Source organism: Leptodactylus fuscus, chromosome 1 (assembly GCF_031893055.1).
Source record: "Leptodactylus fuscus isolate aLepFus1 chromosome 1, aLepFus1.hap2, whole genome shotgun sequence".
Taxonomy (NCBI): domain Eukaryota; kingdom Metazoa; phylum Chordata; class Amphibia; order Anura; family Leptodactylidae; genus Leptodactylus; species Leptodactylus fuscus.
In genome coordinates, this window is record NC_134265.1 from 183496480 (window position 1) to 183640658 (window position 144179).

At 44.2% G+C, this 144179-nt stretch overlaps 1 protein-coding gene across 1 annotated transcript; it reads left to right on the top strand.

Moving 5' to 3' along the window:
- Positions 1 to 12109: 12109 nt before the first annotated feature.
- On the top strand, positions 12110 to 38473 carry GNG10 (G protein subunit gamma 10). Its single transcript, XM_075263956.1, has 3 exons — positions 12110 to 12280; positions 37494 to 37646; positions 38059 to 38473. The coding sequence occupies exons 1-2, from the start codon at positions 12200 to 12202 to the stop codon at positions 37617 to 37619; spliced, it is 207 nt and encodes a 68-aa protein (XP_075120057.1). The 5' UTR covers positions 12110 to 12199; the 3' UTR covers positions 37620 to 37646; positions 38059 to 38473.
- Positions 38474 to 144179: the final 105706 nt, after the last annotated feature.

Here is a 144179-nt window from a genome sequence, read left to right on the forward strand (position 1 = left end):
CAGTGTAACGGGAGTAGCTGAGGGATCGCTGTCTTAACCACTTTTTGGCACAAAATTAACTTCCAAAGCCAAATATGGTGCAAGTATATGATGCAAGGACACCTACACACCTATCTCTGACACATTGGGGAGTTCACCCTCATGCGCCCTTTTGGCCTGCACCATCATGCGCCTCTTCCCAGCCACTCCACATTTCCCAAGCTTTTCATTGCAGGCAGAAGTACAATACAACCCACCCCCATGCCCAAGCCTGTAACAGCCTCATCGATAAACTGCTGGCCCTGGAGATGTTGGTGTTTGTTTATGCTACTGGAGACCCAGGCCTTCCGTCAGCAGATGGCAGCTGGGGCACCTCCCTATGCTGGGCCTAGCCGTTACTACTTCTCTTGGTGTGCTGTCTCTGCCTTGCGCCTGCATGTGTCCCATAACATCAGTCGGGCCCAGAGCTCTGCGCTTTGCTGCAAGGTCCACTTGACCACCGACACATGGACAAGCGCCTGTGGTCAGGGATGCTGCAGTGCTTATCTTTAATGACAGGCAGGGTGAATGTGGTGGAGTCTGTTCCCCGGGTGCAAACTGGGGTGGCCTATCTCCTCTCCCAGGCCAAAATTCATGGCAGGAGTAGACTGAAACCCTACGAAGCTGCAACCTCCACCCCAGCTACTAGCGGAAAACACTGTAACACTGGCATGGGGAGATGTCAGCAGGCCGTGCTGAAACTGATCAGCTTGGGGGACAGACAGCACAGTGCCTCCGAGGTCAGGGATGCCATCCTGGCTGAGATGGCATTTTTTTTTCCCTGCTACACCTGGGGCCTGGCATTTTTGCGCCTGTGATAATGGCTGGAACCTGGTAGCAGATCTGGAGCTTGCCAGACTCAAACACGGTCCACGCATGGCCCACGTTTTCCAACTTGTTGGTGCCATGTTTCTTTGAAACCTACACCATTGTGCCTGATATACAGGTCAAAGTGGGGCCATTTTCGTAAGTGAGAACTAGCCTCTGCTAGGCAGAAAACATTCAGAGCACACTCCTCTCATCTTCGCACCGTTGGCTGGCGGAGGAAGACGAGGGGGTTGGAGTGGCATCTGATGTCCCTATCCCACACGAGGCTAGAGGGTGCACTTCAGTGCATCCCATTGCTTCACCACAAATGGTGTGAAGGGGAGTGGAAAATGGAGGAAATGGAGAGTGACCCTTACAGTTGGGGCCAGCAAAGGCATGCCAAGTAACACACTGGCACACATGGCTGACTTCATCTTGGGTTGCTTTTCAACACATATTTCACATCATGAAGAACAAATAATACTGGATTTTTTCAAGCCTCGAACCCCGGTCTAGGTCTAATGTCTGTTCCTTTCTTATATTAGGGGAGAGGGAAAAAAAATTACTTCAGTGATACGTTTAGCGTACATAGACTGACTATTAATGTGTATCCCACTTAGTGTTGTTAGGGTTACACACCGTCACAACCTGGCTAAAGCTTCTATAGCTGTTAATAAAGTCAACATAACTTTACGGTATCCAAAAAGACAGCTGGTACCGACAGAGAGCAAGACAAATGTCACCCAAAGCTGTGAGCTCTGAACACCCACAGTGACTTTGGCGTCATCATCATTATAAGGGAGCGGGTGGTAATAAATAACTTGGCAGTGCCTAAAACCCAAAAAGCTTATACAACTATATTTACATTAAGATACACAAATGAAACTTTTCAGTAGCATGTCATGAGACAAGCTGATAAGCTCTTCCTTTGTGCAGTGCTATTTGAAAGTTAAACGCTGCCTTTATTTTAATTCTGGAGAAGGTGCAGACATTAGATTTAGAACATGTTGTCTTCATTGTCCAAATCCTCTATATAGGTAACGTGTTTTTCGGGCCGAGCTGTCTGGGAACGAGCTGGTGCAGCACTGACAACCTGGGTGAATATGGCAAGAGCCTGAGATGTAGGGTGAATGAATCCCCAAATTATTTGTGGAATTCCCAGTGAGACAATGGCACTGTATACCAGTAGCAAAAATTGTGGGTGCACGTAACCCCCATATATTCTTTGAATTCCCAGTCAGACAATGGCACTGTATACCAGTATTAAAAATTGTGGGTGCACATAACCCCCATATATTCTTTGAATTCCCAGTCAGACAATGGCACTATATACCAGTATTAAAAATTGTGGGTGCACATAACCCCCATATATTCTTTGAATTCCCAGTCAGACAATGGCACTGTATACCAGTATTAAAAATTGTGGGTGCACATAACCCCCATATATTCTTTGAATTCCCAGTCAGACAATGGCACTATATACCAGTAGTAAAAATTGTGGGTGCACATAACCCCCATATATTCTTTGAATTCCCAGTCAGACAATGGCACTGTATACCAGTATTAAAAATTGTGGGTGCACATAACCCCCATATATTCTTTGAATTCCCAGTCAGACAATGGCACTATATACCAGTATTAAAAATTGTGGGTGCACGTAACCCCAATATATTCTTTGAATTCCCAGTCAGACACTGGCACTATATGGCAGTAGCAAGAAATGAGGGTATTTGTATTCCCAATATATTCTTTGAATTCCCAGTCAGACAATGGCACTGTATACCAGTATTAAAAATTGTGGGTGCACATAACCCCCATATATTCTTTGAATTCCCAGTCAGACAATGGAACTGTATAGCAGTAGCAAAAATTGTGGGTGCACGTAACCCCCATATATTCTTTGAATTCCCAGTCAGACAATGGCACTGTATACCAGTAGTAAAAATTGTGGGTGCACATAACCCCCATATATTCTTTGAATTCCCAGTCAGACAATGGCACTGTATACCAGTATTAAAAATTGTGGGTGCACATAACCCCCATATATTCTTTGAATTCCCAGTCAGACAATGGCACTATATACCAGTATTAAAAATTGTGGGTGCACATAACCCCCATATATTCTTTGAATTCCCAGTCAGACAATGGCACTATATACCAGTATTAAAAATTGTGGGTGCACGTAACCCCAATATATTCTTTGAATTCCCAGTCAGACACTGGCACTATATGGCAGTAGCAAGAAATGAGGGTATTTGTATTCCCAATATATTCTTTGAATTCCCAGTCAGACAATGGCACTGTATACCAGTATTAAAAATTGTGGGTGCACATAACCCCCATATATTCTTTGAATTCCCAGTCAGACAATGGAACTGTATAGCAGTAGCAAAAATTGTGGGTGCACGTAACCCCCATATATTCTTTGAATTCCCAGTCAGACAATGGCACTGTATACCAGTAGTAAAAATTGTGGGTGCACATAACCCCCATATATTCTTTGAATTCCCAGTCAGACAATGGCACTATATACCAGTATTAAAAATTGTGGGTGCACATAACCCCCATATATTCTTTGAATTCCCAGTCAGACAATGGCACTGTATACCAGTAGTAAAAATTGTGGGTGCACATAACCCCCATATATTCTTTGAATTCCCAGTCAGACAATGGCACTATATACCAGTAGTAAAAATTGTGGGTGCACATAACCCCCATATATTCTTTGAATTCCCAGTCAGACAATGGCACTATATACCAGTAGTAAAAATTGTGGGTGCACATAACCCCCATATATTCTTTGAATTCCCAGTCAGACAATGGCACTGTATACCAGTATTAAAAATTGTGGGTGCACATAACCCCCATATATTCTTTGAATTCCCAGTGAGACAATGGAACTGTATAGCAGTAGCAAAAATTGTGGGTGCACGTAACCCCCATATATTCTTTGAATTCCCAGTCAGACAATGGCACTGTATACCAGTAGTAAAAATTGTGGGTGCACATAACCCCCATATATTCTTTGAATTCCCAGTCAGACAATGGCACTGTATACCAGTAGTAAAAATTGTGGGTGCACATAACCCCCATATATTCTTTGAATTCCCAGTCAGACAATGGCACTATATACCAGTAGTAAAAATTGTGGGTGCACGTAACCCCCATATATTCTTTGAATTCCCAGTCAGACAATGGCACTGTATACCAGTAGTAAAAATTGTGGGTGCACATAACCCCAATATATTCTTTGAATTCCCAGTCAGACAATGGCACTGTATACCAGTATTAAAAATTGTGGGTGCACATAACCCCCATATATTCTTTGAATTCCCAGTCAGACAATGGCACTATATACCAGTATTAAAAATTGTGGGTGCACATAACCCCCATATATTCTTTGAATTCCCAGTCAGACAATGGCACTGTATACCAGTAGTAAAAATTGTGGGTGCACATAACCCCCATATATTCTTTGAATTCCCAGTCAGACAATGGCACTATATACCAGTAGTAAAAATTGTGGGTGCACATAACCCCCATATATTCTTTGAATTCCCAGTCAGACAATGGCACTATATACCAGTAGTAAAAATTGTGGGTGCACATAACCCCCATATATTCTTTGAATTCCCAGTCAGACAATGGCACTGTATACCAGTATTAAAAATTGTGGGTGCACATAACCCCCATATATTCTTTGAATTCCCAGTGAGACAATGGAACTGTATAGCAGTAGCAAAAATTGTGGGTGCACGTAACCCCCATATATTCTTTGAATTCCCAGTCAGACAATGGCACTGTATACCAGTAGTAAAAATTGTGGGTGCACATAACCCCCATATATTCTTTGAATTCCCAGTCAGACAATGGCACTGTATACCAGTAGTAAAAATTGTGGGTGCACATAACCCCCATATATTCTTTGAATTCCCAGTCAGACAATGGCACTATATACCAGTAGTAAAAATTGTGGGTGCACATAACCCCCATATATTCTTTGAATTCCCAGTCAGACAATGGCACTATATACCAGTATTAAAAATTGTGGGTGCACATAACCCCAATATATTCTTTGAATTCCCAGTCAGACACTGGCACTATATGGCAGTAGCAAGAAATGAGGGTATTTGTATTCCCAATATATTCTTTGAATTCCCAGTCAGACAATGGCACTGTATACCAGTATTAAAAATTGTGGGTGCACATAACCCCCATATATTCTTTGACTTCCCAGTCAGACAATGGAACTGTATAGCAGTAGCAAAAATTGTGGGTGCACGTAACCCCCATATATTCTTTGAATTCCCAGTCAGACAATGGCACTGTATACCAGTAGTAAAAATTGTGGGTGCACATAACCCCCATATATTCTTTGAATTCCCAGTCAGACAATGGCACTGTATACCAGTATTAAAAATTGTGGGTGCACATAACCCCCATATATTCTTTGAATTCCCAGTCAGACAATGGCACTATATACCAGTATTAAAAATTGTGGGTGCACATAACCCCCATATATTCTTTGAATTCCCAGTCAGACAATGGCACTGTATACCAGTAGTAAAAATTGTGGGTGCACATAACCCCCATATATTCTTTGAATTCCCAGTCAGACAATGGCACTATATACCAGTAGTAAAAATTGTGGGTGCACATAACCCCCATATATTCTTTGAATTCCCAGTCAGACAATGGCACTGTATACCAGTATTAAAAATTGTGGGTGCACATAACCCCCATATATTCTTTGAATTCCCAGTCAGACAATGGAACTGTATAGCAGTAGCAAAAATTGTGGGTGCACGTAACCCCCATATATTCTTTGAATTCCCAGTCAGACAATGGCACTGTATACCAGTAGTAAAAATTGTGGGTGCACATAACCCCAATATATTCTTTGAATTCCCAGTCAGACAATGGCACTGTATACCAGTATTAAAAATTGTGGGTGCACATAACCCCCATATATTCTTTGAATTCCCAGTCAGACAATGGCACTATATACCAGTATTAAAAATTGTGGGTGCACATAACCCCCATATATTCTTTGAATTCCCAGTCAGACAATGGCACTGTATACCAGTAGTAAAAATTGTGGGTGCACATAACCCCCATATATTCTTTGAATTCCCAGTCAGACAATGGCACTATATACCAGTAGTAAAAATTGTGGGTGCACATAACCCCCATATATTCTTTGAATTCCCAGTCAGACAATGGCACTGTATACCAGTATTAAAAATTGTGGGTGCACATAACCCCCATATATTCTTTGAATTCCCAGTCAGACAATGGAACTGTATAGCAGTAGCAAAAATTGTGGGTGCACGTAACCCCCATATATTCTTTGAATTCCCAGTCAGACAATGGCACTGTATACCAGTATTAAAAATTGTGGGTGCACATAACCCCCATATATTCTTTGAATTCCCAGTCAGACAATGGCACTGTATACCAGTATTAAAAATTGTGGGTGCACATAACCCCCATATATTCTTTGAATTCCCAGTCAGACAATGGCACTGTATACCAGTATTAAAAATTGTGGGTGCACATAACCCCCATATATTCTTTGAATTCCCAGTCAGACAATGGCACTGTATACCAGTATTAAAAATTGTGGGTGCACATAACCCCCATATATTCTTTGAATTCCCAGTCAGACAATGGCACTGTATACCAGTATTAAAAATTGTGGGTGCACATAACCCCCATATATTCTTTGAATTCCCAGTCAGACAATGGCACTATATACCAGTATTAAAAATTGTGGGTGCACATAACCCCCATATATTCTTTGAATTCCCAGTCAGACAATGGCACTGTATACCAGTAGTAAAAATTGTGGGTGCACATAACCCCCATATATTCTTTGAATTCCCAGTCAGACAATGGCACTATATACCAGTAGTAAAAATTGTGGGTGCACATAACCCCCATATATTCTTTGAATTCCCAGTCAGACAATGGCACTGTATACCAGTAGTAAAAATTGTGGGTGCACATAACCCCCATATATTCTTTGAATTCCCAGTCAGACAATGGAACTGTATAGCAGTAGCAAAAATTGTGGGTGCACGTAACCCCCATATATTCTTTGAATTCCCAGTCAGACAATGGCACTGTATACCAGTAGTAAAAATTGTGGGTGCACATAACCCCAATATATTCTTTGAATTCCCAGTCAGACAATGGCACTGTATACCAGTATTAAAAATTGTGGGTGCACATAACCCCCATATATTCTTTGAATTCCCAGTCAGACAATGGCACTATATACCAGTATTAAAAATTGTGGGTGCACATAACCCCCATATATTCTTTGAATTCCCAGTCAGACAATGGCACTGTATACCAGTAGTAAAAATTGTGGGTGCACATAACCCCCATATATTCTTTGAATTCCCAGTCAGACAATGGCACTATATACCAGTAGTAAAAATTGTGGGTGCACATAACCCCCATATATTCTTTGAATTCCCAGTCAGACAATGGCACTGTATACCAGTATTAAAAATTGTGGGTGCACATAACCCCCATATATTCTTTGAATTCCCAGTCAGACAATGGAACTGTATAGCAGTAGCAAAAATTGTGGGTGCACGTAACCCCCATATATTCTTTGAATTCCCAGTCAGACAATGGCACTGTATACCAGTATTAAAAATTGTGGGTGCACATAACCCCCATATATTCTTTGAATTCCCAGTCAGACAATGGCACTATATACCAGTAGCAAAAATTGTGGGTGTATATAGCCCCAATTCTATTGCTAGGGGACTTGCAGGGTATTTCTGAGGTGAAGGTGGGGGGGCACACCGTTGGAACGGGGATTTGGGGTGTATATATGGGGTATACGGGAATACACTGTCAGTGTGTTCCATTCAGGATCCTGGGAAAGCTGGGTTGCGGCGATTGAGCCCGTCAGTGCCACGTTACACTGACAAGCTTCTCCCTGGAATTGAAGTTATATGTAAGCCCAATATATTCTTTGAATTCCCAGTGAGACAATGGCACTATATGGCAGTAGCAAAAATAGTGGGTGTATATAGCCCCAATCCTATTGCTAGGGGACTTGCAGGGTATTTCTGGGGTGAAGGTGGGGGGGCACACCGTTGGAACGGGTATCGGGGGTATATATCGGGTATACGGGAATACACTGACAGTGTATTCCATTCAGGATCCTGGGAAAGCTGGGTTGCGGCGATTGAGCCCGTCAGTGCCACGTTACACTGACAAGCTTCTCCCTGGAATTTAGCTCTTATAAGAGCTGTTGGTTGTCTTCTCCTTCCTATCTAGCCTGTCCCTGCCTACCCAGAATCTAACCCCTAGCTAACTGGACGGAAACCTCCGTCCCCGGTGAATTGCAAGCTCAGAATGACGCGAAGCTGGGCGGCGCTGTTCTTTTAAATTAGAGGTCACATGTTTTCGGCAGCCAATGGGTTTTGCCTACTTTTTTCAACGTCACCGGTGTCGTAGTTCCTGTCCCACCTACCCTGCGCTGTTATTGGAGCAAAAAAGGCGCCAGGGAAGGTGGGAGGGGAATCGAGTAATGGCGCACTTTACCACGCGGTGTTCGATTCGATTCGAACATGCCGAACAGCCTAATATCCGATCGAACATGAGTTCGATAGAACACTGTTCGCTCATCTCTATTACTTACCTCTCCAAGCAGGCTTCGGCCTAGTTGTCTGACGTCCCATGACACCAGCCTGCTTCCCGGGTCATGTGACGTCCGACGTCATTGAAGAAGGACGACGGCGGAGGTTGACAGTGTAGGAGCTGGGGGACAGGTAAATAGTAGTTTTTATTCCCCCTGGTCTCCGAGTATAATAATTGTTTGAGTGTCCACAGTGGAGCATAATACTGAGTGCAGGGGCCACTAAGGGACATAATACTGTATGCAGGGGCCACTATGGGGGATAATACTGTGTGCAGTGGCCACGAAGGGACATAATACTGTGTGAAGGGGCCACTAAGGGACATAATACTGTGTGCAGGGGCCACTATGGGGGATAATACTGTGTGCAGGGCTTACTAAGGGACATAATACTGTATGCAGGGGCCACTATGGGGGATAATACTGTGTGCAGGGTCCACTAAGGGACATAATACTGTGTGCAGGGGCCACTAAGGGACATAATACTGTGTGCAGGGGCCACTATGGGGCATAATAGGGAAATTAATTTACTGAAGGTGACACTTGGACTTTATTAAGACTAAGGCCTCACATAGTGAGCTGTAACGAAATAGTGCTGCAGGAAAAACCGTGGCAGTAATGCATTGTGTTTTTTTCCCCACAGCGCTTTTCACTTTCTGCTTCCATTATATCTATAGGGAAACCACTTCTATAGGTATAGGGAAACCCCGACTGTTTTGGAAATTGCAGCGTGTCCACTGCACATATTTTTCCACAATGTGTGGATGGGATTTGCTAGATTCCCATTCACTTTGCAGAAACTGTAAAATGTTGGGTTTTCCCGTGGTGTTTTCGCCACGTGAGGCCTCATCCCCACTTTGCGGTAAAATAAGATACACGCTGTAATTTCCGAAGCAGTCTCGGTTTCAGAAATGGCAGCATACCTACAGAAATGCCGGCAGTTTAGGTATAATTGAAATAGAAAGCACACAGAGGAACCCTCTACAAACTTTCTGTGCAAATAGCTGCAGAAAGAAGCACTGTGCATCATGGCCATGTTTTTTACCGTAGCACTTTTTTGCTGTAGGACGCCACATGGGGCCTTAGGCTTAAGGAGTTTTCCAGCTCATTTTTATTGATGATCTATCCTCAGAATAGATAATCAATAAGAGATAAGTGACCCACTGATCAGCTGTATGAAGGGGATACGGTGACTGTTTATATCGACTGTGTGATATAATTCCAGTCTTGTCAGATAGACATGTATAGGACCAGGCTGTAGTTGCATTACATGGCTGCTATGAGATGTATGACACTATGTAAACAGAGAAGGGGTCACGGCGTTTACACAGGTACCATGATTCACTCAAAAAGCTGACTCTTCCCTCATTCTGACTTACATTGAAAACAATTAATGCAGGACACTGAAAAAAAGTGCCCTGCTGGATTGTGGTGCGGATTGTACAGCTGATTCGGAGGCTGTGGCTTGAGACTCCCCACTGGTTAGAGCAGGGGTAGGGAACCTTTGGCTCTCCAGCTGCTGTGAAACTACAACTCCCAGCATGTTCCATTCACTTCCATGGGAGTTCCCAGAACAGCAGAGTCAGTATGCATGCTGGGAGTTGTAGTTTTGCAACAGCTGGAGAGCCGTATGTTCCCTACCCCTGGGTTAGACCTATTTATTTGGACCTAATCAGCGGTGGAAGCCACAAGTGCCTGCTGTTGCTCCACATCCACCACCGTGAGCCAAAGAGGGGCAGAAAATAAAGAGGAATCCAGGGCAGATGACACTTTAAAATTCCTCTTTACTTTCTGATGTTTGAACAGGTTGTATCTACTTTAATGGAATAGACTGTATTACACTCCACTCAAGTAGGTCTGCCTCAGCAAAAAAAAAAAAAAAACACCCAGTTTTGGTTGTTTTATTTGCTGCAGTGCGCATGGGTTGCTTTAAAAATCGTCCACTGAGGCTCTGTTGCCCAAAGGCCCATACACACCTGGAGCCGGCCCTGTCTGTAACCCTTATGTGAAGTACACAGGGGTTAATGTGAGGGACATAGTGGGGTTAAATGCTATTAATATGAGGCACATGGAGTTAAAAAACTGTAAAGTACATGAACAGACTTTTTATCCACAACTGTGAATTAAAGTATGGACTATTACATTTCAATGGTCCCATATACATAGACGTCGTTTTGACCATGTGCCAAATTGAAGAGCTGCAAATTATGGAGCAGGTCCTGTAACTGTCTGCATTTGTAGCCATGTCAATTCATTTTTAATGTATAGGTAATTGAAAACCACATCTGTGTCATTCGTGTGCACACAGAGTTTACGCTCGCTCATTCTGCACGTAAAACTTGTTCAAAGTGAGCGGCGTAAAAAACAGATCCCATTGACTTGAATGGGTGCCGGTATATGCGCGCTCCCCATTGAAATCAATGGGAGGGTTTTTTTTATCTATTGCTTTCAATTTGATATGAGCGTAAGCTGGCACCCATAGAAATCAATGGATCTGATTTAACGCCGCTCACTCTGAACGAGTTTTACGGCATAAACTCCGTGTGAAGGCTCCCTAAGGCTGAAGCAATAGCACGCTCCCATAGAAAGGAATGGAAGCATGCTATTCGAAACAGCTGTTTCAAATAGTGTTCGCTCATCTCTAGTTACTACCTTTAGCTGCCCTGTCTTGGTATGCTGGTCTGCAGGGGTCCTGATGGTGGCTCCCTAGAAATAATTCCACTGGTGGGCCCTAGACATCCCAGTCCGACACTGTCTATGATTATTTATTTTAAATTAGATTTTTATTGAGGAAAGGGAAATTTTCAATATATAAAACAGTAACAAACAAAAGAAAAATCTGCAAAGTTCCGAACATTAAAGTATTGCATACAAGGTCAATACAACAAAACGCAAACTGGGTGTGAAGACACCACACAAATAATCAAATAAAGTAAAACCAGAAAATAGGTGATACACACGAAGCTTAGATAACAGGAACCGAGGTAAAACATAGATAACAAAGGAAGACAGAAGCTCGGGAAAGGGAAGAAGAGGGAAACACCAAAGGGGAGGGAGATGGGAGAAAAGGAAAATAAAACAGGACAACAACAAAAAGAAACAAGAAAACCAAACATATTCAAGAACAGTATACCTGGGTACAATACCAAAAATATATGGATAACAGCAAATATAGAAAACAAAGCAACACTGTCTATGATTATGGTATACTTGTATTTATCATTCCTGTACATCCCTGTGTGTAGTATCTATGATTATGGTATACATGTATTTATCATCCCTGTACTGTGTAAGTTACTGGTAGGTTGGGAGATACCTGCTAGTACCTGCCTTTATATGGCTCTCCTATATTTTTTGGTAGATCACTTTATTTATTATGCTTGTGTTTTGACATCATTCTGTGCTATGACATCACTATATTTAGTATCCTTGTACTGTGAAATCTGTACTTTTTTTTAATCCCTGATCTGTGACATCATTGTATGGTGTATGGTACTAGCTTGACGTGTTGTTCTGTTTGTGCCACTAGGTGGAGCCCTAATCAATCTCTCTTCCCATCCCTGGCTTGGAAGCGGCTGTTGTGCACTGGATGGGTAGTAGGAGGGCTGCTAGTCACTGTTAGTTTAGCAGCCTGTGAGATCATTTCCTGCCCTGGGATCAGAGAAGTATCTGAGAAGTAGCAGATAGAAGTCTTCTCTATACTGGGCAGGCATGTCTTCTAACTCCAGCCTGAGCACTATGCAGAGACTGGTGGAGCAGCTGAAGCTGGAGGCTAGTGTGGAGAGGATCAAGGTAAGTTCTGCTACTTGTTGGATCTTTTCTGTCACTATCTTGTTGTGATCTGGTATCTGTACAGCTGCCAGCCCCACACTCCTCCACCAGGGTAATGCAGTGCCATGATGATTCCTCTGCCTTCTACAGTGCCAGGACTGTCTTAAGCTGACCCTCCCCCATTGTATGATGTTTAGGAGAAGATCATCAAACCCCTATGAAACAAGCAGCCTGGTCTGAAGGTGGATGATCAGCTTTTGCTTGACTGTTGTTAACCTGTAGAGTCTGGTTCAGTCACCTGGCTTACTCCGATAATAGGGAATTGTATTGCGAGCAGTTTTCCATGTACTTCTAGTGTGTTAGGAATAGTCTCAGCATAAGGCAGAGCATCAATCACTGACTATACAGTATCTTATGTCACCGCTTGTGTGTGTTATAGGAAAATAAGTAACTTTGTATCTATTATTTACTCATTGTTTATCAGAGTCTCTCCATTATGTCGGTAAGTTTCTTCTTCATTATTTACTAATAGCCCACAGATCCACTTCCCTGTTAGTGATTCTGACATTTTTAATGGGTTTTATGATTTCACTCATTTTCTATCCAACCGTGTACAATTTAATAGACTGTGTTAAATGACTCTTAATGGGCGGCTGACTTGGAACAAGACCGCAAATACAGCATAATGGACTTTTTGGGACTCTAGAAAGATTATTTAGAGGGGACGAATGACCATTTTATGAAAAGCAGGATTTTCGGATCCAACATAAATAGATTGTTTGCCGTGTGTGTGTGTTTTTTTTTTTTTTTTTGTAGAAACATGACAGAGCCAATATACTGGCAGTAAAGCTGCTGTCCTCTCTTCGATATCCTTAATAAGTGTGTAAGCATATTTCTTATACTATGTATCAGTCTGGATACTATATCCAGTATCAAAACTAATTTATGAAAAGTGTTGCCATTTTTATTTAGTTTTTGTGTAGCGAAGGTAGAGTTGTGGAGTAGGTGAGTTAGTGACTGTCGTGCAGCTTCTTATCTACAAGGTTGCAGTCACATTAGCGTAGTGTGAACGTTCAGTGACTCCATCTTCCATTCCGCTTTAAATATGCAGAGAGAAAAGTCCTGCAAACATTTGACTTTGGGCGGAAACCGAGCAGACCCAATTATAGTCTAAGCGGTCCGCGAGTTTCCTTGAGTAACTGCTTTTTAAGCGGATATGGTTTCCATTTTATTTGGAAAAAAGCAGACCCAAAGAACTGAAACTCGAAAGCTAATGTAAACCTAGCATCAGATGTTTTATGGGAAGCTGTAAAACATTGGTATGTTTTTGACATATGAGAGGAAAATGGAGTACTGGGAGAAAATCCATGGAAACACAGGGAAAACATAAAAAAACTCCTTGCAGATGTTGTCCTTGGTCAGATTGGAATCCAGGACCCCAGTGCTGCAAGGCTGCAGTATTAACCACTGAGCCACTGTGTTGCCTGTTTGTGCAAAAGTTTTTTTGAAAACACAGCATATATGGCTCGGGCACATTTTCTCATTAATTTTTCCAATATATTTCTGTATAGGGAAAAATTAAAAATCCCAGAAAAAATGCCTGAAAAACTCCATGGAGATTTATGAAGACTGGTGTTTTTCACTGTGTCAGTGGAGGAGGTAACTAATTTATGCCTCTTCTTAAATTGGGCGCATCCTCTAGATGTCCATGTGCGTAGTCTGTAATCTATGCCAAATCATCGCCTGCATAGATTTCTGTCATTTGTTAAGCCAGCAAACTGGGTGAATGTTGATAAATCTGCTGGGTCTGTGAACCATCCTTCATTACGCTGGAGAGGGCGACATAAAACATCAGTTGAGGCAGTTTGTGTGTTGGAAGTTTAATGTGGGTTTGAGACATTAATATCAGATTAATGGGGGTTCGACACCAGAAACCCACTAAACTGGTGTTCTTAGTATCTAATACACATAGAATAATTTAAGTGAATGGGAGCTGATCTGCAGTAACCTGCACAGAAAAATAGACTGTCTGCTCCATTCTCTGTGTATTAGTGGTTGACAATAGAGATGATTGATGATCTTTCCTGCACCTCACCAGCTAGTGAGGCCTACCTCACAGTTTGAGGAGCCCTGCTATTGTGGGGTAATTCTGTTTACTGCATACTGTTACGCCATTCAAGTAAATGGGAATTGAGTTGTAGTACTTGGACATCACCTCTACACAGTGGGCAGAGCCATCTATTTCCAGCTCCATCCAGCTCATTGGTAGGGGTGTGAGATGTCAGAACCCACTGATCAGAAATTGAATGCCTATTTTGAAGGCAATCAGTTTTAATAATCTAATGTGTCTGTGATGACAGAAGCTATGTAGCTTTGTGTATGTATTTATTATTGCACATGGGTTAAGCCTGGTTCACATCTGCGTTTACTGTTCTGTTCGGGGAGTCCGCTTGGGGACCCCCCGAACGGAATACTGAACGTATTAAAAAGTGGTGAGCAATGAAAGCACACGGACCCCATAGATTATAATGGGGTCCGTGTGTTTTCCGTGCGGTGTCTGCAAGAATCGTGTGGAGAGGAAAGTAGTTCTTGAAGTACTTTTCTCTCCATGTGACTCATGCGGACACCGCACGGAAAACACACGGACCCCATCATAGTCTATGATGGCCATGTGCTTTCATTGCTCACCACTTTTTAATGCGTTCGGTATTCTGTTTGGGGGGTCCCTAAACAGACCTCCCAAACAGAATACCGAAGCAGATGTGAATCAGGCCTCATTCTGTATGTATTATTACTAGAGATGAGAGAGTAGTATTCGATTAAATACCTCCCGATGTGAGTATTCGATGCGTTTAACCCCTTGGTATTCGGCCACTTACACGCATACCTATGGCGGGGAGGTATTCGATCGAATACTACTCGCTCATCTCTAATTATTACTTAATCCTTGAGAGACGTGCCCCTGCGCTGACCTCCAGAGCCAGCAGAAACACACAGCTATACAAGGTAAAGAAAGAAATTCCTTCTTTCCAGAAAAAAATTAGTTGTCATCCCCCACCTCGGAGAGTAAGGTGTGGGGGGCGCACCCTGGAAGGGAGGTGTACCTAAACACAAGCGAGACTATGATACCTTATAATGTCCCATCTGTGGAGTCAGCTAAAAGAGCTGGTTGTGTCCATCTCTAGCTGAAGATTCCCTAGGACATAGGCTTCTAAGTGTTATTCTGTTTTTATCCCATTTCTTTTAAGACTGTTTGCAATGTTGAGTTATTTTATCATATTTTCTTGTGTACATATATAGCACTGAATCATTTGGGTATTAAATTGTTAAATTTAACGTTACTTTGTGTTGCTCTATGAACCCATTATCTTTATCAGGTTTGTTTGTGTCTGACTGTTGGAGAGACGCCTGTGTGCACTATCTGATCAAAAGTATCCAGACACCCCCAAAAACATACGTTTTTCATATTAGGGGCATTGTGCAGCCACCTACTACCAGGTACTCCATATCAGCGACTTCAGTAGACATCGTGAGAGAGCAGAATGGGGTGTTCCGCGGAACTCATGGACTTCGAACGTGGTCAGGTGATTGGGTGCCACACATCGCGCAGGTCAATGCCAAATGACGCCTCGCTTGGTGTAAGGAGCGTAAACATTGGACGATTGAAAAGTGGAAAAACGTTGTGTGGAGTGATGAATCAAGGTACACAATGTGGCGATCCGATGGCAGGGTGTGGGTATGGCGAATGCCCAGTGAACGTCATCTTGCCAGCGTGTGTAGTGCCAACAGGAAAATTCGGAGGCGGTGGTGTTATGCTGTGGTCGTGTTTTTCATGGAGGGGGCTTGCACCCCTTGTTTTTTTGTGTGGCACTATCACAGTACAGGCCTACATTGATGTTTTAAACACCTTCTTGCTTCCCACTGTTGAAGAGCAATTCGGGGATGGCGATTGCATCTTTCAACACGATCAAGCACCTGTTCATACTGCACGGCCTGTGGCGGAGTGGTTACACGACAATAACATCTCTGTAATGGACTGGCCTGCACAGAGTCCTGACTTGGATCCTATAGAACACCTTTGGGATGTTTTGGAACGCCAACTTCGTGCCAGGCCTCACCGATCTACATTGGTACCTCTCCTCAGTGCAGCACTCCGTGAAGAATGGGCTTCCATTCCCCAAGAAGCCTTCCAGCACCTGATTGAACGTATGTCTGCGAGAGTGGAAGCTGTCATCAAGGCTAAGGGTAGGCCAACACTATATTGAATTCCAGCATTACCGATGGAGGGTGCCACGAATTTGTAAGTCATCTTCAGCCAGTGTCCAGATACTTTTGATCACATAGTGTATGTGAGCGAGGTTTCCACTGAGCCAAATCGGTGGTGGTCACGACTGCGTATAACTGGGGTGTGTAGATTGTTTTGGGGTGTGATTTATGCTCAATTTGCAGCCAAGATTGAGTGAGTGGAATGAGGTGACCCCTGACACCTGCGTTATGTGCTAGGATTGCCCATACTTGACAGTGTCCTTATAGCTGTGTAGTTGGTGTAATTTTAACTACAGAATAAAGGGGAGTCCAGTAAAAACATTTATTTTACTTTACTTAAAGGGATTCTATCACCAGAAACCCACGTATCAACCCAACAGATAAATAGGCTAGGATCACCTGAATCTAACGCCTATCCTAGGACTAGGTAGTGTATACCTTTTCTTGCCTGGCCCTGACTCCTTTTGCAATCGCTGCTGCTCATACTCTCAGCACATGCACAATACATGTGTCTTGGGCTAGTCAAGTATCAACGCAGTATTGTGCCTACAGTATGAACAGTGGCAAATGTGGCAGAACTCAAGGCCAGACAATTTTAAGTATACACTACCCGGCCCTGTCAATCTGAGGGTGGGAAAGAGAGGAGGGAAGCTTGCCTCTTTGTGGCAACTGCAACACCACCTTTTTTACCATATTGATTCGAAAGCAAAAAAAAAAAGCAGTTTGATTCAGGTGACCCTAATGTATCTTTATGCATGGCTGGGTTAATATGCTGGATTTTGGTGACAACAACCTGGGTTCAGGCTTTTGTTTAGTGACAGAAACTGCAAGGAGTGGGTGACAGAGCCAGATCTCCATTAAAGGCCTGCTACATATCCCACACAACTAGTAAAGAGTTGGTTATATATACCAGTTTTGGACACAAAAACAAGAATGTCCTATATTCTGCGATAGGGATTTAAAGGTGAGTATCTGAGGTTTTTTTTTCTTTGTGCTTTGGAACAATGGCTGGGAGTGAAGGGAGTAACTGCATGAACATAGCACATGTCTCTCTGCTGGATTATTTGTGAATTTTGTATTATGTGTTCTTCTTATTGCCTCTATATCACCATATATCTGCTGCATACTGACAAAAGTCAGCAGAAAAGTAAGCGGTGTAATTGACCCTCTGATACTCTGTCTGGAGCATCCTTGGTGTTCTCTCCCTGGCGGTGACACAATTCTGTAATTGTGTGCTGTGTCCAGCCTGCAGGCTGTGGGGGTGCTGAATAATACATGCTTCTATTTGCTAAATGTCTCTCCAGTATTTTCCAGCTATTGATTCTGCATGCATTGCACGCGAAGCAGTCTGTTAGCTGGAGGGGCTACTAACCCAGATAATGAAATAACTGGTAACGATAACGTGAGATCATGCTGCCAGTAAGATAATATCTGCACACTGGATATTCTGCAGAAGTTTTACTGGCTAGAAACGAAACATAAGTGAGATACATAATGGTTCTCTGTGGCCTTGATTCAATGCTATCTTATACAGGGCAAGTAAAAGTAGCATAGGCTGGAAATGGAGCTGTCACAATGTAGCCCTACAATAAATGTTATTAATACTTCCAATATTCTGGCATACACTAGTGGTCACTAGAGATGAGCGAACAGTGTTCTATGGAACTCATGTTCGATCGGATATTAGGCTGTTCGGCATGTTCGAATCAAATCGAACACCGCGTGGTAAAGTGCGCCATTACTCGATTCCCCTCCCACCTTCCCTGGCGCCTTTTTTGCTCCAATAACAGCGCAGGGTAGGTGGGACAGGAACTACGACACCGGTGACGTTGAAAAAAGTAGGCAAAACCCATTGGCTGCCGAAAACATGTGACCTCTAATTTAAAAGAACAGCGACGCCCAGCTTCGCGTCATTCTGAGCTTGCAATTCACCGGGGACGGAGGTTTCCGTCCAGTTAGCTAGGGCTTAGATTCTGGGTAGGCAGGGACAGGCTAGGATAGGAAGGAGAAAACAACCAACAGCTCTTATAAGAGCTAAATTCCAGGGAGAAGCTTGTCAGTGTAACGTGGCACTGACGGGCTCAATCGCCGCAACCCAGCTTTCCCAGGATCCTGAATGGAATACACTGACAGTGTATTCCCGTATACCCCATATATACACCCCAAATCCCCGTTCCAACGGTGTGCCCCCCCACCTTCACCTCAGAAATACCCTGCAAGTCCCCTAGCAATAGAATTGGGGCTATATACACCCACAATTTTTGCTACTGGTATATAGTGCCATTGTCTGACTGGGAATTCAAAGAATATATTGGGGTTACGTGCACCCACAATTTTTGCTACTGGTATATAGTGCCATTGTCTCACTGGGAATTCAAAGAATATATGGGGGTTACGTGCACCCACAATTTTTGCTACTGCTATACAGTGCCATTGTCTCACTGGGAATTCAAAGAATATATTGGGGTTACGTGCACCCACAATTTTTGCTACTGGTATATAGTGCCATTGTCTCACTGGGAATTCAAAGAATATATGGGGGTTATGTGCACCCACAATTTTTGCTACTGGTATATAGTGCCATTGTCTGACTGGGAATTCAAAGAATATATTGGGGTTACGTGCACCCACAATTTTTGCTACTGCTATACAGTGCCATTGTCTCACTGGGAATTCAAAGAATATATTGGGGTTACGTGCACCCACAATTTTTGCTACTGGTAGATAGTGCCATTGTCTCACTGGGAATTCAAAGAATATATGGGGGTTATGTGCACCCACAATTTTTGCTACTGGTATATAGTGCCATTGTCTGACTGGGAATTCAAAGAATATATTGGGGTTACGTGCACCCACAATTTTTGCTACTGGTATATAGTGCCATTGTCTCACTGGGAATTCAAAGAATATATGGGGTTACGTGCACCCACAATTTTTGCTACTGCTATACAGTGCCATTGTCTCACTGGGAATTCAAAGAATATATTGGGGTTATGTGCACCCACAATTTTTGCTACTGCTATATAGTGCCAGTTTCTGACTGGTAATTCAAAGAATATATTAGGGTTACGTGCACCCACAATTTTTGTTACTGGTATATAGTGCCAGTTTCTGACTGGGAATTCAAAGAATATATGGGGGTTACGTGCACCCACAATTTTTGCTACTGCCATATAGTGCCATTGTCTCACTGGGAATTCAAAGAATATATGGGGGTTACATATAACTTCAATTCCAGGGAGAAGCTTGTCAGTGTAACGTGGCACTGACGGGCTCAATCGCCGCAACCCAGCTTTCCCAGGATCCTGAATGGAACACACTGACAGTGTATTCCCGTATACCCCATATATACACCCCAAATCCCCGTTCCAACGGTGTGCCCCCCCACCTTCACCTCAGAAATACCCTGCAAGTCCCCTAGCAATAGAATTGGGGCTATATACACCCACAATTTTTGCTACTGGTATATAGTGCCATTGTCTGACTGGGAATTCAAAGAATATATTGGGGTTACGTGCACCCACAATTTTTGCTACTGGTATATAGTGCCATTGTCTGACTGGGAATTCAAAGAATATATGGGGTTACGTGCACCCACAATTTTTGCTACTGCTATACAGTGCCATTGTCTCACTGGGAATTCAAAGAATATATTGGGGTTACGTGCACCCACAATTTTTGCTACTGGTAGATAGTGCCATTGTCTCACTGGGAATTCAAAGAATATATTGGGGTTATGTGCACCCACAATTTTTGCTACTGCTATATAGTGCCAGTTTCTGACTGGTAATTCAAAGAATATATTGGGGTTACGTGCACCCACAATTTTTGTTACTGGTATATAGTGCCAGTTTCTGACTGGGAATTCAAAGAATATATGGGGGTTACGTGCACCCACAATTTTTGCTACTGCCATATAGTGCCATTGTCTCACTGGGAATTCAAAGAATATATGGGGGTTACATATAACTTCAATTCCAGGGAGAAGCTTGTCAGTGTAACGTGGCACTGACGGGCTCAATCGCCGCAACCCAGCTTTCCCAGGATCCTGAATGGAACACACTGACAGTGTATTCCCGTATACCCCATATATACACCCCAAATCCCCGTTCCAACGGTGTGCCCCCCCACCTTCACCTCAGAAATACCCTGCAAGTCCCCTAGCAATAGAATTGGGGCTATATACACCCACAATTTTTGCTACTGGTATATAGTGCCATTGTCTCACTGGGAATTCAAAGAATATATTGGGGTTATGTGCACCCACAATTTTTGCTACTGGTAGATAGTGCCATTGTCTCACTGGGAATTCAAAGAATATATGGGGGTTATGTGCACCCACAATTTTTGCTACTGGTATATAGTGCCATTGTCTGACTGGGAATTCAAAGAATATATTGGGGTTACGTGCACCCACAATTTTTGCTACTGGTAGATAGTGCCATTGTCTCACTGGGAATTCCACAAATAATTTGGGGATTCATTCACCCTACATCTCAGGCTCTTGCCATATTCACCCAGGTTGTCAGTGCTGCACCAGCTCGTTCCCAGACAGCTCGGCCCGAAAAACACGTTACCTATATAGAGGATTTGGACAATGAAGACAACATGTTCTAAATCTAATGTCTGCACCTTCTCCAGAATTAAAATAAAGGCAGCGTTTAACTTTCAAATAGCACTGCACAAAGGAAGAGCTTATCAGCTTGTCTCATGACATGCTACTGAAAAGTGTCATTTGTGTATCTTAATGTAAATATAGTTGTATAAGCTTTTTGGGTTTTAGGCACTGCCAAGTTATTTATTACCACCCGCTCCCTTATAATGATGATGACGCCAAAGTCACTGTGGGTGTTCAGAGCTCACAGCTTTGGTTGACATTTGTCTTGCTCTTTGTCGGTACCAGCTGTCTTTTTGGATACCGTAAAGTTATGTTGACTTTATTAACAGCTATAGAAGCTTTAGCCAGGTTGTGACGGTGTGTAACCCTAACAACACTAAGTGGGATACACATTAATAGTCAGTCTATGTACGCTAAACGTATCACTGAAGTAATTTTTTTTCCCTCTCCCCTAATATAAGAAAGGAACAGACATTAGACCTAGACCGGGGTTTGAGGCTTGTAAAAATCCAGTATTATTTTGTTCTTCATGATGTGAAATATGTGTTGAAAAGCAACCCAAGATGAAGTCAGCCATGTGTGCCAGTGTGTTACTTGGCATGCCTTTGCTGGCCCCAACTGTAAGGGTCACTCTCCATTTCCTCCATTTTCCACTCCCCTTCACACCATTTGTGGTGAAGCAATGGGATGCACTGAAGTGCACCCTCTAGCCTCGTGTGGGACAGGGACATCAGATGCCACTCCAACCCCCTCGTCTTCCTCCGCCAGCCAACGGTGCGAAGATGAGAGGAGTGTGCTCTGAATGTTTTCTGCCTAGCAGAGGCTAGTTCTCACTTACGAAAATGGCCCCACTTTGACCTGTATATCAGGCACAATGGTGTAGGTTTCAAAGAAACATGGCACCAACAAGTTGGAGAATGTGGGCCATGCGTGGACCGTGTTTGAGTCTGGCAAGCTCCAGATCTGCTACCAGGTTCCAGCCATTATCACAGGCGCAAAAATGCCAGGCCCCAGGTGTAGCAGGGAAAAAAAAATGCCATCTCAGCCAGGATGGCATCCCTGACCTCGGAGGCACTGTGCTGTCTGTCCCCCAAGCTGATCAGTTTCAGCACGGCCTGCTGACATCTCCCCATGCCAGTGTTACAGTGTTTTCAGCTAGTAGCTGGGGTGGGGGTTGCAGCATCGTAGGGTTTCAGTCTACTCCTGCCATGAATTTTGGCCTGGGAGAGGAGATAGGCCACCCCAGTTTGCACCCGGGGAACAGACTCCACCACATTCACCCTGCCTGTCATTAAAGATAAGCACTGCAGCATCCCTGACCACAGGCGCTTGTCCATGTGTCGGTGGTCAAGTGGACCTTGCAGCAAAGCGCAGAGCTCTGGGCCCGACTGATGTTATGGGACACATGCAGGCGCAAGGCAGGGACAGCACACCAAGAGAAGTAGTAACGGCTAGGCCCAGCATAGGGAGGTGCCCCAGCTGCCATCTGCTGACGGAAGGCCTGGGTCTCCAGAAGCATAAACAAACACCAACATCTCCAGGGCCAGCAGTTTATCGATGAGGCTGTTAAAGGCTTGGGCATGGGGGTGGGTTGTGTTGTACTTCTGCCTGCAATGAAAAGCTTGGGAAATGTGGAGTGGCTGGGAAGAGGCGCATGATGGTGCAGGCCAAAAGGGCGCATGAGGGTGAACTCCCCAATGTGTCAGAGATAGGTGTGTAGGTGTCCTTGCATCATATACTTGCACCATATTTGGCTTTGGAAGTAAATTTTGTGCCAAAAAGTGGTTAAGACAGCGATCCCTCAGCTACTCCCGTTACACTGTCTAGTGAAATTACCATCTTTGGAAGTGGACCACCACTTGTAAGATCCCAAAGGAAGCAGGCAAGAGATGTGCAGTGCAGAAAAAAAGATGAGAAAATAAGTGTAGGCTGTAGAGCACAGAGGGATCGGAGAGGACAGAGCTGGTGTCGGCCAGGTATTCCCACAACATGCGCCTATACTTGTCCCTCCTGGTGACACTAGGCCCCTGAGTGGCAGTAATTTGTCCAGGGGGGCCATTAACGTGTTCCAGACCTAGGAATAAGTCTTCCAACAGGGTAGAGTTTTGCATGCCTTTGCTTCTACCCACTGTTTTTGCTGCTTAGCTTCCCTCCACATCTACACTGCTTTCACCCCTAAACATCACCCCAGTTTATGCCTTTGCTTCTACCCAGGTTTTTTGTTGATTTAGCTTCCCTCTACATCTACACTGCTTTAGCCCCTAGACATCACCCCTGTCCATGTGGGGTCGGTGGCCTCGTCATCCACCAACTCCTCTTCCAATTGCGCACTGGCCCCTTACTGCAAACCGCACATGACCACAGCTTGCCCTGATGGCAACTGTGTCTCATCATCCCCACTTAGGTCCAGACAAGTCGGTGGCGGGTCCAAAACCCCAAAATTGGAAGGAAATGGCGGATGCTGCAGTATTTCTAACACCTGTTCCTGGTGCTCGGGCCTGGTCTGTGTTGTACCCTGCACCCTGCTTAACGCAGCTGCCATATCCGAAGTTGTGCTGAGCGCATGCTAATGTTTCGTGTCCAGTGCAATGGATGGGATGGGATTTCACATAAGTCTGCCACCCATGGCCACTCATGGTTGAGCAACTGAGGGAGTTGACTTTGACGAACCCGAGGGTTTTGGAGTTGGAACTACATCAAAGGTCTGTGCTGCTCACACACTCTGCTCAACACATGATATGTTTAGTGCCAGCAGTGTGGAGACGTCGCACAACAGCCGTTGTTCCAGCAGGTACAGGCGTTGTAGGAGTGCATAGAGGCTAGCAGCGGCAACTATAGACTTTAAAAACTATCCGCACAAGCGCCACACTTTCACCAGTAGCTCAGGAACATTGGGGTACCTTTTTCAAAAGATTAGCAGCAATGAGTTAAAAACGTGGCCCAGGCATGGAATATGTTGTAGGCTGCCAAGCTACAGAGCCAATCCCAGGTTACGGCCATTATCACACATGACAACATGCCTGGGCCCAGGTGCAGTGGCAAAAACCACATTGCCGTCTCATCGAGGATGGCATGACTCACTTTGTAGGCAGTGTGCTGTCTGGCCCCCAAGCTGATGAGCTTCAGCACGGCCCGCTGACGTCTCCCCACACCAGTGTTGCAGCGTTTCCAGCTCGTAGCTGGGGTCAATTTAACAGCGGAGGAGGGTGGTGTTTCAGCCCTCCTCCCAGGAATGTTGTGTGGGGAGACAAGTCAGGCCACCACATTTTGCGACCCGGTCCACGCCTCAACTACATTCAACCACTGTGCCCAAATCGAAAGGTAGCGTCCCTGTCCGCATGCACTTGTCCATTCGTAACTGGTCACATGGAACTTTAGGGCTAAGCGCTGAATTTAGGGACCGCCTCATGTTTGGGGGAAAGTGCTGGTGTGGACGGCACAGTGCGGTGGCGCAGTAGACACTCTGCCCAAAAAGGGCAGAGTGTCCCCCAGCCGGGATTCCAACATCTCCTGGGCCAGATTTCTTGAGATGAGGCCGTTGAAGCCTTGGGCATGTGGGTGGGTTGCGCTGTACTTTAGCATGAAATGAAAGGCTTGGGAGATGGGGAGTTGCTGGGAAGAGGCGCATGATGGCGCGGGCAAAAGGAGAAATGGCAGGAAAAGGTGAGAATAAGGGTGAACTCCCCAAAGTGTCAGAGGCAGATGTGGAGGTGTCCTGGCTGCTGGTCTGGACTGCAGCGCCAGCCCTGTCAACAGTGGGAGAGGCAGTGGCCGCCAGGCCAAACGACGATTATCCTGCGCTTGCTCTCACCCACTGAGCCTAGGGCTTGCCTTCCAAATGATGGCACCCGCAAGAGGTGGTGAGATTCCTCTCCGCAGATCTCCAAACCATCTTGGACTTGCAAATTGCACTAAATTTGTCATGTAACTGACATGTATATGATGAGTCTATCCATTGTCTGTTCATTTTGGTGAAAGTCAGCCTGTCAGCTGACAGACAGCTGTGCTTGTCAGTGATGATGCCACCGGCTGCTTGTACCCCCAGTTTTTGCTGCTTAGCTTGCCTCCACATCCACACTGCTTTTGCCCCTACACATCACCCCTATCCATGCCTGTGCCTCTAGCCATAAGTCTGCCACCCATGGAAACTCATGGTGCAGAAAGTGAGGGAGCTGACTCTGAGGAACCCTTGGGTTTTGTAGCTGGTACTCCATCAAAGGTCTCTGCTGCTCACACACCCTGCTGAACATACTGTATCTAGGGTTAGAGCGTGTGGTGACCTCGCACAACAGTAGGTGCTTCAGGCAGATGTAGGCCTTGCTGGAGTGTATTGCGGCTAGCTCCAGGTACTGTAGACTTGGGAAAGTGGGTGTCCAAGTGCCGCACTTTCACCCTTAGCTCAGCTAATTTGGGGTATGTTTTTAAAAATCATTGCACCACTACATTGAACACGTGGGCCAGGCATGGAACGTGTTGGAGGCTGGCAAGCTCCAGAGCCCTCCAACAAGACAAAAAAGCCTGGCCCCAGGGGCAGCGGGGATAAACAAATTGCCATCTCATCCAGGATGGCATCCCTGACCTCAGAGGCAGTGTGCTGTCCGTCTCCCAAGCTGATGAGCTTCAGCCCAGCCTGCTGACGTCTCCCCACACCAGTGTTGCAGCGTTTTCAGCTCGTAGCTGGGGTCAATATAACAGCGGAGGAGGAGGAGGGTGGTGTTTCAGCCCTCCTCCCAGGAATGTTTTGTGGGGAGACAAGTCAGGAAAATTCTTGAAACAGGGGAGAGTTTTGCATCTTTGCCCTTGCTGCCTATAGACATCCCTTTGCCTCTAGCCACCATTTTCCCTGCTTTGCTTGCCTCCACATCCACACTGCTTTTGCCCCTAGACATCATCCCTATCCATGCCTCTGCCCCTAGCCATAACTCTGCCACCCCTGGAAACTCATGGTGCAGAAACTTTGGGAGCTGACTTTGAGGAACCCTTGGGTTTTGTAGATGGAACTCCATCAAAGGTCTGTGCAGCTCACACACCCTGCTCAAGATATGGTATTGTAGGGTTTCAGCGTGTGTGAATGACGGACAACAGCCTGTGTTTGGACAGATGTAGGCCTTGCTAGAGTGTTTTTAGGCTAGCAGCGACTCCTGTGCACTTGCAAAAGTGGGCGCACAAGCGCCGCATTTTCAACAGTAGCTTCGGTACATTTGGGTATGTTTTAAAAAAAACTTTGCACCACTAGGTTAGACGTGGGCCAAACATGGAACGTGTTGGAGGCTGGCAAGCTCCAGAGCCGCTACCAGGTTCCAGCCATTATCACAGGCGTAAAAATGCCAGGCCCCAGGTGTAGCAGGGAAAAAAAAATGCCATCTCAGCCAGGATGGCATCCCTGACCTCGGAGGCACTGTGCTGTCTGTCCCCCAAGCTGATGAGCTTCAGCACCGCCTGCTGACATCTCCCCACACCAGTGTTTTAGCGTTTGCCGCTAGTAGCTGTGGTGGAGGTTGCAGCGTCGTAGGGTTTCAGTCTACTCCTGCCATGAATTTTGGCCTGGGAGAGGAGATAGGGTACCTCAGTTTGCACCCCGGGACCAGACTCCACCACATTCACCCTGCCTGTCCTTAAAGATAAGCAGCATCCCTGACCACAGGCGCTTGTCCAAGTGTCGGTGGTCAAGTGGACCTTGCAGCAAAGTGCGGAACTAAGGGCCCACCTGATGTTGAGTGACACGTGCTGGTGCAAGGCGGGGACGCCACACCGGGAGAAGTTGAGACGGCTAGGGACGGCATAGTGAGGTGCCACAGTTGCCATCAGGTCCGGGAAGGCGGGAGTTTCAACAAGCCGGAACGCCAACCTCTCCTGGGCCAGCAGTTTAGCGATGTTGGCGTTCTAGGCTTGCGTGGGTGGGTGGTTAGCGGTGTATTTCTGCCGGCGCTCCAATGTCTGAGAGATGGTGGGTTGTTGTAAAGAAGCGCCTGATGGTGCAGGAGAAGGAGATAAGACAGAAACAGGGGAGGATGAGGGAGAAGTCAACAAAGTGGCGGAGGCAGATGAAGTGATGTCCTGGCTCGTCCTCTGGAGTGCATCGCCAGCACTGTGAGCAGAGGCAGTGGCATGAACGGCGGGCGACGTTTGTCCTGCCGTTGCTGCCTGACACTGATTCCATTGCTTGGATTCCAAATGACGGTGCATTGAAGTGGTGGACAGGTTGCTCTTCTCAGGGCCCCTACTCGATTTTGAGAGGCAAATTGTGTAGACGACACTATATCTGTCCTCGGCGCATTCCTTGAAAAAACTCTACACCTTCAAGAAACGTGCCCTCGATGGGGGAGTTTTTCTGGGCTGGGTACAAAAGGGAACATCTTCGGACATTCCGGGTCTGGCCTGGCTTCGGCAAAGCAGCTGACCTCTGCCTCTGGACATGTCTCTGCCTCTAGCTACCCTTTTTGGTGCTGCACCTGCCTCAACATCCACACTACTTTCCCAGCTTGACATCCGCCTTGTCCAGGTGGGGTCGGTGTCCTCGTCGTCCACCACCTTCTCTTCCAACTCCTGTCTCGCCTCCTCCTCCTGCACAATGCGCATGTCAACTGGCTGCCCTGACAGCAACTGCGTCTCATCGTCGTCGATGAGGGTGGGTTGCTGGTCATCCGCCACCAAATCGACCGGAGATGGAATGGAGGAGACTCTAGTGTTTGAGCATCTGGACACAGATACTCGTCTGTTAGGTCCCTGGAATCGCGAAATGGAGGGCCAGGTTGCGGTACAGTCAAAGGAAGGGAGAACAGCTCTGGGGAGCAGGGACAGTTGGGGTTATTGTTCTGGGAAGATTGGGAATTTTGGGTGGAAGGAGGACAAGACTGTTGGGTAAGAGGAGGTAGAGGCTGACTGGCTGGTGGACAATGTGCTTTAAGCGTTATCCGACAGCCATTGCAAGACCTGTTCCTGGTTCTCGGGCCTACTAATCTTTGTACCATTCAGCCTAGTTAATGTGGAACTTTTGTGCAAAGCGCAGAACTTAGGGCCCGCCTGATGTTAAGGGACACACGCTGGTACAAGGCTCAATTCACCCTAAGTGCCAAAAACACTGCTGGTGCAAGGCTCTACTCATGCCAAGGGCCTCAATCTCTGCTGGTAGCTCAGCTTAAGGTCCTGTAACTTTGTTTGGAAGGGCTCATGTTAAGGGCTAGAAAAGTGAATTTTGGAAGGTCTTACCACATCTCTCTCACACACACACACACACACACACACACACACACACACACACTCAAAATGACAGTTAAGGGTGAGGGCTTTTGGAATTCCCATTGCCTATTCCATTTGTGGTTGTCATGGGGAACGTGATTTAAAGGGGTGGTTGTTACTGTTTGTTGAGCTTAAATTGGGGTTTGTGTCCATCCATTTGGGGAGTAAAGAACGTTTCCAGGTATTTTCCCACTTTGATAGAGGTTTTTTTGAATGTGTAAAGTGTGTAGTTGTTAGGCTGTGATGTTGGGGTAATAGAGGGTCTTTGGTGTGTTAGATGCCCCCAGACATGCTTCCCCTGCTGTCCCAGTGTCATTCCAGAGGTGTTGGCATCATTTCCTGGGGTGTCATAGTGGACTTGGTGACCCTCCAGACACGGATTTGGGTTTCCCCCTTAACGAGTATCTGTTCCCCATAGACTATAATGGGGTTCGAAACCCGTTCGAACACACGAACATTGAGCGGCTGTTCGAATCGAATTTCGAACCTCGAACATTTTAGTGTTCGCTTATCTCTACCCAGCATCTACTGCACCCAAAAACTCTGACCATTTTAATTTTTGAAATTTTCCAGCAGCTGCCGCATTTCCCCCCTAGGCTCAAGTCAATAAGTTTTCCTGTTTTTTGTGGTAAAATTAGGGGCCTCGGCTTATATTGGGGTCGGCTTATACTCGAGTATATACGGTACATCTGAGCTACAGTTTGTACATTAGGAAGTGATAGCTCTCACTACATGTATACAATCTGCCACTGTTTCTGAAGATTAGATCATTTCTGTGTAGTTTGATTCTGCTGTAATATTTCCTTCGCTCTGCTCACTCTTCTGTTATCTGTTGCTAGAAAAAGAGGGGTGCATGAGTGAGAGAGTAAGACATGAGTGCTGGAGGCAGGTACGTACATAGGTTGCTCCTATTGTTGCAATGAAACAACCAAAGGACACAGGTCTGTTCAAAAGCCGTATAGAGTTTTTTTCATCATAAAATACTTTATTTTTTTTAACAAGGGGTTTGTATAAGTATTTGTGTTAGTATTCTATTCTTCTGTTGTAAAACTCTCCATACCAATATGTTATAATATTCCGCTGTATGTGCAGTTTCCCTTATAAGATGTCTATCCATCTAATAATAATAATAATAAATTTTATTTATATAGCGCCAACATATTCCGCAGCGCTGTACAATTTGTAGGGTTCAGATACAGACAGATACAAAACAAAGAACGTCATTTCACACAATGGGACTGAGGGCCCTGCTCACAAGAGCTTACAATCTATGAGGTAGAGGGGGTGACACAAGAGGTAGGAGGGGCGGCATTGCTTATACAGTGTTCAGACAATTTTGTAATAGAGGTTGCAGCCATTACACAAACAAAGCTTTATGGGCCGTCACTAGTAGTGTCCTTTAACATGTGGATAGAGCATGGACAAATATGTTAGGCTGAAAAGGCATCAAGAAGGGTTTGCATTAGGAATTGTGATAGGCCTGTCTGAAAAGATGCGTCTTTAGTTTGCGTTTGAAACTGTAGAAATTGGGAGTTAATCTGATTGTCCGGGGTAAAGCATTCCAGAGAAGTGGTGCAACTCGGAAGAAGTCTTGTATACGAGCGTGGGAGGTTCTGGTAATAGAGGATGTAAGTGTTAGGTCATTGAGTGAGCGGAGAACACGGGTTGGGCGGTAGACAGAGATGAGGGAGGAAATGTAGGGAGGTGCAGCATTATGGAGAGGCTTGTGGAGGAGAGTGATAACTTTATATTTTATTCTATATTGAATGGGCAGCCAATGTAGCGACTGGCACAGACCGGAGGCATCGCTGTAGCGTCTAGCCTGGTAGATGAGCCTGGCCGCTGCATTCAGAATAGATTGTAGAGGGGAGAGTTTAGTGAGGGGAAGACCGATTAGTAAGGAGTTACAGTAGTCAAGGCGAGAATGAATCAGAGAGACATTAAGTGTCTTTAGTGTATCTCTGGTGAGGAAAGGACGTATTCTGGAGATATTTTTGAGGGGGAGGTGACATGAACGTGCGAGTGATTCAATATGAGGGGTAAAAGGAAAGGTCTGCGTCAAACATGACCCCGAGGCAGCGGGCATGCTGCCTAGGAGTTATAGTAAGGCCTGAGACTGCAATGGATATATCAGGGACAGATCTATTAGATGGTGGAAACCGTAGTAGTTCAGTCTTAGAGAGATTTAGTTTCAGATAGAGCGAGGACATGATATTAGAGACAGCAGAGAGACAGTCACTGGTGTTCTGTATGAGTGCAGGGGTGAAGTCACGGTAAGATGTGTATAATTGGGTGTCGTCAGCATAAAGATGGTACCTGAAGCCAGATCTGGCGATGGTTTGTCCAATGGGGGCTGTGTAGAGAGAAAAGAGCAGGGGGCCTAGGACCGAGCCCTGAGGAACCCCAACAGCAAGGTGAAGAGGGGAGGAAACAGAGCCTGCAAATGATACACTGAAAGTGCGGTCTGAGAGATAAGAGGAGAACCAGGAGAGCGCAGTGTCATTGAGGCCGACTGAGTATAGTGAGGAGAAGATTATGGTCAACATCTATATAAAGAATATGCAAAACTGTCTCCTGTGATGTTAATATAGGGAGACAGTGCCTCAGTCATGCAACCCACTAGGGGGAGCTCCCTTTAACATCATGTCCGAACTTCCCAGAGGCCTTTGCTGCAATGATGTTGGATATGGTGGTCTCTCCCTAAGGAGTGACAATATCCCCTTAACCTGGTCTAGAAGCCTCTCAGCTCTGCCAAGTCAGTCTTCTCTGGGCTGGGGGTGAAGAGATCGAAACAGCTGGCCTCTGCTGTGAGACTGACTTGGTAAAATCCCACATCATTGCAGCAAAGGCCTCTGGGAAAGTCGGGCATGATGTTAAAGGTAGCTCCCTCTAGTGGGCTGCATGACTGAGGCACTGTTTCCCCATATTAACATCATGGGAGACAGATTTGCATATTCTTCCCATGATCCCTCACAGTGGAGCGCATATGGTTTAGTAAGTCTCCACACACCTATATGGTGGTCTCTCCCTAAGGAGTGACAATATCCCCTTATCCATGTATATATTCATATATTACACTGTGCCCACACACCTCGCTGAGAAATATTTGGCTCAGGGCTTTTTAAAACCAATTAAATAGCATGGTAGCGAATACTATGATATTAATGATGTTATTACTGGGATGAAAAACAGTTGCCATTGGCTAAAATATTTCCCATGTGAGAATATAATGAGAAGTATATATTGGATGCACAGTATATAATAAGAAACGGAATTGTTGAGTCACAAGCAGGTAGCCACAAACAATTATTGTCACTGTTTCTGGACAGTATAAACACAGCTTTCCTCTCTGAGAAACTATAGGTTGTGAGAGAGCTTAGAGCTAGTGTTGGCAGCGTTCCATATACAGTATGATGGCTGTTTGGGCTTGCTTTCCCACTGAGTGGCACCGTGAGTTAAATTAAGCTTATAGGGGAAAATAGAAAGACCCAGTTGATAGTAAAGCTATATTGTTATATACAAAGAGCTGGGGAATATTGGATTTTGAGATAAATGAGAAGATACTATGACAATGTGAGGTCTGCAGTGTTGTGTCTTTAGACTGCTTGGTCTAAGATTACATTTACTAAACATTAGGATTAGTATTATCTGCCTTATATTAGTTCCTTTACTGTCAAGCTGTTTCTTACAGTTACAGTTTTGTATGGGCAAGCTGGATAACAAAACAATATGGTTGCCATTACAACTGCATTCACTAAATGGCAGATCTGTTTGTAGTAGTTACACTTAGATCTTTTCGAAAAGCTGTAGGAGCTTTGGAAAATTTTCTCACAACTTTTGCTGATACAAATATAACTAAAGCTTACACTGTGATGGGGCAAAGGCTGTACACATCCACAAGTGTCGCAAGCATGTTGCGTGATAGATTTGGAGCATCTAGCTAGAAGTTAGACAATTTTTTTAGCTGGCTTTCATTGACATACAGTAGACCATTACTTTGGAATAAATTTGTCCCCCCACTCATAAGCTAATATGCACCCAGTGTACGGAGCTGGAAGCAGCTCTAAATTATATCCTGTGTAGTTGCTTTGCTGTGCTTTTGCAGTTGTAAGGTGGTGAAACCAACCCTTGTGTCATGCCTAAAGGGGTTTCCGGGCAAAAAATATTATTTTAAAATGGTCTGTTAGTGCTACTAATGGGTTAATATGTGTACCCAAATACCTTTAGCAGTGTTTTGAGTGATTTCAGCTCCTGCAATGCTTGTATTTGTTTACATGGTGTAGCTTCCTGCTGCCTTAGCCTACAGTACAACTACCATGATGCATTGCTGTTCACTCAGATCCATCTCTCACTACATTCCCCCCCTCCCTCTCTCACAACCACTCCCTATTTCCATAGCTAGCCTGCGAACTACTAGCATCACCTAACTAACTCAGTCCAACCAGCCTACCCAACCCCGTCCCACCCCATCCCAACCCATCATACCTCATCATACTTACCTGTCTTCCTGTCCTGGAGATCACTTTCTTCTGTGCCGCCAGCTCCTTCTCTTGCATTCTGCCCATGCATACACAATAGGGCAGAACAGCTGGGGACTCTATTACCCATGCCGGTATTCAGGCTGTACTGCACATGCGTCGAAGAGTGATGGCGCTCCATGCCCAGAGGTTCCAGAAGGAAGCAAGTTAAGTTTGATGGGGAGAGATGTAGTGAGGGAATGGGTGGGGACGAGGTTAGTGTATATGACGTTATGTTTCAGGAAGCGACAAATGGAACTGTCATGTATGTTCCTTTAAGACTACTATGTCATCTTGTACAGTCCTATGAAAAAGTTTGGGCACCCTTATTAATCTTAATCATTTTTAGTTCTAAATATTTTGGTGTTTATAACAGCCATTTCAGTTTGATATATCTAATAACTGATGGACACAGTAATATTTCAGGATTGAAATGAGGTTTATTGTACTAACAGAAAATGTGCAATATGCATTAAACCAAAATTTGACCGGTGCAAAAGTATGGGCACCTCAACAGAAAAGTGACATTAATATTTAGTAGATCCTCCTTTTGCAAAGATAACAGCCTCCAGTCGCTTCCTGTAGCTTTTAATCAGTTCCTGGATCCTGGATAAAGGTATTTTGGACAAACAATTCAAGTTCAGTTAAGTTAGATGGTCGCCGAGCATGGACAGCCCGCTTCAAATCATCCCACAGATGTTCAATGATATTCAGGTCTGGGGACTGGGATGGCCATTCCAGAACATTGTCATTGTTCCTCTGCATGAATGCCTGAGGATTTGGAGCGGTGTTTTGGATCATTGTCTTGCTGAAATATCCATCCCCGGCGTAACTTCAACTTCGTCACTGATTCTTGAACATTATTCTCAAGAATCTGCTGATACTGAGTGGAATCCATGCGACCCTCAACTTTAACAAGATTCCCGATGCCGGCATTGGCCACACAGCCCCAAAGCATGATGGAACCTCCACCAAATTTTACAGTGGGTAGCATGTGTTTTTCTTGGAATGCTGTTTCTTTTTGGACACCATGCATAACGCCTTTTTTTTTATAACCAAACAACTCAATTTTTGTTTCCAAAATGAAGCTGCCTTGTCCAAATGTGCTTTTTCATACCTCAGGCAACTCTATTTGTGGTGTACGTGCAGAAACGGCTTCTTTCTCATCACTCTCCCATACAGCTTCTATTTGTGCAAAGTGCGCTGTATAGTTGACCGATGCATAGTGACACCATCTGCAGCAAGATGATGCTGCAGCTCTTTGGAGGTGGTCTGTGGATTGTCCTTGACTGTTCTCACCATTCTTCTTCTCTGCCTTTCTGATATTTTTCTTGGCCTGCCACTTCTGGGCTTAACAAGAACTGTCCCTGTGGTCTTCCATTTCCTTACTATGTTCCTCACAGTGGAAACTGACAGGTTAAATCTGAGTCAACTTTTTGTATCCTTCCCCTGAACAACTATGTTGAACAATCTTTGTTTTCAGATCATTTGAGAGTTGTTTTGAGTAGCCCATGATGCCACTCTTCAGAGGAGATTCAAATAGGAGATCAACTTGCAATTGGCCACCTTAAATACCTTTTCTTATGATTGGATACATCTGGCTATGAAGTTCAAAGCTCACTGAGGTTACAAAACCAATTTTGTGCTTCAGTAAGTCAGTAAAAAGTAGTTAGGGGAATTCAAATCAATAAAATGATAAGGGTGCCCATACTTTTGCACCGGTCAAATTTTGGTTTAATGCATATTGCACATTTTCTGTTAGTACAATAAACCTCATTTCAATCCTGAAATATTACTGTGTCCATCAGTTATTAGATATATCAAACTGAAATGGCTGTTGCAAACACCAAAATATTTAGAACAAAAAATGATTAAGATTAATAGGGGTGCCCAAACTTTTTCATAGGACTGTATATTTTGTTGCTGCTTCTCTAGGTATTTTAGAAAAACAGAACTTATGTGATGGCTGAGAGTTGTACCACAGGCATGGTTCATCAGAGGAATAGTCAAGCGGAACAGAAGGACAGGACCCACCTGATGATAGAGAGACTAAATAGCATATTGGGGGTAGAAACTGTTAGAAATGGTTGCTTGGGGCTAGAGAAAAAAAATACCAACTGTCCTGGAATCGGTGAGGTGGTACCATAAAAGAAGTAGACTTTCTTTCAAAAAGTGAAACAACCCCTTTAATGCATTTTTTGATAACTTGGAAATAAATTTAGCTTTTGGCATTACTTTAGCGGCAGAATAGTATTTGACTATAATGTAATCAGGGCCGGCGTCAGCGCACGGCATAGTCGGGCAAGTGCCGGGCCCACAGAGCCTCTGGGGGCCCCCCGGCACTTGCCTGTCACAATTTCAGCTCATCGGCGTCCGTCCGCCGATGAGCTGATTACATACGCGATGCAGGAGCTGTGAGATCAGCTCCTGCTTTAAAGCTCCGGCCCGGCTTGCGTGTGTAGGCGCGATGACGTCATCACATCACGCCTACACACGCAAGCCGGGCCGGAGCTAAACAGGAGCTGATCTCACAGCTCCTGCATCGCATATGTGACTGGAGTGAGAGAGAGGAGCGTCGGGGGAACGATGGAAGGTGAGTGATAGAAGGTGAGTGTAAGTGTTTGTTTTGTATTACATATTAAGGTGAAACATAATGAAGGGGGCCCATGAAACTGGGGGGCAAATGAAGGGGAGGGGGGAACTGCATGACACTGGGGAAGATGAAGGGGGTGGGGAGAGAACGGCATGAAACTGGGGACAAAGATGGAGGGGGCCCAATGAAACTGAAGGGGCAAATGAAGGGGAGGGGGGAACAGCATGACACTGGGGCAGAGACGGGGGACATTAAACTGTGGGCAGATGAAGGGGGAGAACGTGATGAAACTGGGGACAGAGATGGAGGGGGGACATGAAACTGGGGGCAGAGGAAGGGTGTATATGAAACTGGGGGAGAGATGGAGGGGGGGCATATAATTTACAGGTGACTGTAGGAGGATTATACTGTGTGGGAGCACATAATAAATGAATGAGAATGGGTGGAATCAACATAAAAGTGGGTGGAGCCAAATTTGCAGTGGCGCGCAGAGCACGCCGCACATTTTGCCCCTCTTTCTACTCTTTAAAAGATTGGGAGGTATGGCGTTGGTGACGCCACACTCCTGCATGACGTCACTCGCTTCATCTGCGACGCACAGTGTCTCGACTCCCCCACCTCCTTTACAAGGGGGCCCACTGAGGCTCTGTCGCCCAAGGGCCCATAAAAACCTGGAGCCGGCCCTGAATGTAATAGCTAGTTTTGGGATTGTGAAAGCTCAGCCGTTCACTGAGTGAATTTCCATAATCTATTTTAACCACATGAAAGCATTTATTCCTGGGCAGTATAATAGTAGCTTGTGGGAAACCTGCAGACTTTGGCTGAGGAAGTATAACTATCTCGATTACAAGAGTATAATACCTTAAAATAGAATCTGTGAAATATGGTAGCTAGATACCATGCCGTGAATACTATTTTCTGTTATTTTCTTGTTTGCATGGATCCTGTTGCCATTGTGTTTGAAGATATTATGGTTTACTATGATTTTTAATGTGTCTACAAAGTGTGGTACTTGGAAGACGTGACCAACTTCTCTTATGTGCTTGTTGATATTTCATATTTCCACCCATTTAAAGGGAATCTTTCAGGTGCTTTGTTTTTTTGTTTCTTTTGTTTGACCATAAACTGACCCTAACAGCATCTAGTAATGACTTTTACTGTGGTGCCTTGCAGTATGATTTCTGTTTCTGAAAAGTTTAGTTACAAGCTTTTTATTTACTTTAACTAGTCCTGGTGGTCAGGGAACAGCTTCTAGTCATACAGTTGTCGTGATGAATCATACTCTATGCAGCATGGCCTACATGTCCCTGTGGTTGCGGTCACACCTGCATTGGAGGATTCTGTCTCTCATTCCACTTGAAAAATGCGGAGAGAAAAAGTCCTGCAGGCCGGACTTTTTTTCTCCACATTTTTGGGTGGAAACCCACTAAACACCATTATAGTCTATGGGGTCAACAGGTAACTGCTTTTTTAAGCGGATTGGGTTTCTGTTTTTTGGGTCCCCAAGCAGATCTGAAGAATAGAGACACCACTGCTAGTGTGCACTTAGTGTCATTGTCAGATTTCTGCCTGTTATTCTAACTGTCAACCACATGGTGTCATTTAGTGCAATGACTATATAACAAGATAAAAAAAGCTCCCTTTATGCTAATTAGCCCCCTTGGAGCACCAGAAGTTCACTGAGCACTGTGTGCTGTGTGTAAACAGGGGGAGGTGAAAGCAGGGAGGCTGCTTATGAGGATGATGACTCATCAGCCTTCCCTGCTCTTACCTCCCCTGTTTACACACAGCGCTCAGTGAACTTCTGGTGCTCCAAGGGGGCTAATTAGCATATCAATAAAAGCGGGCAAATTCAAAAACCGGCTGGGAGGATTACTGAATAAAAGGTATGTCTGGAATAGCCTTTCTAAAGGATATGCAAATAGATGTTTAGTTAAAAATCACTAGAGCCAGTGATAGAATCCCTTTAATTTTTTTTTGCCTTTTCTTTTTGTGTTGTAGGTGTCTCAAGCAGCAGCAGAGCTTCAACAGTATTGTATTCAAAATGCCTGCAAAGATGCTCTCTTGGTTGGGATGCCTGCTGGGAGTAATCCATTCCGTGAGCCTAGGTCATGTTCCGTCCTTTGAGGCTGCTACATATGATTGCTGACCGATGTAAGTATGACTTAAAACTGCTAGGCAGTAAAGAGACCTAAGGAGTGTAGTAATGTTAGAGTAGAAGATGACCATGATCAAGGGTGTTGCTTATAGGGTATTAGAGGTAAGGGTCAGATCCAGGCCCTGGTTCATAAAGCAAGGATTTTCTTTCTTTTTTTTTTTTTTTTTTTGTACCCCTTTCCAGCCAAAGACCTTTTTCACCATTTTGTAGTACATATGTACATATCTGTACATATGCATGAGCATATATTTCCCTAACATATATATATATATATATATATATATATATATAAATGTCCACAGTGGTCTTGTGTAACTATAGAACCCCTTTCAGCTGTGGATGACAATGTAACTGTAGCAAACCTTTGCATTTCCCTTTTTTCATTTTTCCCATTGTTTTTATTTCTAGGTATGTATCACTTGAAGCTTGAAGATCAGGAGTATATACAGCCTGTCTTTCCCGTGCCATTCCAAATGCGGCCAAATCCTTCACTTCTCAAATATTTATTAGTCCCTTTCCACAGTTTTCCTTTCAGTTCTTCTCTATAATTTTCTTTATAAACAACAGCATAAAAATGTTGCTATGTAAATGTACTAGTGTAGCAGTGTCACAGATAAGTCAGATCTTATGACACCTCTACCTGTTTCATCTGAAAGTTCACCCACAGGGATTTATTGCGAACTTTTTCTATTTAAAGTATGAGTATTTTTCCGGCCAGGTAAAATTGTTTCACCTACATTAATACTGACTCACGAAACCTCACTTATACTCTGTCCTCTGAAATATACCTTTTTATAACTTTAAAATAAATACTGAACTTTTACTTGCACAACGTCATTTTCTCTAAATTGCGCGGTTTGTACATTGCAAACATTTTCCTCATTCTTTATTGTAATGGTATGTCCATTGTGGAATATCCACAGTAGTGAATTTGTCACAGATTTAGTCTATTCTATGTAATGGGTGAAATATATTGACAAGCTGCTGATTTAATAACCACATTGTAGATTTTCTTTCATCGCTTTAGAATGATATTAAATCTGATCTTCTTTGCTGCTACTGTATACATGGCAAATTTTTCATCTTCAGTTCTATGATGGGAAACCTTACAGTATATGCCTTCCATGTGGACATACCCTTAAAGGTCTGAAAATCTTTGATTGTGTAAAACCACATTTGGGGATATTTATAGAAAAGTTAAATTAATGAAATCTTACTGCCATTTGTACTCTCACTAACAACAAATTTGGGAAGAATATGTAAATCTTATGTAATTAGGATGCCAGTGTCTCAAGTATGCACACCAATAGAGGGCGCTCACTGAGAATGTGCAAGTCTATCTTCCATGATGTAATTAGGAAGACAGAGTCTCAGTCAAGCAATCCAATAGAGGGTGCTCCCTTTAACATCATCCCGACCTTCTCAGAGGCCCATTGGGCGGCGGGAGGGGGGGGGGTTCATGCCAACCCCTCTTATTAAGATCCCAAGAATTTTTGTAGAATAAGGCTAGGTTCACATCTGCGCCGGAGTCTGTTGGAGACTCTACCACAGAAATGGCCAAAAATCAGTGGAGAGAAAATTCCTCCATAGAGGACTTTCCTCTCTACCTTGTTCAGTATGAAAATGGCAGAAACCTGACGGACATCCGTTGAACCCCATTATAGTCTATGGGGTTCGTAATTAACCGCTGTTTTAGTGGTCTGGATCTCCATCGTTCGTCAACAGCAAGGATTGGTCTTGTTGGCTCTAACCATGATTCATCTTTCATTCGACAGTGAATAAATGAAATCAGAGGTGTTTGGAAATTACTTATCCATGTCTCTGAGGCAATGAGCATGCACAAAGCTTATCCATCCGACACCTATCTGAAACATATGGCCAGTGATTCCTGCAAACAGGAGTAATGTGGACTGAACTACTTATATAGGTTATGTGCAGTTTTTGCAACCCCATATTTGCCCTAAGGAGCGACTATGTTGTAAATTTTATGATGGTCAAAAGACAGGTTGCAAGTCTTTTTACTATAGCTAACAGTGGAAAATCCTTTGCATTTATACACCAATTTGCATTCAACATTAAAGAGGTTGTCCAGACTAAAATATAATTTTTTAATTAGGCCGGACAGGTGAAGAAAAAATACAATTTTAGCTGGACAACCCCTTTAATTCACTGTTCATCCTAGCCTCACTCTGCAGAGTTTATGGTCAATATTAACCCCTTAACGACCGGCCCATAGGGAATCTACGTCGGCACTTGCAGGTCCTTCCTGACTGCCCTATAGGAAAACTACGTCGGGCAGTCAGGGAAGGATTCCCTGTAAGTGCCGACATAATTGGATGGGATTTTAGCTGTATCTAACAGCTAAGACCCCATTCCATAACCCCCCATCGGAGGGGTCTCCGATCGGGGGGTTTTAACCCCTTCAGTTCCGTGATCAAACATGATCACGGAATTGAAGCGGTTCCGTGACGGTGCCGGCTGAATCGGCACCCCCCGCGGCGAGATCGGGGGGTGCCGATGTCTCTAACATGGAGCCTGGGGTCTGGCCAGTGACCCCAAGCTCCAAGAGACCCCCAATACCTGGTTGATCCTGCCCGGGGAAGAGGAAGTCAGACACAGGCAGCCCCTGCGTCTGACTTCCTCCAGACGCTGCAAGACACTGACAGCTGTGTCCTGCAGCGTCTAATAGAGAATTAGTGATGCTTTTATCAAAGCATCACTAATTCAAGTGTCCTAAAGGGACACATGAAAAAGTAAGAGAAAAAAGTGAAAAATAAATAAAGTGTCTGATAAAAATGAATAAACTTATAAAGCCCCAAAATTCCCTTTTTTCTATAGAAAATGAATTATATAAAAAAAAAACCTAAAAGTTAATAAAAACAATACATATTTGGTATTGTCGCGTCCGTAACAATCTGAACAATAAAACTGCAACAATATTTAATGTATACGGTGAACGTCGGAAAAAAACCCTGGAAAAAACCCGTCGGAAGTAGTGATTTTTTGCCATCTCACCTTACAAAATATACTATAAAAAGTGATCAAAAAGTCATAATCACTGCACAACAGTACCAATAAAAAGCGCACATTGTCCCGCAAAAAATAAGCCCTCAACCAACACTGTCAACCAAAAAATAAAAATGTTACGCCTCTCAGAAGATGGCGATACAAAAAACATTGATTTATGTCCCTAAATGTGTTTTTATTCTACAGAATTAGTATCGCATAAAAAATAACATAAATGAGGTATCGCCATAACCGTACCGACCCGCAGAATAAAGGTCACATGTTACTTATACTGTACGCTGCATGGCGAAAAATTTAAAAGGTAGAATGCAATGCCAGAATTGATTTTTCTTTAGAAAATCCAGCAAAAAAGAGTTAATAAAATGTATTCAATAAGTTGTAGGCACCCAAAAATGGTGTCATTACAAAATGCATCTCATCCCACAAACAACAAGCCCTTATATAGCCACGTCACCAGAAAAATAAAGAAAATATAGCATCTAGTAATGTGAAGACAAACAACCCCAAAATCGCCAAATTTTTAGAACACAACTGGCTGCGGCAGGAAGGGAATATATAAGCTGTGCGAGCGAATATCGGCGGACACCCCAGATTTAGAGCTTATGAGCTAAAAGACACCAGAAGTGACCCCCAGAGTGACTCCCCCAATCATAGGAGCTACTGGGACATAGTAGGGAATTTGGTGTTCCCAATGTCCTCCGCACAGCTTATATATTCCCTCTTCGCCATCCGCTGTGCAGTCACGTCCGGGGTACTAATACTCACTACACCCCCTGAGAAATTCTTTGAGGGGTGCAGTTTTCAAAATGGGGTCACTCCTTTGGGGAATCCAATTTTCTGGTACCTTTACAGGCTCTACAAACATGACATGGCGTCCAGATACCAAACATCTGAATCTGTACTCCAAAAGCCGCATCGCGCTCCTTCCCTTCTGCGCCCTGCTGTGTACCCCAACTGCAGATTATGCCCCATGTATGCCACATGTATGACACTGGTGTACCCAGGATAACGAACGTAATGTCATATGTGGGTATATACTGATATTAGGACACAGCCGGACACAGAAGGGAAGAAAGGTTATTGGGTTTTTGGAGCACAGACGGTTTGGTTTTTGGATGCCATGACACTTTTGCAGAGCTGAAACGCCAGTAAAGTGGAATCCCCTGATATGTGACCTTATTTTGGAAACTACACCCCTGAAGGATTTATCCAGGGGTACAGACAGCATTTTAACCCCCAAATGTTGCTATAACTTATTATCCATAAATGAATACGCAGATGATTGTGAAAGGTGAAAATGACCATTTTTCCAGGAATCCGTCATTTCAGTGCATAATATGTTGTGCCCATCTTGTATCAGAGATGAACGCTCTAAAAGCTGTTGTGCCCGGGATACCCGCTTACCAGTGTTTGGAGTATCTCTGCTGACATAAGTCGGGCACAACATATCAGATACTGAAATGGCGAATCTCTGGAAAACTTCATTTTTAACTTCTCATTATCAGCCGCAATTTCATTTCTGGAAACCAAATAAATGCAACACTCAAGGGTTAAAAATGCTCGCTACACCACTTGATAAATCCCATCTGTGGACTAGTGTCCAAAATGGGGTGACATGTCTGCGGATTCCACTTTATTGGCAATTCAGGGGCTTTGCAAAAGTGACGTCCAAAAACCAAACTGTGCTCCAAAAACCAAAATAGCGCTCCTTCCCTTCTGTGCCCGGCTGTACCCAAACAGCCGATTCTACCCACACATGGCATTAAGTCCGGTACACTAGTGTCATACATGTGGGCATACACCGCCATTTGGGTACACAGCAGGGCGCAGATGTGAAGGAGCGCTATGTGCTTTTGGAGTGCAGATTTAGATTGTTGGTGTTTGGACACCATGTCATATTTGCCGAGACCCTAAAATTTCCCCTACAAAATGGGGTCACTTCTTGGGGAATTCCAGTTTACTGGCACCTCCAGGGCTCTGCAAAAACAACATGGCGCCCCAAAAGTCCCTCTAACTCTGTACCCCAATAGCTAAAAAGCGCAGTGCTCCTTCCCTTCTGCGCCCTGCTGTGTGCCCAAGTAGCAGTTTACACCCACATATATAATTTTCTGCCCCTCGGGATGGCCCCTTAATAGTTTTAGGAGTGTAGGTCTCTGACAACACAAAGTGGGTGCAACGTATTGGGCACCGAAATGGCAGATTTCTTTAAAAATTTCAATTTTCATTCTGTACATTAATTTTTGGGAAGCATTTTTAGGCTCAAAATGATAATACCCCTTGATACATTCCTTGATGGGTGTAGTTTTTAAAATGGGGTCACATCTGAGGACTTTCCATTGTATTGGTACTTTAGGGGCTCTGCAGATACGACATGGCACCTGAAAACTATTCCAGCAACATCTGCCCTCCAAAAGCCAAATAGCGCTCTTCCCATTCTAAACCCCACCATGTACCCATACAGAAGATTATGGCCACATATGGGGTATTGCCATGTTCAGGAGAAATTGTGTAACAAACTGTGGGGGGCTTTTTCTCTTTTAACCCCTTGTGAAAATGAAAACTTTGGGGATAAAGGGACATTTTAGTAATTTTTAACCTACACATCCCAAGGTTAGTAAAATCTGTGAAACGGCTATAGGGTCAAAATGCTCACTATACCCCTCAATTAATACCTTAAGGGGTCTAGTTTATAAAATGGGGTCATTTATGGGGGTTTTCAATTGTTTTGGTAACTCAAATCTTGTTTGAATGTGCAATGGGCCTGAAATATCTGCAAGCAAAATTTGTGTCTTGAAATCCAGTTGGTGCTCCCTTCTTTTTGGGCCCTGCCGTGCATCCGTACATAGGATTAAGGCCACAAAGTGTACATTTTTGAACACGGGAGAAATGGGGCCATCTATTTTGGGGTGTTTTTCTTCATTTTCATGCCTTGTGTGCAAAAAAAACTGCCTTTAAAATGACTCTTTTGTGTAAAAAATATGAGAATTTTTTGTTTGACGCAAATTCTTTTAAAACCTATGGGGTCAAAATACTCACTATACCCCTCAATGAATACCTCAAGGGGTCTAGTTTATAAAATGGTGTCATTTATGGGGGTTTTCAATTATTTTGGTAACTCAAATCTTGTTTAAATGAGCAATGGGCCTGAAACATTTAGAAGCAAAAATTGTGTCTTGAAATCCAGTTGGTGCTCCCTTCTTTTTGGGCCCTACCGTGCGTCCGTACATAGGATTAAGGCCACAAAGTGTACATTTTTGAACACAGGAGAAATGGGGTCATCTATTTTGGGGTGTTTTTCTTCATTTTCATGTGTTATGTGCAAAAAAACTGCCTATAAAATGACACTTGTGTAAAAAAATATGATTTTTTTTTTTGTTTGACGCAAATGTTCTCAAAACTTATGGGGTCAAAGTACTCTCTATACCCCTCAATGAATACCTTAAGGGGTCTAGTTTATAAAATGGGGTCATTTATGGGGGGTTTTCAATTGCTTTGGTAACTCAAGTATTGTTTGAATGTGCAATGGGCCTAAAATATCTGCAAGCAAAATTTGTGTTTTGAATTCCAATTGGCCCTCCCTACCTCTTAGGCCCTACTATATGTGTGTACATAGGACTAAGGCCACAAAATGGACATATTTTAACACGGGAGAAGAGGGGTGATATATTTTGGGGTGTGTTTCTTCTTTTTGATGTGTTGTGTGCAAAAAAACTGGCTTTAAAATGACATATATTTGAAGAAAATGAAAATGTCATTTTTTTCATCATTTGTAATAATTCTTGCAAAACAATATTTATTTGATCAAAATACTCACTATACCCCTCAAAGAATACCTGAAGGGGTCTAGTTTTCCAAATTGGGTCATTTAATGGGAGGTTCTGTCATTATGCCACCTATTCTTGTCTGCAAACATCGCTTGGTACAGGAAAAAATGACAAACTCAAAATTTCCAAAATTTGCTTATAAACTTGATAAACTTGTAAATTGTCTAAGTTACTCAAATATGCTAAAATTATTTCAAATATGCTTGAAACACAAAAGGAACATTTGGAAATATATAACTACTAACTTTTTTGCCCTGTATTATTGTGTATATGTGAGATATCGCAGCTAAAAATGGAAAACATTGAAAAATTTTCAGCATTTGCCAGTTTTTAAATAAATTTACGCAAGTTATATCAGTCTAATTTTACCTTCTCAGTAAAGTACAACATGTCACGAAAAAACAATATCAGAATCGCTTGGATGCCTAATACTGTTACAGAATTATTCACTGATAAAGTCACACAGGGCAAATTTCCAAAATTTGGCTTGGTCATTAAGGTCCAAAATAGGCTGGTCACTAAGGGGTTAAAGGGGTTGGCCACTTTATAGCTAAAAGTGTGCAATGTGTAGCCCAAACATAAATAATAAATTTACTCATAGACATTCATGTTCATTTTTGCTTCTGTCCCTTTATTTTTAAAGCCACGCCCCCCAGTAACATGGCTCTGCCGGCTCCCTAACATGCCTCCCTTGACCACCATGCGCGTAACATGGAGGGACATGTGACATTGTCTGACCATGTCATGTGACTTTGTGCGCGCCTGCGCTGCTCTCCTGATTTGTGTTAACCCCTGAGATGCCAGCATCTCAGGGGTTAACACAAATCAGGAGAGCAGCGCAGGCGCGCACAAAGTAATTTTCTTATATTGTGGGCTCTGGATCGGCACCCCCCGTGACGGTTTCGGGGGGTGCCGGTATTCCTAATAGGCAGCCCGGGGTCTAATCACTGACCCTGGGTCTGCCCCATCTCTTCCCCTCCACTCACCCGGTTGATCCTGCCATCAATGGAGGCCGTCAGCCCGTGCACGGGCTGACAGCCTCCTATACACTTGCAGGTGTCAGCCGTATGATAGACTGACACGGCTGACACTGTGCTCAACACCCGCGGTCGGAACTGCGTCCGATCGTGGGTGTTAACCCCTGAGATGCCAATGGTCAAACATGACCGTGGCATCTCAGGAAGTTTCTGGGGTCCCGATCGGCACCCCCCGCGACGGTTTCGGGGGGTGCCAGTGTCTCTAATGGACAGCCTGGGGTCTGTGCAGTGACCCCGGGTCTGCCCTCCATGTGCTCCCTGCCAGGAATGGAGGCTGCCAGCCCATGTGTCTGCACGGGCTGACAGCCTCCTATACACTGCAATACATGTGTATTGCAGCGTATATGTATTGAAGCAGTGATCAGAAGATCACTGGTTCAATCCCCCATGGGGACAGAAAAAAAAAAAACTTGTTAAAAACATGTTAAAATAAATAAATAAATAAATAAATAAAGCTCCAAAAATCCAATTTTCCCATATGAAATGTTTTAATATGAAAAATAAAGAATTTTTTTTTTTAAAGGGATTCTACCACTAAACTAACATTTTTTCTAATTACCACGTCGGAATAGCATTAAGAAAGGCTATTCGTCTCTTACCTTTAGACGTGGTCTCCGCCGCGCCGTTCCTCAGAAATACTGGTTTTAACCGGTATGCAAATGAGTTCTCCGCAGCAATGAGGGCGGGCCCCAGCGCTCAAACGCCGATGAGCGCATCCCCATTGCTGCCCGAGAGCTCTTTCCAGTGCTGCCTCCATCTTCAGCAGCAACTCCGCCTCTTCTGTCTTCCGTCTCGGTCCAACTTCCGATGCCTGCGCAGTACGCTCCTGTATTGAACTACAAGAGCGGCCTCCCAAAAATGGCTGCCGGCCGATTCGATCGAATATCAGGCCGTTCGAGGTGTTCAATTGGAATCGAACACCACAAGGCAAACGCAGTAAAAATTTGTATCCCCTGGACAGGAACTACGACAACGGAGGCAGTTAAAAAAATTTAAAAAACCCATTGGCTGCCGAAATCAGGTGACCTCCAATTTAGACGAATGGTGGATTTACCATTCGCTTAATTTGGGACTGTGAACTATATGACTGTGAGACAGGGACAGATGTACAGGCAGAGTTCACTAGGGATTACCTTTATTTAGGGGGGAATGTCACTCACCCAGCTCTTTGGGGCTCTATCTTGCCGGGATCCCTGTCAGCTTGAAAGATGCGCAAGCTGACTTTTTCCCATAGAAATGCATTGACCAGCGTTGATTGGCCGAATGCCGTACAGTGGCCAATCAACGCTGGTCAATGCATTCCTATGGCGAGATATAGCAGAGCTTGCTGTGCGGTTATCTCGGCTACTCCTGAAAGAGCTCTGCTACACCCAACCATCCCTCCAGCTACTCCTCCTGTCACACACATCTCTGGTGTAACATAGCTCAGCATAGACTCAGCTCTGCTACATCTCTACACTCTGTTTTAGAGATGTAGTAGAGCTGAGTGTGTGCTGAGCTCTGCTACACATGAGATGTGTGTGACAGGAGGAATAGATGGAGGGATGGTTGGGAGTAGTGCAGAGTTGCTACACCAGAGATGTACAGAGCTGGCCGATGTTAGCAGTCCTGCTCTCCTACATCCGGAATAGTTGAGCTGAGTGTGCAGTTTGGACACTACTAAGTGGGCGATGCTGGGATTTTAAAGACGATCCTATTCACTACACAACATGTAGTCCAAAAATTGTTGGACCCTACGCTGTGTAGTGATTAACCCCTCCCCCCACCGGTGTCCGCTTACCTGCAGCTCCCTGTTCTTCTTTGGTCCAGTTCGGTCCTCTGTCCAGTCTTCAGAGTGCCCAGCCCCCTCTCCCCCGACTAGTATTATAGAGAAGGCGGGGCTTAGAAGAGTGTGGGCAGGTACTGGGCGGGGAGATGTCTCCCCGCCCAGTGCCCACCCACACTCTAAACCCCGTCTTCTCTATAATACTAGTCGGGGAGAGGGGCGGGGCTTAGGAGACCATAATGGAAACTGCTGTGGACCGATTTTAGACTCCGCCTCCTCAGGCAGAACCAGCGTTGATTGGCCAAATGCTGTACACTGGCCAATCGACGCTGGTCAATGCATTCCTATGGGAAAAGTCAGCTCCGGCATATCGCAAGCTGACAGGGGATCCCGATATAATAAAGGTACTTGATACCCCCAGACATGCTTCCCCTGCTGTCCCAGTTACTTTCCAGGGTGTTGGCATCATTTCCTGGGGTGTCATAGTGGACTTGGTGACTCTCCTGAGTCGTATGGTGGGATCCCCTGTAGCGAAGCATTTTCTCCCATAGACTATAATGGGGTTCGATATTCGTTTGAATAGTCGAATATTGAGCTGCTATTCGAAACGAATATTGAACATTTTACTGCATACCTCCCAACCGTCCCGATTTCCGCGGGACAGTCCCGATTTGGGTGACATGTCCCGCGGTCCCGGTTGGAGGGAGGTATGTCCCGATTTCAACTCAGATCTGCGTCCAGAGGACGCAGATCTGAGTTGAACACACATGCGGCTGAAGGAAGGAGCTGACACAGGTCAGCTCCTCGCTTCGCCGCTGCCCGCCCTGCTTCTAGCTGCGTCTCTCTCTCGCTGACACATGCGGCTGAAGCGAGGAGCTGACCTGTGTCAGCTCCTCGCTTCGCTGCTGCCGCCGGCTCCTGGCTTGTAGACGCGATGTACACGCCAGGAGCCAGCGGCAGCAGCGAAGCGAGGAGCTGACACAGGTCAGCTCCTCGCTTCAGCCGCATGTGTCAGCGAGAGAGAGAGACGCAGCGGCGAAGCGAGCACGCGAGCAGCTTCAGCCGCGTGTGTCAGGGAGAGAGGATAGGTACAATGTGAAAATTACATGGTTTGCTACAGCATGAAGCAAATCTATAGACAAGCTATTCCTCCTATTATTCCTAATCCAAAATTCGTCCTTTAGACAAATTTATGTCTTTTATGTCTTATTTTTAAGAACTAATAATTTTACTGCACACAGCCCCTTACCACTTCTCACCATGCTTCTATTTTGTCTGTGCTTGATCTCACCATTATCCTCCCCTATTTATTCTTATTTATTCTCCCTGACACACGCGGCTGAAGCTGCTCGCGTGCTCGCTTCGCCGCTGCGTCTCTCTCTCGCTGACACATGCGGCTGAAGCGAGGAGCTGACCTGTGTCAGCTCCTCGCTTCGCTGCTGCCGCCGGCTCCTGGCTTGTAGACGCGATGTACACGCCAGGAGCCAGCGGCAGCAGCGAAGCGAGGAGCTGACACAGGTCAGCTCCTCGCTTCAGCCGCATGTGTCAGCGAGAGAGAGAGACGCAGCGGCGAAGCGAGCACGCGAGCAGCTTCAGCCGCGTGTGTCAGGGAGAGAGGCGGCGAGGGAGCGGAGGAGAAGGTAAGTTTAATGTGGAGGTGGAACGTGAATCTGGGGGCAGATGAAGGAGAGGACGGCATGACATTGGGGCAGAGATGGGGGACATGAATTTGGGGGCAGAGATGGAGGGACATGAATCTGAGGGCAGAGATGGGGGACATGAATCTGGGGGCAGAGATGGAGAGGACATGAATCTGGGGCAGAGATGGAGGGACATGAATCTGGGGGCAGAGATGTGGGGACATGAATCTGGGGGCAGAGATGTGGGACATGAATCTGGGGGCAGAGATGGAGGGGGGACATGAATCTGGGGGCAGAGATGTGGGGACATGAGTCTGGGGGCAGAGATGGAGAGGACATGAATCTGGGGGCAGAGATGGAGAGGACATGAATCTGGGGGCAGAGATGGAGGGACATGAATCTGGGGGCAGAGATGTGGGACGAATCTGGGGGCAGAGATGTGGGGACATGAATCTGGGGGCAGAGATGGAGAGGACATGAATCTGGGGGAAGAGATGGAGGGACATGAATCTGGGGGCAGAGATGTGGGACATGAATCTGGGGGCAGAGATGGAGGGACATGAATCTGGGGGCAGAGATGGAGAGGACATGAATCTGGGGGCAGAGATGGAGGGACATGAATCTGGGGGCAGAGATGGAGAGGACATGAATCTGGGGGCAGAGATGGAGAGGACATGAATCTGGGGGCAGAGATGGAGGGACATGAATCTGGGGGCAGAGATGGAGGGACATGAATCTGGGGGCAGAGATGGAGGGACATGAATCTGGGGGCAGAGATGGAGGGGGCATGAATCTGGGGGCAGAGATGGAGGGACATGAATCTGGGGGCAGAGATGTGGGACATGAATCTGGGGGCAGAGATGGAGGGACATGAATCTGGGGGCAGAGATGGAGAGGACATGAATCTGGGGGCAGAGATGGAGGGACATGAATCTGGGGGCAGAGATGGAGAGGACATGAATCTGGGGGCAGAGATGGAGAGGACATGAATCTGGGGGCAGAGATGGAGGGACATGAATCTGGGGGCAGAGATGGAGGGACATGAATCTGGGGGCAGAGATGGAGGGACATGAATCTGGGGGCAGAGATGGAGGGGGCATGAATCTGGGGGCAGAGATGGAGGGACATGAATCTGGGGGCAGAGATGGAAGAGGGACATGAAACTGGGGGCAGATGAAGGGTGTATATGAAACTGGGGGAGAGATAGAGGGGGGACATATGATTTACGGGTGACTGTAGGAGGATTATACTGTGTGCGGGCACATGAAAAATTAATGAGTGGGCGGAGTCAACACAAAAGTGGGTGGGGCTAAATTTGCCGCGGCGTGCTACGCGCGCCGCACATTTTGTCCCTCTTTCGGTTCTTCAAAAGTTGGGAGGTATGTTACTGTTCGCTCATCTCTAGTAATAAACATTATCTAGTGTTTAGGTTGGGGGAATCTTACCATTTTCAGTGTTTCTGTCACTGTCTGTGGAGGAGCTGAAGTGAATAAAGCTATGTGATCACATCCTATGTGTGGAAAGATGCAGAGCTGTCATGTGACCTCAGCTCCACCAATGGAATGCAGGCAGGAGTTTTACTTTCAGTTTGTTAATTGTCCCGCCCACACAAGCTGGCTGCGCTTACACTGTAAAATCTCATTTTAATGAGGAACAGGTAAGATAAAAATCATTTTTATAGCACATTTGTCCTATAACCATCTTTCTGAGTTGTCTGGGGCACTTTGATTTTTTCAGCTTAAGGGTGGCCAACCCCTTTAAGGTTGTGACTAAGGCATGTACTGTCTGGATCTTGGATAGGTACAATGTGAAAATTACATGGTTTGCTACAGCATGAAGCAAATCTATAGACAAGCTATTCCTCCTATTATTCCTAATCCAAAATTCGTCCTTTAGACAAATTTATGTCTTTTATGTCTTATTTTTAAGAACTAATAATTTTACTGCACACAGCCCCTTACCACTTCTCACCATGCTTCTATTTTGTCTGTGCTTGATCTCACCATTATCCTCCCCTATTTATTCTTATCAGTTGTAATATTTTTGTTGAACATCATCAATAAAAATATTTGATAAAAATAGTAAGCACTGACAGTGGTGAACCATTATCCACTTATGATGAGTGATCACATTGCAAAAACTTATATAATATATAATAATACTTTCTATTCTCTCATATAGGGAGGGACAGGGACAACTGTTAATTGGGCAGGAAAAAGATATATATATATATATATATATATATATATACACTCACTGGCCACTTTATTAGGTACACCATGCTAGTAACGGGTTGGACCCCCTTTTGCCTTCAGAACTGCCTCAATTCTTCGTGGCATAGATTCAACAAGGTGCTGGAAGCATTCCTCAGAGATTTTGGTCCATATTGACATGATGGCATCACACAGTTGCCGCAGATTTGTCGGCTGCACATCCATGATGCGAATCTCCCGTTCCACCACATCCCAAAGATGCTCTATTGGATTGAGATCTGGTGACTGTGGAGGCCATTGGAGTACAGTGAACTCATTGTCATGTTCAAGAAACCAGTCTGAGATGATTCCAGCTTTATGACATGGCGCATTATCCTGCTGAAAGTAGCCATCAGATGTTGGGTACATTGTGGTCATAAAGGGATGGACATGGTCAGCAACAATACTCAGGTAGGCTTTGGCGTTGCAACGATGCTCAATTGGTACCAAGGGGCCCAAAGAGTGCCAAGAAAATATTCCCCACACCATGACACCACCACCACCAGCCTGAACCGTTGATACAAGGCAGGATGGATCCATGCTTTCATGTTGTTGACGCCAAATTCTGACCCTACCATCCGAATGTCGCAGCAGAAATCGAGACTCATCAGACCAGGCAACGTTTTTCCAATCTTCAATTGTCCAATTTCGATGAGCTTGTGCAAATTGTAGCCTCAGTTTCCTGTTCTTAGCTGAAAGGAGTGGCACCCGGTGTGGTCTTCTGCTGCTGTAGCCCATCTGCCTCAAAGTTCGACGTACTGTGCGTTCAGAGATGCTCTTCTGGCTACCTTGGTTGTAACGGGTGGCTATTTGAGTCACTGTTGCCTTTCTATCAGCTCGAACCAGTCTGGCCATTCTCCTCTGACCTCTGGCATCAACAACGCATTTCCGCCCACAGAACTGCCGCTCACTGGATGTTTTTTCTTTTTCGGACCATTCTCTGTAAACCCTAGAGATGGTTGTGCGTGAAAATCCCAGTAGATCAGCAGTTTCTGAAATACTCAGACCAGCCCTTCTGGCACCAACAACCATGCCACGTTCAAAGGCACTCAAATCACCTTTCTTCCCCATACTGATGCTCGGTTTGAACTGCAGGAGATTGTCTTGACCATGTCTACATGCCTAAATGCACTGAGTTGCCGCCATGTGATTGGCTGATTAGAAATTAAGTGTTAACGAGCAGTTGGACAGGTGTACCTAATAAAGTGGCCGGTGAGTGTATATATATATATATATATATATATATATATATATATATATGTTTAATGAAAGAAAAACCGACAATGGTCACAGAAATAATTTCAATCTGAAAAACTGGAATTTGACAAACTACATGTTGACAAGCCACAAAGCTTTTAGGAGAATGTCCTATGGACAGATGAGACAAAAATCAAACTTTTTGGCAAGGCACATTGGTTCTATATTCACAGATGGAAAAATGAAGCATATCTTGAAAAGAACACTGTGCCTACTGTGAAACATGTAGGAGGCTCTGTTATGTTCTGGGGCTGCCTTGCTGCATCTGGCACAGGGTGTCTTGAATCTGTGCAGGGTACAATGAAATCTTAAGGCTATCAAGGGATTCTAGAGACAAATATGCTGCCCAGTGTCAGAAAGCTTGGTCTCAGTCGCATTTCATGGGTCTTGCAACAGGATAATGACCCAAAACACACAGCTGAAAACCCTCAAGAATGGCTAAAAGGAAAACATTGGACTATCGTGAAGTTGCCTTCTATGAGCCCTGACCTAAATCTTATTAAGCATCTTCGGAAGGAACTGAAACATGCCATCTGGAAAAGGCATCTTTCAAACCGAAGACACCTGGAGCAGTTTGCTCATGAGGAGTTGGCCAAAATACCTATTGAGAGGTGCAGAAGTCTCATTGACAGTTACAGGAATCGTTTGATTGTAGTGATTGCCTCAAAAGGTCGTGCAACAAAATATTAAGTTAAGGGAACTGTCATTTCCGTCCAGGCCTGTTTCATGAGTTTTCTTTTTTTTAAAATTATGTTGAAGCATGGCTGAAAAGCAATGTCCGACTTTCATTTGTTCATTTTCATAGAATTTTTATTTATTACTTTTGTCAGATTCAAGTTATGTCTGTGACTATTGTGGGTTTTTCTTTCATTAAAGAGGACCTTTCATCAGATTGGGCACAGGCAGTTCTATATACTGCTGGAAAGCTGACAGTGAGCTGAATTCAGCGTACTGTCGGCTTTCCCGATCTGTGCCCTGGGTAAAGCGCTATCAGTCCCAATACTGTAGCGCTTTACAGTCAGAAGGGCATTTCTGACTGTTAGCCAGGGACGCCCTTCTGCCCAGCAGCGCCTATCGCGCTGTACTGTGGAGCGGGGAGGAACACCCCCTCCCTCTGCTCACACAGCTCGTCCATAGACGAGTATTATCAGGAGGGGAGGGGGCGTTCCTCCCCGCTCCACAGTACAGCACGATAGGCGCTGCTGGGCAGAAGGGCATCCCTGGCTAAGTGTCAGAAACGCCCTTCTGACTGTAAAGCGCTACGGTACCGGGACCGATAGCGCTTTACCCAGGGCACAGATCGGGAAAGCCAACAGTGCGCTGAATTCAGCGCACTGTCAGCTTTCCAGCAGTATATAGAACTGCCTGTGCCAATATGATGAAGGGTCCTCTTTAAACGATGGATACCAACAATTTTGTCCACGTGTGTGTGTGTGTGTGTGTGTATAAAACATCTAATGAAAACATACTGTATAATAGCAGTAGTCCTTAGGTGGGCGCACAGCTCTGACTGGTGGCAAGAACCCATGCAGGACCTTTCCAGAGGAACTAAAATACGTTTATTGCCAAAAAAAAACAAACGCACCAAAAAGGAGTTGCTGGAATGAAATGAAACTTTATATGTGTGAATATAATTATGATGTATGTATCACATCTAAAGAGGATTGCGGAAAGCTATACAATCGATTGAAGGCTCTAGTACACTGTTGGACCACTTCTGGCCTGGGTACAAGATGCAATACAGACTGGTATAGAGGCATACAGGTTCTGTTTGTATACTGTAGCACATTTGTCAACAGATTTTGCAGTTGGGCCTGTAGATTCGGCACAGTCAGTGGATGCTGGAGCTGGTGGCCAAATCGGTCTAATAAATGCTTGATTGGTGTTAAATCTGTTAATGAAAACACTGTGACACCAAATTTCCTGCTGCTATTTGTATGTAAATGATCCAGGTAGAGAATGAGGTATGTAATAAAGGTATCCCCTGTGTCTGGATAGTGGACAAGTAAACTGTGGGATCTATTTGCACTTGGTGGACCAAACTGTTTCCTCTACTGGTGGACTGTCAGGGCCTTCTGGTGCTTATTTGTCATGTGTGTTCTGTTACAAAACCATTGCTCCCAACACTTCCTAACAGCTAGGTCAGAACGACCTATACGGCAGACATTTAATTGAAAAGACCATCCTATTTCTCTCAGTCCAATTATATGCATGCTCCCAAAGTCGGTCAAATAGCCAAAATATCTGAGTGCATTCTAGAGCCATTTCTAGCAGTAAAAGATCTCTCACCAAGAGGTAACTGCCCAAAAATACCCTCTAAGAAGCTTTCCATAGGATAGTAGGGGAAGCACTTTATACCCTCTTGTGGCAAGACCATATGTTTAATTAGACCACACATAAGTTATTTATATGTCTGTGGATAGGCCATAAAAATATTAACACTGAACAACCCCTTTTATATGACCCACACAGTGTAATGTCCCCCTAACCGGATGTTCGCCCCCATTACTGCCCCCACACAATATAATGGCACCATCGCTGTTCCCCATACAGTATGAGTAACCAGTGAAGAGGCCACTGTATGGAGGGGACCAGTGAAGTGGCCATAAAAAAAAAGTTGGCAAGAAAAACTCTTTAAAGAGGTTGTCCATAGATTGTAGTGACCCCTGTGGCCGGCAAAGAGGTGTGAAAATTAAAAAAAAAAAAACGGGGCCACACGGTGGCTCAGTGGTTAGCACTGCAGCCTTGCAGCACTGGAGTCCTGGTGTTCAAATCCCGCCAAGGGCAAAAAACCATCTGCAAGGAGTTTGTAGGTTTCCCCGTTTTTGCATGGACTTCCATCCCATATTCCAAAGACATACTGATACGGAAAAATGTACATTGTGAGCTCTATGTAGGGCTCACAATCTACATTAAAAAAAACAAAAACCGTGTCTGGTTTCAGGGCAGTGCCTAATTTTTGAAAATCCTGTACCTAATTGGTCTTAGTGGTCACATGAGGTACAGGACTCCCAGCAAGAAAGTGCCGGCATGAGACTGAACGGACACTGGCGGCAGACAACTGAGCAACGAGGATGAGTGAGTATGCTTTTGTATATATGTTAAATATTATATATTTACAATATTCTCTAGCAGACATGGGGTTAACACTCTACTGACATCATAGTCTTATATTCTTGGAACATGGGTGCGGTTAGTGTACACTATTTTAGAAATCTCCTTACATAGCTACAAGATGGAAGGTAACACCCACTCTCATGAATATAAATGAGTAAGAAATACACATGTCTGGGTCTGTCTTTGGGAAGACCAGGGGAAGACCAGGAGGTCTGTCTTTGGGAACACCAGGGTGGGTGGTCCAGGCAGATGGACATCCATGGACGTCGTAACCAGCCCAAGTCCACCAACCAGATGACAAGCATGAACCAAGCTGTAACTACAAGATATCCAGATGATTTAACTTCTCTGAAGATGTAAGCTATTGACAATTGACTGATATTTGTGTGATTTGGACATTTTCCCTGTTCCTGTGTTTTCCTTCAAGATATTAATAAACCTCTACACTGATTTATAACAAGATGACTTCTTCCTATCGTGGACAAGGCCAGGTCCGGATATTTAACAGTGGACACAAGTCTCACCGGCAAATACAAGATATTTAATAGTGGCGAGCCAGCCTTCCTCCGTTAATTCATGGCTATTTAATAGTGGCGAGCCAGAACAGTGGCGAGCCAGCATGGTCGGTTTTTTTTTCCTGTTTTTCTCGTTCCGTTCACTTGCAATTAAGGGGGAAGAGAGGAGTATTTTGCAAGTTGTATGAATTGCAAGATTCAGGAAGACTTCGAAAAGAAACCTATATTGGTGAGATACAGATGACTGTTGTACACGTGTTATATGATACGGAAGCCTGTATGAGGAAAGCCTGTGAGGAAACACAGAAGGACCACAAGTGCCAGACGTACTGAGACGTTCTGATGACAGGGACCAGCTGTTCCAAGGACAAGCTAAAGGTGAAGCTTTCCACAGTGGTGAGTAAAGATTTTACTTTTAAAGTATGGAAAAATTAGAGTTATTGTCTAAAAAGTGTAACGTTGATTTTAAAATTGTGCCTAGTGACAGTATAGAGAGTATATGGCAAGATTTGTATACACAATGTGAGCAGGCAAATTCTAAGATTGAAAATAGAATTTGTTCTACAAAGGAGAAGCAGGTATTTAGGAATATAGCTTCTTTGGTAAAGATTTTTAATGACATGGTAACAGAAAAGAAATTAAGTAATAGTATGCATAAATCTGTTCAGACAGATGAGAAATCTCAACATGTTGATAAAGAGCACCACGTGGCAGTAATGGCCATAGATGGTGAAGAACAAATGATACAAGAAACTAAATTGAAATTAAAATCTCAGGAATTTTTGATCAATCTGAGTAAAGCCATTCCCACATATGATGTAAAGATCCATGTGTGTAGAAACTCAGAAATTTTTGAAAGCCATGCAGAGAAATTTGATCTATCTAATGAACAAAAAAACAAAATGTTTAAATTATGGCTTCCTATTGATTTTACAGAACGTTTATCTGCAAAAATGTCTTATGATAACGAGTCAAATGATTGGTTAAAAGACAGTGATGTGGAGAGATTAAAGAAACTAATCTGGTGCACTAGAGGTGACAGCATGCCAACATCTGACATACTGAATGAGATAAAGATTGGCAGAAAAGAATGTACATATGCATTCATGTCTAAATTTGAGAGGACATACAAAACTGTCATTCAAAAGGTGAACTCTTCATCTATGGTGAAAAGTTTTGTTAAAAAGTTCAAATTCTTGGATGCAGTCACCCTTGCCAGTGCCTCAGATAAGACGACTTTATTTGAAGCTGCTAGTTTATTGGACATGGCCAGAAGGCATCAGAAACATATGTCAAATGTAAACCGAGTATGTCCAAAGCAAAAAGCAAAGCCTATTAAGAGACATCTGTCAAATCCGGTTAAAGTGTCCCCTATTTATAGGAGGGAAAGTGACAAAATCTATGAGAAACGTAGGAAATTACATGTTGCATATAAACCATATGCCATGCAAGAAAATCCACAAATTGAAATTCCATTATTAACTGAAATTAAAGAATTGCAGCCAACCAAATCTATTGAGTATCTGCAAAAGAATGTATCTGGGAATGTACCAGTTGTTTCCAAAATGTCAGATCTTCCCAGTAACCAAGAGGAATTTGAGCTACCTAATATTTTTAGGAAAAGGGCAAGCTTGGCATTCTCTAATGACCTGGTGGAGTTATTGTGGGATGTGATTGACAGGAAGGTCAGGGGTCGAGTTTAAAAGTATCTCTGAAGGAATGACTGTCTACTGAGTTTTACTTACGTACTATTTGGCTATATAAGGAGAAATCCCATTTACATGAGGAGAAGTCCAATGATCAGGTATAATCCACATGATTATGTGTTGATGTTTATAAATAATCCTAATTATGCTATTGTGAATAATACTATGGATCATAATCATAATATATGTATACACACAGGAGGAGAGTCTCATGTGTGGTGACAGATTTTCGTCATAGTCCACTCTCTAGATGCAGAGAGAGGAGGAACATGTTATGTACAATATATGAATATATGGCATGTATATGAATATATGTACAATATATGAATATGATCAAATAGTATTAGGAATCCATAAAGTTATTAAACTTTCCATTGGTTAAAATCAATATTGAATTAATTTGGTTTTTGCTAAAGTTTATCTATTTTTCAGATCAGAAATGTCATATATGGAAAAATGGATCAGTTCAATCAGTGATGTCCATTCATTCATTCATTCTTTCCTTATAGTCAAAAGAATGCATGGAGTGTCTAACTATTAATGAGTAAACAAATTAACATGGTGTGACTAATAACAATGCATGATAAAGTGATAGAAGTTATAACTTACCTTAAGCATGTTTTTCAATAGTTTCATGTAAAGTCCATGTTTTTAGGATTTTCAAGTTATAATCCATTATGTATGAAGGCATGCAACTAGGCATGGAGCTCTTACTTACTGTGAGAATAAGTGTTCGTTCATGTGGTCAGTTGATTGACAGCAACACATTGTGACCTGTGACCCTGATGGGCTGGTCAGTATAAGTGTTATGTGTGTTATGTGTCCACTGGTGTATACAACAGATCTGTGACATCACAAATAGGCCTAAGAAAATCAGGATGCATCCAACAAGGAAAAAAGGAAAATATATCCAACAAAGAGACGTCTATTTTCTTTCTACTGTCTATTTTCTTTTTCTACTATTTTCTATTTCTTTCTATTTTTTATCTTATGTGATCCTCTATATTAAATTGGGAAATCAGCAAATATATTTGAAATCCATCAAAAGGAACCTCATATGTTTATACCTACAGGAAAACCGAGTGTTTAAGTCACATGAGCTGAGAGAAAAGGTGACAGCTGCACTACAAAGCAAGGTTATTTTAGGTGAACATTTTGTAGCAAAAGAAGAAGCTTTTGACTAAGATATAGATAGCTCTTCAATATATTTGTTCAAACCTGACAAATAAAGGTTTATTGGGGTAATTGGATCATGGGATAATAAATATATTAGGTATGGTGGAAGAATCTAGTTAGCTATAGCCAGTATTGTTTTATTATATTATTATTGATTATGTATTCTTACATGTACACACACACTTGCATACACTTACACACATCAACATCTACAAACATTGGGAAAACAAACATTGGGAAAACATAAGTGTCTTATATGCAAATGAGATAAGCTAATCATCTTCATGAAAGGAGAAGTATAATATCATCAAAGGATATGGGATATCAAGAGAGATAGTCTCTGGTTTATTCTTTACACTTCTGATTATAGGATGTGACATATTTTGAAAAGTTTATGTTTATATACTTATTTCATATATATGGTATTCACATACAGCCAGTACACAAGAATATATACAGTTAAGTTAAAGACAGTCAAGTATGTTAAGTCTTGTCTCTATTCTTGGTATTGGAGGTATCTGAAAGGTTAAAAAGGTCACAGGAGTCTGTGAAGAGACGAGGTGTTAAGAGGAAACTTTAGGCACATACGTTTTTATGAATAAAGGTTAATATTGTGTCTCAGATAAAGAACACAATGATATTTAATAAATGAATGTTTAAAATAAAATAATATCTTATTAAAAAGGAAATAAAGTGATTAAACTTTAGAAAATGTATGATTAAGTATAATATAACACATTCATATAGGAACATATGTTTAGTATAATTGGTGAAAAGTTCTAACTAAAGAATAAATATTGTGATTGTCTATAGAATGGTAATTAATAATCACATTATATTTCAGAGTTATGTTGCAATTTGTCATCACAAGTAAATTACACATATATATTCATACATATAGATATAAAGATATATATGTTGATATCCAGTATTCAGCAAAGAAGAAAGAAGATATAATCTAATTGTATGAATATTGTTGTATAGTATATCTTGAGAGTTCAAACAGATATTTCACTCTCAAAAGGGGGAAATGTTAAATATTATATATTTACAATATTCTCTAGCAGACATGGGGTTAACACTCTACTGACATCATAGTCTTATATTCTTGGAACATGGGTGCGGTTAGTGTACACTATTTTAGAAATCTCCTTACATAGCTACAAGATGGAAGGTAACACCCACTCTCATGAATATAAATGAGTAAGAAATACACATGTCTGGGTCTGTCTTTGGGAAGACCAGGGGAAGACCAGGAGGTCTGTCTTTGGGAACACCAGGGTGGGTGGTCCAGGCAGATGGACATCCATGGACGTCGTAACCAGCCCAAGTCCACCAACCAGATGACAAGCATGAACCAAGCTGTAACTACAAGATATCCAGATGATTTAACTTCTCTGAAGATGTAAGCTATTGACAATTGACTGATATTTGTGTGATTTGGACATTTTCCCTGTTCCTGTGTTTTCCTTCAAGATATTAATAAACCTCTACACTGATTTATAACAAGATGACTTCTTCCTATCGTGGACAAGGCCAGGTCCGGATATTTAACAGTGGACACAAGTCTCACCGGCAAATACAAGATATTTAACAATATATTTATCATTTTACACCTTCCACTTGCCACATGGGTTGCTCCAATTCCTCAAAACCTCTTTAAAGAATGTATCCATCTTTCTAATATTGATGACCTGTCCTTAGGATAGTCCATCAATATTACAACTGCGGGTGGTCTGTCAGCCAGGACCTCTGCAGATTTTTCAGGACAGTGCAGCTACAGGTAATTATAACAATTCTAGGAGCCACACTGCTCACTTGCCATACAGAATGTAGCAGTGGATTTAGGTAGTGCAGTGATGCACAGCATATGGTGGGCGAGCAGCCTGGCTCCCAACATGTTATTACCTTTTAGCCGTCCTGTCCCGGTACAGTTTTTTTTTTATAACTCAAATTTTTATTGAAAATTTTTTTAAACAATAAGAAAAGAAAAAACAATTACAAGTTACAAGGCGAACACCCGCCCTGCGAACAGAAAAAGCACACAGTGCAACACAAAATACAATCAGAAGAATAAAATAAAAAAAAAATAAATAAATAAAAAAAAAATAAAAAAAAAATTTAAGACAAAGAAAGCAACATAGAAAAAAAAGAAAAAGGAAAAAAGGGGGGGGGAGGGAGGGGTTAGTGGGACAGATGAGTGGGGGAGAGGACTAAATGTGGGGGGTGAAAGGGTAGGTAGGGGTGAGTGTGAGCAGTCAGGAAACCAGTGAGAGCGCTCGCCAGGTCATCCATACCACAGCCAGTTGGGAAGGGCTCGGGAGCAACCACTGGTCAAATACCTGAGACGAACAACAAGAGTATCAATCAGAGGAGAGGTCAGAGCCCAGGAGCGTCCGGTACTCTGCAGACTGTTGAAACCTGAACCAGTAGAACCAGGTTTTGATGTACGCCTCAGTCGTGCCATGCAGGAAAGACGTGAGATTTTCCATGCGCATTATCTTGTTGACCTTCGAAATCCAGAGGGAGAGAGGAGGAGGATCCACTCGTTTCCAAAAAAGGGGGATACAAGCCCGGGCAGCGAGGATCAGGAATCTAAGTAGGGAACGCTTAAAGACCTTTACAGAAGACTCACAATGATTAAGGAGGAACAGGGCAGGGCCCAAATGGTGAGAAGTTTCAGTAAGCTGGAGGGTTATCCGCTTGACCCCCTCCCAGAAGGACGAAAGGGCAGGACAGGACCAAAAAATGTGTAGCAGCGTGCCTTCCTCGTCGCCACAGCGCCAACATAATGGGGAGACCTGAGGAAACATAGCATGGAGTCTCGTAGGAACCCTATACCATCGGGACAAGATTTTGTAGCTGGCCTCCTGGTGGCGAGAGCTGATGGAAGCAGTATGAGAAAGGCGAAAAATGCGCCTACGCTGCTCCTGAGAGAGGGAAAGGGATAAGTCAGATTCCCATTTCAACAAGAACGGCGGAACAAAGTCCTCCGGAGGTTCAACCAGGATCCGGTAAGTGAGCGAGAGGGAGTGGCGAAGGGGGCCAGCACCAACAAAAATCTTCTCCAAGGGGGTAGGTTCGACGCGGAACTCTGCAGGAGCAGGGAGAGAATGTAAAAAGTGACGAAGTTGCATCCCCCGCCAAGCATCCAAAGGGGGCAGCTCAGGAGGGGCCTGGGAATTCAGAAGTGTAGTCCATCCCCCAGCGTCCTGGAAGTGACAGGCACGGAAAATCCCATGACGGCGCCAATTACGAAAAACTCGGTCAAACATTCCAGGTGGAAAGGCAGGATTGCCCAGCACTGGGAAAAGAGCGGAATCCTTAGGGAGGAGAGTGGAGCGAACAAGGCCCCTGGAGCAAATCCGAAGCGTGGGACCAAGGGTAGGGTGAGAAAAGAGAGATGACAATGAGGAGGAGTCCAACCATGGGGCAACCTGCAAAGGGATCGGAGAGAATGCCTGTTCGATGTAGACCCAAGGTTTAGAAACAGCATGCCTACACCAGTCCACGACACGAGTCAGGTGGGTAGCCAAGTAATAGGACTTCAGGTCCGGAAGCGATAAACCACCGCAACTCTTGGGACGAAAGAGAAAAGCCTTGCTCACTCGGGCGGGTCTGCCCGACCAGATGAACTTCAATTGGACGGAAGTGAGGGATCTAAGAAAAGACAGAGGGATGTGAATGGGAAGCGCCTGCATCAAGTAGAGAAGACGAGGGAGAATGTTCATTTTAAAAATCGCGCATCTCCCGAACCAAGTAAAGGCTCCAGTGGACCATCGAGTACAATCAGCCCTGATAGACGCCAGAAGTGGGGGGAAGTTGCAACGAAAGAGATCTTTCGGGTCCGGAGTAAGATAAACCCCCAAATATTTGAGAGAAGTGGGGGCCCAATGAAAAGAGAAAGATTGACTCAAGGAGGTGGCCGCCGAGGAGGAAAGGGTCACATTAAGGGCTTCCGACTTCGAAAAGTTGATTTTAAAATTCGAAAGGGTCGAGTAAACCTGAAAGGCAGACATCAGAGCTGGAAGAGAAACATGAGGGGAGGAGAGAAAAAATAGCAAGTCGTCTGCATAAGCCGCCACTTTGTATAAACAGGAAGAATGAGCAGCGCCTGAGATGTTCGGGTCGGCTCGAACCTGGCGGAGGAAGGGTTCAAGAGTCAGGACGAAAATGAGAGGCGAGAGGGGGCATCCTTGCCTAGTGCCATTTCGGATAGGGAAGGACTGGGACAATAAACCGTTCACCCTAACCATCGCTGTAGGGAGAGAGTATAGAGCCATGATCCAACTCATCATGCGATTTCCAAGACCAATATGTAACAGGGTCTCTTCCATGAACCGCCAGTTGACCCTGTCGAAGGCTTTCTCAGCGTCAGTTGAAAGAAGCATGAGAGGAGAGCCCGATTGTTTAGCCCCATACATGAGGTTGATAGCTTTGGTAGTATTATCTCGAGCCTCACGGCCGGGTAAAAATCCAGCTTGATCCGCGTGAACAATATTTCCTAACAAGGGCGATAAACGCGTCGCAAGGATCTTGGCTAAAATTTTTAGGTCAACATTGATTAGCGAAATGGGGCGGTAGTTAGAGCACAGAAGAGGGTCCTTTCCGGGTTTGGGGATAACCGCTATGTGAGCACACAGGGAGTCACGACAAAGGGCCGAGCCATCGGTGAGAGAATTGAAAACTTTCAACAGTCTGGGGCGGAGTTCAGGGCCAAGTTTCTTATAGTATACCAAGGTAAGGCCGTCTGGGCCTGGGGCCTTACCCGTTGCCATACTGGAGATAGCTAAAGAAATTTCCTCTTCAACAATAGGAGATTCCAAAGCCGTCAATTCCTCTAGAGACAACGACGGGAGACCAGAGGAGGAGAGATAAGAACGAATGCGATCTCGGAACTCCGCTTCAGGGAGAGGAGAAGGGCCAGAGTTTACAGAATACAAAGAGGCATAGTAGTCCCAAAAGGCAGCTGCAATATCAAGGGGCATGTGTAATCGAGTACCCTGGGCGGAATTGATGCATGGAACGTAGGTGGAGGACTGCTGAACCCGAAGGGCCCTAGCTAGTGAACGCCCGCTCTTATTTCCAAACTCATAAAAATGACGTCTGCATTTAGCTAGAGTACCCTTCACCCTATCAGTGACGAGCGTACGCAATTCCTCTCGGGCGCTGGCAAGCTGGGAATAAACATCAGGAGTGATTTGGCGTTTATGAAGAAGTTCCAATGAGCGGATCCGCTGCAGCAGAGATTCAATACAAGCCCGGCGTTCCTTGTTTAAGCGGGAACCATGTTGCAACAGGATACCCCGGATAAAACATTTGTGAGCCTCCCACACCATTGGAGGAGCAATCCCCGACAATTCCTCCCTCTCAAAGTATTCCCCCAAACGGGTCTTAATGTCATCCAGGATGGTTACGTCATCAAGAAGTGATGCGTTAAGTTTCCACTGACGCTGGAAGGGAATAGGAGAGGACAAGGAAACAGACAAAGTAACCAAAGCATGGTCGGAGAAAGTAATGTTATCGACTTCCGCAGCCAACAAAGAGTGGAGATGTTGGTGACGGATAAAGAGGTAGTCGATACGAGAGTATCGGTGATGGACCGGAGAGTAATAGGAGTAATCCCTATCCAATGGGTGGAGTAACCTCCAGGAGTCCACAAGCTGGTGGGAATGAAGGTCCCTCTTAATCCTCCTGATGAGCGAGTAAGGGTGAGAAGAGACGCCAGCAGAAGAGTCCAATGAAGGGTCTAGGACCAGATTAAGATCACCCCCCGCCACCAGGAAGCCCTCCACAAAGCCGTCCAACAGCCCTAAGTAAGAACTAAGGGCACGACCCTGTCCCGAGTTAGGCAAATACAAAGAGGCAAAAGTAAAAAGCTGAGAGGAGATACGACCCTTGACCATAACAAGTCTCCCCTCAGAATCAGTGCGAGTCTCCAAATGTTCCCAAGGCAGGGAGCGAGAAATCAAGATACTAGTCCCTCTGGATTTCGGGTCAGGAGAAGAGCTATGATATGCATGAGGAAACCAAGCATTAGTCAACGTGTATGGCTTGGTAGAGCAATGGTGAGTTTCCTGCAAAAACACAACATGAAGGCGCTTACCTTTGAGCAGATTGAAGAGTACGGAGCGCTTCTCTGGACTATGAAGGCCTCTCACATTGAGGGAGCCCACGGCGATGGAGGAAAGGCGATCAAGCGGAGGCATGGAGGGAGACGGGCTTTCCCAGCTCACACCCTAGGAGCAGAGAGAGAAAAAAAAAAAAAAAAAAAAAAGGGGGGGGGGGAGGAAGGGGAGAGGGCGAAGAATTGAAGAGGGTAAAGGGGAGGGAAAGAAAAAAAAAAAAAAAAAAGAGAGAAAAGTAACAGAGTAGAGGAAGGAGAGCAGTAAAGAATGAGGGGGGGGAGAAAGGAAAGGGAAAAAGAACCAAGAGTAGAACAAATCTAACTACCCCTAGACAAATGGGCCAGGGGCACAACAACAGACAGGAAGGAGTGAGGGAGTAAGAAAAGATGGGGGGAGAAGTGGGCCCGCAAGCACCACGAGTGTACCTGGTAAGGAAGACCCTATGCCCCCACCCCCAACAAAGTGTAAAGGGATAGGAAGCACAGGGCTACAAACTGACTCTAAGGTCCAAATAACAACATTGTATAAAAACACAGCAATACCAACAACAAGGGCCATCTATAAAGCCCAGCAGGAACAGGATCAAGAGGAACAGAGTAGTCACAAAACAAAATAAACATAGTGAAAATGTCCACCAACCGCGAAACAAGTCCAAGACCACTCAACATAAAAGGATATTAACACTGTCCTGTGGGCAGATCAAAGACCGGCGGCATGAGGGCTCATGCTTCAATGGGAAGCTGAGCTGAGAGATCTGGTTGGCGGAGCGGAGACCCAGGCGGATCCGGTATTGGAAGACGTCGTGGAGATGAGTTTCGCCGAGGTCTCTCTCTGGAAGCAGCCGAAGAAGAACGCCTGGAACCGCGGCCGCGCCTGGGTATAGTAGGGCGGGAGGAATCCAGAGCAAGCCAGTTCGGGACTGAGACAGGGCGCACATCCAGGGAGGCAAACAAATCAGGCAAGTCTGCCGGGGAACGGACAACAATCGAAGACGAGCCAACACGAACAATCAAATGGAAGGGATGACCCCACCTATAGGAACCTCCACAGTCCTTAATCAGAGTCAACACCGGCTGAAGGGCACGGCGCATAGCCAATGTGCGGGATGAGACGTCTGGGTAGAGCTTGACAGAGGCATTCTCAAAAGGCACCGATCCCATATCCCAGGCACACCTCAGGATGTGTTCCTTGTCCGTGAAGTAATGTAGTCTACACAGAACGTCTCTAGGATTAGCAGGGTCAAGCGGGCCAGAACGTTGGACTCTATGCACACGGTCCATCATGAAGGTAGCATCCAGCGGGCGTTGAGTCGCCATATTGAAAATGGTATTAATACGGCTGACCAGATCATCCTGAGGGCCTTTTTCTGGCACTCCTCGTAATCGAATATTATTTCTGCGACCCCGGTTCTCCTGGTCATCCAGGAGCAAGGCAATTTGTTGAAGGCGGGCCTCAGAGTGGGTTTGATTGCTCTCCACTGCAGACAGGCGTTGTTCCAAAGAGGACAGTGTTTGATCAGTAGCGTCAGCCCTAGTAGTAAGTTGAGACACATCAGACTGGATCGCACCGAGGGCCTGTGCCTGGGATTGTTCCATTCGGGAAACTACAGCATCCAGGTCCTGTTTAGTGGGCAGAGCTTGAATAAGGTCCCGAAGTAGCTGAAAGTCCGCAGAGGCAATATGGGCTGCCGAGCAGGGCAGGGAGGCCGAATCCATGGATTGCACGTCATGTCCAGGGAGGGTGGCAGACAGTGAAGGAGGTGGCTGCGATTGGCGAAGCGGAGGAGATGGAAGGGCCATGTCATCAGTGCCAGACCCAGTAGCCGAGGTTCCAGATCGGGACAGGAAGGTAGAGATTGACGGTGAGTGAGTAAGAGAGCGACTCGGCGTGCGGGAAGGAGCAGTAGAGGTGTTAGGACGTCTTCTGGACATATCACAATGAGAAGCGACCATAGAAGGTAAGGAAGGTACACTCGCAGTATCACCAGGCCTTACATGAGGCGGTCACACAGTTCCATAATCAAACCTGGTACCCATGAGGTGCAAAAGGAGCAATGGGAGAAGTGCTAGTTCCGTGGGGATATACTGCAGAACGTGGAACACACAGCAAGTGGAGGAAGGTGAGGAGCCCCCCTGATGGTGGAGTAGGGGCTCAGCACTCCCTTCACACCACTGCAGTGCACGACAACAAAAAAAAAAAAAAAAATTCCCTGCTAGAAAGGTCTCTGAAGAGGGTAAGAAAGTCCAAAAAACAGTAGGGAGTACTCACAGAGTTAGCAGAATGTCCCAGCAGAAAGTGTCAGGATGGGAGCCAAAACAGCAGGGGGGGGTGAGGTGTCTCCACTTCAGGCAATGCAGGGAGGCCAGGCAGCAGGTAGAGCAAGGGGTTCAGAGAGCACGTCCCGGTACAGTTGATCTGCAGTGGTCCTTGGCGGTGGGTCCCCAGAAACAATTTCACTGGTGGGTCGTAGACATCCAAGTCCGAGACTGCTCCCACTGTTCAGCTATTTATCCCTCATCTTATGAATAGAAGATAAATATTCTTAATGGTATAACCCCTTTAGCTATTTATTTGCTGTTTTGCAATGTTTTGTCCTATGGCATAAATGGAATAACTATCGTGGGTGCTGCTTCACACTCAAGAACATTTCAGATAAATTTCCCTCTTGTTATTGCACCTTTTATATCATAAATGTGTGATAATGAAGCTGGCAGTGCAAATGAAATATTTTACACTGTAATCATAATTCACCTAGATACATACATTACATTACATGTGCCCCAATTTCAATAGTACAGAAAACAGTAGGATATATTTTCTGAAGTATTTTTCTATAATTTGAAAGTTCGGAAACAATTAGAACTCAGTTAAGTACATTATAGTGTGTACATATATATATATATATATATATATATATATATATATATATATATATATATATAATCAATTGAAATAATAAAATACTTATTAAAAAAACTTAATACGTGTTTGACCATCACTTCTTCCTGGAACTTTCTCATAAGTCAGTTTCCTCCTCTTCTGCTGAGACAGCGGAATAATATTTGCTTCTGTATTGTTTTTTAACAAAAAAAAAAAAAAAAAAGAAAAAAAAAAAAAAAAAAAAAAGAATCAATTTAGTATTATAGCAGACATTGCTATATATAACATGTAGACATAACCTGAATGTATTTTAAAACAAAATTTGTTTGAAATGAGAAGAAAAGGATATTGTAATATATATAGAATTATTCTCAATACAAAATACTCAAACCTTAACACGCTTCAGATATATGGCCAGGGTAGCAAAGTGTTACATGCAGGTCATGCACGTGCTTTATGTCCTACAGCAGTTCAAAACTGGGGTATTTCTGCTCCTGTGCACAGGCAGGACAGATGGGATTTTTAATTGATTCATTTAAGATGTGCACTACCTAATCTATATAATAGGGAAGACTCCAATGTCCAACTTTGTTTATTTCTGTCCTGTGTGGACCTTGGAAAGAAATGAGAGGGCTAGGACTCATGTCAGCAACTGCAGATGTGTCATGTTTGTAGCCTCCAGAAGGAGGATCTCACAACCCCAGGGAGTTCACCAAGAAGTTTTCCCTGTCTCAGGAGGTTCATTCTCACAGGTGGTGGATCCATCTGAATGACTAAACGTTCACATTCCAAATTTAGTGGATCCTATTGACAACAGACACATCCCTCTGTGGTGCACAAGTAGACAAAGGCCTAGTCTAGGGGACTTGGAGTATGCAGCAGAGAAACATGCCCAATCTGAGAAAACTCAGCGGTTAGCCTGGTGCCTCTACAATTCTCAATTTATTTGAGAGAGAAAGCAATCAGAACCAGATTGGACAATATGTTGACTGTCTTTTACATCAACAAGCACTCAATCTCAACCCCTTCTCAGAAAAGTGGAAATGATCTTAGCTTGGGCAGAGAAGAATCTCTCACATCTCTTAACAATGCACATAGGGATCGCTATGTGATTGCAGGTCAACTGAGTGGAAGTCACTCCGTTCCTGCAAAGTGGTCTTTGAACTCAGAAATCTCTCATAAGATCACCATGAAATGGACCATTCAGAGGTAGATCTCATGGCAAAAAGATCTAATACCAAGATGGAGACATTCTGCTGGCTGTATCATGCAGATAGTCCACTGACGGGATTCCCATCCCATTGGGGTTCAGGTTGGCTTATATCTTCCCTCCAGTTGAGAGACCAATTGGAAACCCCGAGTCAGAACCTGATGTCTCTATCTCCAGGGGTGAACCATGGCTTTCTGCCGCCTGAGGCGGACGTCAGAAAGCCCCCCCCCCCGAGGAGGGGGCGGGCCAAGCGGAAGGGGGTGGGGGCCGAGCGGAGGGGGTGGGGCCGAGCGGAGCGAGCATCTTTACCAGGCAGAGAACAGGCAGGGAGAGGACCTGCTCTCTGCCTGAGTGTGATGGGCGGCCGCTGCTCCAGCGGCCTCCCCAATCCACCGCTCAGTGACGGTGACCCTAAGCCAGTCCAGGACAGCTTGTCCTGGACTGGCTTAGGTCAGCAAAAATGCCGCCCTCCCTGTGGCCCTGGCATAGTGCCACCTGAAGGTCGCTTCAGGTCGCCTCATGGGAGGTGTGGCGCTATCTCTCTGCTTTTCCCAGATCAAAAGAGTTTGAACCTGACAGCCTGACGGTTGACTGGTCTCTTTTGCAATCTAGAAGAGGAGGAATACCCTTCTACAATCCTATAGATCTCCCAATAAGATTCCGGTGGAAGTACTGTGCCATATTAAGGGGAAGAACTACAACACACCCAGCTCACAGAGTTCAGCTCAAGGGGTTGTTACATACATTTGGGAGTGTGGTCTTCCCCATTTTATAGGATAAGGGTGTGCATCTTAATTGAATTCTAACTCTCCTACCAATGCACAGGAACCAAAATACCCCATCTTTGTGCTGCTGTTAGGATTAAGTGAAAACTAGTTAACATTAGAAATGAATGCTTCTTTTGTGCTGCTTCTGATTCCTAGCCTGGAGGCAAACATGTGCGCAAGATACAATGAGATAGCATCAGATTCCAAGCAACATTCTAGAACTCTACACCTACATCTACCTTAATAGAAACAATAAATTATAAGTTGCATCCAGGGAGGTTGAAGAGGCACGAAGACAGCAGGGAGTCACACCAGAGCTCAGGAGTGGTCAGTGACATTTTTTTTTTTTTATGTTTAATCCCCTTTAATCCACATCACCTGGGTTTCTAATCACTATACTCTGGGGTATAGTGAAAAAAACCCAGAGTATATAATAGTTTGTGGGTGTTAAACTCCCAAAGTTTTGGGTTCTGAACCCAGAATGTTTGCAGTATTTATTAGAAAGGAACAGTGAACGGATCACTAGGGGACATAATACTATGTGAAGGGGCCACTATAGGACATTATTTTGTGTGGAGGAGTGCCGTTATGAGACATTATATTGTATGAAGGAGCAACTTTTTGGACATTATAATGTGTGTAAATGGGGAATTATACTGTGTAAAAGGGGCGCTATGGATGTATGTATGTATGTGTGTGTATGGGGGGGAGACAAAAGTTTATATGGGCCTATTCTGCTAGGGGCAGAACACAAACAGGATGCCAAGGTAGACTTGTATGGAATGGACTTTATTACAGTCCACTTCAGTAGGTCTGCCTCAACAACAACAAAAAAAACAACACTCAATTTGGGTTGCTTGCTTGCTGCAGTGCACATGGGTTGCTTGGGAAGGGGCTCACTGAGGCTCTGTCATTCAAGGGCCCACACCTGGAGCTGGCCCTGATTGCAACTACCTCATAAACCTTTTCAGTTCTGGTCTCTGAGTGTAAAGAGCAGTATAGGGAGAAAAAGGCCCATGTAGGTGGTTGCTTAGCATAGTGTAAGACCATAGATGCGATAGGTGTGTTCTTTCCCTATATGCAGCCTTTTCCATGGTGTATTATGTTGATCACAAAACTCATGAAACACCAGATTCAGAATAACTGTGAAGTGAATAGTGAATATGTAAGGCTAGGGATACCCAGTGACAAGTGATGAGAAAATCCAAACTGCACAGTTCCATGCCAAACGTTTTGAGTTTATGTTCCTGAACCCGAACTTCAGTGTCCTTTTCAGGGTAGTGACAGTAAACTATGTGTGTATACCCATACCTTCTCCTAGTGCAGTAAAATTAATTGCGTGTGTACTCATACTGGCTCCTAGTACAGTAACAATAACTGCGTTTGTATACACATATTATACCCCACTATAATACTATTATACGCCAAATCGCCCACCCATCCATCCACCCTAGTATTTGACTTACCAGACTCCTTAGGCTAGGGAGCACTGGTTATGGGCTCATACTAATGTTAAAGTATTGGTTTAGGTTAAAAATGGTTTATCATGAGAAATAATGAGAAAATATTTATTGATTTAATAAAAATAATGTACAGTATGACCATAATCATTGCATTATTTTTATAAGTTCATTTTATTGAAATACCTTATCTTATTTTTAGAAACCTGTTTGAGAAACACACTGTACCTGCTGACATTTCTTCTTTTGTCAGGCTACGTTTCATTAGTAATCTCCTCTTTCCAACAACTTCTTCTTGGGAGGAATAAGAAACATCAGTCACGTCTTTGCTGTTAGCTGTGAAGAGATGATTGTGAAATGTCCCTTGTGTTTGTTGTAATGGGCCCCTTCGCAACTCTGAAGCTTGCGGCTGGCTAATTGCATTCATTAATTTGTTTTCACAATTTGATGGATTTGTTGAGTTCTGTTCATGTATTAAATCTGCATAGAAGCTTTCTTTATTAATGGAAAAGCTTGGCTTTTGTTCATTAGGTTTGTAGACAGGGTATGAATGACAGACCCCGTGCAATAAACAGTGTTGTCCACATTTGGTAGATGCTTTAGACCGTGACATATCTGATTGACGAGTAGTCTCGTTGCTGACACATGGATTCTGATTATTAGTGTAAAGTCCTTTGATGGCATCAATGTGTTCCATATTGGTTGGAGTTTGAGAGGAGGTAGATAATCTCAGTTTATGGAGGGCAGTGATATCACTAAAGTTCTAAAGAAGAAAATAATATAGTATATAATTTATATAAGATTGGTAAATCCAGTGCATTTTCAATTTGCCAAGACCAGCTTAATGTTGCTGTAAGTCCAACGAAAAAAAAAATATTGGGCATTCCAACCTATTTCTAAAACACAGACTGCATATGATTCCCTATTGCAACTACATACTGGACATGCAGCAGCACATGAGTCTGCAATTCTCCACTAAAGTGTATGGGAAAAGCCTGCAACATATTAAGGGTACATTCATACAGAAGACAAATGGCGCTGAATTTGGTGTGGAATCCGTGTCAGATTCAGCGCTAAAAAAAAAAAGCCTCCCTTCGACTTCAATGGGTTGCTTTTTCTGCTAAATTCACCAAATTCAGCGCCATTTTCCTCCATGCTAATGCACCTTTAGGCTGTAAAAGAGCTGGATATATATGCATGTGGTGGTTAGAAAGGTAGTTGATTAGTTGGAGGCCCACTAGATTCCCATAATGGTGGAGCTCTATGTTCCCTTTCTTACACATTTGCACGTTTCTCCTTTTTTTTTCTTTTTCTGGATGCAGGTTGTGAGCCCCATATAGGGATCACAATGTACATTATTTTTTTCCTATCAGTATGTCTTTGTAGAACGGGAGGAAATCCACGCAAACATGGGGAGAACATACAAACTCCTTGCAGATGTTGTTCCTGGTGGGATTTGAACCCAGGACTCCAGTGCTGCAAGGAATCGGTGCTAACCACTGAGCCACCATGTTGCCTCCTAGTGACCTTGTTCCTGGTACTGACCATGTTCCTGTCTGTCTGTTTGGTGTCATGCATCGGTCTCTTGACTCATCTAGGTCAGCAGGGGCTAGTACTGGTGTAGCGACCTAGTTGTTTGTTGTGGTGAAAACCAGATCCCCGTATTCCCGAGGATTAAAGGGTAAAGACCTGGGAACTGTTTAAACAATGCTCTCTACCGTAAGTCAAACCAATTTACTGGTACAGTGGGTCAATCATAATCAAAACAGCACACTGCACTACTACATGCACCATGCTTGTTCCAATGAACTTGGGGCCACAAAAGTATGTTTGTGACCCTATCTAAGAACATTGCTCAATACTGTTGTTGGTTTGGGAGTTTTTAGATGTGACAGTCTCCCTTTAATACTGTATATAAATGTACTAGCTGTTGGGTACACTGGCCTCAGCCAATGATTGGCTTAGTGGTTGCATTTCTGTGTCAAGAGGGACCAGGAAGTGGAGACATTATTATAAATGTCAAAGAAATAAAATGACACTTAGTTTGGGCCCCTGGTTAGGTGTACTCCAAGACCAACTGAAATAAAGTATATAACTTATTAATTAATTATTGCAATATACATGGCACCAACATTAAAGAGGTTGTGATAAAACATGTCAACTGGTTTATACTCACCATGACCAAATGTTCCAGAACTTAGTAGTAACTTTGCAGCTAATATTATCTAATGTTTAGGCTGATCTTTGACCACATTTTATTGGGTTGTTTCACTGAAATCCTGTCTTCCTAACTACATCAGGGAAGACAGGCTTGCACATTCCAGTGAGCGCCCTCTATTGGTTTGCAACACTGAGGCAGCAACTGACTTCCCAATTACATTATGGAAGACAGATTTGCATATTCTTCCCATAGTCCCTTGCGAAGTGGAGTGCTAAAGGCTTAATAAGTCTCCACACACCTATATGGTGGTCTCTCCCCAAGGAGAGACAATATCCCCTTAACCACATTTTCCTATACGTTTTCTCACCTTTAGAACTTTTGATGGCACTTCTGGAAAAAGTTCTTTCAATTGTTTATGGGTTGCAGCGAGTAACCATTGTAATGAGGATCCTCTATGTTGTAGTAGCTGAGCTACCATGGGATTAATGCATGGGAATGAAATTAGAACTTTCTCTGTCTGTAAAATATTGGTGATGTAACATTAGATTGTGAGCTTCGTTGATAATGGTAAATACATACTACTACCATTTGGATACTGTGCAGCGTAAATTTGATGATGTAAAATACCCTATGCTCTTTGGCCATTGCTATTACATTGCTGTTAGTGAAATGCATTTGAAGATAAATATATTTAAAGGGGATGTCAACATGGGCAGAGGCATAGCAAACAAGGGGGGTGGTGGCCCCAGCCTCATTGACTCTTATAGGTACGTTGACTCTCTCCTGGGGCCGCCGCAAACACTAACAGGCCCTTCAACATCTGCAGGGCACAGTGACAATTTAAATACTTGTAAGTTGGCTTCCTGCTCTTCCACTCTGTAACTTGTAAGCAGCAACTCACCTCAGGCCTGCAGCTTACAAGGTGCTGAAGACCAAGCAAGATGTCTGGTTCCCTAAACAATAACGTCACAGCATTGTGCCTCCTGCGCTGGGATTGCAGGCATGTTAATCAGGGAGGCGAAACTATGTACAGAGAAAAGAAGGGAACGTTCTTTTTTAACAAGAAAGAGGGGAGAGGAAATGGGTATGAGGCCACATCCTCTGAAACTGAGGAACGGGAGAATCAGAGTGTATCATGTATGATCCACTGGATAGCTTTCCAGAATGAGCTAAGTCTATCTCAGTTCCAGAAGATGTGCAGGAGGGTACTTTTACAACAGTGACACTACTGTGAACATGAAATGCAGGACTCTGGGAACTCTGTACCAGTGGAATAAGATCTTACTGTTCATTTCTTGGTTGGAACTACTAATAGAGGACTAGAAAAGGAGGAGAAAAAGTGGAACTATTGTCTACTCTGCCACTCCAATTCCAGTGGAAGCTCCGAGAGGGCAAGAAGGTAACCACCCTGTAACCATCCTGTTCTTAAATTAACTTATCAACATAGGATACTTCAACAGACACATTGTCAAAAGAAGATTTCATATGGAGACAGTTAGATCTGTAATATCTATTCTGCAACAGGTAGATTACATGACCATACTCAACCTCAACGACGCCTATTTACACATCCTGATTTTTCCTCCACACAAGAATTATTTAAGGATCGTGGTGGTCATAAAGGGGTACTTAAGACACCTTTATTTTACTTATCCTTTTTGGAACAACTTCATCTCCCTACATGTTCACCCAGGTGATAGATTGGACAAGAAGTTCTTCCTTTCTCAAGAAACCCATTTATCTCTCAAATTGTGTATACATCTGAAAGATGGGAAGTCCATGATCCAACCTCGTTGGACCCTGCTGACCACAGACACATCTCTTTTGGGTTGGGGAGCCCATCCACATCTGGACAAAATTTCTGACCAGGTGTCCTAGATTACCTATGAGAAAATGTCATTCAGCAACTCCGAACTATACGGTTGGCACTTCTACACTTCTCCAACCAACTGGGAATAGGGAAGCAGTCAGAGTACTCTTAGACAACGTGACAACAGTTCTCTCTATAAACAATTAGGGAGGCCACTGATCCCATCTCCTTCTCAGAGAAGTGGGGATGATCTTGAAGTGTGCAGAAAAGAATTTAACTGATTTCTCTGCAGTATATATCAAAGGGTTGCTAAATGTAATAGCAAACCAGGTGAGTCAAGGTCTCTCTGTTCCTGGGGAATGGTCTTTGAATCCATAAATCTTCCAGTTGATTACTCAGTAGTGGGGTTATCCAGAAGAGGATCTGATGGTGACCAAACTCAACACCAAGGTGGGGAAGTTCTGCACTGTTTACGAGGATGACAATCCTTTGGCAATGGATGCCCTGTCCATCCCTTGGAGGTTTAGGCTGGATTATATATTTCCCCCAGTTTCCGTGATACTAAAGGTATTTATGAAAATCAGACAGAACCAAGCCACAGTAATTGCCATCATACCGTTCTGGACAAAAAGAGTTTGGTTTTCCCAACTCATACAGAAGTCTCAGGGCTCTTGGCTCTGCCCAGATCTGAAAGAATTCAACATGACAGCCTGGAGGTTGACCATTTCTTGCTATGCTCTCACTCCAGAGCAGAATCTACCATTCGGAACTATGCCAGGATATGTTACATCTTTATTTCCTGGGCAGCAGAAAAGGGGATTGATGGCTCCAATTCCACTATTCCAAATATATTGGATTTCCTTCAGGACAGCCTAGTCAGAGGCCTTAGTCTTTAATCCCTAAAGGTCTATATGTTGGCTTTGTCTACTTTTCTGGGGATTCCCTAGTAAAGAGGTTTCTTAGAGGTGCTTTATATTAAGACCTTCAGTTTCTCATCCAATCGCTCAGTGGGATTAATCTACTGTCTTAAAAGGGTTGTGTGATCCCCCTTTTGATCCCCTCAAAGAGTTCGGGTTAAAATTCCATACATTAAAAACTGGTTTTTTTGTTTTTTTTTGTTGGCTGTGACATCTGCCAAGAGGATTGGGGAATTGCAAACTCTGACATCCATATATCCTTAGATCTGCTTCCACCCAGACAGAGTCCAATTAAGATTCATGCCTGGATTTTTACCCAAGGTACCATCATACACAAATCTGAATCAGGTTATATTTCTCCCTTTATTCTTTCCTAATCTATCCTCTCCTGAGAAGGTTAAACTACATTCACTAGACATTTCAAGATGTCTGAGGATTTACCTAGATAAATCCCTGGGATTCAGAAGAGTGGAAAATCTTATTTTTTTTACTTTTCTGGGAAAAATAAAGGACTCAAAGCTTCCAAGCCAACCCTGGCTAGATAGATTAAGGAGGCTTAATCAGGTTAACCTTTACATCTCAGGGGTTAGATCCTTCTGAGTTTGTTAGAGCACACTCGATTAGGTCAGTGTCAATTTCTTGGATCAAGACAAATTCAGTTCCTCTAGAACAGGGGTGGGCAATTAATTTTCCCATGGGGCCGCATAAGAAATTGAAACTATGCTAGAGGGCCGCGCCTCGGCAAATTTAGCTCCACCCACTTCTATGTTGACTCCGCCCATTTCCAATCATCTTTCCATGTGCCCCCAGTCACTCGTACACTATATGTCCCCACATTATAATGTTCCCTTCCAACTGCCCCACAGTATTACGTGGGGCCCCAGTATAAACTGGTGGAAGCTAGAGGGGACATAAAACTGGAGCAGCTGGAGGGGGACATTAAACAGTGGGGGTAGTTGGAGGGGGGCAATAAATTGATCGCTGGAACAGGACATGAAACTGGGGGCAACTAGAGGGGGTCATTAAAATCAGGAAGCTGGAAGCAGACATTAACCCGTAGGGGTAGCTGGAGGGTGACATTAAACTGGGGGCAACTAGAGGCAGACAGGTCCCCCTACAGCTTCCTCCACGGTTTAATGCCCCCTCCAGTTGTCCCCAGTTTAATGTCCCCCCAGTTTGTGTCCTCTTCATCTACCCCCAGTTTCATGTCCCCCCCTCCATTTCTCCCTCAGTTTCATATCCCCCTTTATTTTCCCCATTTCATGTCCCCCCTACATCTCTCCCCCAGTTTCATGTCCCCCCCCCCCCTCCATCTGCCATCTCTGCCCTAGTATAACATTCCCCTTCCATCTCTGCCCCTAGGTTACTGACACACACACACACACAGACAGACACATATAGACAGACACATATAGATAGACAGACACATATAGACAAACACACACATACAGACACATATAGACACACACACACACATATAGACACACAGACAGACAGACACATATAGAGACACACACACACACTGTACACCCTGCTTCTCTCAGTACCTTATGACACACTCCACATGTCTCCATCTTCTGCCGGCACTAAGGCACGCCCCCTAGACACGCCTCCCTAGTCAAGCTGTGCGGGCCGGTCTGCATCAGTCAGAGGGCCAGATATGGCCCGGGGGCCGGACTTTGCCCAGGTCTGCTCTAGAACATATCTGTTCAGCAGCCTCCTGGAGTTCACACCAAACCTTTGTGAACCATTACAGATTAAATGTTCAGGGCTTAGAAGCTACGTCCTTTGGGAGCACCATTCTGAAATCAGTCCTTCAAGAGGGCCCCTCCGTAGGGTTTTTGCTTGCCAAATCCCCATAATTGTGCTGCTGGTTCGATGTAAGGGAAGCATTAATTATGATGTTAATCTGTTTTTCCTTAGTACCAACAGTAGTACAAGGCTCTCTCCCTATATATATGTATTTTTTCTTGTTCCATTTTATAATTACACAGTTCGGGGAGCTTCTTCCTTCCTTATACTGGAAAAGAAATGACATATCACAACATACCAAGGTAAGAGGCCATTTATTGGTCTAATTTGTCATTACCTACATCCAACTTACTACACTAGATTGGCGCTCGGCGTCTCTCCCTATCTTATACTGGAGAAGAAGAAGGGTCTAATTAATTAACTATTTATAGAAATTTTTAAATATTCCATACTGCCATACTAGCTCACTGGGGTAGAATACCCCATTACTGTTCTGCTGTTGGACTACAGGAATATAGATTAACATCATAATCAATGCATTTATCAGGAATCTAATTTACTTAAAGAGGAACTTTCACCTCCTCCACCAATTCAAGTTCTTAGCATACGTCAATAGGTGCCACTCCACTGATTCCAATGCAGTTGGAATTTTATTTCTAGCTCGTACCATTCCTGAGCAATAAGTACTGTTAGTTTTGATACCTGGTGTGTTATTTAAGCCATGTAATGTCATAAGGGGAATGTCAGGTAGGGGGGTGTAATTCAGAGTTCCAATTAGATGCAGCCAGTGTCAGAGCTAATAATCACATCCCTTGCCTGCTCTTGCCTGACTCCACCCTCATGAGAGTACAATGCTTAAATAGCACATAAGGCACCAAAACTAACAGCATTGATTGCTTGGGAATGATGGGGACTAGAGAAGAAAATTTCATCTATGCCAGAATAAGTGAAGCAGCGCCTATTACTTGATGGAAAGCACTGAACTTGGTGGTAGGGAAAGGTGCTCTTTAAACATCCATGTCTTAATCAAGATCAGCTTCTCTTCAAATGTGGATTTATATACCTATGGCTATAGGATGGTGACTAATCATCTAAAAAACACAGCAATGTAGATGATGTTTGCAAAGATCTAAAGTATATCTGGAATAAAATGCAGTGGCATAACTACCATGGTAGCAGTGGTAGCAGCTGCCACAGGGCCAGGGACATTAGGGGCCCGGCGACAGCCGCTACCTCTGCGGGTTTTGTTTTTTTTCTTAATAGGCTCCTTAATATCCCCACACCCTCAAGGGCCCCATACCTTCCCTACCGTAAGTAGAAGATTGGCAGTAGATGCAGGGCTGCAGATGCTTCTTGTAAAAGCTTCCACACACAGAAGCTTCCTGTTCCGCCCCTCCCCCTCCTCAGTATCGGAGTATGAAGGGAGACATCCTGTGCAATATATCTGCTCTCTTCACTGCTAGACAGAGCTGCACAGCCACATGTAAGTATATTTTTGAATAAAATATGTATAGATGTGTATATGTGTTTACATTAAGTGTTTTATATACTGTGTGAGTCCTGTATGTGTGTAGATAGGTATGTGTATATGTTGTATATGAATGTATGTGTGTGAGTAGATGTGTATATGTGTAAGTATATACAGCATATCAATATTTGTGTATCCATCCATCCATCCATCCATCCATCCATCCATCTTCTGCTATCTATTTGCTTCTATACATGTCTACCATTATACATACTAGAATTGTATTTTATAATGTGATGTTTAGGCCCAGTTCACATCTGCGTTCAGGTTTACGTTCGCGGAGTCTGCTTGGGACCCCCCAAACAGAAACCTATACGCATTAAAAAGCGGTTACTTTCAGGGTCTCCAAATATTATACTCTGGGGTCTGAAAAGACCCCAGAGTATAATAATTGTTCATGGGTGTTCATTATGGGGCATAATGGTGTGTGTAAGGGCCACTATGGGGCATAATGGTGTATGCAGGGGCCACTATGGGGCATAATAGAGCGCAAAGGAATGTGGCATAGGTCGGTCGAGGTCTTTAGTGTCTGTCAGGAAGGGGGGGGGCCATGTCAAAAGTTCGCCACGGGGCCCTGCCACTCCTAGTTACGCCACTGATAAAATGATTACAGAAACTAAAAAGAAACATGTCATTAGATGTATAATATTCAGCTTGTAATTTAAAGGGATTCCATCAACAGGTTGTTATAAACCTTATAGACATGTAACAATGCCTCTCATGCTCGTATAAAAAAACCAAATGTGTATTTACTTATAAATGAGTCTGTCACCCCCGATGCGTACGTAAGTTCTTCATTGAAGCTGGGGATATGCGCAGCAACTTCTCTGCACATGCACCCAATGTCAAACAAATGAAGCCAAGGTGTATATTTCTAACTTCACTGAAAAACTGAAGAAATGGGAGTACTGGAGCATGGTAAATATAAATGTTTTTTTTTTTTTTAATGCAGAGATGGAATTAAAAGAGGGTTATTTGGAACATTAAACCCTGAGTCCATAAAGGTCTGTGGGTTGTTTAGTGTTGCAAATTGCCCTGATAGGTTCCCTTTAAAATATTCAATAACCAATATAACTGTAACAAAAAGAAACATATTAATTTAATACTAACCTCAGACATGCGTACAGAAAGCCATGACCTGTCTAACCACTCGTATGGGTCATTCTTGCATGATATAAGTGTCTTGCTTATAATCATATGAATCAGTGATGCAGTCTCTGCTGCTCCTGAAGAGATTAAAACCTGAGCAGAAATATAGCTAACATATAATTATCTCTAGATCTTAAGTTTCAACCTGTATGTTTATACTATAATGAATTATCTGATAAAATGCAAAATAATGTGTGATTTTTTTTTCCAGCTGGACTGGGTGTAATTGTTTTTATCTTTTACATCATATGGTAGCCTTGTAGATTATGCTAATACTGGTTGGTTTTGAACATTAAAAACTGTTTTTCTTGACCAAATCACAGGTAACCTTTCTTTAATTTCCTGTTGTTTCAGGTTAATTTCTAGGATAAGCTGCCTTTTATGAGTATATGAGGAGTAACACTGTATCTGACTATTACATTACTATTATTACTATTTTTATTCAGCTGTTATTAGCAGTTTCCCCCTCTACATGCTACATCTGAAATTTGCAGCCCTCTCTGAACTGGTGGGTAAAGAGTAGCTGCCATATACTCACGCAAGTGGAGGAGGAGCCTGTTTTATAATTTTTGCTTTTTCTCTCTCACTCAGAAACAGCCCCAGAACCTTGCAATACTTACAGTGGATAAATAAGTATTTTATACACTGGCCATTTTTCAAAGAACAGAAAGAGGGACAAAATGTGTGGCGCTGTGGAAAATGTAGCTCCACCCACTTCTACACTGACTCTGCGCATTCCAATCCATTTTTCCATGTGCCCCCACTCAGTATAATCCTCCTACAGTCACCTGTACATTATATGCCCCCACATTATAATGTTCCCTTCCAACTGCCCCACAGTATTAAGTCCCTCTCCTGGTGCCCCATTTTAAACTGGGGGAAACTAGAGGGGGACGTGAAACTGGGACAGTTGGAAGGTAACATTAAATGGAGGGGGTAGTTGGAGGGGGACAATAAATTAATGGCAGCTAGAGTGGGACATTAAACTGGGGGCAATAATAGGTGAATATTAAACTTGGGCAGCTGGAAGGGGACATTAAACCGTAGGGGTAGATGGAGGGAGACATTAAACGGGGGGGCAACTAGAGGCGGACAGGTCCCCCTCCAACTACTCCCATGGTTTAATATCCTCCTTCAGTGACCCCCATTGTTTAAGGTCTCCCTCCAGTTTTCTCCAGTTTAATGTCCCTCTTACTATCCCCCCAGTTTAAGTTCCCCCTATATCTGTCCCCAGTTTAATGTCCCTCCTTCATCTGCCCCCCCATTTTCATGTCCCCTCTCCATCTCTGCCCCCAGTTTCATGCCCCCCTTTACCTTCCCCAGTTAATTGCCCCTCCTCCATCTTCCCCCAATTTAATGTCCCCCTTCATCTGCCCCCAGTTTAATGTTCCCCTTCCATCTCTGCCCCAGTTTCATGTACCCTTTCATCTTCCCCAGTTTAATGTTTCCCCTCTATCTCTGCCCCCAGTTTCATGTCCCACCTTCATCTGCCATCAGTTTAATGCTGTCCTCCATCTGTCCTCCTTATCTGCCCCTAGCTTCATGTGTCCCCTTCATCATGTTTCCCTCAATGTGCCCTTAAAGTTTCTCTCCTCCACTATCTGCACTCCCCTTCTCCCTTGCCTTATGTGATCTGTCCATCACAAGACCAGCCTGACCACAGCAGGAAAAGGCATTTCTCTTTAATAAGATAATAAGATATAGTATAAAGTTTCTTATAATCGTTTGTGCTATTAATTTATTCAAAGTTTGTTAAAACAACACTGACTCCTTAAAGTAAAAGAGATCAGTGCCTATATTTTGATTTCCATACAACTGTATGCATTGTATAATGACATTTGTACCTTTATGTCCAAATCTTCGCATTTTGAAGTAAAGGAGATTATAGCAGCATAAATTAAACAAACGCCATGTAGTATATCATCTGAAAGACTATAACTGAAATGGTAAGAAAAATACATAAAATATAATGTGGCATTTATTAAAACAGGAAGGTATTGCATTTAAACTCCTTTGTTACTGGTTACTTTCTGTAAGGCTGGTGTCATACACATAGACTTTTTGTGGCAGTTTTTGCTGGAGATATTTGAGCCAAAGCCAGAAGTGAATTCAAAGGTAATAGGAATTATAAAGTGTGGTGCGCCACTGGAAGGATTACAAAGAGTTCATATTTGGTCTGTGCCTTTGAGGAACATGTTTGCACTGTAGTATGTATATGAGATTTTTAACCATGCCTTTAATGGATGAATCCACTTCAAAATGGGTGCCCAGTTGATAGTACACCAGACAGAAGGATTTCTGGGAGTAGGAGGAGACAGTGAGTGAAGAGCCTGTCCTCAGAAGGAGGAGGACGTTTTGAAGAGTGCAAGGAGAAGCTGAAAGACTGAGCCAGAACCAGCCAGAAAACCAGCTAGAATATTTCTGTGACATTCACCAGTCCAAAGAAAACATTTATTCCTGTGCGAATAAGAGAAAAATGTGCCCTGTCAGAATATGAGGATAGACAGGGTGAAATCTGTGGTGAAAACCTGCAACATAAATAGGTATGGTAAAGATTGGGGAGCCCATATGCGATCTGCTGTACTATTCTGGTACTGCAAATGCGCAGATGCTGTAACCTACCACTGGCATCCTGTGGGACTAACATGACTGGTGATTACACTGTTTGCAGAGTCACTGTCTACCAATTGGCACCACTTTAACGTGTATATACAGTTAAGTATATCACATTAAAAAAAGGAATAAAAAGCGATCAAAAAGTCATATACATCTCTGCCCTCAAAAAATAAGCCCTCAAACAGTTCTGGTGACAGAAACATAAAATATTATGGCATTCATAATATGGCAACAAAAACAAATGATGGCCAAATTGCTGTTTTTTTCTTTTCCCAGAAAGACTTCATTCAAATGACTGAATGATACTTGTATGTATGCTAAAGTACATTCAATATAGTCATAATGGAAACATAATTTTGTTATCTTCCGCCATATATATTAACGATAGTGTGAACCTAGCCTTAAGGCTGAACATTGTGGAAAATACTACAACACTAGCAAAGTGAATGAGATTTTGTGTAATCTCATCCATACATTGAAAAATGTTAATTATACACCAGATTCACATTCGCAACGGGCTCTCCAATAAGAACAAATGATGACAAAATTGCTGATTTTCTATCCCTAGAAAAACGTAATTCAAATGAATGAACGGTATATACTCTAAAATGATGCCATTAAAAATAGCTCATAAGAAAAAAAAAAGAAAAAAAAACAATGAAAAAAAAAAGAAAAAAATCGCTGCATCTTTACGCTGAGACTTTACATTGTAGAAAATACTACAGCACCAGAAAAGTGAATACAATTTTATGTAATCTCATTCACACATTGAAAAATACGTGTTAATTATAAGCTAGGTTCGCACTAGTGTAAGGGGGGAGGAGGAAGGGAAAGACACGGCAGCCGACTGGCTACCGGGGCTCTTGCAGGAACTTTTAGGATACAGCGGTTCCACGGACAGGCACAACCACACCGGACACGAAGTAAGAAATATAAATTTTACTCTATACCCTTTTGGGGTGAACTCCAGGCTAACAGGCCTGATGAAATCAATAATTACAAGACACTCAGCCGAGGGCTGAGACCCCTGAGTGACACTGCACCGTGACCTAATATGTCAGAACTAGTGAACTATGCCTTTAACTAGCGGCTACATATATATAGCAGCTGCAATTTACCTATTAATACCAAGCTAACAAAACAATGTAAGTATGCAGAGGAAGATCACCTGCGGTGTCACACTGGGGTTAACAATATCACAGTTTACTATTTAACTTACCCACTCCCCAACATCCACATTTCAACACACTACCCCAACCCTGCAGGGAAGACTTCAGCAACCGGTTTTGTTTTATCAGAAGTTGGTGCTTAGCTGCACAAGTCTTAGTGAAACAAATAACTCCTCTTATGACATACTTCTGGTACTATAATCCAGGATATAGTGTCTCTTTTGAATAGCAGGACAACACGTGCTGTATCTCCGTTTGGATAGAACTCGCTTTAAAGCAAAATGGCCGGAACCAGTCTATGCTAGGTTTTTGGCGCCAAAAAAAAACAAAAAAACTATTTACTGCGTGTATACACTATTCACCCTTATGAAAGGTGAATCGGAGCTCCGCTTACCCGGGTTAGCAAGGGGGCGAACAGTCAGATGGACTTTCCGAAGGAAACAGGAATTTCTTTGCCTCCAGGCAACTGGAACACGGTGTCACAAGGGCTGGTCCTTCTTGTCATCCGCTCCGCGGCGTCTGCACAGCAATCGTCTCCAACTCTCCTGACATGGGAACCAGCAACAGGTTCGGGCTTCTCCAGAGCTGGCCCTGGCCTGAAACAAGCGTTGCAGGGCAGCGGATGGCAATGGATTGTCCCTCAGATCTCTCACTGCTCACAGCCAGCTTCTTCTCCCCCACTACAGCAGTCCACTTCCTGAACTCGTCACTTCCTGGTTTTTCCTTTACCTAACACAGCGGCATCTTGTGGTCAAAAAGAATTACTACAATAGAATTTTTCATTACAGAAACATCTCCTTTTACCACTGCTATTATCACATCACACACTTGTCAGTGAGAAGTGTTCTGAGACTGTATAGCATTAGTCACCCCGTGACACACCACCCCACTAGAGGTCGGCGTCCTCGACAGACCTCCCCAGACAAACTCATCCTGGGCGTATCGCTGTGGGGGAACCCCAGCATTAGACCTTGGCGTTCTGCGTAAAGTCGGGGCATCAGTCACTTCATTCCTACAGGTCGGCTCAGGTTCCTGTACAGGAGCAGCCATTAGTGTCGTCCCCTCCCGTGGAGGTAAGATCACCACGGCTGGAACCGTTTCAGACATGGGAACTGGTACATCCCACCACTCATCGGGATCAATCTGTGCAGCAGGTGTGAAGGTTGGGGCTGTCGGATTCAACCGATGCACCTCAGTCTCCGTTGTGGGAGTCTCTGAATTACAAGGTCTGAGCATATTACGGTGAAGAGTCCGGGTAACTCCTTCACCCCTTTCAGGCTCTATCTCATACACTGGTCCGTCAGGGATGACCCTTCGTTTTACTCGATATGGCATTGCCTCCCACCGATCATCCAACTTTCCCGAGGGTCTCTTGGCCCTTACTAACACCCTGTCCCCAGGTTGGAAGGGTTCATGTTGAACCGGGGTCTTGTCTGGGTGACTGGACAGTCGGGTTTTGTCAATCACCAATCGGTGTATGGTCTGCAGTTTTCGACGGTGTAGTTCTACCCAGTCATCGGGCGAGCGAGCGCCCTCTCTCTCAGGATTTGTCAAGTTCAATTCTTCAATCTCCCGTCCGGGATGCCCAAACAGCATCAGGTATGGCGTGTAGCCGGTGGTACTATGGACCCGATTATTATAGGCCCAGAGCAACTCAGCTAAGCTCTCTGGCCACCGAGCTTTTTGATCTTTCTCCAACGTTCGCAACATCTGAAGGAGGGTGCGATTGAATCGCTCACAGGCCCCATTCCCCTCTGGGTGATAAGGAGTCGTCCGGGATCTGTGGATACCATACACCCGATACAACTCCGACATGAGCCGCCCCTGAAAACATGCCCCCTGATCTGAGTGAATACGAGTGGGGCACCCATACACTTGGATGAAGTGCTTACACACAGCCCTGGCGGCAGATTCGGCAGTCTGATCTTTCGTAGCTACTGCTACTGCAAACTTGGTAAAGTGATCGGTCATTACCAAACAGTACTGATGTCCGCTGTTGGAGTGTCCTATCAGGACATAATCAATCATCAGCACCTCCAACGGCGCAGTGGTCCTAATCGTCTGAGTGGGGGCCCTTTGTTCTGGGGGTTTAGCGAGCTCACAGGCCCTGCAGGCTTGGCACACGTCCTGCACTGTCTGCTCAAGACCAGGACAATAGACAAATCGCTGGAGCCACTTGAACGTTTTATCAGGACCAAAGTGGGCCCCTCTCACATGAGCCTCACGGGCAACTTCCCTGGCACTGGTACTTGGTATTACTAGTTGCCATCTCACCTCCAACTCAGTCTCTAAATATACTTTACGGTACAGTAACCCATTCTCACACTTCAGTCTATCCCACTGTTGCATTACTCTTGCCCCCATAGGTGGCAAGCGTTTGCGCTCCATCGGGGTAGGCCACTCCTTTGCCATCACCCACTGCTTGATCTTTCTTAGGGTCACGTCATCATTCTGAGCATATACCCAATCTCCATGGGTTTTCCCAAGCAACACTGGTCGGTCTGTCACCACCCCACTTGTCCGTGCCAGTATCACAAACAAGGGTATTCTACCCAAGTGGGGAACCTCTGAGTCTTCCAACTCTCCATCCTTATCTCGTCCGGAGTCATCCGGCGTCACTCGAGACAGGGCATCCGCATTTGCATTTTCTCTACCGGATCGGTACTTGATCTTGTACTTGTACCTGGACAACCTGGCCATCCATCGCTGCTCCAAAGCACCCAACTTTGCATTGTCTAGGTGCGCCAAGGGATTGTTGTCGGTCATAACAGTCACTTCCGCTCCTGTCAAGTATTCTGAGAATTTCTCCGTCATGGCCCACACTAGGGCCAGTAGTTCCAGCTTGAATGAACTATAGTTGTCAAAGTTCCTCTCTGTCTCCCTCAGGGACCGGCTTCCATAGGCTATGACCCTCTCACGGCCATCTTGTTCTTGGGCGAGCACCGCACCTAGGCCATGGAGACTCCCATCTGTGTATAACATGAAGGGCTTGTCAAACTGCGCATAGGCGAGTATTGGTGCACTCGTCAGGGCTTCCTTCAACTCCTCGAACGCCTGTTGTTGTTTCTCTCCCCATGGAATGGGCTGGTTCTTTGGCCCCCGGGAGGTCCCCCTCAGCAATTCGTTCAGCGGTCCTGCCTTCTTTGAAAAATTTCTTATGAAGCGCCGGTAATATCCAGCTAGGCCCAAGAATGCGCGAAGTTCCCTGAGGGTTCTTGGGACAGGCCAGCGTTGTACCGCTTCCACCTTGCTGCTTGCCGGTTGCACCCCCTCAGCAGAGACAATATGCCCCAGGTACTCAATCTGTGTCTGGAACAGCTGGCACTTCTTGGGCTTGACCTTGAGCCCATGCTCCATCAGGCGCTTCAGGACTTGTCTCAGCCTCTGAAGATGTTGTTCGAAGGACGATCCGAAGACCACAATATCGTCCAGATAGATGAGCACTGACTCAAAGTTTAGGTCACCAAGACAATACTCCATGAGTCTTTGGAACGTGCCGGGGGCATTGGACAATCCAAAGGGCATCCTTCTGAACTCATACAAGCCCATCGGCAAGATGAACGCTGTTTTCTGTCTGTCTTCTGCTGCCATTGGCACTTGCCAGTATCCGCTCGCCAGGTCTAGGGATGAGAAGTATTTCGCCTTTCCCAATGCGGATAAGGATTCCTCGATCCGCGGCAAGGGATAAGAGTCTCTCACTGTCTTTGCGTTCAGCTTCCGGTAGTCGACACAGAAGCGTAAGGTGCCGTCTTTTTTTCGGACCAGCACCACCGGGGCAGCCCACGGACTCTGACTTGGTTGTACCACGCCATTATCCAACATTTGATGTAACATCTCCTTCACTTCTTGGTACATGTTTGGTGGGATCTGTCGATACCTTTCACGGATTGGGGCCGTGTTCCCGGTCGGTATTCGGTGCTCGATAGCAGACGTACAGCCAAAGTCTTCGTCATGCCTAGAAAATGCAGCTTGGAACTCCCATAGGGTCTCTTCCACTAGCCGTACTTGGTCTGGACTCAAAGAGGGACGGTTTATTCCCATCATTTCCAGGATCTTCCTCCCATTCCACTCGGGCGTGGGTTTTTCAGGTTGATCCATCTGTACCGCCAAGGTCCAAACGTCCCCTCTCTCTTCCCTAAGAGTAAAGGGTCTTCTCCGGGCTGTCTCACCCTGGTGTAGGAAGACTCTGGCGACCTTGACTCTCCTTGGTAGGGTCACTTCATGATCCTGTAGATTCACGCACCGCACCGGCACTCGCCCGTTTCGGACTGTGGCCACCACTCGCCCAAACATCACACCAGTTATCTCTTCACACCGCTCTACCGGTTCCAGCTCGACATCCAATCCGTCCACATTCAGATTGGTCCCCACAGGCAACATCAATGTCCGTTCCTGCCGGGGAGGTATTTTTACGGGCGCACCATTCGGGGTATACACCGCCCCCAGCCGGTGGTTTTCAGGGAGTCCCTTCTGGATTCGGCAAGTCTGGACAATTTGCCGGAAAACTTGCTGTGTTGGCCTATGTGCCGTAGTCCGCTTCCAGTACTCCGGTCCTTTCTTGGTGAAAAGCACGTGGTTCAGGTCTCGCAACACATTCATGCCTAGAATCACCGGGACCTCCGGCAAGTAGGTAGACTTGACAAGGATAACTCCCTTGACTCCTAATTCTTGGCCACAGGCCCGAAGCCGCATCCAGACTACCCCATGTACAGGGATAGTTCCATTATCTGCCGCTCTCAGTCGGATAACCATTCCGGTGTTTGGTCGCATAAGGTGGCCATGATGCCGTTCAAAATAGTCTAAGGGCATTGTTGTCACTTCAGAACCCGTATCCACTAGGCAGGGGACCTTCTTTCCCTCAAAACTCACTTCCAGCACGGGGCTTTTTGCGATCAAATCATGTGGGCTTTTTGGAGCACTTGGGCCCCCTGATACCCCCGCGGTGCGCCCTCTTATCGCGGAGGTCTCCCGTTTAACGGCGGTGAGTTGCTGGGCCTGGCCCTTCTCGGTCCTGGGCAGTTCCTTGAGATATGCCCGAACTCTTGACATTGCCAACATTGAACATTGCTATAGTCCCACTCCCGAGGTGGTGGCCTTTGTCGCAGTTGGGGGTCAGGAGGAGAGCGATACCACGGCCGTGATGGAGATGGCCTTCCCTGTGGTTCCTCTGTTTGCCACATGGGGGGTCTTGCTGAGCATTGACATGGGGGCCCGTCTGAGGGAGTTGGTAACGGGTTCCCAGCAGCAGGAGTCTGTACCCTACTCTGCACCTGGCTCAATTGTTGGGTTAGCGCATCTATAGTACGCTGCATTTCTCTCATCTGGGCCTCTGTCTCACCCCCTACAGCATTGGTCATCACCCTTCCAGCTCTCTGCATGGCGACCTGACCCACCTCTGGCTCCTCCATTTGAGTCCTGGCGATGGTCTCCTCCAGAATCTGGACAAAGGTCACGGTCTTGTCCGCCAGCACGCGGTTCTGTAGTTCCCGCCTCACCGTACTCAAACATAATCCCCGAATAAAATAGTCCCTCAACAGCTCGTCATCTTCCTCAGGGGCACGCTGGGCGTGGGATTCGGCCCTCCGGACATCAGCTAACAACCCCTGTAGTTCATTAGCATACTCAGGGACGGTCTCCCCCTCCCTCTGTCTCCGATTAACAAACCGGGCAAGTAAATCAACTGACGGGGCACGGTTCCCGTAAACCTTCTCCAACCTGTTTACTATGTCTGTCACCGTACTCCTCTGGGACTCTGGCAGTAATGTGATTGTCCGTCGGGCATTCCCTTCCAGAGCATTTATCGCTACCTCCGGTTGGAGTTCGGGGGCTAGATTACACAGTTTAATCGCACTCCTCAGTCGTTCAGTCCAATCGGTCAGCAACATGTTATGTCCGTCAAATTTAGTCAGTTGGTTTAAGATGGCACCTGCTGGTAAACACCTGACTGGGGCTGTCGGTGCAAGGGTAGGTGCAACAGGCGGGAGGACAGCACCTACAGCCACCCCGCCATTAGGCACATGGTCCGCGTCCACCAAGGGCGCGTCCCCAGATGCGTTGTCCATGTCCATGGTGGCACCGTATCCTGCCGACTACGCCAAAAATGTAAGGGGGGAGGAGGAAGGGAAAGACACGGCAGCCGACTGGCTACCGGGGCTCTTGCAGGAACTTTTAGGATACAGCGGTTCCACGGACAGGCACAACCACACCAGACACGAAGTAAGAAATATAAATTTTACTCTATACCCTTTTGGGGTGAACTCCAGGCTAACAGGCCTGATGAAATCAATAATTACAAGACACTCAGCCGAGGGCTGAGACCCCTGAGTGACACTGCACCGTGACCTAATATGTCAGAACTAGTGAACTATGCCTTTAACTAGCGGCTACATATATATAGCAGCTGCAATTTACCTATTAATACCAAGCTAACAAAACAATGTAAGTATGCAGAGGAAGATCACCTGCGGTGTCACACTGGGGTTAACAATATCACAGTTTACTATTTAACTTACCCACTCCCCAACATCCACATTTCAACACACTACCCCAACCCTGCAGGGAAGACTTCAGCAACCGGTTTTGTTTTATCAGAAGTTGGTGCTTAGCTGCACAAGTCTTAGTGAAACAAATAACTCCTCTTATGACATACTTCTGGTACTATAATCCAGGATATAGTGTCTCTTTTGAATAGCAGGACAACACGTGCTGTATCTCCGTTTGGATAGAACTCGCTTTAAAGCAAAATGGCCGGAACCAGTCTATGCTAGGTTTTTGGCGCCAAAAAAAAAAAAAAAAACTATTTACTGCGTGTATACACTATTCACCCTTATGAAAGGTGAATCGGAGCTCCGCTTACCCGGGTTAGCAAGGGGGCGAACAGTCAGATGGACTTTCCGAAGGAAACAGGAATTTCTTTGCCTCCAGGCAACTGGAACACGGTGTCACAAGGGCTGGTCCTTCTTGTCATCCGCTCCGCGGCGTCTGCACAGCAATCGTCTCCAACTCTCCTGACATGGGAACCAGCAACAGGTTCGGGCTTCTCCAGAGCTGGCCCTGGCCTGAAACAAGCGTTGCAGGGCAGCGGATGGCAATGGATTGTCCCTCAGATCTCTCACTGCTCACAGCCAGCTTCTTCTCCCCCACTACAGCAGTCCACTTCCTGAACTCGTCACTTCCTGGTTTTTCCTTTACCTAACACAGCGGCATCTTGTGGTCAAAAAGAATTACTACAATAGAATTTTTCATTACAGAAACATCTCCTTTTACCACTGCTATTATCACATCACACACTTGTCAGTGAGAAGTGTTCTGAGACTGTATAGCATTAGTCACCCCGTGACACTAGCACCGTGCTCACCATTGTTCAGGTCTTTTGGGGGACCCAAGCGACAGAGAGCTGCACTGCTACAACAGCGGGTACATACATAGCTTGGTGTGCCCCAATGATCTGTGCAGAACTTTTTTCTCTGATGATTTACGTCGGTCTCTGCAACAAGACCCCGACGCAGATGTGAACCCAGCCTTACCTGCAGAAAGATTCTGCTTTTCTACTAGGGTATATAAAATCGTGAAGGCAAAAATAAAGAAAAGCTGTGAAAAATACACATTTCCCCCACCCCATCATACTTATGTGTCTTCTTGTGTGGGAAAGGCTCCTCCTCCTTTTTCTCACACTGCTGGCGCTTGCTCAGCCTGGAGGTACCTCTGACACATGTACAGTACAGATTGTGCGCACATTGTCAGAGGTGCCATCTCTACTGTGCTGGTGTCTTGTTCCTGGACAACCATCTTGTGCATTCCATCTCCCATCAAGCTCATAAAGCCTGGGATATAGGATCTTCCCCGGGGAAAAGAAACAGTATCATCAGGTAAACTGCAGGGCCCCTCAGCACTGCACCAGCTCTTGAGGAACTGGTAGAGTTCTTAGCCACTATGACAAGTTCAACTACTACTACTCTCAGCCTTCGGGCTTACTCTAATGGGTTGCTGCATTTGTCATTGGGGATCACCAATGAGGTATCTCTATTATAACAGTTTAAACAAACCCTGTATGACTGTGTCAAGGAAGCAAGGGATATGAATTCCTGTCACAAACTAAGCAGAGCTGTGCCATAATAAATGAGTGATTATAAAATAATTCAACGCACAAGTTGATATCCATTTGAAAAATAAACAAAACACAATGTACAATTTAATCTTGATCAACCCAGGAACATGCATCATTTTCATAGTGTTTTTTATATTGCCTTGAAAAGTCAAATTTTCTACAGGCATTACATGTGTTAGTGACCTTGAAACATTATTTATCAAGTATTTGTCACATGCCATTTTGTGGAACAAATAGACTGCCATTCCTTTTCAGAGGAAGTACTTACTCAGATTGATTACTCCTCTTATCATATAAGAGGAGCCAGCAGCAGCTGTATTGCAGGGACAAGGCTACAAGTTTCAAGATCAGGTTCTCTGCGGACATTTTATGCATTATTTCCTCCAGTTGCTTGAAAAGAAAAAAAAAAAAAAAAAAAAATCTGTTTACTGTTGTACATTTATGTGGTAGTCATCAAATTTACTTATGATCTTATTTATATTGTAGTTTTTTTAAAATTTATTTTGTATACCACTCATTAAAATTGAGGGTATATAATGTAATCAATTAGCCCCTTCCCGCCGAAAGAAGTTTTTGCAGCCTGCAATAGAAGTTAATGAAAGACAGGCCTGAGAGCCTTCACAAGGCTCCCGGCTGTCAAAGCAGTGGGATGCCGGCTCCGGAGCTTGCTTAAGCTGCCAGCGATCCCTGGCAAAATGGCAGCGCCTGCATGCCGCCGGTGCAATGGCGCCATCTTTGACTGAAGCACAAGAGAGGTTAATTCCTGCAATCAGTCACATGACCACCCCAGAGATATAGGTAATTAGACTTTAAAAAAATAAATAAAAGTAAATTAAAAGTTTAGTTTAGTTAGTTTAGGGGAAGATTTGTAATTCCCAGTCGCAAAAAAAATTGGGCACTGACTGACTAATTTCCTGCATCATTTATACCACGTTTCTGGCATAAAGAATAATAAATCAAGTAGGGCCAAAGGCTCTACCCCCTGTGGGCCCTCACCATGCCTTATTTTTTGGAAAGTGGCTTGGGCAGCGCAGAACAGAAAAAAACAAATAGAAAATGATTTGTGGACAAAATTTGTGACTTTTTATTCCTTGTACACCAGAAAACTGGCATATGAGCCATAATAAATTTGCCCACAAGGAATAGGCCACAAGGAATAACAGCACACGAAATTCTTATACCTGTAAATCTACTGGTGTCTTAGTAGTCATTGCTCTTTTTCGTGATAAAGGATAACATTTCAGAAAGTGACACCCTAATTGGATTAAGTGTTGCTGACTGATATCCCATTAAATATGTATATGTATTTAGATATCTGACAGAGCTAGAAGTTGCTGTTACAACTGGTCTGCAAATTTTAAATGGAATACAAGAGCCTATAAATACATGATGTTATGTCTTGTTATTTTTCAAAATGTTTTTCAAAATATTTTTCATCTTCGCACACACTAGATTTCATGCAGAAATTTATGTCACTGAAAATCAGTTCCATGTTCCTCCCACATTCCAAAGACATACTGATAGGGAATGTAGATTGTGATCCCTATATGGGACAGTAACTGTCAATGTCAGTGAAGCGCTGTGGAATATGATGGCGCTATACAAGTAAGCATAAAAATAAATAAATAAAGCATCATTTAGATGAATAAGTTCTTCCCAGAGGCGTATCATGAAGTCTGAGCCCCAATGTAAAATATGTAACAGGACTCCCAAATACTATGGGCTATAAATAATACTAGTATCTTTGTATTTTGTAGATGCTTTTGGGCCCCTTGAGGTACCAGGGTCTTGTATCGATTGCTACTTCTGCACCCGCTATAGCTATGTCATTGAGTCTGTATCATGTGGCTATACTTTATGTAAAAATATATATGTAGAATTGGGGAGGAAGATGCACCTCCTCATAAATCAGGTGCACCCTCTGCCAGGACGTGTACCTGAAGTGATATATAGATAGCGATTTTCTGGCGTAAATGGTAATAAATCTGATAGGAAAGTTGAGAAGACCCAACTTGCACAAAAAAAAAACCAAAACCCTTTTTCATGCATTGCATACAAAGCATGATTAATCTGATTATAATGTCACGCTCACACAGGCCCTGGGTGGATGATAATATGTTTGAATTAAAATATAGCTCTTATTAGATATGCATTAAAAACTGTGGTACGGCACAGAAGGTGCTACCAGAGTCTACCACAGCGCTTCAGAGTTGTGATCTATTTCTAAAATTGACTTTAGTGTAGCATGTTGAGATTTTGTAATAGAAATATAAACTGATGGCTGAATAGCTAATACTGTATACTGTATGCCTAAAATAGGGTCTCCTGCTTTTTCTATTTAGCATTGTGCATGCATCATAAGGAGTGTTTATGCAGTGGGACCCCTGAGTCAGAGTCCTCTGAACTGGGATCTCCTTCAGGCTCTAAGAGGGATGGGACAGAAGCATATGGGAGATGATTGTGAGAGGGGTGGGAGCAGGGTCCTAGTAGCTGTAGAAAGTCAGATCAGAGATGCCGCACAGAGCTTTGTGTGTGACATAAGAGGAAATCCCAGCCTCTCCCAAAATGGCCGAAGCCGCATGGAGGGAAGCCGGTGGGGCCACAAAGCCCTCAATACTGGTCTGGACAGGCGATCAGCAGGTACAGGGGTGCTACAAGACATCTTCTTCAGAAGTAATTTGCCCATGATGGGTAAAAATAAAGTGAGGAGGTCCACAAGAAACAATGAGGAGGTTCAGAGGAAAGCACATCTTACTCCATGTGAGGTTAGGCCACTCACGTTCTTTGTTCTTGATGTGAACATTCTCTCAGGTGTTTGTGTCATCACATTACAGATCTTTGATTCGTGATTGGTTACTATAGGATTTATAACCTAGGTAGTCAGACTATGCTGCATGCCCCCAAAATAAACGTCAGCCAGGTGACTTTGTATTGGGGTTCATCATTACTTCTTTTTTATGTACTTGTTTTCCATCGCTCAGCACTTAATGTATTCTGTATACCAATAACGCCCCCTTGTGGTCGCTGGAGGCCTACAGGGGCCGGTAAAGGGCCCAGAAATAAATTGGGGGTGCTGAAGCGGTTTATGGGAACGATTGCTGATTTGTGTTTTTCTAATATTTTAAACTACAATCAAAATCTACCTACTACATTACATTGATTTTATTATTATTATTATTATTATTATTATTATTATTGAGTAAATTTGAGCCTGATATTAAGAAACTTGTTAAAAATCATCAGATTCACCTTCACATTAGATTAGTTTTAAAACTTAAATTGACATGTTTGTTTTCATTTGAATAAAAGTTTTTCTAAATATTATTTAGAAAGTTGCGTTTGTTTGCTCTCATTAAAACAGTCTCATTTAAAATGTAAGTTTGAACTCAGAAACAAGATAAGTCTCATATGGCTGATATAATTAAATTAAAGCAATGATTGAGATTGTGAGTTTTACGATGTGGTAAAGTTAAAAATTTTAGAGGGCACTAAAAAATAATTGATTCTCAAAGTGGGCGGTAGAGGAAATAAGTTTGAGAACCTCTGCTGTATACTATATGGCATTTGGCTGAGTGCCTTTATGATGGGCTGTGTAATATGCTCACTGTGGTGGTTCTTCCTTGCAATCCTGTGATGATTTGTTCAGTATACATTTTTTGTAGCATTTTTTCCTTTTACATCTTGCCTTGCTGTTTTTCCTTGTGGTAGTTCCGTTTTATGTGTCAATTTTTTCTACTATATATTCTTTCTACTATATGTTTTTGATATAAATCAAATCAAATCAAATCAAAAAATGCTTTATTGGCACGTCCGAATAGGTATTTGGCATTGCCAAAGCTAGTAAAGTGGGTGGGTGGGGGAGTTGGGTTGGGTGGGTGGTGGGTATGGGGGGGGGGGGGGTTCGGTTATAACAGTCCATGGAGTCTCATCTTCCTCTTCGTTGGTGACTGCTATATGGGGAGGTGGGGGTGGGGGTGGGTGGGGGTGGGGGTGGGTGGGGCGGGTGTTTTGGGATAAATATAACAGTCCATGGAGTCTCATCTTCCTCTTGTTTGGTGACAGCTGGACACGTATTGGGCAGCGATCTCCACAGTGGCCTCTTCTTCTCCCAGTAGGATGTAGAGTTTCCTCTTCTCGTCTGCAGATATGAAGTCTGGGATGTGGGCAGAGAGTCTTTGGTAGTAGACGGCCCTCATAGCTGAGTATTTGGTGCAGTGTAGCAGGAAGTGGGTCTCGTCTTCTAGGGCCCCCTGGTCACAGTGCTGGCACAGTCTCTTCTCCCGTGGCTTGTACGTCTGTCTGTATCGCCCCGTCTCTATCTCTAGGTTGTGGGCGCTCAGTCTGTATCGGCTCAGGGTCTGTCTGTGCTTGGGGTGGCGTATTCTCTTCAGGTAGGTGGCCATGGTGTAGTCCCTTTGTAGGGATTGGTACACGGTGAGTTTCTTGGAGTTATTTATTTCGTTTCTCCATTCTTCAATGTACCGCTCTCTGTTTGCCTCTGTGGTCGCCTTTATTTCGGCCTTGGTTATCATCTGTTGGAGTTTTTGGTTTGGTGGTTGGCTGCTGTTTGGTTGTTGAATGTCTGGTTTGCTCAGGTGGCTTAGCCATGCTTGGTGGTGGTAGGAGTCAGGCTTGCTCCCCTGGATGTGTGCCTGGAAAGCTAGCGCCCTCTTCTGTATGGTGAGCCATAGGGGGAGTCTGCCTAGCTCTGCCCTGCAGGCTATGTTGGTGGTGTTGCGATGGACATGTAGCAGGTATTTGCAGAACTCCAGGTGGAAGTTCTCTGTTGGGCTGGAATCCCACCTTGACTGGTCTGGGTAGGTGGCTGGGCCCCAAACCTCACTGCCATAGAGAAGGATCGGGGAGATGACAGCGTCAAATATCTTCATCCAGACCCTCACCGGTGGTTTGAGGTGGTACAGTTGTCTTCTGATGGCGTAGAAGGTTCTGCAGGCTTTTGCTTTCAGGGTTTCTATTGCTGCTTTGAAGCTTCCTGATTGGCTGAGCTCCAGCCCCAGGTAGGTGTAGCTGTTGGTTTTCTCCAGTGTGGAGCCGTTCAGTGTGAATTGTGAGGTGGTGGAGGCTTTATTGTGGCCCTTCTTCTGGAATACCATGATTTTGGTCTTCATCTGGTTGATGGGTAGGGCCCATGTGGTGCTGAATTTTTCCAGCACTGACAGGCTTTCTTGGAGGTCTTTCTCGGTGGGGGCCAGGAGTAGGAGGTCATCGGCGTATAGCAGGAACTTCACCTCTCGATTGTTCAGGGTGAGGCCTGGGGTTGGTGAGGCCTCCAGGGCTGTAGCCAGTTCATTGATATAGATGTTGAAGAGCGTTGGGCTCAGGCTACAGCCTTGTCTGACCCCTCGGGCCTGTTGGAAGTATGCTGTCCTTTTCCCATTCACCTTCACACTGCACTGGTTTCCGGTGTAGGAGCTCTTGATGACGTCGTACGTTCTTCCTCCTATTCCACTCTCTAGGAGTTTTAGAAGTAGGCCTGGGTGCCATACTGAATCAAACGCCTTCTTAAAGTCCACGAAGCAGGCGAATATCTTGCCTCTTCTGGTGTTGTGGACGTGCGTCTTGATGAGGCTGTGCAGGGTGTAGATATGGTCTGTGGTGCGGTGGTTTGGCATGAACCCTGCTTGGCTCTTGCTGAGGACCCTGTGTTGTGTGAGGAAGGTGAGGATTCTGTTATTGATGATGCTGTTGAACAGTTTCCCTAGCGTGCTGCTGACGCAGATCCCTCTGTAGTTGTTGGGGTCATATTGGTCCCCATTCTTGTAGATGGGGGTTATGAGCCCTTTGTTCCAGTCTTCGGGGAAGTGTCCAGCATTGAGCACGAGGGTGAATAGCTTTGCCAGTGCCGCGTGTATTGCTGGAGGGCTGTATTTGATCATCTCTGGTAGGATGCCGTCAGGGCCACTGGCCTTTTTGCCTTTCAGCACGGCAATTCTTTCCTGTATATCTTTTATGGTGATTGGCGAGTCCAGAGGGTTCTGGAAGTCTTTGATGACTTTCTCCATGTCCCTCAGTTTGGTGATTATCTGTTGCTGTTCTGGAGTTAGTTCTTCTTCTGGGATGTTTTTGTAGAGACCTCTGAAGTAGTTGAGCCAGATATTGCCATTTTGGATGTGGAGAGAGTTTTTCTTGGGCTTTGTGCCCATGTGGTGCCAGGTCTCCCAGAATGAGCTGTCCTGGAGGGAGTCCTCTAGTTGCTCAATTTTGTGGGAGAGGTATCTCTGTTTCTTCTCTCTGAGGGTGCCCTTGTATTGCTTGCATAGATTGCTGTAGGCTTCCCTCACCTCCTTGTTGTTGGGGTCCCTGTGTTTTTGGTTGGAGGCTGTTCTTAGGGTATGGCGTAGTGCTTTGCAGTCGCTGTCGAACCATTTGTGGGACTGTTTGTTGGTTTGTCTTATGGGTTTGGTTCGTTTCAGGCCTGCTAGTTCTGCTGTGGTCTGTAGGATGTACTTGAGATCCTTCACAGCTCTGGTGACTCCCTGTTGGTCTGGCTGATAGTTGTTTGTATGGAAGTTTGTGAGCAGTGTCTTGATTTCGGGTCGGTTGGTTGCGTTGCTATATTCTATGGCCTGGTGGTTGGCCCATTTGAAATGTCTTGGTAGGTTGTAGAGGCCGGACTGTTGGGGCTCATGTATGGGTGTTTTGTTCCTGGTTCTCATGTATAGTAGGATCTGGTTGTGGTCTGATAGATGGGAGTCAGGTGCGATTGTGAAGTCTTCAATGTCTGACAGGTCTGCGTCTGTAATGGCATAGTCCACCACGCTGTTGCCCACTTGAGAGTTTAGTGTGAAGCGTCCTCTGGGATCGCCTGTGGTACGTCCGTTTATTATGTACAGTCCTAGGCTTCGGCACATGTTCAGCAGTTGTCTCCCACTCTTGTTGACAATTCTGTCTTGGCTGTTTCTTCTTGTCTGTGTGGGTTCTGGGTGGTGGATCTCACTACCGTGCGTATGTGGGTTGTCGTCAGGAGGCAGGTAGTCTAACTCTGTGCCTGTCCTTGCATTCAGGTCTCCGCATATTAGTACTCTGCCTTTGGGTTGGAAGTGGACAGCTTCCCTTTGTAGGACCTCGTAAGTGTCGGGGTCGTGGTAGGGGGACCCTGGTGGGGGCATATATACTGCACAGAGATAGATGTCCTGCTGGCCGCTGAGGATGGAGCTGCTTATTTTTATCCATATGTGATTGGTTCCACGTTTGGTAGCTTTTACGTGTTCTTTGAGCTCCTCCTTGTACCATATTAGTATGCCTCCTGAGTGGCGGCCATGTTTGGTGGTCTTATTTTTCTGGGCGGGCACTGAGAATTCCTTGTAGCCCATGGGTGTTAGGGACTCGTCATCTGCCCGGGTCCATGTCTCTAGGAGGATTTGAATGTCTATGTTTTTTAGTCTGTCTATGAAGTCTGGATCTTTTGATTTAGATCCAAAGGCTGAGGCGTTCAGCCCTTGTATGTTCCAACTACTGATAGTTAGTGATTTCATCTTCAGTGTGTAAACCTTGTAATGAGCTGTCCTGCAGAGGACGGGCTGGGTTCTTGGTTGGTTGCAGTGTGGCCAGGTATTGGTTTATGTGCATTGCTGTTGTGGCCATTGTAGTAACCGCATGCTCTATTCTCTTTATTGTCTCTATGTTGGTGCTCTGGGTTGCTCTGGTTGGCTTTTTCTTGATAGGTGGCATCTTTGGGGGGTTCTGTCTTGGATATTGGCGGTTGTCGGGTATTATTTCCATGGTTCTTTGTCTTGTTTGTTGTCTAGGCCCGGGGGCTCTGTTGAGCACTAAGTCTTTGAATTCCTTCGCTAGGAGGCTGACGCCATGTTTATTGAGGTGTTTGTCATCATATAGGTGACGCTTATCTATGGAGGGGTGTTGTGCCAGGGTGATGCCTGATGTTTGTCTGATTCTGGTCGCCAGCTCTTTGTTGATCCCCATGATGGTAGCTTCAGAGATGTCTTCTCGTGGGAGCAGAGATGACAGGATGATACTACTGTCTGGGAACTGTTGCTTTGCTTTCTCTGCTAGTTGGACCAGTTGGCCCGCTGTCTGTTGGGGCTGGTCAGTGAGATCTTCTGTGCCTGTGTGTATGACAATGTGTTTCGGGGTAGTGAAGAAAGGCTTGCAAATGACGGTATTGGCTTTTTCAATGGTTGGGCTGTGGATTTTCTTGACTCTTTGCCGTGGGAAGAGCTTTCAATAAATATAAAATTCTTTTACTCTTTTGTGGGCATGTTTTTTTGTTAAACTACAAAGATTGATGTGTGAATATGTTTTTGTGTTATATACGTGATATACGTAATGCATTCAGTGTTTTCTTCTTGTACATTTGTCCTGCTCAGCACATCTCTTTTTAATGTTTTCAGCTCTTATTAAAGTGTTTTGCACTGAATTCCTACTTACATTCTAACAAAATTAAAGAGAGTCAGTTTTCTTATGTAATCCTCTGCAGGCAAATGTAAACTATTTCCACCTCCGTTTTGCAATGCTTTAAATGGACATTATGAATCATAGCACATTTTTGTATAAGCATGTACAAGCCTCAGTAGAGTGAACAAAACAGGCATTGTAGCTTCAGAAATAAGAGTAGGGAAGGAGGGCCTTTTATGGTGTTTATTCCCTCTGTGTCATCTTTACATTTCTAACTCTAAACTTTGGATGTCTTTTTTACTTTTACATGAATAATGGAAATAAAGGAAAGATGAACACATATAGCAGCATGATGATGGGGGATGAGCAACTGCCTCATACCGCTGATGTCATTTTTCTAAACTTGGATAAGTTAGGTGGGCGGCAAACTGAATACCAAAGGTAAACATAAGTTTACATATTTTTATTATTGCAGGAATTATATTGTTACCTGTATGATAATAACAGTGGACACATCAACTGTTATCATGGCACAGTGACTGTTCTTTCCCAATAGATTCAGGGAGGTGTTGATGCTCCTCTCAATGAATGACATATTATATCTGTAACAGAAAATGTCATATACAAACATAGATCATTAGACTATACACGTTGGATATATGTTGCTCCATTAAACATGCACAAATGGGAGGAGACAGTAACTTCAGTAGGTATATTATCTCCACCTAGGATAAATGGATCTGGCATGTCCTGCTAACCATTCATTTTCTCTCTCAACATCTTGTGTCAACAAAAAGTCGAGAAGCCCCAGATACACGAGACCAGAGGTTGTTTCTTAGGCTGCTTTTACACCACAATTTCTGTTTCATACAGTGAATTAGGAAAAAAAAAAAAAAAAACTACTAAAAGAAAAACAAATGAAAATGTCTATCAATTATACAAAAAAAAATATGTATATTTGATGGCATTTTACTAGTTAGGTTGATTTTCTTCAGCTTATAAAACATGCATGAATAAACTATGTAGATTGTGCAGCCATATTCAGCCAACAAATGTTACACACACACAAAAGGAATTCTTAGGATCATATATTTTGGTTGACAATATAGATCTGAAGAAAATATCCAGATAAATACTGTACAGTGTTTATGATTCAGATTTTAATGGGGGTTCAGATATTAAAATGTGTGTAACTTTTTTGTCTGTATAGAAAAGATGCACATGGAAGACAATGATCCAAGAAGCATTGTGTGGAATTTATTAAGACTGGCAATTCTTACACCAGTCTTCAATTCTCTGACAGGCAAGACTTCATCCTCTTAGTAATTCTTGCACATGCAGATGTGCATGATCTCAGATTTACTCCAGTCAGAAACTAATGTAGATTTGTGATATAACTCATGCCAGTTTTCTGGCATGAGTTATATAGTAAATGTAGTGGACTGAGGAACCTCTACCCCACGCAGCATAGATTCCTGCCCCACTCCACCCACTGTCTAAAAACAGTACACCAATAAGGCTCATAGTTGAGTTTTTGACAGATCTCAAACAGTATATCTGAGCCATTGTCTGAAAGAGTTTGGAAGAATGGGCGTTTTCTAGCACAGAGGGAATGACGAATTTGCACCATAGAACCTATTGACGAATCTGCAAAAACGGAAATGTCCTAATTTTTGATGGTTTATTAAATCAGATAGTCAAAAAAGTAAATATCTGAATATCTTTGGATCAGGGGCGTAACTACTGTAGAGGCAGCGGAGGCGGCTGCCACAGGGCCCAGGCCATTACTACTGCTGTGTTTTTTTTCTCAATAGGCCGTTACGGGCCCTATTCACTTGCCGATCCTGGCTGGGCCGGGATCGGTAAGTGACACCGCGGGCCCCACAAATACTATAATTATACTCGGGGGTCTTTGCAGACCCACGAGTATAATGATTGGAGGCCTGGGAGAGGTAAGGGAACGTAACAAACACTGTTACTTACCTCTCCATGATCCTGCCAGGCCTCCTTTCTGACGTCTCTGACGTCACATGAATCCGGCCTGCGTCTAGTTCATGTGACGTCTGATGTCATTTCAGAACGACGGCAGCGGAGAAGACAGTGTAGGAGCCGGGAGATAGGTAAGAAACAGTAATTTTTTATGTTCTTATTCCCCGATTATTATACTCTGGGGTCTGAAAAGACCCCAGAGTATAATAATTGTTTATGGGTGTCCACTATGGGGTATAATACTGTGTGCAGAGGACACTATTGGGGATGATACTGTGTGCAGGGGCCAGTAAGGGACAAAATACTGTGTGCAGGGGCCAGTAAGGGACATAATACTGTGTGCAGGGGCCAGTAAGGGACATAATACTGTATGCAGGGGCCACTATGGGGGATAATACTGTGTGCAGGGGCCACTATGGGGGATAATACTGTGTGCAGGGGCCAGTAAGGGACATAATACTGTGTGCAGGGGCCAGTAAGGGACATAATACTGTATGCAGGGGCCACTATGGGGCATAATACTGTGTGCAGGGGCCAGTAAGGGACATAATACTGTGTGCAGGGGCCAATATGGGGGATAATACTGTGTGCAGGGGCCACTATGGGGGATAATACTGTGTGCAGGGGACACTATTGGGGATTATACTGTGTGCAGGGGCCAGTAAGGGACATAATACTGTGTGCAGGGGCCAGTAAGGGACATAATACTGTGTGCAGGGGCCAATATGGGGGATAATACTGTGTGCAAGGGCCACTAAGGAACATAATAGAGTGTGGAGGAGGGGGCCGGTCGAGGTCTTCGACGTCGGTGTCGGTTGGGGGGGGGGGCATGTCAAAAGTTTGCCACGGGGCCCCGCCATTCCTAGTTATGCCACTGCTTTGGATATTTTTTCTTCAGTAAATTAGATTAAAACTAGAGATGAGCGAACACTATTCGAAACAGCCGTTTAATGTTTAGTATTTAAGGTGTACCCACATGTTCAGATTTTTATCAGACTGCATTTAGTATTTTGATGCCAAATCCAGGTGTGGATGATAAAGGGAGAAAATATATAGTAAGCACAGATGGTAGTTCTTGTTTATGAATCCACTCCTGGTTGGATGTCATGTAAAATGTAAAGAAAAAAAACAAATGAACATCCATAGGCTAAAGTTCACATCTGCACTAAAGTGTTTTGCGATTCTGATCTGTCAGAATCGCAAATCAAATGAGCAGCCGTAAAATTAAAGAATTCGTATTCACCAGTGACTTTATATTTTAGTTTTGGCCATCTTTGTATAGCATCACAAAGAGTTACTGTGCAGCTATCTGTAAAAGTTAACTTGTATTACCTGCAAACCAATCTATTAACACAAAACTTACATTGTGATGGCCTAAGGGAGTAAATCACATTTAGCACCACAATGTGGTCAGTTGTACTTGCTATGTTTAATTATATATTGATTTATTAGCCTTTATGCAACCTCACATTTTCCTATTATGCATTTCTGTAAATCTTTGCTCCATATGCAGAGATTATGTAAGGTTTTAATACAAAGACATTGTATATTTACAAAGGAATATGCATTTCTTCCCTTATGAATTTATAAGGTAAATTTATCATTGTCAGCATTTATTTAAAAATCTAAAAACATTGAGACATATTTATTATGCTTTGTACACTAGTTTTCTAGTGTACAAAACATAAACAGTCAGAGTTTTCTGTGCAAATTCGAGGTATGTGCAAAAAAAGTGACTTTTTCACATCTGTGATGCCCTCGTCATTTAAGAGAAAAAAATCTAGCGTAAATTATATGGCAAATATTCGGCATCTACGCCAGTATGTAGAAACTAGATATATTAGCAATTACATTAGTAATTGCTATTAGATAAACTGGAATAAGGAAAAATATGAATAAATTAGGAGACACAAGCGTGAAGAGTATGTAAGCTACGTTATTTTGTGACCTGCATATAATAAGTACTTTACCTTGATTCAAGGAAGTGAAGTAATTCGGAGTTATTAACAAGTTCTTCTGATGACAGCATAACACATGGAAGATGTATGCCATAGTACATACTGTGCTCTGGGATTTCTTACAAAAAGAAAGAAGAAAGAAACAGGCAAATCTTAGAAAACAGTATTAATAGGAAAAACATATTGTTCCCCTATTAGAATACCATTAAAGGCAAATCATCATTTCAAAATTGTGATCATGGGGCTCTGTCTCTTGGCACTCACTAAAAACTGCTCAGCTACTACAAAAATCATGGTGTTTTATGGACGAACTAATCTCAATCTGCATTCAGAGTTTGCAACCTAAAAACAGCTGACCAGAGAGTCGAACCCCCAGTAAGCCATGAATTTTAAAAGTCTAGATAATGCCATACATGACAAAATGCAGCTAAAAATGCAGCATGTAGCGCTTTTATAGGTAAATTTAACATGTTGCCTTTTCCTTAACCCTCAAGTACTATCATGGTGTCTATCATAATGATATGCATATGATAGTGGTGTATGATAGACACCATGATAGTACTTAAGCGTTAATGTAGGGATAAGATTATATAAATTCCCATTCCCTTTGCTGGAAATATAAAACTCAGCATATATATAAATATTTTTTAATGTAGATTGTGAGCCCCACATAGAGCTCACAATGTACATTTTTCCCTATCAGTATGTCTTTGGAATATGAGATGGAAATCCATGCAAACACGGGGAGAACATACAAACTCCTTGTAGATGGTTTTTTGCCCTTGGCGGGATTTGAACACCAGGACTCCAGCGCTGCAAGGCTGCAGTGCTAACCACTGAGCCACCGCGTGGCCCCTAAAACTCAGCATTTTTGCCCACTAAATTTCTACAACAACTAAAACTGCTGTGTTTCCATATCATATGGCCTTAGCCTTAAAGGGAGTTTGTCACCAGAAATGAGGAAATCAACTGATCAGGCTAGCTGTAATCCCCTATGAAAGGAAAATGTAAGGGAATTGCAAATTGAGCAATTCCCCAGTGCTGCTGCTGTAACAAGGGAGGAAGGAAAGTCAGCATTAGTGAGTCCTAAACTCGACCCAGCCCCTGACCCTTCCTACTTGCCACAACTGTCCTAGTGATGGGGGCAACTGGGTGACATTCCCTTCTCTGCATAAGTGTAACACTAAATGCGGACAAAACACCACAACACAGAAGAGAAGTTAGCAAGCCAACTATCAAAGCCAGAGAGACAAAGCAGTATCAAATCACAATCCAAAATCCAATCCATTAGAATAGTTACAAGAAAAGCCAAAGGTCAAGAGTCAGTACAATACAATAAGTGCAAGTAGAAAGCTTAGCAAGGAAAAGGTCACAAGAGCCCGCAAGCATGTGTGGGCATATGACCTGTTTATGGGAAATCCAGAACCCGCCCCAGACTTCATTGGCAGATAGGCTGTCAATCACACGGGTAAGGCTCAGATTAACTATTAGAGGAGCATAGAGAAACCAAGGTGAAACCAAGCAGCACTTTTGTCTCCGCATGATTAGTTCGGACACCGCGCGGAAAACATACGGACTCTATGGGGTCCGTGTGGTTTCATTGCTCACAGCTGTTTAATGAGTTCGGCATTCTGTTCGGGGGGTCCCCAAGCAGACTCCCTGAATAGAATACATACAGATATAAAACCCCTTTAAAAAAGTGAAAGCACTGATTGATTAGTGACTTTTCCTTATTATTGGCCACACAGATTTTCAAAGTATAATGGTTTAGTGTGTTAATTTACTTAGTCTGTCAGGTTCATAATGCCTTCCAAAGCAATATTACAGCAGAGGGGAGGCTTTTAAAGGGGTTGTCTGGCATAAAATGATCTTTCTAATGTATGCCTGCTCTATTGAGAAGTCCTGAGCGGAGAAGATCTTGGTCATGGTGGTTGGAGTGTGGTTGAGTTAGTTAGGAATGGCTAGTAGTGGGCGGCTAGTTAGGGAAACAGGGAGGGGGTGTAAGTGAGAAAGGGAGGGGAGACAGTGACAGAGGGAGGAGGTTGAGTCAGCTCTGATTGAAGCGAAAGGCATCATGGTAGTTGTAGGAAAACAGAACAGGAAGCTACCCAAGTAAACAAATGCAGAAGATGCCAGGAGCTCACAGAGAAACTCAGAAAATCATTCAAAACACCTAAATGTATTCGGTTGCACTTATTAACCTATTAATATCCTGTTTATTAATAGCCTATTTAACCTATTAACATACCTTTTTGGAAATTTTTTTTTAACTGGAATACCCCTTTAATAGAAGCAGAAACATGGCTATGTGGCCACAAACCGATAAAGTGATAGTCATCTTTACTACAAGTGCACTGGAGTCAGGGGGCTGAGGGCTGGAGCCCATTGCTGCACATTTGTATCATACCTACTACTATATTAATTTCTTTGTGTCTAGTGGCTATAGTGATATTTATACATATGCACATAATATATGCATGTAATATTTAATTGATTAATATTTTAGTTGGGTTTTTTATAAATATTTGTATATGTATCATTATTTATGGTATTGTGCACTTTTACACATTTACTATGTATATGGATATTTTGTTATATGATATATTGATTAACATCCATTGACAGCACTGTGCACTATATATACACTTACATATGTATTTTTCTTTACAAAGTAGATTATTTATCTATACTTATTATTTGTCCTGAATTTAGTGCATATATCCATTTATTTCTTTTAATGTATAGCTATATATGTAAATTAATATATGTATAGTGATGTTTGGTTTTGTTACGATCTCCTACCCTCTTATGTTTGGTGTGATTTTAATATGTTTTTAATTGTTTGACTGATTTATTTTGGATATTTATTACATTTATGAATTAAATTGTATTTTTTGTTGTTATTTATAGTTTTAGATTGGAGTATATATGTATAGGAGTTCATTTGATTTGGTTTTAGTTCTTTTTTCATAGGAATTTGCTGAGATTTGGTAGGATTACTGCACTGGGTCAGGGCCTGATTTGCTGCAGAAAGCCATAGCTGCTCCTGCTTTCCTCCAGAATCCACATTCAAAGTCACCCTTTTGCCATGAATGACATTTCTCAGCTTCTCCCTTTATCACAGTTGTTGATAGGCAAATCCGCCAAATCAGGTCTGCCCATGATGCACTTGCAGACTGATTTGCATTCTCTTAAAACTATGATCATCTCTGCATCAGCACTATTATTGGCTTAGGAGGGAACTTGGATCTGACATTCTCTTTAATCATCAACATTGATGGGCCCATCCTAAAGTCTGGCAACTACTATTACAAACACAAATTATTTGATCATTTTATTTCCTTACATTACTGCAGTTTTACAAATATGATCAATAGATTTAATTTTGGAAGAACTTCAATATAGAAAAGTCATTACTTACTCAGCATATTTGCCACACATGTTTTAAGGGTCATGTGTGAGATATTTTGTTTCTGACACAGCTTTCGCCAATAATCAGTGCTGTCATATTCTATAACAAGAAAGAAATGAGTCCACGGAAAGACACTTCCTATGTATTGGTTCTTGGATATGACAAAAGAGTAACTTCTTAAGCTGTAAGAAAAAAATAGTATTTTAACGTATTTTTCTTAAGAAAAGTAACATTGGTGCTTTTTTTTTTTTTTTTACATTTTGTTTCTGTGTTCTATTGCTGATAAAGAAACCATGATAAACCATTTAATATATTAGGTCTCTCATAAACACCTTCTGACCATAGAAGAGCTACGGTATCGGGACCGTAAGCTCTTCACACTGGGCCCACATCGGGAAAGCTGACAGTGTGCTGAATTCAGCGCACTGTCAGCTTTCCGGCAGTATATAGAACTGCCTGTGGGCAAAATGGTGAAAGGTCCTCTTTAAACACCATTCCGGGTCATTTTAACATAATTTTTACCATCAAGGCAACTCCTTTAAAGCCTATCATTATTAAAGAATTATTCTGTATTAATGACACATAACTCCAGTTACTTATGTTTATTTTAACCCTTTAGCGAACTAACATTTTAGCCTTAAACCAGTAACATTTGATCCCTCCCTGCATTTATAAATTCATACTTTTACATTTTATTTCAATTTATCTTTATGAGAACTTGTACTTTGTGTGTACATAAGATTTTTTACTCAGTTTTTATGAATTTTTCAGAAGTGAGATGATCAAAAAACATCAATTCTAGAATCTGAATTTTAAGGTTTATGACATCTATCATATAGAATAAATAATGTACTAATTTTATTTTAGAGGTTGTTATGAATTTGGTGATAGCAAAGTCCATGTTACCTCCTCCCCTGGGGTTATCTGAAGTGACAGGGACAGGAAAATATTAAAATCACGTGTTCCCCTGTACACTGGCTTAAGTGAAAGTTCTAGTATATGTCCCTCCACTTTAACCAGTGATATCTCAAAATCTGTCTTTGTTAGGGCCGTTTAACCACTTCCGGACCACCCATTGAGTTTTTATGTCCGGAAGGTGGTTGTCTAGTTCTGCAAACACATACCGGTATGTCCAAGCAACGAAATTGTGCAGCTGCTGAAATAGGAAGCCGGCTGTAACTTCAGCCAGAGCTCCAAGAGAGAAGGCAGGGAAGGTTCTATGCTATTTTGCAGCTCTCCTCTGACCTGGCGATCACATGATCCACCGGGATCAGCGTCTTGTAAGAGCTGCTGGGTGCTACAGGACCCAGATCAGCTCTATTAGGGGTAGTTCACACGGAGTAAACGCACGCTCATTTTGGCAAAATACACGTGTAAAGAGTACACTTGTAAAAATAAAACTCCCATTGACTTCAATGACATTTTACGCTTGTATTTTGACGTGTTTTTTTACACGTGTAAAAAATGTCATTGAAGTCAATGGGAGTCTTATTTTTACACGTGTATTTTTTACACTTGTATTTTGCCAAAATGAGCGTGCGCTTACTCCGTGTGAACTACCCCTTAGTCTTATACCAACGTTCTGGAGACTATATTCCTCCCGAAACTGGGGCTAAACGTACCAGCCCCAGTTACAAAAAAAAGTGATCAGATGTCCCCAAAGGTGTATTATGACCTTATGCAGACACAATGTAAAAATAAAAATAGATACGCATCCAGTCAACTAATAATTAAATGATGTTTTATCTTGGTCTGTAACCGTTTTTCACTATATATTATTGTTGACTTTCCATTATTAGACAGAAAAATATCATAGCATATTGCACAGTTTCTTATATCTGATAACAGAAAGTCAATGGGAAGAAACTTTTGTCTGAAATCATTGTAGATTAATGAAATTGGAAAGTGTTGTTTGTATTTGACTATATAGCAAAATTTATTGCCCACTGCTGTGATCCTCTGATGAGTCAGAACAATGGACAAACAGTAATGTGAAACAACCCTAAATAAACTTGCTAAAAAACACTTATGGATATGATATCTCAATAATACATTAATTTCTATAGAAGTATTGCAAGATAACAATGATCTATTTGATACCAGAGCAAACGGTATCTCACATGTTCTCTGTAACAATCATATGACATAGCTTGATAAGGACTACAAAGATATCTGACATCTTTTTGGCCATATCTAACATTTTTCCGTTTGCAACAGCTTTTCACAGTTTACATGTACATAACAAATTCAGTTATTTTACAATAACTTTAATTGTTAACGTTGCCAATTTTACTTTTCTTTCATCTTTACTATATATTGATGCATTAAATTGCTCTTAAAGGTATTCAATCATTAAAAAGCATTTTTTTTGTCCCTAACACGTAGGTATATCCTTAAGAAAGGCTATTCTTCTCCTACCTTAGATGTCTTCTCCGCGCTGCCATTCGTGTTGCCTCTATCTTCGCCTGGAACGACCTCACCCTGGGTCTTCTTCCAGCGTTGGCTTCAAACTTCTCGGCATGCACAGTCGGCTCTGCCGTCGAGCCCCGGGCAGAGCCGAGGTGCATGCTTGCGGCCATTTTCTTGTGCCCGTGGTCATTTTCTGTTATCCTTAAAAATAGGCAGTAAGTAGCTTAACTTTGCGGGGAACTAGTAGCTAACCTGTAACTTGGTAAGCCCTGATGGACATGGATGTATTAGGATCTGTGTTGTATGGATCTGTTATACAACACCAAAAGCATACTATGGACCCATACTATACAATTTCACTTGGATTGTATGAGAATCTAAGAGAAAAAATAGTGGCATGCTCCACCTCATATCTGGACATTCTTTTTTGCTCTAGAGTCCCTGCTTCTAGTGGAGAACATGGTATTATTATTATTGTTTATTTATATAGCACCATTAATTCCATGGTGCTTTACATTTGGGGGTTTACATACAATACACAAAATATACAGCTAGATATAATACTAACAGTGATCGGCTGGCACAGTGGGGTAGAAGGCCCTGAACACAAGGGCTTACAATCTATGAGGGAAGGGTGCATAGAGACAGAAGGAGAGGGGGAGACAGTTCAGATGGCGGTGTGGTGATTGTGTTATTGGAAGTTGTGGGCCTTCCTGAATAGGTGAGTCTTCAGGGCCTTCTTGAAGACATGAAGTACAGTACCTGGTAGAAGCACGTGAAGTACAGTACCTAGGGTCTATAAAACTGTAGATCAGCTATTGCTAGGATATATGCCATAGGCTAATGACTGTAGGTGGTTTCTAACTGCTCGGACTCTCGCTGACTATGTATATGTAGAGAGTTCACCCTCACGATTGCCTTTGCTGGGGTCAAAGGACATGTGTCTGTTTCTACAAAACCAGGCCAAACTGCAGCAGAGGTGTAAGCTGACACTGGGTCACATTTTATTTATACAGTTGCAGGTATGCAGAAAATAGCAGATCAGCATTAAAAAGAAAATTCTGGCAACAGCCAGCAACCCTTGCTAACATGTGTCTCTCACACATACTAGCTTTCTGTATCCCCAGGCAGAGTGAGTTGTCCTGCTATCCTCTCTTAGGCCGGGTTCACACGGAGTATTGTGGCTCGTCATTTGGTACGTACACGCCGCGGTATCTTTTGCGGGCCGTATACACTCCCATTGTTTTCAATGGGAGCCGGTACCGTACACGTGGCGCTATTTTGCGGCCATGATTTTGTGGCGGCCACAAAATAGCGCCGCGTATACGGCACCGGCTCCCATTGAAAACAATGGTAGCGTATACGGCCCGCAAAAGATCCCGCGGCGTGTACATACCAAATGACGAGCCACAATACTCCGTGTGAACCCGGCCTAAAATACAAGCCCTGTCCTTGTACCTACTTGTGCTGCATAACCAATCCTGCACAAGTGTCAAAATTGCAACATTGACAAAACGTTTGTAATGCACTTTTCTCACCCACGGACTCAAAGCCCATTGAGTGTTGTAGGGGAGTTAAAGATATATATATATATTTTTTAGTATATTTTTGTGATGGAGGAGGAACAGGAGTATCCAGAGAAAATGCTCACAAATATGTAGAGAACATACAAATTGCACACAGATGTTGCCCTTAGATAGATTTGAACTCCTGCTTTGCAAAGCAACTGTACTAACCACTGAGCCACACTCTACTAAAATAGTGAGAATATTACTGCTATTTCTACTATACACCGACATGCAAAAGTTCAATGAGACTACTGTAATTTTATAGACAATCATCTTGGCTATCTCATACATAAATTTTACTTGCAGCTATTTAGCATGTGATTAGTTATGCAGATTCTTGTAGTAATTGCATAACAGTTATTGTTCTGCTCCTGGTGGTGGAAAAATCTTTTTCTTCTTGCATACTACAAATTACATCCTGTTCTCACATTCCCTAATAGCTCAGTGTGTTATTAGGTTAATTCCCAAATGAAAGGTCACTACTTCATGGATCAGCCATGAGGAGGATTTCCCAAGAAAAAACAAAACAAAACCATCATCCAGGTCATTGATAGTAGTCTTTTGGCCAATAAAATTGCCAAATTGCATCATGACAGATGGAAGAATATAAAATGAATTGTGGCAAAGACAGCAGTGGTGATGCACACATGCTTTGCAATAGTGAGACCATTGAAGTCCATGCAAGCACCAAGCAATGCGCATTACACAACTCTGGCATGGATGCCCAAAAGAAGGTGAAGAAACCTGGACTTTATCGTCATAAGATGCATTGACTTGAGTTTGCAAAAAAGTACAAAATGTGGATAGTAAACGACTGGAAATGGGTGATTTAGAGTGATGAGACAAAAGTCGATAGACTGGGTGTAAGCAGCTCTGGAAGGGAAAATGAGGGCTAATGGATCGAGAAATAAAAGGAACTGTCAAGTTTGGGGCAGGAAGCCTGATGATATGAGGATGTTTCACAGCCAAAGGCGTTGGATACTTGTTCAGGATAAATGGAGGTCTCAGTACTGAGCTATATGTGAGTATCCTACGAGACAAGTTCCTTAATACTCTATGGGTATGAAAAGGATGACACAGTGTTCCAGAAGGATAACGACCCCTAGTATAGAGAAGATTAGCAAAGAAATGGTTCACTGACAATGAAGTAGAAGTACTGGATTGGCCCCCACAATTCCCATACCTCAACTCAAATGAATACTTGTGGGTAGAGTTTAAGAATTCATACCCAAGTGAGTTGACCAGTATGCACCAATATTGGAAATGTGTAGAAAAGACCTGGGATCAGATTTTGGTTGAGAAATGCTTGAATCTGACTGAGAGCATGACCAGAAGGATGTCAGGCAGTGTTGAAAGCCAAAAGTAAATAAAAAAAAATTAATTTAGATTTTTAGGAGCAAAACAGTAATAATGCAGTTACATGAAAAGAATCTGCATAACTAATCATATGATAAATAGTTACAAGTCATATTTATATATGAGATAGCCCAAAAGTAAGGTTCTTAGTATATACTTTGATCAAATTGTGAAAGCCCATATGCCATTGACAAGGCAACCAATTTAGATGGCACTCTTCACTATAATGACTGACCAACCTGGCTACATCACCAGAAAAAAAAAATATAGCTTGTAAAAGGTGAAAACAAAAACACTCAAAATCACCAAATCATTAGAACAAAACTGGCTGTGGCAGGAAGGGAATGTATGAGCTGTGTGAGTGTATATCTGGGTATACTCCAGATTTACAGCGTACAAGGGAAAAGACACCAGAAGTAACCCCCAGACTGACCCCCCCCCTTCATAGGAACTACTGGGGATATAGTGGGAAATTTGGTGTTCCCAATGCATTTCGCACAGATTACATATTTACACTTCACCATCCGCTGTGCATTTCCGCCTGGGATACTAATGCTCACTATACCCCTTGATAAATTCTTTGAGGCTTCCACTTTACTGGTACTTTAGAGGCTCTGCAAACATGACATGGCATCCAGATACCAAACATCTAAATATACACTTCAAAAGCTATGTAGCACTCCTTCCCTTCAGCGCCCTGCTGTGTGCCCAAACTGCAGTTTATGCCTACATGTATGACACTGGTACACCCAGGATAATGTACTTAAAGGGATTCTACCACTAAAACACTTTTTTTTCTAGTTACCACGTCGGAATAGCCTTTAAAAAGGCTATTCGTCTCTTACCTGTGGAAGTGCTCTCCGCCGCGCCGTTTGTTCAAAATACCGGTTTGTACCGGTATGCTAATGAGTTCTCTCGCAGCGATGGGGGCGTCCCCATCGCAGGAGCAGCGATGGGGGCGTCCCCATTGCACCTCGAAAACTCACCGCAGCGCCGCCTCTCCGGTCTTCGGTGTCCTCCCCTTGCCTCTTCAGCGTCTGTCGGACGCCTGCGCAGTATGCTCTCTGTTCGGCGAAGATTGCCGAACGTACTGCGCATGCGCGAAAGTGCGGTGCCCGCACTATGGCTGGGACCGCAATTTCGCGCATGCGCAGTACGTTCGGCAATCTTCGTCGAACAGAGCGTACTGCGCAGGCGTCCGACAGTACGCTGAAGAAGCAAGGGGAGGACACCGAAGACCAGAGAGGCGGCGCTGCGGTCAGTTTTCGAGCTGCAATGGGGACGCCCCCATCGCTGCTCCTGCGATGGGGACGCCCCCATCGCTGCGAGAGAACTCATTAGCATACCGGTACAAACCGGTATTTTGAACGAACGGCGCGGTAAGAGACACAGGTAAGAGACGAATAGCCTTTTTAAAGGCTATTCCGACGTGGTAACTAGAAAAAAAAGTGTTTTAGTGGTAGAATCCCTTTAATGTCATATCTGGGTACAAACTGCTGTTTGGGCACAGCCGGGCACAGAAGGGAAGGAGCACGATTTTGGTTTTTGGAGCACAGATTTAGATGATTTAGTTTTTGGACACCATTACACTTTTGCAGAACACTGAAATACACTCTTGGGCACAAAATGATAATACCCCTTCATAAATTCTATGAGGGGTGTAGTTTCTAAAATGGGGTCACTTTCTCAGGTTTCCATTTTATTGGTACTTTAGGGGCTGTGCGAATGCAACACGGCAAATGAAAACTATTCCAGCAAAATCTGCCCTCCAAAAGACAAATAACGCTCTTTCCATTCCGAGCCCCACTATGTACCCATACAGCAGATTACGACCACATATGGGGTATCGCCGTATTCAAGAGAAATTGTGTAACAAACTGTGGGGAACTTTTTCTCTTTTAACCCCTTGTGAAAATGAAAACTTTGGGGATAAAGATACATTTTAGTAATTTTTCATTTACACATCCCAATGTTAATAAAATCTGTGAAAAGGCTGTGAGGTCAAAATGCTCACTATATCCCTTGATGAATTCTGTCAGAGATGTAGTTTCCAAAATGGGGTCACTTTTTTTTTTTTTTTTTTTTTTTTGGTGGGGGGGGGGTGTTTGCTTTGTATTGATACTCTAGGGGCTTTGCAATTGAGACATGGCACCGAAAAACTTTTCTAGCAAAATCTGCTTTTTAAACCCCTGTGTCGCTCCTTCCCTTCTGTGCTCTGCCATGTATCCAAACATCAGTTTACACCCATATGTGAGGTATTTCTGTGCTCTGGAGAAAAAAAACTATAACAAACTGTGATATGCATTTTCTCTTTTAACCCTTTGTGAATGTGTTAATGTGAATGTGAATGACGAAGCCTGCCTGTGTGCAGGTGAAACGCGCGTCGGGCGTTTCCTTTCTTGTTGGTAGGTAAGATGGCAACACTGTATTGTTATACCACCTAGGAGAGATACTGGGTTCCTGGCTTTGTCACACTGCTGTTAATAGTTAGGTGCATCTTGCACCATGCATTATTATATATTGTTGTTCTTATCCAGGACCATTCCTACTTCATGTAACTGTTATTGGCCATCTGTTTTCTACCTATTACTGGCTAGTTGGTACTATGTAGTTTTGTCTACCCCCACTTGCTTATAACAACAGAATTGTATTATGTAATTGTCTCTCATATGTCATGTGATTCTACTGTTTTAGTAGGTATTAATAAAATTTATTATGTTTTATTAATCAATTGTGTGGTAGTTTTGTACTGTTGGACATCTTATATCCACATGTTGTGACCCCCTCCTCGTGTACTCCAACTGCAGTTGGGCTGTATTATCAACATCACTTCACACAGAGAACTAAATGATCCTGCAGTGTGTCTTTGTTTCTTTCTTTTTAGTCTATGATTCCTAGTATTTCTCTATCTGCCATGAGCTTGTATGTGTTTCTCTCTTGTTATATACTACTACTGTACCATTCATGAAACTGTATCACTGAAATTTACCCATTGTGGGACTATTAAAGGATTATCTTATCTTATCTTATGATCCCCTTCAGAACTAAAGTAATCCCTAAAAAATTAGTTTGAGATTTTTGGGAAATATTCTAAATATGGAAAATCACTGTTGCACTTCAAAGCCGTCTAATGTCCAAAATAAATTAAATGACAATTAAATGAAGATGCCAATATAAAGCAGAGATATGGTAGATAATAGTTATTCATGTATTTGTGTGACATGACTATCTGTTTGAAAAGCAGTGCATTTCACATTTTGAAAATTGCGATTTTTTACAAATTTCCATCCAATTTTCTAGTTTTCTTTTTTTTATGTAGATTATGAGCCCCATATAGAGCTCACAATGTACATTTTTCCCTATCAGTATGTCTTTTTTTGGAATATGGGATGGAAATCCATGCAAACATAGGGAGAACATACAAACTCCTTGAACATGGTATTTTGCCCTTGGCGGGATTTAAACACCAGGACTCCAGTGCTACAAGGCTGCAGTGCTAACCACTGAGCCACCATGTGGCCCCTTTTTTTCAAGTTTTTTTTTATAAATAAATACAAAAATATTGATTAGTGTTTACCACTAACATGCAGTACAATGAGTTACGAAAAAAAAAAAAATCTCAATCACTTGTGTACCGTATATTCCGGACTATAAGGTGCACATAAAATCCTACGATTTCCTCAGAAATCGAAAGTGCGCCTTATAGTCCAGTGCGCCTTATATATGGATGGAAGCGGCGGCCGCCGGCAAAGTCTGTGTGCCGCTTCCATACATTGCAATGGGAGCGTGCTATTCGAATAGTATTCGTTCATCTCTAACTTCAATTGTAACTTCTTACAATTGAAGTTAGAGATGCGCGAATACTATTTGAATAGCGCGCTCCCATTGCAATGTATGGAAGCGGCAGGCAGACTTTGCCGGCGGCCGCCGCTTAAAGGGATTCTACCATTAAAAGAAGTTCTTTCCTCTTGACCACGTCGGAATAGCCTTAAAAAAGGCTATTCGTCTCCTACCTTTTTCCATAGCCAGCGCCGCCTTCTTCCTCAGCTGCGTCCTCCCCTTCTGTGTTGTTTTCTTTGGGCCTCATGGATGACGCACGCGCAGTCGGCTCTGGCTGCGAGAGCCTGTTAGAGCTGACTGCGCATGCGTCATCCATGAGGCCCAAAGAAGACGACACAGAAGGGGAGGATGCAGCTGAGGAAGAAGGCGGCGCTGGCTATGGCAAAAGGTAGGAGACGAATAGCCTTTTTTTAAGGCTATTCCGACGTGGTCAGAGGAAAAAACTTCTTTTAATGGTAGAATCCCTTTAACTCCTCGCGTGCCGAGCGCTTCCATTCTTTTCAATGGAAGCGTGCCATTGAAATGAATAGTTAAGCGGCTTAAGCGGCCGCTGGCAAAGTCTGCGTGCCGCGCCTTTCAATCACATATAAGGCGCACCGGACAGCGCTGCGCCTTATAGTTCGGTGCGCCTTATAGTCTGGTGTGCCTTATATATGAACCTAGACAGGACTATAAGGCGCTCATGGGTAATGCGCCTTATAGTCCAGTGCGCCTTATAGTCCGCAAAATACGGTAAGTTACAGCATCCCAAAGTTATTGCTGTATAAAGTGACATGTCGGTTTTGAAAAATGAGGCCTGGTCCTTTTGGTCTGCGTCCTTAAGGGGTTAATGTTGTAGAATAATGAGACAGGCTACATCTTGGATTCTGAATTCAATTTTTTTTCACTTTTGTTTTAAAAGCTTTCTGTATTTGCTTCAATCTGGAGATCACATGAATTGGATTCAGAGCTGCAATTCATAGATGTAACTAGTTTGACATTCCATTTATATAACGTTTAACAAATTTACTAACCTGTCTAACACATCTTTTGTCTTCAGGAATGTATTTCCACTTGCAGGGCATAAACCAATTGCTCTTACACCTGTCAATACCAAGCAACAGTTTAGAGAAAATACTAATCAAACATTTGGAAGGTTTTAGTCTAGGAGACCTCAGTGTAAGAATTAGGCAACTGTATGCGCTTTTTGCTTGATCAAATTTAAATTTTTTTAAAAAGTTCATATATACTTTACTAACAAAGTATGCTTCCAGTACTGTAACATTTATTATTGTAACACTAGCTATACAATTGCACAAATAAATGTATAAATATACATATCTGAATTTATTTCCCTTTATTAATAAATCTTACTATTTGCATATCTAATGAGAACTGAATGTATTGATACAGACAGTAGATATAACTGTAAACATTTCAGGACCTTTCACATTCTGTTGCTGATTACTGTCCTGATGAATGTATACTCAGCTATATACTACCGCAAGTCTATACTACTGTGTATGTCTGCCATGGATTTCTGTTACCGACATACAGTACATATTTCAAAGTTGTCCCTGTAGAGAGATCTCAGTGTATACTGGTCAATGTATGCAAAATGGACAGCCTTCTGGAATACATTTGACTATTTTCCGGGAATGCAAAACTGAGGGTCAATCCTTAGAAATTATTAGGCCTCATGCACATGAATGGACTTTTGATCTGCAATTGTGGATCTGTAATGGTGGATCAAAAGTACATTCATGTGAGGAACGCCCTCCCCAGTACTAGTCTATGGACAAGTACTGTCAGGAAGTGTGGGGGGGTGTTACTCACTGTTCAGCGGCATCGCTGTTTTAGAAATCGTGGCATGTCCACACCACCATTTTTAGTGCAAAGTGGGCATGGGATTCACTAGAATCCCATCCACTTTGCACTTACTGTAAAATGCCACGATTTTTCCAGCGATGTTTACTCTGCGGGCAAATCACAGCATTTACGACCCGTGGGTCCTGGCCAAGGGGTCAATTTTCAACTAAACTTAGATTCACACAGCCATTGTAGAAAACAGGTGTTGCACATTTTTTCATGGCCACTTTGCACCTGAGGGGAGCCTGATTTTACAGATCCCTCATACATTTAAATGTATTGAAGGATCAGTGAAAAATACAGCATTACCAATTTTTTGATGGTCTGTTAAAATGGACAGTAAAAAAAAATCAGTTAAGAGAATAGCCCCCATTTAATGCAGCGGTGAGAGGGTCACTAAAAATGGCTGTCACATGGTTTATTTTTACTGTTGCGTGAATGCAGGTTTAGTCAAATGATCTCTCAGAAGCAAATATCCCACCATCTACAGTACATAATATCATCAAAACATTCAGGGATTCAGAAAAAATCCATGTGCACAAAGATAAGGACAGTGGTCATTATTGGATGTTCGTGACCTATGGACCCTCAGGTGACAATACACCACACCACACTAAATTAAAACCAGGCATGAATAAGAAAGTGCAATTTTCTTCATGAGCTCAGGAATACTTCCAGAAATCATTGTCTGCTGTGGAATCCACAAATGCTATTAAAGCTGTATCATGCAAAAAAAAAAAAAAAGTCATATAACAGCACAATTCAGAAACAAGAGGCAAAATGGAAAATTGATCAGATGAATCAATTTAAAACACTTTATGGAAAACACTGGAACCACTGCGCAGCATAATATTGCTATGTGGGAGCCACTGCAGAGCATATAATGCTCTGTGGGGGCCACTGTGGAGCATATAATGCTGCATTGGGGGGCCACTGTGCAGCATATAATCCTGTGTGGGAGCCACAGTGAGTATATAATACTGTGTGGGGCCCACTGTGGATCATATAATACCATGTGTGGTCCACTCTGGAACATATAATGCTATGTGGTGGCTACTGCACAGCATATATTGCTGTGTGGGAGCCACTGCGAAGCATATAAGATAATCCTTTAATCCTTTAATAGTCCCACCTTGGGGAAATTTCAGATGTGTGGGGACTGTTGTGGAGCATATAATTCTGTATGGTGGCCACTGCGCAGCATATAATGATGTGTGTGGGCCACTGCACAGCAGATATTGCTGTGTGGTGGCCATTACGCAGCATATAAATGCTGTGTAGGGGCCCTTGCGGAGCATATAATGCTGTGTAGGGGCTACTACAGAGCATATAATGCCATGTGGGGGCCAATGCAGAGAATATAATTCTGTATGGGGGCCACTGTGGAGCATATAATACTGTCTCAGTATTATTTACATGCCGGCTGCTGCTCTGCTCACTCACTGGAATTCACATCTACAGAATTGATAGGTCACTGTAATCAACTATCTCCATCACTCCCACAGAAGTGAACAGAGAGAAAATCATGCATGCATGCTAGTGTTCCCTTCAACCAGGGGACTTGGCAATTCCTGTTCTTGCAGTTGGTCCCATTGAGGATGGGAAAGAAGTGTTGTTTGTTGGAGAACCCCTATAAACTTTACTAATGACAAATATATTAATTCTATTCTAATTATATAAAATATGTCTGAATTATAATGTATTTACCTCCATTTGTAATAGACATATTGTTTATATTTGTTGCTATGGCCTTTGAATCCAATTGTGTTAGCATAAGTACCTGTCAAAAATAAAGAAGAAAAAGAAAGATTGAAAATGAGCCAAAAAGACATTATACAAATAGCTTTTTCTTAATATTAATACTATTTCTCAGACTATTACAGTAAATTACTATAAATTTCATCTTTATATGCAATGAATGCTATTGACAAAACAGTGTAGTTTGTTTTCTACATACTCTAGGTTTTATTGCATAGCACAAGACTGCCCTCTTCCTGCACAAAGCTAGTGGTGCAAGATTCAGTGTTGGTGTCACCTTTGGTAAGGGTATGCATTAGAGATGAGCGAGTAGTATTCAATGGAGTAGGTATTCGATCTAATACTACGGTATTCGAAATACTGGTACTCGATCGAGTACCACTCGCTATTCGAATGGAAAAATTTGATGCAGAACCAGCATTGATTGGCCGAATGCTATACAGTCGGCCAATCAACGCTGCTTCTTCTCCTACCTTTAGAAGTCTTCTCCGCGCAGCATCCCCGCGGCGTCTTCTGGCTCTGAATTCACTCTGCCAGGCATCGGGCCTGGGCAGAGCCGACTGCGCATGCCCGCTCTACAAGAAAATGGCCGCTTTGACTGTAAGCGGCCATTTTCTTGTAGTGCGGGCATGCGCAGTCGGCTCTGCCCAGGCCTGATGCCTGGCAGAGTGAATTCAGAGCTGGAAGATGCCGCGGGGACGCTGCACGGAGAAGACTTCTCAGAGAATCCAGCCTGACCCTCACTCGTGGACTTGGTAAGTTCAATTTGATCGAATGTTGCCTACCCCTGAAACGAGCATTTTTCCCCCATAGAGTATAATAGGATTCGATATTCGATTCAAGTAGTCAAATATTGAGGGGCTACTCGAAATGAGTATCGAGTATTTAACTACTCGCTCATCTCTAGTATGCATACATCCATATGTTTGTTTTTATCTGAATACAATGGGCTGGTGAAGCAACTATATACCAACTGTGTAGTCTGATCTTGCATTTATGTATTACTCTACTTTTTCTACCCCCTCTGTCTTGTTGACCTGTCGTGAAGGCGGGTGAGAAAAAGCAGTTTGTTTTTTGTTTTTTTAAGGCACAGTAAGTTATGCTGTATTTCTTTTCGGAGGTACCTTCTTCCATGGAAATCGTAATTTCTTCAACCATATGAGAGTGAGAGAGGGTGAGACAGGTGACACTAAGGTGTCATTCACACTACTGTGTGCACAGTCAGTATGCTAGCCGTTTTTTTCACCCTTTCTCCCCATCTTGGTCCCCTTCTTCATACCCAATTAAATGGGTTGTCCATCTAATCTAAGCTATACACCCCCCGCCTACCTTCTAAATGACTGAGTGTACCAAAAATCTATAATTACCTAGATCACCAGGGCAGTTAAGTGACTGCCCCTGGCATATTTTCCAGTTTTCTGGTGAAGTTCCATTTCCCACTCTGGAAGCAGAACGTCACATATATTAACATCCCCCTCCCCATCACACTTACCTGTCTTCTGGTCCGGACCTTCTGTCCATGGGACGTCACTTCTTCTGGGTACTCAGGCTCTTTTGCGCAAGCCCAGATGAAGTGATGTTCTGTGCCCACAAAGTATGGACCGAAAGAAAGGTAACTACGATGGGGTGGGGGTTGAATTAGTTAGGATTGGCTAGTAGTGGACAGGCCTGCAATAGAAGTGTCATTATTTTTCAATGCTTTGCATTACTGCAATGCATTAGTAAGAAGAAAAAAGGAAAAAAAAATACATACAGTATAAAAAAGTAAAAAGATATAAAAAAAAAGTTTTAGATTTCTTAATAAATTTATATTTTTATGAGCAAAACAGTAACAATGCAGTTACAGGACAAGAATCTGCATAACTGTGTATGAATTATGTATGAGATAGCCAAGATGATCGTCGTCTATAAAATGATGGTAGTCTCACATTGATGGATGGTGAGATATAGAGCCTGAAAGTCAAAAATTCAAAACATTGTTACATTTTTGCTCCTCGGTATATCTTTAACTGGCTCATGGATAGGGAACAGAGGGTGATTAATGGTTCATATTCTGATTGGGTTACAATCACCAGCGGGGTGCCATAGGAGTCAGTACATAGACCTCTTTTTTAAAATATTTTATGAATGACCTGGTGGAGGGTTTATAGAATAGAATCTCAATATTTTCAGATGATATTAAGTGCTGTAAAGAAGTCAACACAAAGGAGGAGTTTCTTAATTACAGCAACAAAGTACCAGGAAGCTGTCACTGAACCAAATAAAATCATGGTACATTAAGAGTGGAATAGATGCTCACAACAAGGATATCGTTTTCTACTGTATATATACAAATCAGTCCACAAGTTGGCAGGTACACAGGACCTATGGGACTTATTGCCACTGGATGTGGTTATGGCTGATAACTAATACAAGTTCAAGAAGAGCCTGGAAGGTTATGGAAGCTAAACATTTTTGGGATAGGATGTTGGTCAGGAATCTCAGCGTCTATGTGTTATGTCAGTCCAGGTAGCTGCAACGGGGCTAAGGAATAGCAGTAGGGAATCTCGCCCTGCACTACTCCCACTAGCTATCCCGGTCCCTGCCTCACGGGTGTGGGTCGGCTGTACTCAGGCTAAGCCTGACCCCGACAGCTCCTCTCTCACTGATACCGTAGGCCTAGAGGGAAGTGGGAGAAGGAATGCCCTATAAGACCTCTAGGGACTGGAGACTAAAGGGGTCACCCCTAACGAACAAGTGAAGCTGCTACTGACAGGGACTGACAAGGGTGTGCGCTGACTAACAACACAAGCAGCACACAGGAAAAATGTGGGAAAGGATTCCCCCAAACCAATATGGGAAGGAACCTTACACTAGGAAACAAACACAGGGAAACTGAGTAGAAATCAAAGGATAAGGCAATTCACTCACACAGTCAATTATACACAGAGGGAGGATTGGTGAACACAGAAGGGAAAACACACAAACCAACTCGTTCACCCAAACCTCCCAAAAATCAACCACGGAACTTCCTCTATCCCAGAACACCACCTACTCCTCCTGCTAAGGCCTAGCTCTGTAAAAGCGACACTCAGCACAGAACCATGGGAGGCATGGGTTTAAATACAGAGTAGAGACCACTCCTCCCAGGTGCAAATGGGAGGACAGACTAATCAACCAGGAAATAAAGCTGCCTACCAGCAGTGCGCACGTGCAAGTCAGAAGGTGTGCACCAATACTCACGACAGGACAACCCCGCAGCGCCAGGATGCCACCCCAGACACTGCGCAGCCAAAAACTCCCCAGGTAAGAAAAATAGAAAGTAATGAACCTAAATACTCCTAACACTATGTTCCTGTTTGAAGCTATCACCTTATGGTTGCCATGACCACTAGTCAAACTTTACACAGGTCTGCTCAGCCTTTCAGAACCTTAGGATGCAAATCCAATCTTAACCCTGTTTCATTGTCCAATCTAAGGCTAAGAAGGAGAATTTAAACTTGTAGCATATTCTTAATTAGGCATCATTTGCCTGTGATTGTTCTGTAATATTCTGTTGTTCTGTGAATATTCCCTGCTTCTGTTGATCTCCTGGTGCTGATTTCTGACCTGCTCTTCTGGTTGACCGCTATAATTCTGATATGGATGTTGTTGTGACCTTCTGGATTTGACTAAGACTTGGACTCTAATTCTTCTCTGGTATCATTTTTGGCAACTTCATACACTCCTGGTTAGACCTTAGTTTGTTCATTACCCTCTCAATCCTCTATTAGGTAACTGCTTTTGTTCTGTTTTACTAGAAGTGCACTTATCGTCTCATACCTTGAGTGGTTCTGGATTATTGAGCTTTGCTCATACTTAACCCTATTGAACTATTAATTACTATTGTCATTGTAACTTTTAGATGTACAATTATTAGGCACAGTAATGCTCACTGTCCAGACTGTAAGTAGTGGCAGTTATCAGTACTTCAATAGGACACCGCTGTAGTACGGATAACTGCTAATGCTGAAAATACAGCGAGTGAGCAGCGCAGCACCTGACATGTAAATAATGAAAACAATGCTGGGAGTTGGGCTCCAGGAACCAGTTCATCTGCAGGGATCCGGACAGCCTGACTCTTGCCATTGTAAAAGCGATGACCCATAAGGATGGGTCAATTTTTTAACTCCTTTAACTGTTCTTGTAGTACTGATATAGATGTAACACTAGTCATTAAATGTTTTCTTGCTGAAAAAAAAAAGTTATTCTTTGTCTATGGAGTCTAGAGATGAGCGAACACTAAAATGTTCGAGGTTCGAAATTCGATTCGAACAGCCGCTCAATGTTCGTGTGTTCGAACGGGTTTCGAACCCCATTGTAGTCTATGGGGAACAGATACTCGTTAAGGGGGAAACCCAAATCCGTGTCTGGAGGGTCACCAAGTCCACTATGACACCCCAGGAAATGATGCCAACACCTCTGGAATGACACTGGGACAGCAGGGGAAGCATGTCTGGGGGCATCTAACACACCAAAGACCCTCTATTACCCCAACATCACAGCCTAACAACTACACACTTTACACACTCAATACCACCTCTCTGACAGTAGGAAAACACCTTGAAACATGTGTATTTGGCACTTGCAGTGAGGAGAGCTTGTCACCAGCAGTGAATTTGGCCCTTGTAGTAAGTTGAGGTTGGCACCAACATTTGTTTTGAAAATCAGGGTGGATTGAGCCTCTAACCAGCAGAGTTTGGGCAAATTCATGGTGGAGGGAGCCTCTAAAAACCCCAGTTTGGACCAATTCATGGTGGAGGGAGACTCTAAAAACCCCAGTTTGGACCAATTCATGGTGGAGGGAGACTCTAAAAACCCCAGTTTGGACCAATTCATGGTGGAGGGAGCCTCTAAAAACCCCAGTTTGGACCAATTCATGGTGGAGGGAGCCTCTAACCAGCCCAGTTTGGACCAATTAATGGTGGAGGGAGCCTCTAAACAGCCAAGTTTTGGGAAATTCATGGTGGAGGGAGCCTCTAACCAGCCCAGTTTGGACCAATTCATGGTGGAGGGAGCCTCTAAACAGCCCAGTTTGGGCAAATTCATGGTGGAGGGAGCCTCTAACCAGCCCAGTTTGGACCAATTAATGGTGGAGGGAGCCTCTAACCAGCCCAGTTTGGACCAATTAATGGTGGAGGGAGCCTCTAACCAGCCCAGTTTGGACCAATTAATGGTGGAGGGAGCCTCTAACCAGCCCAGTTTGGACCAATTAATGGTGGAGGGAGCCTCTAACCAGCCCAGTTTGGACCAATTAATGGTGGAGGGAGCCTCTAAACAGCCAAGTTTTGGGAAATTCATGGTGGAGGGAGCCTCTAACCAGCCCAGTTTGGACCAATTCATGGTGGAGGGAGCCTCTAAACAGCCCAGTTTGGGCAAATTCATGGTGGAGGGAGCCTCTAAAAAACCCAGTTTGGACCAATTCATGGTGGAGGGAGCCTCTAATTAGCCCAGTTTGGACCAATTAATTGTGGAGGGAGCCTCTAACCAGCCCAGTTTGGACCAATTAATGGTGGAGGGAGCCTCTAACCACCCCAGTTTGGACCAATTCATGGTGGAGGGAGCCTCTAACCAGCCCAGTTTGGACCAATTCATGGTGGAGGGAGCCTCTAAACAGCCAAGTTTTGGGAAATTCATGGTGGAGGGAGCCTCTAACCAGCCCAGTTTGGACCAATTCATGGTGGAGGGAGCCTCTAAACAGCCCAGTTTGGGCAAATTCATGGTGGAGGGAGCCTCTAACCAGCCCAGTTTGGACCAATTAATGGTGGAGGGAGCCTCTAAACAGCCAAGTTTTGGGAAATTCATGGTGGAGGGAGCCTCTAACCAGCCCAGTTTGGACCAATTAATGGTGGAGGGAGCCTCTAACCAGCCCAGTTTGGACCAATTAATGGTGGAGGGAGCCTCTAACCAGCCCAGTTTGGACCAATTAATGGTGGAGGGAGCCTCTAAACAGCCAAGTTTTGGGAAATTCATGGTGGAGGGAGCCTCTAACCAGCCCAGTTTGGACCAATTCATGGTGGAGGGAGCCTCTAAACAGCCCAGTTTGGGCAAATTCATGGTGGAGGGAGCCTCTAAAAAACCCAGTTTGGACCAATTCATGGTGGAGGGAGCCTCTAATTAGCCCAGTTTGGACCAATTAATTGTGGAGGGAGCCTCTAACCAGCCCAGTTTGGACCAATTAATGGTGGAGGGAGCCTCTAAAAAACCCAGTTTGGACCAATTCATGGTGGAGGGAGCCTCTAATTAGCCCAGTTTGGACCAATTAATTGTGGAGGGAGCCTCTAACCAGCCCAGTTTGGACCAATTAATGGTGGAGGGAGCCTCTAACCACCCCAGTTTGGACCAATTCATGGTGGAGGGAGCCTCTAACCACCCCAGTTTGGACCAATTCATGGTGGAGGGAGCCTCTAAACAGCCCAGTTTGGGCAAATTCATGGTGGAGGGAGCCTCTAACCAGCCCAGTTTGGACCAATTAATGGTGGAGGGAGCCTCTAAACAGCCCAGTTTGGGCAAATTCATGGTGGAGGGAGCCTCTAACCAGCCCAGTTTGGACCAATTAATGGTGGAGGGAGCCTCTAAACAGCCAAGTTTTGGGAAATTCATGGTGGAGGGAGCCTCTAACCAGCCCAGTTTGGACCAATTAATGGTGGAGGGAGCCTCTAACCACCCCAGTTTGGGCAAATTCATGGTGGAGGGAGCCTCTAACCAGCCCAGTTTGGACCAATTAATGGTGGAGGGAGCCTCTAAACAGCCCAGTTTGGGCAAATTCATGGTGGAGGGAGCCTCTAAACAGCCAAGTTTTGGGAAATTCATGGTGGAGGGAGCCTCTAACCAGCCCAGTTTGGACCAATTCATGGTGGAGGGAGCCTCTAAACAGCCCAGTTTGGGCAAATTCATGGTGGAGGGAGCCTCTAAAAAACCCAGTTTGGACCAATTCATGGTGGAGGGAGCCTCTAATTAGCCCAGTTTGGACCAATTAATTGTGGAGGGAGCCTCTAACCAGCCCAGTTTGGACCAATTAATGGTGGAGGGAGCCTCTAACCACCCCAGTTTGGGCAAATTCATGGTGGAGGGAGCCTCTAACCAGCCCAGTTTGGACCAATTAATGGTGGAGGGAGCCTCTAACCAGCCCAGTTTGGACCAATTAATGGTGGAGGGAGCCTCTAACCACCCCAGTTTGGACCAATTCATGGTGGAGGGAGCCTCTAACCAGCCCAGTTTGGACCAATTCATGGTGGAGGGAGCCTCTAAACAGCCCAGTTTGGGCAAATTCATGGTGGAGGGAGCCTCTAAAAAACCCAGTTTGGACCAATTCATGGTGGAGGGAGCCTCTAATTAGCCCAGTTTGGACCAATTAATTGTGGAGGGAGCCTCTAACCAGCCCAGTTTGGACCAATTAATGGTGGAGGGAGCCTCTAAAAAACCCAGTTTGGACCAATTCATGGTGGAGGGAGCCTCTAATTAGCCCAGTTTGGACCAATTAATTGTGGAGGGAGCCTCTAACCAGCCCAGTTTGGACCAATTAATGGTGGAGGGAGCCTCTAACCACCCCAGTTTGGACCAATTCATGGTGGAGGGAGCCTCTAACCACCCCAGTTTGGACCAATTCATGGTGGAGGGAGCCTCTAAACAGCCCAGTTTGGGCAAATTCATGGTGGAGGGAGCCTCTAACCAGCCCAGTTTGGACCAATTAATGGTGGAGGGAGCCTCTAAACAGCCCAGTTTGGGCAAATTCATGGTGGAGGGAGCCTCTAACCAGCCCAGTTTGGACCAATTAATGGTGGAGGGAGCCTCTAAACAGCCAAGTTTTGGGAAATTCATGGTGGAGGGAGCCTCTAACCAGCCCAGTTTGGACCAATTAATGGTGGAGGGAGCCTCTAACCACCCCAGTTTGGGCAAATTCATGGTGGAGGGAGCCTCTAACCAGCCCAGTTTGGACCAATTAATGGTGGAGGGAGCCTCTAAACAGCCCAGTTTGGGCAAATTCATGGTGGAGGGAGCCTCTAAACAGCCAAGTTTTGGGAAATTCATGGTGGAGGGAGCCTCTAACCAGCCCAGTTTGGACCAATTCATGGTGGAGGGAGCCTCTAAACAGCCCAGTTTGGGCAAATTCATGGTGGAGGGAGCCTCTAAAAAACCCAGTTTGGACCAATTCATGGTGGAGGGAGCCTCTAATTAGCCCAGTTTGGACCAATTAATTGTGGAGGGAGCCTCTAACCAGCCCAGTTTGGACCAATTAATGGTGGAGGGAGCCTCTAACCACCCCAGTTTGGGCAAATTCATGGTGGAGGGAGCCTCTAACCAGCCCAGTTTGGACCAATTAATGGTGGAGGGAGCCTCTAACCAGCCCAGTTTGGACCAATTAATGGTGGAGGGAGCCTCTAACCACCCCAGTTTGGACCAATTCATGGTGGAGGGAGCCTCTAACCAGCCCAGTTTGGACCAATTCATGGTGGAGGGAGCCTCTAAACAGCCCAGTTTGGGCAAATTCATGGTGGAGGGAGCCTCTAAAAAACCCAGTTTGGACCAATTCATGGTGGAGGGAGCCTCTAATTAGCCCAGTTTGGACCAATTAATTGTGGAGGGAGCCTCTAACCAGCCCAGTTTGGACCAATTAATGGTGGAGGGAGCCTCTAAAAAACCCAGTTTGGACCAATTCATGGTGGAGGGAGCCTCTAATTAGCCCAGTTTGGACCAATTAATTGTGGAGGGAGCCTCTAACCAGCCCAGTTTGGACCAATTAATGGTGGAGGGAGCCTCTAACCACCCCAGTTTGGACCAATTCATGGTGGAGGGAGCCTCTAACCACCCCAGTTTGGACCAATTCATGGTGGAGGGAGCCTCTAAACAGCCCAGTTTGGGCAAATTCATGGTGGAGGGAGCCTCTAACCAGCCCAGTTTGGACCAATTAATGGTGGAGGGAGCCTCTAAACAGCCCAGTTTGGGCAAATTCATGGTGGAGGGAGCCTCTAACCAGCCCAGTTTGGACCAATTAATGGTGGAGGGAGCCTCTAAACAGCCAAGTTTTGGGAAATTCATGGTGGAGGGAGCCTCTAACCAGCCCAGTTTGGACCAATTAATGGTGGAGGGAGCCTCTAACCACCCCAGTTTGGGCAAATTCATGGTGGAGGGAGCCTCTAACCAGCCCAGTTTGGACCAATTAATGGTGGAGGGAGCCTCTAAACAGCCCAGTTTGGGCAAATTCATGGTGGAGGGAGCCTCTAAACAGCCAAGTTTTGGGAAATTCATGGTGGAGGGAGCCTCTAACCAGCCCAGTTTGGACCAATTCATGGTGGAGGGAGCCTCTAAACAGCCCAGTTTGGGCAAATTCATGGTGGAGGGAGCCTCTAAAAAACCCAGTTTGGACCAATTCATGGTGGAGGGAGCCTCTAATTAGCCCAGTTTGGACCAATTAATTGTGGAGGGAGCCTCTAACCAGCCCAGTTTGGACCAATTAATGGTGGAGGGAGCCTCTAACCACCCCAGTTTGGGCAAATTCATGGTGGAGGGAGCCTCTAACCAGCCCAGTTTGGACCAATTCATGGTGGAGGGAGCCTCTAACCAGCCCAGTTTGGACCAATTAATGGTGGAGGGAGCCTCTAACCACCCCAGTTTGGACCAATTCATGGTGGAGGGAGCCTCTAACCAGCCCAGTTTGGACCAATTCATGGTGGAGGGAGCCTCTAAACAGCCAAGTTTTGGGAAATTCATGGTGGAGGGAGCCTCTAACCAGCCCAGTTTGGACCAATTCATGGTGGAGGGAGCCTCTAACCAGCCCAGTTTGGACCAATTAATGGTGGAGGGAGCCTCTAACCAGCCCAGTTTGGACCAATTAATGGTGGAGGGAGCCTCTAAACAGCCAAGTTTTGGGAAATTCATGGTGGAGGGAGCCTCTAACCAGCCCAGTTTGGACCAATTCATGGTGGAGGGAGCCTCTAAACAGCCCAGTTTGGGCAAATTCATGGTGGAGGGAGCCTCTAACCAGCCCAGTTTGGACCAATTAATGGTGGAGGGAGCCTCTAACCACCCCAGTTTGGGCAAATTCATGGTGGAGGGAGCCTCTAACCAGCCCAGTTTGGACCAATTAATGGTGGAGGGAGCCTCTAAACAGCCCAGTTTGGGCAAATTCATGGTGGAGGGAGCCTCTAAACAGCCAAGTTTTGGGAAATTCATGGTGGAGGGAGCCTCTAACCACCCCAGTTTGGACCAATTCATGGTGGAGGGAGCCTCTAAACAGCCCAGTTTGGGCAAATTCATGGTGGAGGGAGCCTCTAAAAAACCCAGTTTGGACCAATTCATGGTGGAGGGAGCCTCTAAACAGCCCAGTTTGGGCAAATTCATGGTGGAGGGAGCCTCTAACCAGCAGAGTTGGGGGAAATCAGGGTGGAGGGAGCCTAGTATTAGCAGAATTGTGCAACGCTTATGGTGGATGAGTATGAGGATGCGGAGGAATTGGAGAGGTTGAGTACAGACATGGAGTTTCATGTTGGGGTGCTTTACACAGGTGGGCACAAAAATGACGGCTCTACCCAGTGGTGGTTCATTTTTATCAAAGTGAGCCGGTCGGCACTCTCAGCTGACAGACGGGTGCGCTTGTCAGTGATGATGCCACCGGCTGCACTGAACACCCTCTCAGATAGGACGCTGGCGGCAGGACAGGACAGCACCTCCAAGGCATATAGGGCAAGTTCAAGCCACAGGTCCAACTTCGACACCCAATACGTGTAGGGCGCAGAGGGGTCGGAGAGGACAGGGCTGTGGTCGGAAAGGTATTCCCGCAACATGCGCCTATACTTCTCACGCCTGGTGACACTAGGACCCTCCGTGGCGGCACTTTGGCGAGGGGGTGCCATCAAGGTGTCCCAGACCTTAGACAGTGTGCCCCTCGTTTGTGTGGACCGGTGAGAACTTGGTTGCCTACTGGAGGAACTGCCCTCCCTGCCGCCAACGTCACATGCTGGAAACATCTCCATCATATTCTGCACCAATTGCCTGTGGCAAGCATTGATGCGATTGGCCCTCCCCTCTACCGGAATAAAAGACGAGATGTTGTTTTTATACCGGGGGTCAAGGATAGCAAAGATCCAGTACTGGTTGTCCTCCATGATTTTGACAATACGCTTGTCGGTTGTAAAGCACCCCAACATGAACTCAGCCATGTCTGCCACAGTGTTAGTTGGCATGACTCCTCTGGCCCCACCGGAAAGTTCAATCTCCATTTCCTCCTCATCCTCCATGTCTACCCATCCGCGCTGCAACAATGGGACGATTCGAAGTTGCCCGGAAGCCTCCTGTATCACCATCACATCATCGGACAACTCTTCTTCCTCCTCCTCCTCCTCCTCCTCCTCCTCCATTAAACGCAGTGAAGCGGACAGATGTGTGGACCTACTCTCCAGCTGTGACGGATCGGATGCTATCCCTAACTCCTCTGTGTGATCTGAGTTATCCCTGATGTCAATCAGGGATTCTCTCAGAACACACAAGAGCGGGATTGTAAGGCTCACCATCGCATCCTCAGAGCTCACCCTCCTTGTGGACTCCTCAAAGACCCGTAGGATGTCACAAAGGTCTCTCATCCATGGCCACTCATGGATGTGAAACTGAGGCAGCTGACTTTGTGGCACCCTAGGGTTTTGTAGCTGGTATTCCATCAAAGGTCTCTGCTGCTCAACCACTCTATTCAACATCTGAAACGTTGAGTTCCAGCGTGTGGGGACGTCGCACAAAAGCCGGTGTTGTGGCACATGCAGGCGTTGCTGGAGAGATTTTAAGCTAGCAGCGGCTACTGTCGACTTGCGAAAGTGGGCGCACATGCGCCGCACTTTCACCAGTAGCTCTGGAACATTGGGGTAGCTCTTTAGGAAACGTTGCACCACTAGGTTGAAGACGTGGGCCAGGCATGGAACATGTTGGAGTCCGGCAAGCTCCAGAGCTGCTACCAGGTTCCGGCCGTTATCACAAACGACCATGCCTGGGCCCAGGTGCAGCGGCTCAAACCATATTGCCGTCTCATCGAGGAGGGCATCCCTCACCTCGGAGGCAGTGTGCTGTCTGTCCCCCAAGCTGATCAGCTTCAGCACAGCCTGCTGACGTCTACCAACGCCAGTGCTGCAACGTTTCCAACTCGTAGCTGGGGTCAATCTAACAGCGGAGGAGGAGGCGGTGGCGGAGGAGGAGGCGGTGGCGGAGGAGGAGGCGGTAGAGGAGGAGGAGGAGGAGGGGGGTGTTCTTCTCGTGTCCCTGCCAGGAATGTTAGGCGGGGAGACGAGGTACACCGGGCCAGTTTGGGAAGCAGTCCCAGCCTCAACTACATTCACCCAGTGTGCCGTCAGTGAAATGTAGCGTCCCTGTCCGCATGCACTTGTCCACGCGTCGGTGGTCAAGTGGACCTTTGTGCAAAGCGCGGAACTAAGGGCCCGCCTGATGTTGAGTGACACGTGCTGGTGCAAGGCGGGGACGGCACACCGGGAGAAGTAGTGACGGCTAGGGACGGCATAGCGAGGTGCCGCAGTTGCCATCAGGTCCAGGAAGGCGGGAGTTTCAACAAGCCGGAACGCCAACATCTCCTGGGCCAGCAGTTTAGCGATGTTGGCGTTCAAGGCTTGCGCGTGTGGGTGGTTAGCAGTGTATTTCTGCCGCCGCTCCAATGTCTGAGAGATGGTGGGTTGTTGTAAAGAAACGCCTGATGGTGCCTTTGATGGTGCAGGAGAAGGAGATAAGACAGGACCAGGGGAGGATGAGGTAGAAGTCAACAAAGTGGCGGAGGCAGATGAAGTGGTGTCCTGGCTCGTCCTCTGGAGTGCATCGCCAGCACAGTCAGCAGTGGCAGTGGCAGAGGCAGAGGCAGAGGCAGTGGCAGTGGCGTGAACGGCAGTCGGCCTTTGTCCTGCCGTTGCTGCCTGCCACTGATTCCAGTGCTTGGATTCCAAATGACGGCGCATTGAAGTGGTGGACAGGTTGCTCTTCTCAGAGCCCCTAATCAATTTCGAGAGGCAAATTGTGCAGACAACACTATATCTGTCCTCGGCGCATTCCTTGAAAAAACTCCACACCTTCGAGAAACGTGCCCTCGAGGTGGGAGTTTTTCGGGGCTGGGTACGAACTGGAACATCTTGGGAGATTCCGGGTGTGGCCTGGCTTCGCCTAAGCTGCTGACCTCTGCCTCTGCCTCTAGCTACCCTTTTTGGTGCTGCACCTGCCTCAACATCCACACTACTTTCCCCGCTTGACATCCCCCCTGTCCAGGTCGGGTCAGTGTCCTCATCATCCACCACTTCCTCTTCCAACTCCTGTCTCATCTCCTCCTCCCGCACAATGCGCCGGTCAACTGGATGCCCTGACGGCAACTGCGTCACATCATCGTCGATGAGGGTGGGTTGCTGGTCATCCACCACCAAATCGAACGGAGATGGAGGAGACTCTAGTGTTTGAGCATCTGGATACAGATGCTCCTCTGTTAGGTTCGTGGAATCGTGACGTGGAGAGGCAGGTTGAGGGACAATGAAAGGAGCGGAGAACAGCTCTGGGGAGCAGGGACAGTTTGGGTTATTGTTCTGTAAAGCTTCGGAATTTTGGGAGGAAGGAAGACAAGACTGTTGGGTAATAGGAGGAGAGGAGGCAGAGTCTGACTGGCTGCTGGACAATGTGCTGTAAGCGTTCTCTGACAGCCATTGCAAGACCTGTTCCTGGTTCTCGGGCCTACTAAGGTTTGTACCCTGCAGTTTAGTTAATGTGGCAAGCAACCCTGGCACTGTGGAGTGGCGCAATGCTTGCTGCCCCACAGGAGTAGGCACGGGACGCCCTGTGGCTTCACTGCTACCTTGCTCCCCAGAACCATTCCCCCGACCTCGCCCACGGCCTCGTCCACGTCCCTTTCCGGGAGCCTTGCGCATTTTGAATTCCTAGTTAGAAATTGGCACTGTATACCAGTAGTAAAAATTGTGGGTGCACGTAACCCCAATATATTCTTTGAATTCCCAGTCAGACACTGGCACTATATGGCAGTAGCAAGAAATGAGGGTATTTGTATTCCCAATATACTCTTTGAATTCCCAGTCAGACAATGGCACTGTATACCAGTAGTAAAAATTGTGGGTGCACGTAACCCCAATATATTCTTTGAATTACCAGTCAGAAACTGGCACTATATGGCAGTAGCAAGAAATGAGGGTATTTGTATTCCCAATATACTCTTTGAATTCCCAGTCAGACAATGGCACTGTATACCAGTAGTAAAAATTGTGGGTGCACGTAACCCCAATATATTCTTTGAATTCCCAGTCAGACACTGGCACTATATGGCAGTAGCAAGAAATGAGGGTATTTGTATTCCCAATATACTCTTTGAATTCCCAGTCAGACAATGGCACTGTATACCAGTAGTAAAAATTGTGGGTGCACGTAACCCCAATATATTCTTTGAATTACCAGTCAGAAACTGGCACTATATGGCAGTAGCAAGAAATGAGGGTATTTATAACCCCAATATATTCTTTGAATTCCCAGTCAGACAATGGCACTGTATACCAGTAGTAAAAATTGTGGGTGCACGTAACCCCAATATATTCTTTGAATTCCCAGTCAGAAACTGGCACTATATGGCAGTAGCAAGAAATGAGGGTATTTATAACCCCAATATATTCTTTGAATTCCCAGTCAGACAATGGCACTGTATACCAGTAGTAAAAATTGTGGGTGCACGTAACCCCAATATATTCTTTGAATTCCCAGTCAGAAACTGGCACTATATGGCAGTAGCAAGAAATGAGGGTATTTGTATTCCCAATATACTCTTTGAATTCCCAGTCAGACAATGGCACTGTATACCAGTAGTAAAAATTGTGGGTGCACGTAACCCCAATATATTCTTTGAATTACCAGTCAGAAACTGGCACTATATGGCAGTAGCAAGAAATGAGGGTATTTATAACCCCAATATATTCTTTGAATTCCCAGTCAGACAATGGCACTGTATACCAGTAGTAAAAATTGTGGGTGCACGTAACCCCAATATATTCTTTGAATTACCAGTCAGAAACTGGCACTATATGGCAGTAGCAAGAAATGAGGGTATTTATAACCCCAATATATTCTTTGAATTCCCAGTCAGACAATGGCACTGTATACCAGTAGTAAAAATTGTGGGTGCACGTAACCCCAATATATTCTTTGAATTCCCAGTCAGAAACTGGCACTATATGGCAGTAGCAAGAAATGAGGGTATTTGTATTCCCAATATACTCTTTGAATTCCCAGTCAGACAATGGCACTGTATACCAGTAGTAAAAATTGTGGGTGCACGTAACCCCAATATATTCTTTGAATTCCCAGTCAGAAACTGGCACTATATGGCAGTAGCAAGAAATGAGGGTATTTATAACCCCAATATATTCTTTGAATTCCCAGTCAGACAATGGCACTGTATACCAGTAGTAAAAATTGTGGGTGCACGTAACCCCAATATATTCTTTGAATTCCCAGTCAGAAACTGGCACTATATGGCAGTAGCAAGAAATGAGGGTATTTGTATTCCCAATATACTCTTTGAATTCCCAGTCAGACAATGGCACTGTATACCAGTAGTAAAAATTGTGGGTGCACGTAACCCCAATATATTCTTTGAATTCCCAGTCAGAAACTGGCACTATATGGCAGTAGCAAGAAATGAGGGTATTTGTATTCCCAATATACTCTTTGAATTCCCAGTCAGACAATGGCACTGTATACCAGTAGTAAAAATTGTGGGTGCACGTAACCCCAATATATTCTTTGAATTCCCAGTCAGAAACTGGCACTATATGGCAGTAGCAAGAAATGAGGGTATTTGTATTCCCAATATACTCTTTGAATTCCCAGTCAGACAATGGCACTGTATACCAGTAGTAAAAATTGTGGGTGCACGTAACCCCAATATATTCTTTGAATTCCCAGTCAGAAACTGGCACTATATGGCAGTAGCAAGAAATGAGGGTATTTGTATTCCCAATATATTCTTTGAATTCCCAGTCAGACAATGGCACTGTATACCAGTAGTAAAAATTGTGGGTGTATATAGCCCCAATTCTATTGCTAGGGGACTTGCAGGGTATTTCTGGGGTGAAGGTGGGGGGGCACACCGTTGGAACGGGTATCGGGGTATATATCGGGTATACGGGAATACACTGACAGTGTATTCCATTCAGGATCCTGGGAAAGCTGGGTTGCGGCGATTGAGCCCGTCAGTGCCACGTTACACTGACAAGCTTCTCCCTGGAATTTAGCTCTTACAAGAGCTGTTGGTTGTCTTCTCCTTCCTATCCTAGCCTGTCCCTGCCTACCCAGAATCTAAGCCCTAGCTAGCTGGACGGAAACCTCCGTCCTCGGTGAATTGCAAGCTCAGAATGACGCGAAGCTGGGCGTCGCTGTTCTTTTAAATTAGAGGTCACATGTTTTCGGCAGCCAATGGGTTTTGCCTACTTTTTTCAACGTCACCGGTGTCGTAGTTCCTGTCCCACCTACCCAGCGCTGTTATTGGAGCAAAAAAGGCGCCAGGGAAGGTGGGAGGGGAATCGAGTAATGGCGCACTTTACCACGCGGTGTTCGATTCGATTCGAACATGCCGAACAGCCTAATATCCGATCGAACATGAGTTCGATAGAACACTGTTCGCTCATCTCTAATGGAGTCATAAATAAAGTGCTCTCTCCATGATCATTCTGCAGATACAAGTATAGCTAAGCAAGGGGCACCCTAAGTTTTTTGCTTCCTAAACCCATGCATGTATGGAATTTTGAGCAACTCACCTAAAAATATAAATGTGAACACTCCAATAAATAAATACTTGCCTTAGGGTGGATTCACACCTGTGCCCGGTCTCCGCTTTGTGGGTTTCCATCCTCTGCCCGAGAAAATGGACAGGAGACGGAAACCCGGCAGTCAGTGTCCGCTCCTGAGCATCTTCTGGTCTCCGCAGCGAAACCATTTTTTTTTTTTAACTGGACACAAAGTCCTGCATGTCCGACTTTGTGTCCAGTTTTAAAAAAAATGGTTTCGCTGTGGAGAAGCAGAAGAAGCTAACGGGTGCTCACGGGCGGACACTTTGCAAACCCATTCAAGTAAATGGGTTTGAAAACTGACTGCTGGTTTCTGTCTCCTGTCCATTTTCTTGGGCAGAAGACGGAAACCTGCAAAGCGGAGACTGAGCGGAAACCCGCCCTTATATTGATATCAATAAAAGCAACCTTTACTTGACAGAGAGCATTGAAGAGTTTATCAGCCTTTTTTTACTTCTCCAAAACAGTAACTATAAAAAGAATGGTATTTATTTCCTCTTTTATATACAGTAGAAGGGGAACTGATTATAAGACCATTGCAGATGAGTGTGCTGTGACCGGCCGGCCATGAATTAAAAGCATGGGCGACACATGGGGGGACACGGGGATGTACCCAGTGTGCCGCCCGTGTATGGGGCGTGCTTCCGTAGCTCCTTTCATTAAGTGAATAGCAGTCACAGGAGAAAGGACTGCAAAATAGGAGAAGAATAGGACCTGTTCTATATTTTGCAGCCCAGAGTGTCGGCCCAAACACAGGACCGTGAAATTCACAGTTGTATGTATGTGCCCATAGAAAAGAATGGATCAGTGTGCTATCCGTGAAATACACAGATAGCACACTGACCACAGCCACAGTTGTCTGAAAGGGGACTTAGGTTGTAAAGATATCAACTAACCCTGAAAAGATTTTAAGGTCTGCAAGTCATATTTCATAGTTACTTATATTGCAAAGAGACAAATGCACATCATGTATAACACTTCATAGATAAATTAATTAGAATATTCAATGCTGTTTATCATTAGATACGCAACTATACCCCTTATTTTTAAAAGCCCAATTATTGTCTCATTATAAAAGACTTTCTATCCCATTCCATAATTTAGTTGTATTCTGTATTTTGGACGTTGCTCTAGCTTCCCTGTATCCATTTTACAACCTGAAGCCCAATATTCATTGTATCATTCACAGATTATCTCTTTTTGTACTGTACATCCTAAAATGTTATTTGCTTCTGCTGAATAGCTTATTTCTAGCCAGAACATCTGTTATTACATTATATTTGTCCATATTAAATTTCATCTACCATGCTCTTGCCCAGGCTGCCAATTTATCATGATTTTTCTGGAATATTTAAAAGGGATTCTACCAATAAACTACCTTTTTTTCTAATAAATACGTCGGAATAGCCTTAAGAAAGGCTATTCGTCTCCTACCTTTAGACGTGGTCTCCGCCGTGCCATTCCTTAGAAATACCGGTTATGCAAATGAGCTCTCCGCAGCAATGAGGGCTGGCCCCAGCGCTGAAACACCGATGAGCGCGTCCCCGTTGCTGCCCAGAGCTCTTTCCTGCGCCGCCTCCTTGTTCTGCAGCAACTCCGCCTCTTCTGGCTTCTCTTGCTCTTGTAGTTCTATACAGGAGCATAGAGAGGCCACCCCAAAATGTCCGCCGGCCAGCTCCTGTATTGAACTGCAAGAGCGGCTACCCCAAAATGGCCGCCGGGTGGCCTCTCTATGCTCCTGTATAGAACTACAAGAGCAAGAGAAGCCAGAAGAGGTGGAGTTGCTGCAGAACAAGGAGGCGTCGCAGGAAAGAGCTCTCGGGCGACAATGGGGATGCGCTCATCAGCCTTTCAGCTCTGGGGCCCGCCCTCATTGCTGCGGAGAGCTCATTTGCATACCGGTTAAAACCGGTATTTCTACGGAACGGCACAGCGGAGACCACGTCTAAAGGTAGGAGACGAATAGTCTTTCTTAAGGCTATTCCGACGTGGTAATTAGAAAAAAAAGTAGTTTAATGGTAGAATCCCTTTAACTATCACACTGAGTTTTTAGTATTCTGTAGTATTATCGGGCAGAGAATTTACTTTACGCTCGTTACATTCCATATTTATTTTCTCCATCCATCTTAACAGCGTGGTGATTTTTGGATTTGGTTCATTTGCTTTATCGCTGGCAAACTGAATGATCCTCAGCTTTTTCCACACAAGATCTAAACAGGGTCCTAGAACACTCTTGTATTTCTCCTTTGCTGCACCCAAGTATTCTACAAAAAAAAACAAAACAGAATTATAAGTTAAACCGTCAGCACAAGAAGCGGAATGATTGCAATACAGCCTGAAATATAGTTCATCTTGTGATGTTATGAACTGTAGTATACATGAAGAGGCCTTATGGCGCCTTGCTGTGAATGTTTAATCAGCTTCATGAAGTCTTGTCTGATGGATAACTTGCAAAAATAGAAACATGCCTGAGGCTGGAGTGTAACTATCACAGTATAATCCTAATTCCTTGTTCCAGATTTACAAAACACTAGAGGTTTATAAGAGCTGCATGATAGTCCTCATGATCCATCTTTAACATAAACACAGAACACTGAAACATAAACTTGTCTGAATACAATGTCATGCTACCACAGGAAAAATGATAGACTGCAGACATGGTGAACAACTTGTTTATGTCCTAAATTTCTTTTACAGCAATATATGTTATTGTATAAATGTAAAAATACTGCACATCATGTATAGTGCTGTATGCTGTAGATAGCAATGACATGGGATTGGGTCATGACTATCTTGAGTTACTTTCAACTGATTTAGCCAAAATGACACTGTTTTTGCACTTGATCGTAATATAGAAATAAAACATAAATTTGGTCTAAACTTAAATTTCTACCTATGCTTCTTTTTAGGCTTTTTTCACTCTTTCACTCTAGTGTATCGCTACACACCAGAGCAATATTGAGCACTAAAGGAATTATACCACAAGATAGTGAACTTCTCTTGAATTCAGTTTTGCAAATATTTGATAAGCATACATGTCTGCAGCACATATACCTTCCAACTTTCGAAGGATTGGAAGAGGGAGTTTGTGGCAATTTTAGCCACACCCACTTACACTTTGACTCCACCCATTCTCATCCATTTCTTTTTGTGCACCCCCACAGTAAAACACCCCTATAGTCACCCTAACATGATATGCCCCACATTATAATGTCCCCTCCAGTTGCCTTCATAGTATAATGTCCCCCTCCAAATACCTCCACAATATAAAAGTTCCCTTCCTGGTGCATCAACATAATTCTAACCTCCATCTGCCCCCACAGTATAATGCCCCCATCCATCTGCTCACACAGTATAATGCCCCCATCCATCTGCTCACACAGGACAATGTTATCCTCCAGCTGCCCTCACAGTTTAAAGTACCCCTCCAGATGTCCCTATAATTTAATTTCCCACAGTTTAATTTCCCCTCTCTAGCTGCCCCCGCAGTTTAATGTCCCTCTCCAGTTGCCCCCAAAGTATAATGTCCTGCTCCATCTTCCCTCAGTTCAATGTTCCCCCTTCAACTGCACAGACAGTTTGTGATCCACCTGCAGTTGCCCCCACAATATTATGTTCCTTTCCTGATACCAAACAAACATAAAAATCTGATACCCACCTTGCCCTGTTCCCCAGGTGTTCTGTCTGCTGTTTCTGGTGGCTTCAAGGAACTGCAGGTACAATGAAAGTGATGCCCCTACATCACACATACTATTCCTGGAGCAGAGACAGGGGCCAAATGGTGAAGCAATGATCGGATGATGGAGTAGAAACTGAGACATATCTCCCACTGACAGGGAAAGCAGGACAGAACTACATATGTCAGATGAGAGCTAGAATGGGATGGCACTTCATCCAGCAGATCCCAACTGACCATACATTAATGGATCTAATATGCCAACTTAGATACTTTGGTCAGTTTATCACTGGCTTATTTTATATTTATTTTATAGCCCATGTTCCTAGCTTTCAGATAAGCCAGTGATAAGCTGACCAAAAGGTCACTGATCACAGCTATCACATAAAAAAGACAGCGGTACTGCTATTTCTGTCCCTTTTTTATCTGTGGTGCTGAAGAATGGGCAGCGATCGTATAAAGTGCTACCGTGAGATAAAAATTGTGACAGTCACAATTTTCATCTCATTTGGAAGCTAAACATCTAAGCTTCAGAGTAAGGTAACATCTGGTGACCAATAGGTCACCAGATTGTTCCTATCTGCATAGAAACTGTCCTTACCTGTCTAAAGTGAGGAGCCCAGGAAGCAGTGTCACTAAGCACTAAGCACTTCCACCACATTCACTTACACTAACAGAATAATATTTATACACGTACATACCCCTTTTTAAAATTCTTAGCACCTTACCCCTGTCCCTGATATACCGACCCCACTCCCCTTCTATTATCCAGTGCAACTTCAGGCCTATGATGCAAGCTACGAGGATGTGGTGGATAGCTGAGGCATTAACTAGATATAGCTGTTAGGATTGTGCAGCAGGTGCAGCCATAACATAAAAGTCACAGCCTGTTCCACTGCACAGTCCAGCATTGCAAGGGTTAACCTTCCTTGTAGCAGCCGGGTGTGGTCGACTGTCTGACGGACTGGGGTGTCGACTAATGTACGCTCGGCGTGGGCAGCTGGGCTGTTTGCTTGTGACGCCCCTTCCCTATCTAAGGGGCTGGTTTGGATGCCCGGCGCTCTAAGATCATTCCTCAAACCCAAATGATATGTGTGCGTGCGTGCGTGCGTGCGTGCGTGCGTGCGTGCGTGTTCCAGCCTGAACAAACACTTTAGTTGGCCTAGCTAGTAAATGCCCTGAGATAGCAATGCCATTGTTAGTTGGGCAGCATGCTGCCTTGTGTGTTGTGTGGTGAATAATCTCAGTTGGCCTTAGCTAGCTTTACCCCTCAGTCAGTATTCACACTGAAAGTTCGTTGGCAGTAAGCTGCCTTGTGGGTTGGGTGGAACTGAGGCACACAGGGTTTAGTCGGTCTCTGTCTAGTCCAGGAGTTCTGGCTAGACAGTTTAGTTGTTGTAGCGGCTGCTCTAATCTGCACAGGTTGCTCTGTGAGTTAAACAAGAGCACACCCACTTACTTTAGTTTTCTGGCAGTGACACTAACTGCTAGATCGTATTCACACTTGGGTGTTTAGCAGTTTAGAGTCCAGTGGGCTCCGCAGGATATTAGTTTATTTTTTATTTTTTTAATATATCCTGCTGACCATAACAATAGCGTACAGGCTGCAAGTACACCTAGCGGCAGGCATAGGCATCACTGCAGGTGTGAGCATGTCGCAACTTTACCAGGGAATGGAGTACTGAATCCAGCGAGTATTCAAATATGACTCTGAGAGTACACACTTCCAAGTTGGGAGTCAGTATAAATGTAACCAGTTCAATATAATCCCCTACAGGGCAACAGATTTGTAAGGGCATCACAGCAGCCAGCACCAGGGGGATGCAGTATGCAGGAGAAGGGAGGCTAAGGACAGCAGGGTCACAGGTGCAGGCAGGCTAAGAGAGTCCACAATGAAAGATGGAGAGAGGCAGAGGAGTATATGCAATGTACTTCATATCTCTGATGGCAGATCGGTCAGCAGCTGAAAGGGACTCAAGTAAGCACAGGACCCGAGTGTAGGGCAGGAGGAAGCTGTGGGGGGCACCTGCAGTGGGCTAGTGGTGCCAGGAGGAGCCTCAAAGAATCAGCAGACAGAGGTATGTCTGAGTGATGGCCAGATGGGTGAAGGTCAGCAATGCAGGAGCAGACAGTTGAAAGTGTTGAATCCAGGTGGGGACCCCAATAACCGGCAACTTAGGCAAGTCAGAGCAGGAGCCAAGGTAACCTGTGTCCTGACACTTTCAGCGTCAGGCCTTACAGGAAAATTAGGAAAACTAATGACAATACCTTGAAGGACTGTTTCTATACTTTCCAAAAATGCAGCTCTATTTTCAGGAAAATCAAGATTTTATTTTTATGCAAATGAGCTTAACAGGGCTTTAAGAGCATTTCTTATGCTGGGGTTTCACTCTCTGCTCTTGATAACAATCCCTATCTGTCAGTCAGCTCTTCCCCCTATTGCTTGACTGACAACTTTCTCTTTATCACCGTTTGTTGGCAGTTAGCTAGAGTAGGGAGTGAAGCCCCAGGAGAATAACCCCCCATTCCCAAAAATC

What these genes read in the sequence shown, in the direction of transcription:
- GNG10 (XM_075263956.1), top strand. Translation starts at nt 12,200, where the DNA reads ATGTCTTCTAACTCCAGCCTGAGCACTATGCAGAGACTGGTGGAGCAG. An exon ending in CTAGTGTGGAGAGGATCAAG is followed by an intron (nt 12,281 to 37,493) that starts GTAAGTTCTGCT and finishes TTTGTGTTGTAG; the next exon opens with GTGTCTCAAGCAGCAGCAGA.